We start from the raw sequence: 144,179 nt of genomic DNA, 5'->3' as shown, positions 1-144,179 counted from the left end.
TGCTCGAAACCGGAAGTGACGTCATTTTCGTGGAAATGTAGTTGTTTTTTACCATCAGGGCCTCAGGGCCTATACTGGTGTTTTTAAAAGTTATGTTTGACTTTATGACTATCTGTGTCTTTTCTGGGATGCTTAGGACTCATATTGCACTGCTGGAAATAGTTTATTTTGATGCAGATGCTGCTTTTTTGCAAATTTGCAGTATAATATTTATTTTCGTTTTTCCTGCAGTATATAAAAAATTGGTGTATGTCAAAAATAAAACTATGAAGACACTCAAAATAAATTTCCTGTGGTGGGAAACTATTTTGTGCAACTTTTTTGTATTTACAGTTTTGAGGGATAAGCCTCTTAAATTTCTCTAACTAGAAATATATGTTATATGCTGATTCACTGATTACTTTTAAAAAACAGCTAAAAACACATCTTTTTAAAATTGCATTTTGTTAACTTTTGATTGTACTTCGTCTTTTTAATCTGTGTCTATACCTTGTAAAGCACTTTGTGATCCCTTATCTAGAAATGTGCTATATAAATAAAATTTTACTTACTTACTTACTTAAAAAAGCAAAAACGATTTTAAATTTTTTTGTGGTTTATTGCACTTTTTTGCAATTTATGTAATTACTATGCACTTAATGCATACATATTATTAAAATCTGGGCTATAATTGTTTTATTGATGTATAGCAACTTGAAATGCTCCCAAAAATGGCACTACAGCATGTAAAAATATAATATAAGCTCTGGCGGACATGGTTCTATGGTAGGTCTTAAAGGGTTAAAGGGCAACCACTTGTTCTTGCAGGAATTATCAAGAATGCACTTCCATGTCCTGCAATGCACGTACCATAAACTTACATTAATAAACACACACACATTTTTTTCTAACCCATTAGAAGGTGTCACGGTTCTGGGTCAGTTTGACCCAGTATTTTGAGTTGTTATGTTTTGGTGTGTTTTTGCATTTTGGATTATTTTCTTATGATGATGATGATGATGATTATGAATCTATGTTTCAGTTATTCTTGTTTAGGGATTAGTTCGTAGGTTTTGTGTTCTCATGTTTATTGCAGGTTTAGTTCTAGTTCCATGTGTCATTTTCTGTCTGTCTCTCAGTGTCGTGTTTGCGTCCTTGTGTAGTGTTTTCTTGTTTCCTGTTTTATTGTGAAGGTCTGCGTCTCATTTGAGTGTGTTCAGTTTTACCGCCCTTGTCTCGTCTTGTTAATTACTCCCAGCTGTGTCCACCACCTGTGTTTCTATGTGTGTATTTAAGTTGCGTCTTCTGTCATTGTAGTTGCTGGTCTGTCTGTGTATCCACCGTGCTCCTTCTGTGTGTTCTCCCTGCTGTCATCTGTCGTCATTCTCCGCTGCTCATCCTCCTTCATGTTCATGTCCTGGTTTGTGTTCACTAGTTTAGTTGTTCTCAGTTTAGATAACCTTCTGTTCCTTTTTGCCGTTTGCCCATTTTTATTTTGTGTTTAATAAACCTCCCTCACACCTTTACAAGTACCTGTGTTTGGATCCTCCTTTTCTTTCTTCCACATGGCTCACTCAACTCGCCGTGACAGAAGGAGCCTGAGTTAGTGCTTGAGGGTGAGAGGTACCAACTAGATATAGTCGGGCTCGCCTCAAAGCACCACTTGGGCTCCAGAACCAGTCTCCTGGAGAGGGTCTGGACAAATGTTCCCTCTAAGCTGCGTAACGTAATTGCGCACTGCTGGCATGGTCTCTGCGCACAGAAAATCTGAGTTGCACACAAAAAAAAAATCTAACCTGAATTGAAATTAAAATAAATACTTTAAGATGGCGACCTATTGCATTGCATGCAATAGGTCGGCAGCCTTATGAAATTTCCCCTTGTGGGACTAATAAAGGTATATCAAAAATAATTCTGTTTTGCAGTGTTAGTCAGTAAGTGACTGGCTGCTCCCGTATGGGATTAGAACAATGCCACCTTATCCCATAGTCCAGCCAATGATGGGATTCACATTTGTATATACGCAGCTAATCAACGTCGTTGACAGGCTATGACAGCGTCCTTATGTGCCGACACCGGTGTTTTAGCTAGCAAAGTGGCGTGGCTGATGTGGAGTGAAGCCAACCATTGGAGATGTGAGCAGGACAGACGGAACAATTGATGGGAAAAGTGTGGACTTTATACCATTTTTTAAATTGTGTTGATAGGCCACGTAAAACCAGAGTTGTGATAAAAATATCTGCAGTGTTTGTTTTTCTTCCTGAATCCTATCGTTGTTTATATTTACTGCGGGAAGAAACGGTAAAAACAGCGTTTTATAAGGAAAACGCTCCAAAACACTCTCCGCCTGTGAGCAAAACCAAAACCAAAAAACCCCAGCCTTTCCTATTGGTCGAAAAATGTACCATGTCGACCAATCAATACTTCCAATAGTGTTAACATACTACACAGGTCATGAACAAGATTTTTTTTTTAATTTTCGTTGTAAGTGGTCTGGACTCTGTCTCAGTCTGGAGTTTCCCTTAGCGGCGGACTGGGGTGGGTATCTTAGTATCCCCTCGGGTTTCTACCTATATGTTGAGGTTTTCCCCTTGGACTAGAGGGTTTTTGTCCATTCGCCATTGGATGAGGGAATGGGACCTGACTGTCTATGCGCCGAACGACAGTTCAGATTACCTGGCCTTCTTGGAGTCCCTGAGTGGGTTGCTTGAGGGTGCTCCACCTGGGGACTCTGTCATCGGAGGCAGCTGATAGGTACCAACAGGGCAAGCGGAACATGGCTGAAGCATAAACTCGAGTGTGTGAGGAGTTCATAGAAAAAGACCTTTGGACTGTCTTGAAAAGATTCTGGCAAACCGTCAGGCACTTCAGGATAGGAAAGAGGTGCTCTATCTGCACTGTTTATAGTGCAGGTGGAGTGCTGCTGATTTCAACTGAGGATATTGTTGGGTGGTGCAAGGAATACTCCGAGTACCTTCTCAATTCCACTGACACGTCTTCCGTAGATGAAGCAAAGTCTGGGGTTGAGGGGGATGTCCATCTCCTGGGGTGAGGAAGTGTTGGGGAGTAACAGAATACATGTACCGCCGTTACGTATTTAAAATACAAAATATGAATAAATGTATTCCGTTAAAGTTATTGTTTAAAAAGGTGGTATTCAAAATACAATTACTTTGTTGAAATAAAGGAATTACACGGCAGTCTTTTCCTGTTTCATATGTTAGGCTATGCCCTCTCTATTTTAGGTAATTCCACGCCGGTGGAAACCCAAACAAAACACGCATTAAGAGGCTCCAATGTAAAAAGTATTTAGTCAGCCACCGATTGTGCAAGTTCCCCCACTTAAAATGATGACAGAGGTCAGTAATTTGCACCAGAGGTACACTTCAACTGTGAGAGACAGAATGTGAAAAAAAAATCCATGAATTCACATGGTAGGATTTGTAAAAAATTTATTCGTAAATTAGGGTGGAAAATAAGTATTTGGTCACCTCAAACAAGGAAAACCTCTGGCTCTCACAGACCTGTAACGTCCTCTGTAAGAAGCTTTTCTGTCCCCCACTCGTTACCTGTATGAATGGCACCTGTTTGAACTCATCATCTGTATAAAAGACACCTGTCCACAGCCTCAAACAGTCAGACTCCAAACTCCGCCATGGCCAAGACCAAAGAGCTTTCGAAGGACACCAGGAAAAGTATTGTAGACCTGCACCAGACTGGGAAGAGTGAATCTACAATAGGCAAGCAGCTTGGTGTGAAAAAATCAACTGTGGGAGCAATCATCAGAAAATGGAAGACATACAAGACCACTGATAATCTCCCTCGATCTGGGGCTCCACGCAAGATCTCATCCCGTGGGGTCAAAATGATCATGAGAACGGTGAGCAAAGATCCCAGAACCACACGGGGGGACCTGGTGAATGACCTGCAGAGAGCTGGGACCAAAGTAACAAAGGTCACCATCAGTAACACACTACAACGGCAGGGAATCAAATCCCGCAGTGCCAGACGTGTTCCGCTGCTGAAGCCAGTGCATGTCCAGGCCCGTCTGAAGTTTGCCAGAGAGCACATGGATGATACAGCAGAGGATTGGGAGAATGTCATGTGGTCAGATGAAACCAAAGTAGAACTTTTTGGTATAAACTCAACTCGTCGTGTTTGGAGGAAGAAGAATACTGAGTTGCATCCCAAGAACACCATACCTACTGTGAAGCATGGGGGTGGAAACATCATGCTATGGGGCTGTTTTTCTGCCAAGGGGACAGGACGACTGATCCGTGTTAAGGACAGAATGAATGGGGCCATGTATCGTGAGATTTTGAGCCAAAACCTCCTTCCATCAGTGAGAACTTTGAAGAGGAAACGAGGCTGGGTCTTCCAACATGACAATGATCCAAAACACACCGCCCGGGCAACAAAGGAGTGGCTCCGTAAGAAGCATTTGAAAGTCCTGGAGTGGCCTAGCCAGTCTCCAGACCTCAACCCCATAGAAAATCTGTGGCGGGAGTTGAAAGTCCGTGTTGCTCGGCGACAGCCCCAAAACATCACTGTTCTCGAGAAGATCTGCATGGAGGAATGGGCCAAAATACCAGCTACTGTGTGTGCAAACCTGGTAAAGACCTATAGTAAACGTTTGACCTCTGTTATTGCCAACAAAGCTTATGTTACAAAGTATTGAGTTGTATTTTTGTTATTGACCAAATACTTATTTTCCACCCTGATTTACGAATAAATTCTTTACAAATCCTACCATGTGGATTCATGGATTTTTTTTTCACATTCTGTCTCTCACAGTTGAAGTGTACCTCTGGTGCAAATTACTGACCTCTGTCATCATTTTAGGTGGGGGAACTTGCACAATCGGTGGCTGACTAAATACTTTTTTGCCCCACTGTATGTCTCAATCAAAGTCACCTCTACTTGCGGCCCGCATAATGACATGAAGACATATTTTTTTAAATTATTGTTCAAAAAATGATTTAATATGAAGGCAATAGGCAGAGTTTTACAGGCATAGCCCTAAAGAATGTAGCCTCATGGGCAGTGTAGCCCAGTTGTAAGTAAGCTGTTAAGACTCGACTGTGTTCGTGTTTTCCTCCGAAACAATAAGTTCCGTTGGAGCAGCCTTTCAACGCCTCTTTCTGTCTCTCGCTACCAAAGTTGACCCAGACAACAAAGTAAAGCTAGTTTTTGGCTACGAGCCCGACATAGAACCCAATGTATTAGCCAGAGGTCCCTTTACTACGGTTCAGAGCCGCGGACCTGTTTTATATACGCGTGGATTCATTTTCTATACGAGATCGCTGCAAAAAGTGCAGCCTCACCTAATGTCCACCCAACTGTTACTCATTTTATATTAAGATTTAAAAATCTAGTTGGTATTGGTATGGTGAGTAACCTTCAGTAATAGTAATAAATCACACAGCAATAGTACATTCATGTAGTTGTAAAAAGCTTGATAATGTATTAAGTAATCCAAAGTATTCAGAATACGTTACACTCATTGAGTAACGTAACGGAATACGTAACAAAATACATTTGGGGGCATGTATTCTGTAATCTGTAGTGGAATACATTTTAAAAGTAACCTTCCCAACAATGGGGTGAGGTCACTGAGGCAGTTAAACAACTCCTTGGTGGCAAGGGCCGCTGGGGTGGATGAGGTTTGCTCTAAGTTCCTGAAGGCTCTGGATGCTGTAGAGCTGTCTTGGTTGACGTACCTCTACAACATTGTGTGGTGATCACAATGGTGAGGGTGTGCTCAGCCTCCCTAGGAAAGTCTATGTCAGGGTGCTGGAAAGGAGAGTCTGTGTGTTAGTAGAACCTCGAATTCAGGAGAAACAAACAATGCTGTTTTTGTCCAAGTCGTGGAACACATATGTTTTGTGAACTTGGAAAAGGCATTCAACCGTGTCCCTCGGGATGTTCTATGGGAGGTGCTTTGGGAGCATGGAGTTTCTGGCTCCTTCAATTCTTGTACAACTCTTGCAAAAGCTTGGTCTGTATAGCCAGCAATAAATTGGACTTATTCCCAGTGGGCCTTGGACTCCGCCAGGGCTGCCCTTTGTTACTGATTCTGTTAATCATTTTTTATGGACAGAATTTCTGGGCTTAGTCAAGTGCAGGGCTGCCCAATCCCAGTCCTCGAGAGCTACTATCCTGCAGCTTTTAGATGCATCCCTACTCCAACACAGCTGAATCAAATGGTTTGATTACCTCTTCAGCATGCCATCATGTTTGGCAAAGGCCTGATAACAAGCCATTCATTTGATTCGGGTGTGTGGGAACAAGGATGCATCTAAAAGCTGCAGGACGGTAGCTCTCGAGGACCGGGATTGGGCACCCCTGGTCAAGTGGCTTCATCAGGTGGTATCCTCGAGCTCACACTAGAGCAGTTCGCAGCCAAGTGTAAAGTGGTATGAATGAGAATTAGTATCTCCAAGTCTGAGGCTATGGTCCTCAGCTGGAAAAGGGTGGAGTGCCCACTCAGGCTCAGAACGAGTTACTGCACCTAGTGGATTATTAAGTATCTCAGGGTCTTGTTTACAAGTGAGGGGAGCGGAAGTTCAACAGACGCATTGGTGCTGGGGCTGCAGTGAATCGGACACTCTAGAGGTCGGCTGAGAGTTAAAAGTGAAGCTCTCTACCCGTTGATTTATGTGCCAACCCTCACCTTTGATCACGAGCTTTGTATAGTGACCAAAAGAACGAGATCATGGATACAATTGCGGAAATTAACTTTCTCTGAAGGGTGGCTGGCCTCACCCTTAGTGTGGAGTTCAGCTATCTGGGAGGGGCTCATAATAGAGCTGCTACTCCTCCACATCGAAAAGAGCTAGTTGAGGTGGTTCAAGCATCTGACAAGGATGCCTCCTGGGCGCATTCTGAAGTGATCTGAGCATGTCCCACCAGGAAGAGGCCCTGGGGCAGACCCAGGACACACTGGAGAGATTGGGCTACATCTTATGCAGATGGTGCTATCTGAAGGAGATTATAGACTGCAACATGGTGGCAGGAGAGACTGTAGCTAGAAAGTGTTGGATGGTAGTCTGTAAGATAACTTTGGAACTCAAAAAGAGGTGTTGAGTGAAAGCAGAGGGCATGATTAAATGTTGGAAGTTGAAGAAGGAAAAATGTTTTACATAGGTTATAGAGGAATTGAAACAAACTGCGAGGTAGGCAAATGTTACAACATGACAGGGTAGGTACAGCTGAATTGGTGAAGGAAACTGCAAAGAAGCTGTTTGGTGCATCCTCTGGAGGGAGGAAAGAGGACCTGGGGAGATCTGATGGTAGAATCAGGAAGTACAGGGGCGAGGGGCTGCTCGAGCCGGGAGCGGCGGCGGTGGTAGCAGTAGTGACGGAGGAGTTGCGCAACGGGCTGCTCCAGCGGGGAGCGACGGCAATGACGGAGGGGCCACGTAAGGAGCCGGAGGTCCCCCGTGCTCGATTGGAGCTGGCGAGCTCGCGGTGGGGGAGTAGGTTCAGCTGAATGACTCCCCGGCCTCAATCGGGCGTGGTGGGGCGTGGTCTCCGGTGCCGTGCAGGGAGGGCGGACGCACCTGCACGGCATCCTTAATCACGCCCGCCTAGTTAAAAACACGGGGACTCAGGGGTTGGGGTGTGTTGTGTTGTGACGAGTATTGAATAAAATGGTTCAAACCTATGATCCCTGGACCCGCCGTGTCTCATTCACACCACAGGAACACACTGATTATGTGTTTTAAAAGTATCCTAAAAAGAGAAAGTGATTACACAAGACTGTTTGTGTTCGATAGTGTTGAAGAGTAAAAGAGAAGTAAAATAGAAACTCCTCCTGAAAAAGAAGTATCCTTCTATTTGTGTTGTTCTAATGTAAAAAGCCATTTGACATAATCTTTTTCTTCCTGCATTTCCCCTTCTAATTAATCACTTATCTGGGCTTTCCGGGCACGGATGCAGGAAAGAGAGACGTCAGCAACACAGGGCGTGGATTTGTTGGGAAAGACTGCGTGCTGTGGAGGGCTTTTGGGGATACAGAAAGTTTAGAGCATTAAGACTATATCACCAACAACAAAGAGGGAGGAAAGGAAAGCAAAGGAAAGGAAAGCAAAGGAAACCAAAGGAAAGCAAAGGAAAGCCCATAGGCTATAAGTCATATGTGCAGCAAATATCTTCCCAGTGGCAGTCTATGTTGGTTAACCGTTTGACTCTTTGGTGCAGACTGAAAGTTTTGAACTGTTGGATAGTTTGGGGCTTATGTTATGACAGAATCCTCTGTGCGGAGAGTATTTTTAAGGAATCCAGTTTATATTCAGCTTGAAATTTTTTAATTTGCAGATTCAATTCAATGTTATTTATATAACATTGACTTGAGGTGACCACAGCAACAGTCACCTCAAGTCAAAGGGAAAAAATACCAGACTGTGGACCTGGAAAACTGGTGTTGACTCTCCCTCAAGTTTCATTTTCACTCCTTTTTTGAAAAGCATTGAGTCATAAACATTTAAATATATTCTCTTTCTGGTGTGCAGAGCCCATGTAGAGCGTTAACATGAAGCCTGTGCATTTGGCTTCTTGTCATGGTGGCATTACACTTCAAATTTCAACTGTTGAGGACTAATTTGCCAGCTTCGAGTTGAGTAGTTATATGAATGAACTCAGTGGAATTTTATATTTCTCTCTGCAGAGGTTTATAAGATATTTCTACTGATTAGCGCAATATGAATGTACCACAATGTAAGTGTGAGAACTGTGCCCTGTTGATTTAACTTTATGTTAGGTTTTGGTACAGTTTTTATTTTTTTCTAAGGGATGCACTGAATGTAGGTAAATAAAGAGAACTAGTTTTATTTTAATGCAAAAAAAAACAAAACAGTGTTCCGTTTAGATAACAGCAATGAAAACATTTTCTGTCATCAAAATCAATGAATATTTGTGATCTCAATACTGAACAACACAACCATGATGATCATCCTGGTCATAACTGTGTAACCTCATAGGACATGCATTTTGTTGCATGTATCATATGCTGTTGATCACAGTTGTGATTCTCTTTGTTGCATTTGTTTTTGATATGTTAGCTCAGCAAATCTAGTTTTCTTAATCTTGTTGGAATGTGTGTATACAGTCTCTGAACATGGCAAAGTCTCTGAAGGTTCATTTATAAAAGTAAAAGGCCACATTAATGAGTCCTGATACTATTCAAAAATGATTATCTGATTACTATAAGACTGCAGTGATGATTTAGATTCAGCATAGCTGCACATTCAACCTCTGTCTGAGTCTTCCTGCCTTTTCTTTCTCCTCAGCAGAAGGCTGTGTGTCTGTGGTGTACCTCAGACATCAGATGTCACAGCTCATCTTAGCTTTTAGATGTCTGACCTTTCACCTCTGCGGTTTGGAGTCTTCAGGCTTTCACTCGTGAAGGGGGGAAGTGCATGTCATAATGGGCTGCATTCAGGACTTGATTCATGACCACGAAGAATATGATATAGTTCACTCACTCACTCACACACACACACACACACACACACACACACACACACACACACACACACACACACACACACACACACACACACACACACACACACACACACACACACAAATGAATGTGCCTGCACATACATGTAGGCTGACACATACACAGAACACAAAACATCTGTGACCAGCCTGGTCCCAGCTCCACTGCTTGTGGTTTATACAGGCAGGGAAATTATGGAGAATCCAACTGGCAGACGTGTACAGCACTGTGTGAACGTTTTGGGCACATTAAATATTTGGATTATGATAACTGTTAATACTGATAACAATACTGATAACACAATTATCATATGACTTTTGACAGAGGACACAATTCCCCTGTAATTACATGGAATTTCAAACAGATTCATCTGAAATTACTAGAAAATTAAATGCACCTACAGACACATTGGGACACTAGAATAAGAGGATAACAAGTCAGGTTTTTTTAAAGGAAACAAAAATAAATATAGTGTAAGGACATTTAATTACTTAATTAAGTACCAATTACCTATGTATCTAGTGAGTAATTACTTAATCAGTTACTTTCCAAATAAGTAACAGAGTAAAGGAATTTTGCAAAAAAAAAAAAAGAAACAAGCAATATTTCCCCATCATGAATACACTGTACTTTTCAATGTGTGGCTGTATTATGGAGTTGTCCTGAATATATGTGATAGAGATTGTTCTCCCTGAGCAACTTACAATAAACTATTCTATACTATTAATATTTCCATCCCTATGCGACCCTATAATGATGAAGCCAGGTTTAACTTAACTTTACTTTTTCTTTCACAATTACTGTTAAGACCAAACTTTCAAGAGGAGTGTACAGAAAGTACCCAGAGGTTAGGCAAGGTTAAGCCACTCCATAATATGACCCACAACCCCAAAAATACAGCATACTTACAATGTAAGATGGAGAAATATTGTTTTTCCAGAAAATGACCAAGAAATCTTTTAAAAGCGCAGCACTTATTATGGAGTGCCCAAAATTACTTACAGTATAATTTGTGTCTCCTTTCCTGTAAAATACCTGGAATTTACAGCACTACTTAAAATTAGTTATGTATCACCTACTTTCCTGTAAAAGCCTGACTTATTAGACCCTTATTTAACTGTACCAACCTTTAAGTATTTATTGATAAAAATGATTACATTTTAATTAACAAAAACAGGATATTATAGCACAAATACCATTAAGGACAACAACAGTCTGACAAAAGGTTGTCGAAAATGGCCAAGAGCCAAGAGGCCCAGCATTATTGGTGAGAAGTGTGCACAGTGTAGTTAGTACATCATCTGGGTTCTCATGGTGCACTGGAGCCATATTCCTCAATGTGAGTGCTCTTAAAATAGCAAGTTTAAATACAGGCATATTAAAATTGATGCAATGACACAGCAAAGTCTTTGTTATTGTTGGTTAAAGGTTGTTGTTGGTTGTAGTGTTTTCTTTTAATACTGGAGGTTTGAAGCATGAGAACCAGTACATCTGTAGATGAAGAAGTAGCTGAAGCTATGATTGATGAAGAAAATTCAAAGTTATTCATTATTCTTTAAGATCATATAAATACTACTGCAATAAGACACCCAGCAAACATTGTGATGCTGAATGACCATCACATGACTTTCTTTTATGGACATCAAGTCTTGTTTGAAAAATACTTTCAAAATAAAGGTATTGTGGACAATGGAAACGCAACCTGGAACCTTCTGCTGGATGTCTTCCGTGATCATTGGACTTTCTACCAAAAGGGAAGTTTGTGTACAATTCTTTCTTTTATGATTTAGGAAAAAGAAGAAACAAAACATTATTGCGTGCCATGAAATACCAACATGTAACTAGTTCCCATAAGCTGATGTGGTCACATCTAGAACACAGCAGCATCACATCTTACAAAAGTTTTTTTTAATTGTTTGTTCATATTCAGAACCACTTTAGTTTTAAATCTGTTACAAAAATTCCAGAGATTCCTAAACTGTCCATCAGCACTCAACCACAAAGCAGTGGAGTGGAGTGCACTGTGCAATAACCACAAACACATGACTGTGATTAGTGGTCACTGTGGGGACTCACTGAGAATTTACAGCTAATGTGATAAGACAGTATAAACATATATAACTCTAAAAAGGAAGAAAAGGACTCATTTGTCTGACATGCACAAATGATTGGAAAACTACATATGATATTCTGAAAATGCCAAAGCTATTCTGAAGCTATTATGACAGATAATTAATAGAAGTGGAAGGATGGAATCAAGCCCTAAATCATTAGAATATTTAATTTCAAGTTTGAATAAATAATATTGCAAAAGCAGGTAGCTCTTGGTCTCATTCTGTCAGGGCTCTGTGTGCGGGCAGGCGGAGAGGAGGATCCAAACGCAGGACTCAGACACTAACGTGAAACTCAAAAACCTCAGCTTTATTGCTGGCAAGAAAACAAAACATGAAGTGACCACTGAAACCGGCGAACAGGAACACACAGGTATAATCTGAGGGTACAACACAACACCAAGCATGGGAAAACACAGGGCTTATATACACAGGGTAGTAACGGGGGAATCGGCAACAGGAGGGAGACACAGCTGGGAGAGATCAGGGCTAACGAGACAGGGGGAACAAAGCTGCACACACTAACATAAGACAGACTTTCACAATAAAACAGGAAACATGAATCACAACTCAGAGACATGGACTCAACACAGAGACAGAAAATGACACATGGAACTGAACTATACATGATACCACAATTCCTAAAACATGGATAACAGAAAACATGAAACTCTAATAATAATCATCATCACAACCACAAGAAAACAAGAAAACAATCCATGATGCAAAATTACACCAAAACATAATAAACTCAAAATACTGGGTCCAACGGACTCAGAACCGTGACACATTCAGTACATGTAATCACAATTAAAGAGAAGCCCATTGCACTCACAGTTGACCAGATGACAACTGTTGACATTCTCCACAAGTAAGGTAAGTCACAGAAGGTGGTCGCTGTTCACACAGTGCTGTATCAAAGCCCGTTAAAGAAAACTTGACTGGAAGCGAAGTGTGGTAAGGTGCAGATGCAGGAGGAATGACCACAGCCTGAGAAGATTGTCAAGGCAAGTTTGCTCAAGAACTCGTGAGACCTTCACAAGGAGTGGATTTAGGATAGTGAGAGTACAACATGGCCCATCGTGCACAGATGTCTTCGGGGCTACAGGCTTTTGGATTTCGCAAAATCAAACCGTTCCTGAACCAGAAACAGCTGAAACATCTTACCTGAGCTAAGGATGAAAAAAACTGGACTCAGATTCTCACTTGATGGTTCAAAGTCCTCTTTTCAGATTAAAGTAAATTTTGCATTTCATTTGGTAATCGTGGTCCTAGGTGGAAGAGCAGAGAGGGCATTGTGTTTTACGAAGTCCAAAGTCAGGATAGCAGTTTGTTGATCAATCTGCAGACAAGTTTTATGGAGATGCTGCTTTCCTTTTCCTTCTATAATGGTTGGTTAAACACTGACCATTAAATTATTAAAGATCCAATCTAAAAACTAAAGAATGTTGTTTCATTCAATAAAGGAAGCTGAAATGTACAGCATGAGTCAGGTAATGGAAGTACAACCACACAACTTGTAAAATGCTTCGTCTCATCACTCAAGATGGCAGAACGGGAGTTCACTGTGCTCCTCTGGCAAAGCCATCTCTCTCTCTCTCTCTCTGACACACACACACACGCGCACAAACACACACACACACACACACACACACACACACACACACACACACACACACACATCTGCTGAAACATTCACCCCCATCATGGTGGTAAGTGAAAATCAAGAAAGATGTTTTGATCTGAGAGAAATACTACTGGAGGAGAGCATGAAATTCAGACTTTTTAAGTGAAGATCTGAAGAAAGAAGGATTAAGACGGAGATTTAAGAGTCCAAAAATGAGGGTAGAGCATAACAAGGAACACAGTAACAAGGTTCCAAAGTGTCATACTCTACACAGAAAGAAGCACATGCCACATGTTGCTTTCATGCAGTTGGGAGTGACTGGAGGAGCTGCAGGAAAGCAGGGGCTCATCAGTCAGCAGAACATGATATGTTCGCAGTGTCGCCTTGTGATTTCCCCACTGCTGTTGTTAATCTGCTTCCTAACCTCTCCATTTCTTTTTCTGCAGCCAGAACAAAACCCTGGAGATGGGTGGGGAGCAGGGGAGTGTTCTCCTGTCTTCAGCTTTATATAATTTGGATTTTATTTTCCTAAAATGTACAACGTTTCAGTTTGTTTTTAATTACTATTATTCTTGGTTGGATTTTCTTGAAGGATTTTGCTACAGCGGATCAGAGAAAGTAGTAAAACTTGTAACAGATCATCTGCTCAGGCAGTCCATTAACATGCCTTCACAAGCAACATTTAATTGGCAATTATTATAGGACAGAAGGAGTCACGCTAAAAGAGAGATGCTTATTTTCTTCAAAGGAGAAGAGTCCCCATGAAAGACAAAACAGATAATTGATGGTTTGTTTGTTTTTTTCACATTTTCTTTGCTTAAATTATTCGTGACAGTCTTCTGTTCACAATGTGTGTTCCTATTTTTATTGGTATTACTATAATTAAAGAGTGTCTGCATTTCTTTCTTCTTTTGAGGTTGGAGTGAAGAAAAAATAACATACCATGTTGATCTTTTAGACAAACTGCATATGAAAGGATAAAGCTGAAGTTTCTCTCTATTTTTCTTGTTGTTTACAAATCCTTTGAAATAATTCTGTTGCCAGACAAAGAATAGTCACATTAGATGTTTCTGCAAAACCCCAAATTACAGAGTACATTGTTGAAATTCTTTCTTTCTGCAACATCTGCACACAACAGTCACATCACTATAAAGGTTATAGGGAAATATAATAATAATGGAAAGTGACAGGCATACATTGACTTTATTCCTTCTGAAAATTTACTTGCTAACCTAAAATGCAAATGATTTCTAAGACAGAGCCATATGGGAAGTTAACCTTGGAAATTCTTTCAAGGACGACTTCCTACCAACAAAAGGCTTCAGTGCATCTCTTTGATATTCTATTAATGAAGAAGAATCATGTATTTCTTATATAAATAATGCCGTAGAACCATCCTATCATCGCCTTGTTTTCCGTTATCGTCACACCTGAATTATAGTTGCCATAGTTGCAGTACAGGAAATTGACTTGTGTAAGATTTAAGGAACTTTACAAGATGAGTTGTCTGAAAAGACCACACTAACAATGCTAGGTTAGGCCCAAGCTTAATTTTTTTCAGATTACACATACATTATTGCTGAAAAACGTCTTCTTCTTCTTTCTTTCTTTTTTATCATTATTGTCATTGTAAATACTTGAAGAAATACATGGAGGTGGCTTCCTTATGGTGACAGTCATGCACACAATACACATTGCACTTAACACGTGGCACTATTGCATGAGAACACCATCACATGTGTGGCATTATTGCACATCTTTTACAGTAATGGCTAGCGGACAGAAGTTAATCTTGGGGCCAGGGTGTGAGGAGTCTTTTAAAATGTTCTTGGCTTTCCTAAGGCAGCAGGATCTATGGAGTTCTTCAAAAGAGGGTAGAGGATAGCTGATGGTCTTCTGGGAAGTCTTAATGATTCTCTGGAGTGTTTTCCTCTGTGCTGCTGTGCAGCATGATAACCACACACAGAGGTACTAGAAAAAAGGATGCTCTTAATAGAGCATCTATAGAAGGACACCAGCTTTTTTTGAGAGATGCTGAGGACTCTTTTGCTGGGCCTTCTTTGTCAGCTCTCCCACCTTCGCATCTCAGCTCAAGTAGGGAGGTGGGAACCAGTGTTGGCTATGCTAAACATGCTAAACATATTACTAACGAGTAATCTGAGTATTTTAATGTTTTACGTTATTACACATTGTGCCAAACACAGGTCACAACTGCTAAACATATTGTGTCTTGTGTGTGTGACACACTACAAGCCACATCCGCTAGCAGTTACAATGCACAACATTAAACACAGACAGACTTATTTTTGATCCACTGAGTGATGTTCCATTCTGTTTACTCTGCTGTTGTAGAGCAAACACGAGTTTTGGCTCTCTTTGAAACACTGATATGTCATATATCACTACAAAGTCCAAGAGCAGCAGATTTACAGATGAATAACTGCGTGACTCAAAGTTTTCAACAGCAAAGTTAACATCTGCACATTTCAGAATGCATTCAGACCCGTTTACTTTTACTACATGTCATTTAGTTGTCGATTTGTTTTGAATGGATGAAACGAAATGTTTTCTCTTCAGTCAGTACTCCATAGCAAACACAAAGTGAAAACGTCAAAACCTGAAGTGTCTTATTACACACTTTAATACTTTATGAAACATAGACTTTATAGAAGTTACAGTTTCAAGTCTCTACAAGTGTCCACATCTGGATTTGAGCAATTTATTCCATTCTTTCTGGCAGATCCCATCCAGTGCTGTCAGACTAGATGGAAAGCGTATGTGAACAGGTCTCTCCACAGATATCCTGTGGGGCTTAAGGCTGGGCTTTGACTGAGCCCCTCAAAGACAGTCAGAGACTTTTGCTGAGATTTCCTAAGTGCTGTTTTGGCTGTATTCTTCCAGTGCTGTGTTGTGGCTGAATCATGGACCCAGTCTTAGTTTGCTGTGCTGTAAAATGTTTTCTTTTAGGACCTTTTTTGCTTTTAGCTGCACTCATCCTGCCTTCATTTCTGACCTGTCTCTTTTTCTGTTGCTGAGAAGCACTCACAAAGCATGAAGCATGATGCTGCCACCACCATGCTTCACTGCAGGGAGGGAGGACTAGATGGAAAGTTCGTACTTGTCATCTAACCATGTCGCAGCCCGGAGGATCAGCAGGTAGCTGATCAGTAGCATTACAGTTTCTCTCTCGCTCTCTCTTTCTCTTGCTCTCTCTCGCCAGGGTGGAACTCATTGTGGGTTCACGCCCTCGACCTACGCACCTGTGAAGTGGAAACACCTGGGCCTCATTATTGCTGTCAGCATTTAAGCCGAGGGATGGCAGCTACTCATCGCTGGATTGTTGTGTGACTAGCGTCAGTGTAGCCAAGCTCTCAAAGATTTCTGTATAGCTCTTGTTACTTCTTTGCCTTCGTGCATGTCCTGTTTATAGATTCCCTGCACCCGTCGCTGTGTTCCCTGAGAGGATTCCTTGTCGTGAGTGATTGGAGAGTGGCTGGCAGCGAGCAGTGAGTGACCGAAGAGGAGCAAGTGTTTTCTCCTGTCCTCCCCACCTTGGATTCCCTGGAGCCCATACCCCTGTCACCTTGGTATGAAGCACTCTTCCCTGCACTGTCTGTTGGAGATTCCCGCGTGTCCTCAGTGAACCGTGACAAGCCAGGAATGGATTTTATTTCCATTTGGTGATCACACAATTATAGTATCTGTTGTATCATCTTTGAGAACAAACTGCAGCTAAACTGAATAAGGAAGATGTGTTCAAGGCTTCTTCACTGATTTAAAGAAACCCTGTTAATAATAAGGGTTTTGTTACCAAGTTATCAGAGTTCAGTTTCTCACAATTCACTGGATGAACTCATATCTTAAAGATAGAAAAAATGTATTTGAGTGAATAATAAAACTTTGACTTCGTGAATAACAGTTTATTCGAGCATGTTAATTAATGTGTGTTATCTGTCTTAAAAACAGAAACAATATAACTTTAAATCTCCCTGAGGGGCATATTATAAGGTTTAAGTTCAACAAAGCCATGCTTCTTTTGTATTAGCTGACAAAACGTGAACAAAAAACCCTCCGATTTCAAGTTTTGTCGCAAAACAGCGACACGTTAACTGTGACTGCAGAAGTTCCTGTATGAACTGAACAACTCTGAAAATCCAAGGAAAAGCTGAGTGTATCTTCTTTAGACCTCATCTGGAATTTGATGGATTACTATGCTGCATTCAGGACTTTATCACAATGGTATATGAAGAGTGGTACCACTAGAAAGTGTACACACAGTGTCTCACTTCATGCTTGCTCTTCACCAACCTCTGGTGTCACTTTGTAGTCACTTGTGTTGTAATTGTCTTATTTGTTGCAGAGGTTTTTGCTCGGGAAGTAACCGTGACCTCTTTATCAGAGGCTTTTCTAACATTTAATGCTTGTGAAAAATGTTTTTCTCCTTTACTTTAACAGCTAACAGCATTTTGAGCACAGTATAGACAACGGGTTGCACTGAGGATTTTGAACTATGGTCTGTTGTCACTGCTGAGGATTCGTGTACACAGATCCTTTTTCACTGAGCTGCTGTTTACAGTTTCAAAGTCTTCATCAGAACAAGCACTTCTAATTGTACTTTGCTCCTCACTGTCTTTGAAAAGCAAGAGCTGATAAAACAAATCCAGTAAATGCATTTTTATCTTGACGTTTGGTTTAGTAATCTGTCTTAATATATTTTGTGTTTTATTTATTATATGGGGAACAGGCTGTGGTCCTGTTCTAATAAACCCGAATTTCAGGAACACCTTTAGATCTGTTCAGTTTTATTCATATAGCACCAGTTAACAGTCAACAAATCTTGTCTTGGGTCATATTGTAAGGTAAAGACCCTACTGTGTTAACCAAAGTCAAATGTTCACTCTGATTCATTGATGAAGTGAATGCAAGTCAGTAATCAAAGGTGAGTTTTTGGCCATAACTCACTATATGGTAAATGGCCTGTATTTATATAGCGCCTTACTAGTCCCTAAGGACCCCAAAGCGCTTTACATATCCAGTCATCCACCCATTCACACACACATTCACACACTGGTGATGGCAAGCTACATTGTAGCCACAGCCACCCTGGGGCGCACTGACAGAGGCGAGGCTGCCGGACACTGGCGCCACCGGGCCCTCTGACCACCACCAGTAGGCAACGGGAGAAGTGTCTTGCCCAAGGACACAACGACCGAGACTGTCCAAGCCAGGGCTCGAACCGGCAACCTTCCGATTACAAGACGAACTCCCAACTCTTGAGCCACGATATATCTATAGTATATCATGAGTGGACAGACATGGATGTAAACCACACCTTAACGGTTTGGCTGAGCCAAAACAACCGCAGCAGTGATTCTAGCTACATTCTTTGTTTGTCAGGTGTCCTGTTTGGAGAAAACACTTTGAAGCCACTTGAATGTATAGGAACACAATTACATGAGGACAAACTGACTTCAAGAAAAATAAAAATGCTCAAATTGTAAAGTTTGTGAGTTATGCTGTCTTTATATTTTAGTATAGTTTTTGAGTTGAGGCAATAAAAGAATATTTAACATTAAATGCACCAATGTGCTTGTGTACTACTTGTGCACAGATCATTTTAAGAAGTTTTCATTTAGAAGCAAATAGTGTGTAAGCTTGTAAATGCATAGAAATGTGTGGTTAAGGATATAAAAAAGTATATTTAATGGGTTAAAGTTAAAAGAAGTGACAGTAAATAAGAATAGAAACAGAATTTTCAGTTTTTCTATTAATGGAAAATATCCACTAATGATACAGAAACTATACCGTGAATATCTGTAAATAGTACAGAGAATATACTGTAAATCTACAGAATTTTACTGCTTATGGAAAAGTCTGTCAACTTCCATAAATAAAACAGAAAATGTACTGGCAAAAAACAATACCAGGACATTTTCTGTTTCTTTACGGAATTGGTTTTTACAGTAAAGGAGCAATTAGAGGAAGTACTTCAGTCTTGTCATCATGGGTACTGATAGAGGTTTTTGTGGTTAATGAACACTCCACGAAGCCTGTGTGCAACACGAGACAATAAAGAAATGCTGACAGAGTAGGGTAGGTTATTGTCAGTCCTCTTGTCTCTCTGTGGCACAGTTGCTACATTCTGTTACGGAAGGGCCCTCCCTACAGGAAAGAATAAATGTATTTCCCTGGCTGACCAGTGAGGGTAGTGAGTGGCTTTGGGCAGTATTTGTGTTGGGTGGATCATCTCTTCCTAATGAAACTCAGCAGGCTGGAAATCCACAGAGAGGCAGAGGTGGTGTCAGCAATGATCCGTTTGGGTGGATTTCCTTAAAAATACCAAAAAAGGAAATGGTGCTATTAAATCACTGGAACAAGGACTACTTTTTGCAGTTTGACCCAAATCTAACACAGCGAGTGATCTAACAATCACCTGCTATGTTAGATTTGTTTGTTTCCTTTACACGCTCGTAATGACAAGCATGCAAGACTGTATTGTAAGGAAATGGAAAATAATTCAGCTGCTAGGTTTCTCTTAGTATATTCTGTCCAATATCACGCCTTGCTGGGAGTTCGTGTGCATATTAGTCCTCACGAAATACCCTTTTCTCCACATACTTCTACATGTTCTTCCAATCAGTGCTCAAGATTTTATTCCCATCCTCCCTCTGTGAGCGACTGTAGTTGCTGCGGAACAAACGGCATGTGCGTTTCATTGTGCAGCCCCTTTATATGTGCGTGTGTTTGTGTGTATCTTTTCTGGGGCAGTTATATGTCACTTTTGGTCAAGTGTTTTATGGAATTGACATGTGTTGCAAATTGTCTGCCAATGCAGTCACTGGAGTGTCTGCGAGCTCGAAAGAAAGACTGAGACAGTGAGCACACATGGGCATAATTCTTCAGAATGACGATGGGAGTGGACTTACGGAAAGTTGCCTCAGTATCATTTATCCTGCACGGCTAATGTGTTTTGTAGTCTGTGGTCTAGACAGTGCGAACACGCATTTCACAGAAATGAACGTGGTCATAATTATGAACAAATGTACTCGTTAATCACATGTTCTGCAAAAGAGAGAAAATAAACACATTTGGTGCAAGCTGTGCTTTTTGGTCTGACAGTACAAATAACACATAAAAATCAAAGGATGTGAGCCAACATATGAAAGACACACAGATGTCATGGCATTCCAAAAATTGTCAGAAGTGATAGTAGTATCATCTGATCACTAATCACACTCCAACACTTGCTTACCATTCAGCTTACAGTTCAGGCCTTGTCCATAAACCCTTTGATGCAATGACAGGAGATGCTGGTGATTGAAATGCCAAGCAGGAATAAGTAAGTTTTCTCACTACAAACTTCCTGGTATAATGGTCTTAACTGGTTCTTGCCTTTCCACCAGATGTGTATAAGTGGTTGCCAGGATTTTCCCCTAAACAATAACAAGAGCTGCAGTGAGAGCCAACACTATTGCTGGGTAAGAACTGGCTCATTTCAAAGGTGTTTAATAGGAGGTTAAAACCAGTGTTCTTTGCAACTGGCTTTCATTACAATTAGAGGAGTTTCAGACCTTGATTATATTGTGGATATGTTGACATGTACAGTGTTATGAAGAAATATTTGCCCCCTTCCTGATTTGTGATTTTGGTTTTGCATATTTGTCACACTACACCTACAGCTACAGGATGACTGTAGGTTAGCAAGTGACTGCTTAATCAGAAATGTGGTGATTTGATCCTTTGGCAAGGTGCTGAACCACATGAATATGAATGTGTGTCAAAGTTAGACAGAAAGCACTCTCACTACACTACCGGTGTAGAAAAAAGTGCTTGGGTGAATGAAGCGCTTTGAAACCTCAAGTAGAATTCAAAAGCGCTATATAAGAACCAGAGGCTTTTTCATGACTTATATATTATGGCATCAAGCACATTTCAGTATTATACAAAGCTGACCCTAGTCAATGCAAAATGCAGAGACATTAGAGGGTTTTCAAGCATGAGCAGCCTTTTAAGGTCATGCCAACATATCTCAATCTGATCTAAGTCTGGATTTTGAATATGGCTGCTCTGAAACTTTTTCATGATTCAGAAGCTCTGGCAGTAATCAGGTCTGTTTGTGGATACTGAAATTTAACTCAGCTTTTACTTGCCAAGAAGGTTTGGATAACCATGTTATATTTTGTATTTAATCTTGTTATTTTGTTTAATATGAACATTTGTTTGATGATGTGAAACATGTAAGTGTGAGAAATATGCAAAAATGGGGCAAATACTTGTTTATAGCGCTGTTTGTGGACAGCTGTGGACATCACAGACAAGTAGTTGTTTCTTTTTGACTTGGTGGTATGGCTCTGTCTTGGACCTCCTCTTCTTTTTACTTGCCTACACAGAATTGAAAAGCCAGGCAGCATAGCAGCATGACCAATGTACAGAAGAAAGCAGGCATCAGTGAAAACAGGTATAACAGGGAGCAAGTCAAACAGAACATGAAAGGAAGAGCTGAGGTGGAGCTGGATATAAAACAGCTTGTAGCTTTGCAGCTTTGCAACAGTTAGGGGCAGGCTAAAGGAGCTCGAATAATATGGTTTATGTGATATTTGTCAATTGGATTTGAAGAAGGATATTAACTGAGTCATTAGATGATTTGAGCCGGAAATGAGATCATCTCTTCCAGGATTGTTGCTAAGTATATCTTCCTGGCCTGCCTGAATTGGCTCATTGTTTTTCAACTCCATTGGGAGTCAACCTGGAGGATGGTCTAAGGAGCTTGGAAAGAAAAGCATCTGGACTTCTTTAAGTTGCTTGAAGACGTTTCACCTCTCATCCGAGAAGCTTCTTCAGTTCTAGGGTCAAAATGGTGGAGAGTCCCAGATTTAAACCCCGTGGGTGTATCCCCCCAAACAGGGACAAAAGGACCCCCTGAGTATCCTCTGCTTTTTTAAAGAGACAAGCAGCTGATCGGTCACAGTCTATGATGACAAAATTTATCACACAGACTCAACTGGTCCACCGTGATTATGGAACTCTATAACAGTGGCATCACATTAAAACAGCAGGACAAGCACAGGTCCAAAGAAGCATCCTGAGAATAAAATCTGAACAGATCTTCAAGTAAGGAACACTTTCAGTACCATGATGATCCAACAATCATTGATGAGCCACAGTCAGAATGTTTTCTGCATTTTATACTTAAGTCTTTCGACCGTGGGGAGTATAATTCAATATGTGATACAGAATCTTATCAAAAAGGTCCATAAGAGGGCCTAAAAAAATCTAAAGCTTTTCCTGATATTAAATAATTGAATCTCCCATTTGAAGATGATCCTGTGATGATGATCTGTTCAGCCAATAATATGAGCTAAGCAGCTGTAGTGTAGCAGTAATCCTACTGTGTAGTGACCAGAGAAAATCAAGTACCATGCATATACATGTCTGTCTTTGTCTTGTTCTTCTGTATCTTTACCTAAATATGTCATACTGTGCATATGGATTAGGAACATTAGAGGTTTAGATTCATATTGGAGAACTCAACCTGCCAAGGAGTAACCAAGGAGGCCAGGTACAGTTTAAAGGCAAATGTAGATTCATTTTTTGTCTTTACTGCACTCTATTATTTGTTAATGGATATAATAAGAAGATAAGATAAGATAAGATAAGATAAGATAACCTTTATTTGTCCCACACGTGGGAAATTTGTTTTGTCACAGCAGGAAGTGGACAGTGCAAAAGTTATGAGGCAAAAATTAGAATACAATAAGAATAAATACAGTACACAACTGTACAGAATAGAATAAAATAAAATACTATATACAGTAGAATAAAATAAAATAAATATACAATAAGATAAAAATAGAATACAAATACAAATACTATATACAACTGAGTTAAAATACAACGATGACAGAAAGGATTATTGCACTTAGTATTATTGCATATGTATGGATGTGTGTGCTTGATCAGTTAAAGTCTTTATTATGGAGTCTGACAGCAGTGGGGAGGAAAGACCTGCGAAATCTCTCCGTCCCACACCGTGGGTGCCGCAGTCTCCCACTGAAGGAGCTGCTCAGTGCTGTCACAGTCTGCTGCATGGGGTGGGAGATGTTGTCCATCAGGGATGACAGCTTAGCCGCCGTTCTCCTGTCACTCACCACCTCCACTGGGTCCAGAGGGCATCCTAGAACAGAGCTGGCCCTTATATTACTTATATTATAGACGTATTATACTTAGTTAATCTTTGTATAGTGCTACAGCCAATCTGCAGCTCTAAATATCTTCAGTCTTACACAAACACAAGCAGCACAGTTACTATTCTAAAAACAACCCCCCCCCAAAAAAACAACAATTAACACTATTTTAATTCTTCTCTCTATATATGTAAATTAATCATGCCTATAAGCTCAGCTTAGGCATCACCTCAGGTTCATCTGACCCAGAGCCTCTATCCTATTTGGCAGTGAGCTGTGACAGTGGTCAAAGGATTAATGGAGATCAAACACTCGCTTTAACATGAAAAGACAAACCAAAGCTCAATTAGCTGCGTGTACATAACCATCAGCTGACTCCAATCACGGCACAGGGCACTCTGAGCAGAGGAAGAGAGGTGAGACTAAGTCTTCTCTTCTCATTGTTGTAAATTGGGGATACTGTGAAATAGATCTGATTGATTGCCTGAAAGATTTTTTGTGTTATAAAAAGTTGGCAAACAGATCAGTACAATTTGTTTTGCTAACAAAACAAAGCCACGTGCTCCTGTCACTGCCCAGCTGTTTTAGGTACACAGAGGTTTTAATTAGTTATAAATATCAAAACAGAGATACTCTTGAGAACTCTTCATATCCAGTTTCATAGACGATGCTTGTAAAAACCACAATGACTGAGGCTTCATGGAGCCCACAAATGCACATTTCTTGAGGTAAGCAAAGAGGGGTGAGATAATATTGTTCAATTTGTTTATTATTAAGGGCGTTGATTATAGGAAAATACTTTCCTGTTTATTTTATGGATTTTTTGCCGCAACAAGACTCTAAATTTCTAGCAGCAGTCTCCTCTAAACCACTGCAACCAGCTGCTTCTTCTACAGACATGGAAGCTTTTGTTGTGGTTTAACTTTCAACTTTAGTTATAATCTGGAAACAGATTCCATTGTTTTGCAATGTATTACGTATCATCCAATTCAATTTTATTCATAGAGCGCCAAATCACAACATCAGTCGCCTCAAGGTGTTTTATATTGTCAGGCAGACCCTACAATAATATATACAAAGAAAAACCCAACAATCATATGACCCCCTATGAACAAGCACTTTGGCGACAGTAGGAAGGAAAAACTCCCTTTTAACAGGAAGAAACCTCCAGCAGAACCAGGCTCAGGGAGGGGCGGGGCCATCTGCTGCGACCGGTTGGGGTGAGAGAAGGAAGACAGGATAAAGACATGCTGTGGAAGAGAGACAGAGGTTAATAACAAGTAGCATGCAGTGCAGAGAGGTCTATTAACACACAGTGAGTGAGAAAAGGTGACTGAAAAAGAAAAACTCAATGCATCATAGGAATCTCCCAGCAGCCTACCTCTATTGCAGCATAACTAAGGGAGGATTCAGGGTTACCTGATCCAGTCCTAACTATATGTTTTAGCAAAAAGGAAAGTTTGAAGCTTAATCTTAAAAGCAGAAACAGTGTCTGTCTCCTGAATCCAAACTGGAAGCTGGTTCCATAGAAGAGGGGCCTGAAAACTGAAGGCTCTGCCTCCCATTCTACTTTTAAATACTCTACCAACAACAAGTAGGCCTGCAGTGTGAGAGCGAAGTGCTCTAATAGGGTGTTGTTAGAGCACTTCGCGCTCGCACTGCATCGTAAGCCCTCAACTGACCAATCAGCATGCAGTAGCAGCATTGTTTAGATAGTATAACAAAAAAGGAAAAAGAAGGACATTAGTGTTTTATTTTAAAATGGACATATTATCAATACTGTGTGTGAAATGAAATGAAAATGAAATGAGAATTTATTTATTTATTTTTGCTTTGTTTCATTTTGTTTTGCCTGAAAGCTATTGGAAATGATTCGGACACCACTGAATCCTGTAGATTGAGGACTTTTTAGCACCTTCTGCTGTGCCCCTGGCTGAATTGCTGACAATTTCTCTATAATGGGAGTAAAGGGAAGATGAATGGCTCGCCTAAATTGGTTCTGTTCTTTGTGCTGATGTGTCTTCCCCCAGGGCATGAGATCCAGCACGCTACTGTACAAAAACAGGGTGAGAGTAATACTTAAAGGCAACACAATACACCTGTGTCAATCACATCCGCTCCCTGGCTCCATTCCCTAAACCACTTGTGCTATCTCTTCCTCCTGCAGCTTCTCTAACCAGAAGCACTACAACAACATTGTCAAGTTACCGTAACGTTTGACTTAAAGCCAGCTGTTCATGAACCAAGCCTCTGAGGTATTTAGTCTGTGTTTGTAATAGAAAACTATATAAAAAATGTATTTTATATATTAGTTTTATGTAAAAATATAAAAAATTATTAAGGGACATAATTAAATGGCAATTTTCACCAAGTCAAATTAAGTTATTCTACTGTTTTAATTATATTTTGGAAATGTAAAACTTCTTGCTAATGCCTTGTTCACATTTGAACTAATAAGTTGGCTTTTTTTGGTCTATGGAGCAGCCACTATGTTGTTATTATACAGGGAGTGCAGAATTATTAGGCAAGTTGTATTTTTGAGGAATAATTTTATTATTGAACAACAACCATGTTCTCAATGAAATCAAAAAACTAATATCAAAGCTGAATGTTTTTGGAAGTAGTTTTTAGTTTGTTTTTAGTTTTAGCTATTTTAGGGGGATATCTGTGTGTGCAGGTGACTATTACTGTGCATAATTATTAGGCAACTTAACAAAAAACAAATATATACCCATTTCAATTATTTATTTTTACCAGTGAAACCAATATAACATCTCCACATTCACAAATATACATTTCTGACATTCAAAAACAAAACAAAAACAAATCAGCGACCAATATAGCCACCTTTCTTTGCAAGGACACTCAAAAGCCTGCCATCCATGGATTCTGTCAGTGTTTTGATCTGTTCACCATCAACATTGCGTGCAGCAGCAGCCACAGCCTCCCAGACACTGTTCAGAGAGGTGTACTGTTTTCCCTCCTTGTAAATCTCACATTTGATGATGGACCACAGGTTCTCAATGGGGTTCAGATCAGGTGAACAAGGAGGCCATGTCATTAGTTTTTCTTCTTTTATACCCTTTCTTGCCAGCCACGCTGTGGAGTACTTGGACACGTGTGATGGAGCATTGTCCTGCATGAAAATCATATTTTTCTTGCAGGATGCAGACTTCTTCCTGTACCACTGCTTGAAGAAGGTGTCTTCCAGAAACTGGCAGTAGGACTGGGAGTTGAGCTTGACTCCATCCTCAACCCGAAAAGGCCCCACAAGCTCATCTTTGATGATTCCAGCCCAAACCAGTACTCCACCTCCACCTTGCTGGCGTCTGAGTCAGACTGGAGCTCTCTGCCCTTTACCAATCCAGCCACGGGCCCATCCATCTGGTCCATCAAGACTCACTCTCATTTCATCAGTCCATAAAACCTTAGAAAAACCAGTCTTGAGATATTTCTTGGCCCAGTCTTGACGTTTCAGCTTGTGTGTCTTGTTCAGTGGTGGTCGTCTTTCAGCCTTTCTTACCTTGGCCATGTCTCTGAGTATTGCACACCTTGTGCTTTTGGGCACTCCAGTGATGTTGCAGCTCTGAAATATGGCCAAACTGGTGGCAAGTGGCATCTTGGCAGCTGCACGCTTGACTTTTCTCAGTTCATGGGCAGTTATTTGGCGCCTTGGTTTTTCCACACGCTTCTTGCGACCCTGTTGACTGTTTTGAATGAAACGCTTGATTGTTCGATGATCACGCTTCAGAAGCTTTGCAATTTTGAGACTGCTGCATCCCTCTGCAAGATATCTCACTGTTTTTGACTTTTCTGAGCCTGTCAAGTCCTTCTTTTGACCCATTTTGCCAAAGGAAAGGACGTTGCCTAATAATTATGCACACCTGATATAGGGTGTTGATGTCATTAGACCACACCCCTTCTCATTACAGAGATGCACATCACCTAATATGCTTAATTGGTAGTAGGCTTTCGAGCCTATACAGCTTGGAGTAAGACAACATGCATGAAGAGGATGATGTGGACAAAATACTCATTTGCCTAATAATTCTGCACTCCCTGTAGTAGAGGCTGAATGGATCAGTGGGAAATGTGGGATTGCTGGGGCTAATCAACCTGATCGCCCTGTGTTGGAAATGTGGGAGCAATTTCAGCTCCCAGCATAGACCATTTAAACTGTATTGTCCACCAGCTGAGGCACTTTCGCTCCCTCCTATGTCACAATTCTAGAAATTCAACTTTACCAATTATAAGTTGGATTTCAGAGTATTTAAAATGAAGTTATCATAAAATATTTTTGATTATTTTAGTAAACTTATTTTAGAGCCTACTAAAAAAACAAAGGGTGCAAGAAATACCACAATATTTAATGTAACTAAGTCATTTGGTTAATGTTGAAGCATAGAAAAGTTAAAAATGAACTTATTCTAAGATAAAGAAGAACAGAGCAGTAACTGTGAAGGACTGAATCAATCACCGCCTGCATATTAAAACTGACCTCACCGCTGGCTACAACAAAACATGAAACAGATTTTAATAAATTAATGTAAAAGTAGAAAAGTTCAAATTAGCTAATTTTTTCTGCATCAGCTGAAGAGGGTGAAAAAGGCAGGATAATTATTGTAATTTTATATTATTTTTGTCATCATTTTATGTTGAGTTGTTGGTTAGTTGTGTTTACTTCCACTTCCTCTTCCTGATCATTTTTTGCTAACGGTTTAAAATAACCCGGATTTTTCACTGACTGTGAATGTTGTTGTTTTGTTATCTTTTATTTTTACTTCAGTCATAAGCATGATACCATTAACATGGAGATTCCCAGTATTCATTTCCACAAATTTGGCAGCAGTTCGTCTGAGGACTGCTGTTGTACTGTCCTGAGTTTCTGTTGGCACTCACACTGGATGCTTTTTTTTAAAGACAAGGGTTCCTCTCCCTTTGAGATACAGTGCACTCATACTGTACTGTAACTCTTGTGTAATGTAAATATACTTTTTTTTTTCATTTACACAGGACACATAGATATTTTATATTGTCTAAATACTCCTAATCTGTTCCATGTTTGAGCTGTGTTTGCCACACACTAATGAATTCCAGTGTTCTTTGGATGGTAAAACTTAGTCACTGCAACAGAGACTCTGTGTTATGTTGAAAACTTCCCAGACCAATGCATTTTTTTCTCAACACAGAATGCTAGGGAAAAATAGCAGGAAACAAAACAAGATGAAAATGTGTTTCCTGCTGTGCAAAACACTGTGAAATTGTCCCTTCATGTCATGATCACACCATGATTTATTAATTAGTGGCTGGGTGGTCAGCCATGAGGACCGTGTGATGTAACTGAACAATAATAGGCGGGATACTTCATTTAAATTTAAATTTTAATTGAATGAATGATCAGCGAATTCATCATCATCACTCTGGGACTGGGCAGAGGCATCTGGACGCAGACATGGAGACAGACGTTGGATGTCTTTCCATGGATCCAGTTGGGTGGGGTGGGTGGTACTGTATGCCATGGTTAAGAACTGGCAAAAAGGACAATGCACCAACCGACCCTGAGGAATGATGCATATTATTTATGCACCATTTGACAAAAAAATAGTTGTGACTCACGATAAGCATAACACACTTCATATGTTGCTATGTGTTTTTGGTTTGTTGTCTTTTGTTTAGTACATATTATACTGGATTACAATTTCAGCATAACTTTTTCCAACAAGCATTTCTCTCAACATCTGAAATAGATGAGAGAAAGAGTTACTGGGCACATAAACTGGTAGGTGGGAGATGTTTACCTTCTGGTATGTGTTTAGAGTTGTAAAAGGGTATATTTGAAACCAAATAACCCAAATCCCAAAATTTCAGGACTCAGCTTTGTTGCCTAAAAATAACCACATATTTCCTAAAGGCCAAGGCCTAACCTAAATAGTAACAAAAAGAGTAAAGTCACTCACACAAGTAAAATATAATTGGAAAAAGAAAGTCACCCAGTTAGACTTAAATGCTTGTCTCATATTTAGATTCATACCAGCCAACAAGAACTTTTCCCCCTCAATGTTTTTAAATTATACTAAAATGATGGTAAGGGGGAGACCCCTTTCATTAAAAGATGATGAAAAAAGGTTCCTCTTAAGTGTACCAACAAAATATTGCAAAATATAACTGAACTCCTAGTTTAATCACAGGTAGTGAACTACTAAACAACACCGCTCATTTAATTGTAGGAGACCTCTAACAGCTGTAATGAGTACATATTTTCTGCAATTTTGTCTTGAAGGTACAAATCTTGAACATTCACAAAATTAGAGGAGAGTCAGAGGACATATATAACTTCAGAGGCCTGTATCAAATAGGTTAACACATATTTGACCAGTTTTACTCAAATTCATTAATCAACTGATTGATTGATTCATATATTAAGCGCAGTACCCATCTTTTAGAAAGAATATATAAAGTAAGCAAGAATCAAATAGTCCACCTTATCAACTCTGACCTGACTGAGTGAGTTCCATGCTTTTCATTTAAAACCCTCATTGCGGAGCATGTTTTTGTAGCTGTCTGAAGTGTTGAACTATGCCTATAAACATATTGCAGTACTGTAATGATGAAAGAGAAGAGTTCTTCAGAATTGCTCTGTCAGAATTTTACAAAGTGCAATATACATCCACTGTGAGTCATGATTCATTAGAGGGTAGGGACAAGCCTTGTTGTCTTGGCAAATTCAGCTCGGGAATCCAAACTCCCAAGCATGGGTAGATACAATACATTCCTCTAATCTGCAACCCACACAGCAGACCTCCAGTTAATATTACTACTGTTCATCCACCCATCCATCAATCCTTGTGGCCAACATAGATCAACTCGTAAGCTACCTCCACAGTCAGCGCTCTCCAATACGATGTCTGTGCCACTTCTGTCATTGAGGAATACATAAAACAGAGACTCTCAAAGAGATCAAGTGTGCTTGTGCAGATTAAATTATTACCAAATGTGCCTACGATTAATGATTACAATGCAAAAAAAAAAAAAAAAAAAAAAAAAAAAGCACATTCACACACACTGATTCCAGGGAAAAGAATTCCTGGAGGACCAATGCTTTATTCCAAGAGATGATTTAAATTCTCAGGTTTTCTCAGAATACAGAGTCCCTGAGTGGGTGAAAGAGATCAGAGGTATTTATATAAGTATAAAAGTATTTTAATCCGTATAATATTGATAGACTTGGTAGTAATGAGCACTAAAGATGGGTGTTCTTAATCAGACTCATACGTCACACTTGTTGTTTTAACTTTTACAGGCTTGAGTCTGTGGGCGTCCTAGTTCAGATTAGTAACTAATGACCACAGTCAGCAAACCCACATGGCAACGTACGCCCACATGGCTTGGCTGCATTAGTCCTACGTGCCTCATTCTTTAAGCCAACACAGCTGTTGTATAGACTGTAGAATAAACTGTGGCTTTACTCACTGCCTTTGTCATCACTCTGTGCTTCAAGTGTATCTCCGACCAGAACCCTTTCAGTGCACGCACAGCTCACAATTCAAGGCTTCGTACCAATGCATTACTTATTTCCAGGTTTGCTCATCGTTCAGGGAGTGGCAGTAATATGATACACTTGTGTTACACTCCATATGCTGTATATGAAGATGGGCAGCCTGACAGCTCCTTGCAAGGATTCCAAAATAAAGGGATCATTCTCTGATGGCTCGCTGCAATATAGGCTCTCAGCGTTAGAGGTAATGTACCTAAACTAAATTTATTTGATGCTATAAAATCATAATCAGTGACAGCTGAGATTGACAGCTTCTTTGAATGAAATAGTTGGAGCGACACTGCAGACTTCTGTTCAGGGGCTGTACTGATGAATGTGGAGAAATCAGTGTTTTGTTGCATTGTTTATGGTTCGTTGAAGGCATCACTATAATACAAAACATTGTAAGCATGCTAATTTTGTACCCTGCAGACCCTTTAGATAGCTATTTCTACAGATTCAGTTTTTTCCTTGTTAAGAATAGAAAAGGCAGTTCAACATCAGCCTTTTTCATGCAACTAAACACGCTTCCCTTTTTATTGGTTCTGTCTCTAACGATGTCATTGTTCTGACAAGTAGCCCACTGGACTAATCTATGTTGCTCTTTCATTCTGGGACAGTTGATTTCAGAACACCCTCCCCCAACCCCCCGACCCTGTTGCCCCTCAGGCCTAACCATATGCCCTTTCACCTCTGCTATCCTCCAGTCCCCCATGTACTTCGTCATTACCCTGCTCACACGTCTGTTTACTTCTGTTGTTAGGGCTGTTCACATGGTGACCAATCTGGACTCTCAAACCAACGTCTGGGCTTGTGAACAAGTCTGGAGAGAAAGAGTGGAAAGGAAGAGGAGTGAGAGAATGAGAGAGGAAGCCAAAGAGAGAAAAAGAGACTCGATCTAAAACACTCTCCAGACATGGCAGAGGAAAGTACATCTATCTGGGAAAGCAAGTCCAGCGCCCCAGCTTTAATTATCTTTTAAGATGCACATGGGGCAGGGCAAACGATTCCAGAATGTAGCGACGAGTACAGAGGCCGGGCAGATTCATGCTGCAGATTCCTCTTTTTCCTCACAGCAGACAAACAAATGTAAATAGAAACCAAAAGTCGACAAGGAAGAAAACATTCACGGGGATGTAATGAGGGAGATAACTTATTATTTCAGCATTATTCTCTACCGGTTAAAGCTTCTAGAGGCCTTAAATGAACCTGCTGTGCAGAGCAGCATCTGTTTGCCAGAGAGCAAGCGAAGCCTCCACCCCGGACCAGACCAACACTGAGATCATTGTTGTTCCACAGCCCTCGCCGGGCTCTAGCAGTGGGGCTCTACTGTGGTAGGTCTTCCATAGACATTTAAAGTGTTTTCCAAACTCATTTCTGCTCTATTAGATAATGCACCTAAGAGAATGGCAGTTAGGCAGCAGGAAGATGTAACTGATGTATGAGGAACTAGGAAATCCAGAGGTCACGAGACAAAATCCTATGATGCTGCTCAATCACCTCACCATTTGCTCAAGGAGGAAAACCCTGACTGCAAACATTTTGTCTTTTTGTGGTGTTTTTTTTCCTTCTGGTTTAGTTTTTGCTGATCTTTTGTGGCTTATGTATGTCCCATTTTAGCTGTTTCTGTTTCTTTCATATTTTATAGGCATATAGCATATAAGCACACACTATATTGAATATACACACACCAGCCATTCCATTAGTTGTACCTGTTCAACTGCTCATTAATGCAAATGTTGAACTATCCAGTAGCATCAAGACAATATATATATATATATATATATATATATATATATTTGTGTGTCTGTGTGTGTCCATGGAGGGGAAAAAAAGCTTTTTAATGCCATAAAGTTGGGATTCTATGGGGATTCACTTTAACTTTCACTAAGCCCCCTTCCCACCTCTTGCACTGAAAGCAGAGGTGGGGGAGCTGACGTGCTCTCAGTTCAGATAGACGCGATGCATGGTTAATTCCATTTTAACCTTCACTAGGGAGTCTCACGTATGTTTGCTGTCTTTAACTTCAAATTATTTTCCTTTATTTATTTATATTTCTCCAAGCACCTTTTAGATGATTTCCTTAGCTGCTTTGCTGCTATATACACTGAACAAAAATATAAACGCAACACTTTTGTTTTTGCTCCCATTCCCCATGGGATGGACGTAGAGACCTAAAATTCATTCCAGATACACAATATAACCATCCCTCCCAAACAGTGGTCACAAATCAGTCCAAATGTGTGGTAGTGGCCACATCTGCTATATTGAGATAATCCATCCCACCTCACAGGTGTGCCACATCAGGATGCTGATCTGACATCATGAGTAGTGCACAGGTGTACCTCAGACTGCCCACAACAAAAGGCCACCCTGGAATGTGCAGTTTTTTGCGCTATTGGGGGTCTGGGGACCCAGAACCGGTCAGTATCTGGTGTGACCACCATTTGCCTCATGCAGTGCAACACATCGTCGCATGGAGTCTATCAGATTGTCAATTGTGGCCTGTGGAATGTTGGTCCACTCCACTTCAATGGCTGTGCGAGGTTGTTGGATATTCGTGGGAACTGGTACACGCTGTCGTATACGCCGGTCAAGCACATCCTGAACATGCTCAATGGGTGACATGTCCGGTGAGTATGCTGGGACATTCTCAGCTGCCATCTGCCCTGAACAATGTGAACCATGATTCATCCGTGAAGCGCACACCTCTCCAACGTGCCAGACGCCATCGAATGTGAGCATTTGCCCACACAAGTCTGTTACGGCGACGAGCTGGAGTCAGGTCAAGACCCCGATGAGGACGACGGGCATGCAGTTGAGCGTCCCTGAGACGGTTTCTGACAGTTTGTGCAGAAATTGTTTGGTTGTGCAACCGGTTGGCCGGTTGGATGTGCTGCCATATTCTCGGAAACGCCTGTGGAGACGGCTTATGGTTGAGAAATGAACATTCAATGCACGGGCGACAGATCTGGTTGACATTCCTGCTGTCAGCATGCCAATTGCACGCTCCCTCATTGCTTGTGGCATCTGTGGCATTTTGCTGTGAGACAAAACTGCACATTCCAGGGTGGCCTTTTGTTGTGGGCAGTCTGAGGTACACCTGTGCACTACTCATGATGTCAGATCAGCATCCTGATGTGGCACACCTGTGAGGTGGGATGGATTATTTCAATATAGCAGATGTGCCCACTACCACACATTTGGACTGATTTGTGACCACTGTTTGGGAGGGATGGTTATATTGTGTATCTGGAATGAATTTTAGGTCTCTACGTCCATCCCATGGGGAATGGGAGCAAAAACAAAAGTGTTGCGTTTATATTTTTGTTCAGTGTATGATATAACAGGGAACTGTGCTGTCCCCTCTTCTCTTCACCCTGTACACCTCTGACTTCTGCTACAACTCTGAATTATGCCATATTCAGAAGTTTGCAGATGACACGGCCATCATGGGGTGTATCTGGGATGATCAGGAAGAGGAGTACAGAAGTCTGGTGAGGAACTTTGTCGCATGGAGTCACACAAACGACCTGCAACTCAACACGTCAAAGACTAAGGAACTGGTTGTGGACTTCGGGAGGTCCAGAGAAGGTCCACTGCCGGTTCAGATAGAGGGGGAGGAGGTGGAGGTGGTCAACAAGTACAAGTACCTCGGGCTGTGGGTGGACAATAAACTGGACTGGTCATGCAACACAGAGCACCTGTATAAAAAAAGCCCAAAGCCGACTGTACTTCCTCAGGAGGCTGAGGTCTTTTAACGTCTGCAGGAAGCTCCTGAGGATGTTTTACCAGTCAGTGGTTGCTGGAGTACTTTTCTATGCTGTGGTGTGCTGGGGGAGCAGCACAGCAAAGAAGGACTCATCCAGGCTGGAGAAACTGATCAGGAAGGCTAGCTCTGTGGTCGGCATGAAGCTGGACACTCTGGTGACAGTGGCAGAGAAAAGGACACTAAAAAAAACTGCTGGACATTATGAACAATGCTGGGCATCCTCTGCACACGGCCATAAACAACCAGAAGAGTCTGTTCAGTGACAGGTTGCTTCTCACAAAGACAAGAACCAACAGACTTAAAAACTCCTTTGTCCCACACGCCATCAAACTGTTTAACTCCTCTCTGGAGGGGAGGGAGGGGAAACAGGAGGACAAAGGAGGGGGGAACAACTAAGCTGTAGTGCCTCTTCACTTCACTGTGTAATACCTTTTGTGCAATACTTTTGTTAATAGTCAATGGTGCAATAGACCTCAATACTTGAAATGTGCAATTCACTTGTATTTTTATTCCTATTTATTCTATTTATCCACTTCATATATTTTATTTATATATGTCTCTGCATTTATGTGTGTGTGTGTGTGTATATGTATAATATTCTGTAACTGTAACTTCTGTCGGTGCTGTGCTTTTGGAAACCGAATTTCCCAAAGGAACCCACCCGAGGAATTAATAAAGTTTTATCTTATCTTATCACAGGCACCGATCACTGATAAGTCACAATACATCAACGCTGTTGCCAATCTTATTAATTGATCAACTGAAAATCCTTGTTTTGTCAAGCCACAAATGTTAGGCTCTGTGCCTTTACTGTATGTGTGAAAGCACTGATGATCACACAGTTCCTGAGTTTCAGTGTCCCACCTACTCCCTTTGTTTGGATAATGCTAAAAACAACTGTGGTAAATCCTATCCAAATACTGAAATCTGGCTTTCATTGCAGTGGAGGGAATCTCTCTTTAGCTCTCTCTCACACACACACACACACGGCTCATCCTGTTTTTTGTCCTCAGTGGAAGAGAGTTTGTAGCTGACAATTGTTAAAACTAATGACATCACTCCTAGTGGACCAGAGGCCATGCTGAGTGTTGTCATTATTTCTTTGTAGCTATGATGTGATGCTCCTGTTTACAGTGGACATATTTTGGGTGTGTGGTTCCTATAATTTAGTGGTGATGTTACTGAATATTCAGTAACAGTGAGACAGGCGTGTGCTTCACATCACAGACACAAAATTAGAACCAAAATACCTAAATAATTTCAACAAAGTGCTGTATGTATGCACAATGTTAATCAACTACCCTTAACAGCATCAACATATACTATGAGGGCTATTCTGGGCCAGTTAAAAACATAACTGTTCCTTAACATTATAAAGATCCACCCAAAATACTTGCATTTCATGCCCCTGAATCACCTTTTAAAAAACATGCAGCGGAGGCATCAGATGTTTTCACTTCAACAACAGACTGCATTAGTCAGTCTGTGGTTGGGATGAGATGGCAGAAAGACAAAATAAGGCTGGTTAAAATCATCGGATTAGCTGGGAACATAATGATCATGGATGTAAACGGATGACTACTATTGTAGCTGTACTGAAAATTTAAAAAAAATATTTCTGGGTGCAATTCAAGGATCATTTGTGCCCATGTAAGTAAAAGTTGCTATCTTTTAACTTCATTTAATTGAAGTTTTTAAAGTATGTTTTTCATTACTTGTGTTAAATAATGCTACTCCCGCCTCTACATTTACTACAGGTCTGCACATCACCCTTGTTCCACGCATAGTCTCACTCTCCAGGGCTGTGTTAAACAATCTAGGTAAAAAATCCACTGCTCTTTTTTACACTCTTCATAGGTGTCCTCACTTCCTCCTTACTAATCCTCTGCACTTCCTGATTCATTAACTGTCCTCCATCCATCCTTCTCTCTCCATCATTTTCTTCATTCATTGCATGTCTCTCCTTTTTCACCCTGAGATGTGTAGAGGCACAGAGACGCTTCAGCTGTACTTCCCCAGTCATCAGGCAACTCTTCCTTACCACCAAGAGTCTATCACAGTTCTTTCCTGAACTCTGTTGAACGTTTATCCTTCTTCAACTTCCAGCATTTAATCCTCGCCTTTGCTTTCACTAGCTTCTTCTTGGTTTCTAAAGTCATCCTACAGAATACCATCCAATCCTTAAGATCCAGAGTCGTTCCTGACAACACCTTGTAGTCTCCGATCTTTTTCACATTTCACCTTCTGCATAAGATGCGTGCACCTTCCTGTGTTCCTGCCTCTTCTTGAAGTGCATGGTCACTGCAGCCATTTTTGATCTTTTTTGCAAAATCCACTATGATCATTTCTCTCCTCGCCACCTCTGTTCCCCTCACTTACACGTCCGTTGAAGTCTGTACCAATCGCCAGTCTCTAGAGAGTGGAGACACACTCTACTACTTCATCCAGTGTATCCAAGAATTCTTCTCTTTTAACAGACCTACCTGCAGTAAAACCTCAGTTTTCACCTCTATAATACTATTCCCATACTCTTCCTTCGGGATTACTCCTACTTCATTTCACTTCCATACAGCTTGAATCCATCTACAATGCCTTGATTTCTACTCTAGTCCTATCAGTCAGATCTCTCTTTCACCATAGTCCCTGCATTTCAAGGCCTCTCCTTCTCTCTCACTGCCTTCTCGTGCCTTCCTCCTCTCCTCGTCGTTTGTCTTTAGCCAACAATAGCACAGTTTCACGTAGCCCTGTTGGCCAACGGCACCGGAGGTGGTCATTTTTAACCTGGGCCTCAACCAAGGTCAGTAAATCCCAGGCTTTATGACTGCTATGTCCTCACATGAAAGCTAGTTGAAGAGGGTGGGGGACAGTAACAGTTGGATCCGGGTTGAAATGAAAAAACGCCAGGCAGAGGTATTTAACACAAAATATCTTTATCATCAATTAACTCAATATTCATATAAACAGTAACAACAAAACGAGACAGCAACGCTGCATTAATGATAAATCAGACAAGCCAACCCAAAGAGATGGTGACCACTTCAACAAAGAAAACAACTATAAGGCTTCAACAGAAAAAGACAGCAACGCTGCTATTAGCAATAACTAGGCAGGCCAAACAAAATAATGGAGGCCACCGACACTTAAGGAAAAGCACTGCTCAGTTAAGAGCTACGCACAAAGAGCCACGCAGGGTGGGGCTGGTCACACACAGCAGGCCTTTTCCACACCTAGACCAGTATCACACACTGACCAGCACAGAGGAAAACCACCAGAAGCCTCTCCCACTGCTCCTACCACTCCACACTGTAGGCAGGACAATCACACACCTAGCTCTCAAACCAGAGAACGCCACCCTCCCACATCCAGCCCATCCCCAGCTTATATGACCTCAGACAGGTGATTGCTGATTTGGCCCAGGTGGTAAATGAGGCCAATGAACAGCAGCTGTGTCCTGGGGAGAGAGAAGACCAAGAGAGGGACAGAGGGGTGGAGCAAGAGAGGAAGAGGCGGAGAGAAAACACCACACCCACACAAGGGCAGTTTCAGGAGGCCCAGCTAGGGCCGGAACAATGATCCACAAGTTTCATTTGGCAAAGTTTTATGCCCTGAATGCCCTACCTGACACAACTGCATTTACCTGAGCTTGGGACCGGACTAGAAGTGCACTGGCTTGTGTCCCTGTTCACGGCTTAATTATAACTACATTATGTCATATATTTATTGTCCTTTCATTTTTTTTATTTTTAGCTGTTTTAAGTATAAATTCATACATTTAAAACCACTTACTTGTTAGATGTAATTTAAACATCTGGTTATAAAAAACACTTTCGGCTGCTCCCTTGTTAAAACGGGTCCCCACAGCAGGAAGCTCTGCATGCTTAATTTGGCGAATGCCATTCGTCACGAGACAAAATCCTCTGTTGCGGTTGCGTCACGCAACCGCAACAGAGGATTTTGTCTCCTACAGTCTGAAGTGTTTATTGATTATTTTGACCATATTTAAATCATTTAGCTATCGCTTTGAAAAATATCCACAGACATTCATGCAGAATATGTAAAGTTGGCAGCGTAGTGAGAAAAAATGTAACTTAAAGAGTGTGAAACAAACTTTGATGTGTATAAAGTCTTTAGCTGGGTTTTCCCCATACCTATCAGATCTTTACCACTGCTGACTGAACATACAAGACAACTTATCTGATATGGTTTCAAATACACATTTGCGAAACAAGGCCCCGTTTGTTATCTCTGACTGTGAGTCATAATCTTGTAGGTTTATGGTGGCTGTCTCTGAGGGCATGCTTTGGGAGTTTCTGCAGATTTTAATGAAACTGGCCCTGGCCGGCTGTGGATCCTGAAACGAGACAGTTATATAACCACTGCTGTGTTGACAAAGAGGTGTTTGATGTGTTTCTCATAGGTTTAAGACGTCTGGGTTTTTCACACAATCTGAACGAACAGCCAGGAGCTGTGAGACTCTCTTAGACATCACATTTTTACCTCTAAGCTATAGATTTTACAAAAACCTATCAGGAAATACATCATCTTTCTTTAGCTGAAATAACAATTCTCCAAGTACAACGGGGGATACATCTCTGCAGCTTAAATGATTATATAGATTACTGCTAATAATGTTCAGTAATGTAAAGTTAAAGGAATCTCATCGTGGAACAAAGCTCTCGCTGTGTGGCAGGGAAACATCTATGAGGCTCCCTGTGGTTTGGAAATAATCTAAATGCCATGGCAGCCTAAAAGAAAGGATTAATACAGTAGAAGATGGTTCACATATGCCCTGTAAATGCATACAGTTAACTGGGTGTGCACTCAGCTGCACAAAAAACCTGCCTTTGTTTTCTGTGCACACTGAGCTCCCTGTTTAACAGATCTTTTATTCAGCTCAAATGTCATGAAGCGTGAGCTGTAGGGGTCGTGTGGCCGGGAGGTTCAGAGGGAAGGGTCAGAGGCCAGTAGAGTCAGATGAAGCAGCTGATTGTATAATGGGACAGTACTGAACACCAGTGCTGAGTGAGTGGGTTGCCAGGCAGCCAGAAAGGTCAGAGAGCAGATGAGAACCATCAGCCTAGCTTTCTGCTATCACACTGTCGCTCACACACACTCTCCATATCGCTCTTCTTTTCTTTTTGTGGATCATTGCACTCACGCTTGGATAGATTAAAAATAAATAAATACATTAAAAAAAGTTTTAGTTTTTGATTTTTTGAGGTGAGTTAAGGTGTTGTCTAGAGAAGGAAATTTGTACATGCAGTACAAGTAGAATTTCTATAAAAGAAGCTAAAAGTTATGCTTAATAAAACTGATAACATTTAAGTTATGATTTCTCTTTCTTTTTACTTTTTACTGTCCAAGCTATTCTGCTCATAAATGTTAAATGTTTTCAGAGTACAAACAGTTCATTTATTTACTAAAATCTCAGGGAGCATTAACAATAAAACAATCACATCATTTTACCAGTTTAAGCTTAAGAGTTTCAAAACACAACAGTGTCACCATCTACAGGCTGTTGTATGTCAGCACATCTGAGAGCGGGATGAGGGTGACACCCATACAAGTACAGGCTTTTATTTTTCTAAGAGAATATAATTTTTTGGATCTCTTGGACAACTTAAGGATCATTTTCCCACACACCTGCTTATTTAATTTCAAATGGAAACTAGAAGGGCCCACAGAGTAGATCCTGCACTAAGGCCAGTTATTGTGCATCAATGTATAAATACTTTTTCCTTTTCCCAGCTCTCCACCGTGTTTAAGTGTGCCTTGGTCATTTTTTGCACAACCTTCTGATAGTCAGACAAACAATCAGCCTATCTGATACCTATGCGTCCTTGTTTACCTTCTCTGAGGAATCAAACATTCAAAATTTTATTTTTGCAAGCCATCAGAACTGCAGTTGTAAATGATAACATGCACAAATAAGCTGCTCTGTATGTCTAAAAACCAAGAATAATGTTCAACAGTCTGGAAATCCCTGTCCCTATACTGCCTTACAACTCATTACTAGTAAATAATGTTGTAACCATTAATAGGACCACTGATTAAAACTGTGTATTATTAGAACATGGTATCTATAAATGGTTGTTTCAAGTGATCAATCACATAATGGAAATATCTTTTTAATACTGAAATGTTCAGTGTTGTTTAAAGAAAAATCTACAAAGAAAAATAACATGCTTATGGAAAATTTTGTTGAATTATGTTTAATTTTTTGAATGAATGTAAAAAACACTTTAAACCTAAACAAGTGAAGTAAGACATTTCTTCTTCTTCTTCTTCTTCTTCTTCTTCTTCTTCTTCTTCTCCTTCTTCTTCTTCTTCTTGACAAACTTTCATTTCCAGGCTTCTTCAACCCAACACAAGTAAGACAAAAACCCTCATTGAACACAAGATGTCATCCTCAACCTTCCTCAAGATTAACACAGTACATCAGCCACAGCCCTGGCAGGGGTCATTTCTAACAGAAGCCGTAATTATCTGCGCCTGCTGACGAACTGGACCATCATCTTGGCCTGTCAGATCTCACAGCATCTAGATCTACTTGAATAAATGTTCATCAGATTACTGTAAATTTAAAAAGAGATACTCTTCTGAAAAGCTATGCATTAAGCTGTAAAAACTAATCTAATTTTAACATTTATCTTATCATGACAAATTAATGCTTTCAATTTTTTTTGTCATCAACAATTTTTATTTATTTCATTTTAAACTTCAACAACAGAACTTAAGGATAACTATACAAATAAATAGTTTAAAAAACAAAAAAACAAAAACAAACAAAACACAACAACAAAACACAACAACAACAAAAAACCAAAACAAAGGAAGTTATCCTATTCTTTCTTCGCACACCAATCCCCACACCACCACTCTGTCATTACTCCTCTGTTCTTCAAGTTACAGAAAGCTTGTAAAGGGGGACCAAATACAATCATATTGATGCAATTTGTCTAATAAACCATAAGTCACTTTTTCGTAAGACGCCAACTTAGCCATTGTCTTTAACCACTCTTCATAGGGAGGGGGGATTCTTTTTCCGCCAATGTCTTAGCAGGACCCGTTTGGCTGTAGTAAGAGCCAGAATAATCCATCTTTTTGTATAACTGGAAAAATCTCCATCAGAAAGTTCTGCTTTCAAATTTTTCATTTAAATCTGCTTGTGATTTAAAAGTGAAAAGTACACTGCCCATAAATATAAGCAGTGTTTTGTATTTGTTTGTTTTTTTGTAGCTGACTGTTCTTATGATTGTGGCCTTGTTACTGAAGATTTTATAATGTTGTCTTGATAAATCATTTGTGCAGAACTTTTAAAATGTTGAGTCTTTAAATTTGGTGCAGTCTGTGTTTGGTCCTGCTCATAAACACACTGGATCTTGTCCTCTCATACAGTTTGGTATGCCCGTGTCAAACCTAGAGATTTGTGACACTATGTTCTCTGATCATATGTCTGTATCATATGAGGTTGGGTTGTCTTGTGCTATACTTACAAACCCGTGTTCGGCGCTGTCGGATGTTCAACCCTTTCACTGCTGATCAGTTCTCTGTTGTTTTTGATCTATTCTGTGGTGACTCTGTGAATCCAGAGGAGCTTAGTGCCTGGTTCACTTCCTCCTGCAAAACCATCTTAGACTCTGTGGTGCCACTAAAAATTAAACAACCAAAAGCTAGATCTGATAAACCTGGTTCAATGACGGGAGTGCCAAAGAGCTGAACGAAGGCAGAAGAAGGACAAGCTGCAGGTGTCCTTTCAAATCAAGATTGTTGGCGTCTGTATTAAATACCTTTAAACAGGCTAAAAGATGAGACAAAGATGACTGCAGCCAACTGTTATAACTCTCGCCTGCTGTTTAAAACTATTGACTACATTCTTAATGCCTTTATTTTGAAACCTCCCTTTTGTTATTGATAAGGTTGTCACCACCAGGGCCCTGTTTCAGGAAGCCGGTTTGGAAAACTCAGAGTGAAAAACGACACTCACGGTTGAGTAACCCCGAACTGTCCAACTCGGAATATTTGGTTTCAGAAAGGCTGATAACAATTAGTTCAGTCAACGCGGAGTTGCTTTAACCCCAAGTGAAGCGCGCGGACGAGGATACATAAAGCCCTGATAAGCGGAGCACAGATTAAGCGAGTCACCATGGAGACGGAGGGAAAGAAGGCACGGTCAATGTATTTCACAGCGCTTGAGGCCGAAATTCTGATGGCAGCATATGCCGATAACATGCAAATTCCGCGGAAAAAAAGTAACACAGCCACAGCTGCAAAAGAAAGGGAGCATGCATGGCAAAACATAGCCGACAGAGTCAATGCGTGAGTGTTAATATAAACATTGATCGAGGGATTTCCACCCATTTAACACGTTATTTTATCATATGTTATTTTATTTGTTATTTTATACATTTTATTTTTTGATGTGATGTGAGCGCAGGTGCAACCCAACAGGCCCCAAACGTTCCTGGCAGCAAGTAAAAATGAAATATAAAAATATAGTCCAAACAGGTAAGGTGTAATTGTATTATGAGCCATAGTGCTTGGTCTGTTTGTCCGATGTAAATCAATTGCAGTTAGAGGCTACATTAATTTTCTTTCTGTAAGCACTTATTGAAATTATCTGAGCACATTACAAGTACATATTTGCTTACTCTGTATGCTCAAATGTGGCCCGTTATAGCCAACAGAAAAAAAGCGGAGGCCCGAAAAACAGGTGGGGGTCCTCCACCACCACCACTCACAGAGGCTGAGCAGTTGGCCCTCAGCCAAAACAGTGGGCGCCCTGTGGCCGAAGGCATCTCTGCGGGGACATCCTCTGAGTCAATAACCCCGCAAGACACAAGTGGCTACATAGGGGGTAAATTCAAAATAATACATGATGTGCATACATCCTTTCTCCACAGTCACCTTTGCAGTGCTACTCATTCATTTGATAAACTCTTCACCATAATGGATTATTTTGTAGTGAAGTTATTTTCCTACTGATTTTGCCTTCCCTCAGCCTTGGTTGTCTTTGAGAGCATAATGACAATGAAGTGTAAGCTGAGTGCTATATGTTTGTTAATTGCCATTTGGTCCCTTGTAAGTTATAAGTGACCTGTATAAACCTCATATTCTATCAGTTGATGGTGATGGTGTACTGCATCTGGTGCAGCCTCCTGTTGAGCCAGACCAACATGCAGTTGTGAGTAATACTCCACAGATTATATGAGTTTACAGTAGAACAGCAATGTTGTCTATTTCTTTACTACAGGAAAATAATGAAGAAACATTGACAGCTGTTACAGAGGAGGAAGCAACAGAGACACTTTGTGAGGTTTACATCTTTTAATACTTTGTGTACAGGAAACACAGGCGACCAATAAAGCCAGTTGAACAAAAAATCTGTTTATTCTTCTTTCAACATGTTGAGGTGATGGGTCAAAAGAAATGATTGTGACATATGGTGTCTCTGACTGCGCTTCCATCTTGTATGTCCGTGGGAGGGTCAGGATGTTCATGGTTTGGATCACTGCTGATGTTTGGTTCAGAAGGACAGTGTTCTCCTCTAATTGTGGCAATGTTGTGAAGAATCACACATGCCACAATAATGTCACATGCCCTTTCTGGGGTGACCCTGAGTCTTTGAAGGCACTGGAACCGGGCCTTAAACATTCCGATAGTCATTTCAATTCTGGCTCTTGTCCTGCAATTAGCCAGATTATATCGCTGCTGTGGGCCCGGTTCAGGGTCAGAGTAAGGGGTAAGCAAATAGGGTAAACATGGATACCCCCTATCACCAAGCAAGTAGCCAGTGAACTCTCCTAAGACAGAAGGATACACTTCAGTTCAAATGTCCCTGAAGCAATTGGTCTTTACATATTTTAAAGTATTCTCAACTCACCATGTCCAAATTTTGTGCTCAGTGTACATTCACGGAATATTTGTGAGTCATGGACAGAGCCTGGCCACTTGGCTTCCACATTTGTGATAATGTTGGCAGCATCACATATGATCTTCACAGTGCAGAGAACACAAATTAGCATCCATTACTATAATGAAATAATTTGTTAGTTTGACATGCTACAGGGAACTATGTACCTGTACATTAATGCTGTGGAAAGACTTCCTGTTCACATAGTCTCCTTCATTTACTGAAGGAGCAATGATTGGAATGTGAGTGCCATCTGTACAGCCAATCACGCCTGGGAACCGTGAAAATAAATGTGCAATTTAAGTAGTAGTCCAAGTATCACCACATCATGAATTAAGTTTTGGTCATCCTGATACCTGCAATTTTGTGGCATCCCTCTTTGATAAATCTTGTGGGTCTGTGACCGGGGAACACCACAGACGAGTACAGGAGACGTTTCAGTGCAACTGTAACATTCCTGACTGCCCGACAGACGGTAGCCTTGGAAACGTGCTCAGCGTCACCAATATTATACAGAAAGCTCCCGTTTGCAAGAAACCGAAGTGCAATACAAATAATATGCAATGAACTGAGAGCATGTCCGCGATGTGTCACATGCGTAATATATGGCCTGAGGATGTTATCCAAATAAATTATAGATTGTGCTGAGAAACGGTAACGTTCGCACAGAAAATCATCAGGAAATGATAAAATGTCCAAACGCGCTCTGATCACTCTCTCCCGGCGGAGAGCTCTGCGGAGAATTTGGGCTTCACGATCTACTGGCTCTTCAAGGAAGTGGCACGCCATGTCCGACACTTCCTACTGTCAGGTTTCCGACAAAGGGGCGGAGACAGTCAGGGTTAGTTGTAGTAAACCTGCTAGGGGGCAGGTTAGCTTCACGGAGTGTGTCGTCATAGTGACTCACTCAGGCTGCAGCTGAACTCGCTTTGTGAAACCGAAAACCCAGAGTTTTCGTTAACTCAGGGTATACTTACTCAGTTTTTCCACTAAACCGGCTTCCTGAAACAGGGCCCAGGGCTCTCATTTCAACCCCTGTTTTTGACTTCTAAGCCTCGGTCCCTTGTTCTGCTGTTTTTAACCAGTTTGAGCCTGTGTCTCTGTGTTCTTAGAGGATGTGGTTCATCACATTAAGCCCTCAGGTCCTCTGCATGATGCTGTTCCTCCTTAATTTTTAAAGAGGTTTTTCCCAGTATAGGGCAGTCAGTTTTTGCCATCATTAATAGTAGTCAGTCTTCTGGTGTAGTCCCTGGAAACTTAGAAACTGCAGTTGTGCAACGTTCAATTAAGAGATCTGATCTTGATCAAACTGTGTTAGCTAATTTTAGGCCTATCACTAAGCTGTCGTTACTTTTCCAAAAGATTGTTCATTATATTCAGTTGAAGTCTTTTTTGGAAAAGCAAGATATCTTGGGTCATAATCCCCCCCCCCCCCCCCCCCCCCTCGAAATTACACCCCTGCCCCCTGATAGAAACTCTTTCAAGGTTAAACTTTGTGCCCTCTCATTCCTCAAATATGCAGTCACAAAGTTATTGATCATTTTTCAGTATCAGTACCTTCACAAACACCTATCCTTTACACCACTCGTCAACATTTTGTAATACCTTACTAATAGCTAAAAAGAAAAAAACTATAAACATTTTAAATATTAACAAAGAGTAACACATAGCACTTTGAAACATAAAACAACAAACCTACTCAGTCCATTACAGACATGATGGGGAGTAAGGGATCTTGCTATAGCCTATAGCCTGCTGAGTCTGAGTCTGCAGAGGGTCCCAGTGATGTGGAAGACATCATGCCTCGTCCCTGTACCAAAGACGCCTCTTCCCAGTGGCCCCCAGGATTACAGGCCTGTGGCACTGACCTGCCACATCATGAAGACCCTGGAAAGGCTCATCCTGGACCAGCTGCGACCCATAGTAAGACCACATCTGGATCCCCTTCAGTTCGCTTATCAGCCTCGTCTCGGAACTGAGGACGCCATCATCTACCTGCTCAATCGTGTCTACACCCATCTGGACCAGCCGGCGAGCACTGTGAGGGTCATGTTTTTTGACTTTTCTAGTGCTTTCACTGGGTGATAAGTTAGCAGCGATGCAGGTGGATGCGTCTCTGGTGTCCTGGATTGTTGATTACCTGACAGGAAGACCACAATATGTACGTCTCCCACAGTGTGTCTGACAAGGTAATCAGCAACACAGGGGCACCACAGGGGACTGTCCTCTCCCCCTTCCTCTTCACCCTCTACACCACAGACTTCAGCCACTGCACAGAGACCTGCCATCTTCAGAAGTTTTCTGATGACTCTGCGGTGGTTGGATGCATCAGCAGGGATGATGAGACAGAGTACCGGGCTGTGGTCGACTCCTTTGTCACGTGGTGTGAGCAGAATCATCTGCAGCTCAACGTGGCAAAGACCAAGGAACTGATCGTGGACTTCAGGAAGACCAGGAAACACTTGACCCCTGTTTCAATCCAGGGGGTCAGTGTTGACATTGTGGAGGACTATAAATACCTTGGAGTACACATTGACAATAAACTGGACTGGGCTAAAAACACCACAGCACTTTACAGGAAGGGCCAGAGTCGTCTCTATTTTTTGAGGCGACTGAGGTCCTTCAACATCTGCCAGAAAATGCTGAGGATTTTCTATGAGTCTGTTGTGGCCAGTGCGATCCTCTATGCTGTTGCATGCTGGGGGAGCAGGCTGAGGGTCGCAGATGCCAACAGACTCAATAAACTAATCTGTAAGGCCAGCAATGTTGTGGGGATGGAGCTGGACTCCCTCGAAGTGGTGTCGGAGAGGCGGATGTTGTCCAAAATAAAGACAATGTTGGATTACACCTCCCACCCACTCCTTGACATGCTGATCAGTCACAGGAGCTCGTTCAGTGAGAGACTGAAATTACCGAAAAGCACCACTGAACGACACAGGAAATCTTTCCTGCCTGTGGCCATCTCCCTGTACAACGCATCCACTTAACACACTCAGAGAAGAGCTCGAGAGGATGTGGAGGGTGAAGGTAACGGTGGTCCCCGTGGTAATCGGAGCACTAGGTGCGGTGACTCCCAAGCTAGGCGAGTGGCTCCAGCAGATCCCGGGAATAACATCGGAGACCTCTGTCCAGAAGAGCGCAGTCCTGGGAACAGCTAAGATACTGCGCAGGACCCTCAAGCTCCCAGGCCTCTGGTAGAGGACCCGAGCTTGAAGGATAAACCGCCCGCAGGGGCGTGCTGGGTGTTTTTTTTTTTTTTATATATATATATATATATATTGTACTATTGTTGGTTTATAATGGAGCACTGGAACAAAAACATAATTTCCCCCAGGGATCAATAAAGTATTCTGATTCTGATTCTATATTTACTGCGTTACTGCTGGGTACATGTGTATGTGATGTGTGCACCAGCATACACAAAGACGGCAAACTGGTGGAAGGAGTATGATTATCTTGGCAATACACGTTTGGGAAACCCTGTATTCACTATTCACATGGTCGATAATTTGCCACCTACTTAAAAAGTGTTGCAGGCAAGGAACATCTATCCATTAATTCATCAATACCTACAATCATGCATCCTCTTAACCATGTATCCAATTCAAGGGGGCTGAAGCCTATCAAAGGTGCTACTATAAGAGAGGCAGGGTACACCTTGAACAGTACCAGGAACATTAATTTGTGGCTCTGGTACTCTCTGCTACACAGGGATAGCAGTCTTGCTTTGTAATACAGACTTTAGATCTCACGAGCTGGCGTTGCGTTAGTGGCACACAAAGAGGATCACCAGCATGTAAGACTGTTCATAATTTTCATGTCTAGAGATTAAAATATTAATAATTTTAAAGAAAAACTATAGAAATGGTAAATGGAGTGGTATTTATATAGCGTTTTTTACTCTTTTACTCAACCCTATTGAGCCGTTATCATGCTTGCTTTGTTTTGTAACAGTCAAGTTCCTGGTCACAGTTCTTGTTGCAGTTACAGGGGATTGTAGTCTGCCTTCTTCCTTTCTTGTTCCTATATCTGCCTTAAGCTGTCTGCCGGTTCGGAGACGCGTTGTTATGTTTTCAGGGAGAAATCATCTCAAATTTCACACTGAGCAGGCAGCCCCTCCTTAAACAGCACGGCTTTTACTTTGAAAAGTCATTTCCCAGACGCTCGCGTAGCAGCTGCGCGTTCCCCTGGGAGAGAGAACGGCGCTCGCGACACCCCGTAGACTCATTTTTTTGAACTTTGCAGATACAAAATTAAGGACCTGGTTATGTAACTTCTGGAAAATGACATATTAGAAGCAAACACAGTTTTTAGTTAGCAAAGCAAGCAGTTTTCAGACTAGAAATTTCGTTGTCCGACTGGCCCGTGGCCGTTGCAACTTCAGGACCACCGGCTGTCTCATGCTTGTGTGGAGATTCAGCAACCTCCAGTCAAAGGGGATGTCTGTGTGATAAATGAGATAAGGGTAATGCGCTCGACCAGCGACACGCACCATGGTGAGAGTCTTCTTTTGTCTTCCTGCAGTTTTCCCTTCAGCCTTGCAGTCTGAGACAAGACGGAACACTTTGAAAGTTTTCAGCCAAGTGCTGAGTAGGCAGATCCACGAGTCTGTTTCAGAGAGTGCATAGTACAGTCGACCACATATTTCATATGTAAAATGAGTTTATAGCTAGTAGTGGAAAAAATATAGTTGTAGGTCCTAAATGTGGACTGTTTGTACATTGCAGAGCACCAGTCTCCATTGTAAAATGGAATCTTAGTGAGCAGAGCTCCCCACTCTATAAATAACAAGTATAAATAATAAGGACACTGCCATGTAAAAGTAGTGTAATGGAAGTGTGCATATTTAAAGACCACATACACAACAGACAGCTAAGCAGGTCCTCATGCATGTGTGTGATTACGGCTGTCGGCTGCTCCCTTCCTTTCTCAGCCCCAGTTGTTGTAATTCTGCCTTAAACACACTCTGCTGTGTGTTGGTTTCAGCTGCAGATGTTTTTTCTTTCATTTAATTGCCAGTTTATATTTTGTGCATGGTCTTGGTTCAGTGTGAAACCATCTAAAACTGCAGTTTTGCGCTGATAAAAAGGAATTTGGAAATGAGTACACACCAGCATATAGATAAATTATATGCACAACTGAAATTGTTACACTATGGTGTTTTAACTGAAATGCATCTGCGTTTTATTTATTTATTTTAAAACCGAAAACAAGGACATTGTTGGGTGACTCTTCAAGAGTGCTCTTTCTTCTGCTTTCTTTTGTGGTCTCTCTCTTCTGCTATGTTTTTCTCTCAGCACAAGCTGTTTTAAATTTCTGGGTGACTAATGGAGGAAACCTGGTGCAGATGGTGCTGTTGGCCTTGCACACGTGCATTTCTCATTGACCGTAAGTCATGACCACTGAGAAGTGCAGTCTCTTTGAATGCTCTTAACAAGGCAGCAATATTTGTGCAGCTACTTAGATAATTAGAGAGAATTCATGTATACAAATTAACTACTGAGGTAATAAACTGTGACTTTGCGTGACAGCTTACTTCTCAAACATAAAGTTTACAATGTCATTAGCTCCTTATTGATCTTGTCCCCACATTGGGGTTAATTTATCATCACTTACTACTGATGTGCTACTTTTTGGATGGATTCTGCCTTTGTGACGCAGCAGGTTTTCAATAAATTAAGAGAAGACTTCTCAGAACAGCTGGAAGCAACAACCTACCTTTAATCTTTTGTCAAAATGTATGTTGTAGTCATTAGAAGTGAGCCTAGTTTTTACAAACTTTCACATTTCTTTAATCTCAAGTTGTATTTTATAAAATTGTATTCTGTAAAAGATACTGTAGAGCAAAGCAAAAGACAGGGAATTCGCCATACATAAAAATGTATTTTAAAAATAAAAACAAACTTGTGGTGAGGAAATGTTTTTCATTTGATATTTATTACTAAACATGTGAACAGATTTTACCTAACAGTAAAATGAATGCTACACATGTGCCATATACACATAAATAAAAAAAATAAAAAAATATGGGCAAAATTGTCAGGTATATTAAAATAGGTTTTAACAGAATAAAACACTTGTTTTCACTTCACGGTAAACTTCTAAAAGTATATTTATGTGAAAAAAAATGAATATATATAAAATACAATACTATACCCTTAAAAGTAAATACTGCCCAGAGAGTGAGCTGCCTTAATGGTGGTTTGTGCTTCTTGTACTTATGTTAGTTTGGTATGTTTGTTTTTGCCGTATCTCACAGCGGGTAAGAATCCTTAGATTCTTAGATCCAGCTCCTGTGTCAGTTTGGCCCACCTCTGGTAAAATTTTGATGGAAATCTATCAATAAGTTTTTGATTAAGCTTCTTAACAGACAGATAATCCAACCATATAACTGCCATTAATCTCTCCTGTAAGTTACAGTCACAGCAAATGTAACCTTTGAAAGGAAAAAATATGCACACAGCCTGAAACTCTCTGAGACGAGATATACAAGACCAGAAAACACAGTGTAACCTGATATATTTTGATACAAAATTTGAAAAGAGCTTGGTTGGCATTTACATACTTGTTTTTCTATCATCTGATTGGCAGTCATCCTTCTTTCAAGGAGTCCCTATAGTTTCACATTTCAAATTGGTTCCATGTGCAGAGCAGGCGCCTGGGTTTAAATTGCCACATGGAAACCACAAACCTCTTCTCTTCTCTTCTCTTCTCTTCTCTTCTCTTCTCTTCTCTTCTCTTCTCTTCTCTTCTCTTCTCTTCTTCCTGCACTGCATGCTGGGAGTGTGAGTGAATGGGTGTGTGAAGGTGTTTGGTGAGTGCGTGGAGCTGCTGAGTGAGTTTGGGACATTTGGACTGTTTTTTTCCAGAAAACTTTGGGCTTTATGGGTGGTTAACAGGTAAGGCACGTTTATTTCATTGTGTTGTGTGAAGTGAAGAATTTTAGTTAATTGGCCAGTTTTACCTTGAGTCATGGCGTCCCTCCCTAGTGAGGGTTCGCCTCCCCTGTCTGTTAGACATGGGGCCAGGGTGGTGGCACCCCAACAGTACACCGTGGAGCAGGTTATGCTAGCTGTTGGTGAACAGGTGGGCCATGAGAACATAACTTATGGCTCTTGGATGAACAAGGCTGTGGTTGCCTTTCTCCGTGAGGAGCGCTTGGTTCACCTGTTAGTTGAAAGGGGGATCATTTTGGATGATTTGTTTGTGGCTGTTTCGCCACTGTTTGTGCCATCTATGCAGGTCACCGTGTCCGGTGTCCCGCCATTCATCCCAAATGAACTGCTTGAAAAGGAACTGACCCGCTTTGGAAAGTTTGCTAGTGGGTTCAGGGTTGTTCGCCTTGGCTGCAAAGATGCCAGACTGCAGCACGTTCAGTCTCTACGAAGGCAGGCCTTCATGTATCTAAACGATCCTTCACAGACACTGGAAGTGTCGTTTAAAGTGAGATATGAAAACAGCTTATATACTGTTTATGCAAGTGCACGTAGCATGAAGTGCTTTGAGTGTGGTGATGTTGGCCAGAAATGCTCTTCCTGGTGCCACTGGAAACAAAGGAAAACTGACTTTTGCAATTTGGCTCAATGGTGGGAGGTGGGGAAAACGCAGATTAAGCTTTTTTGTCAACAATACACGTCACATGCAACGGCCACTGTTAAAGACTGCTTTGAGGACTTAGAACGAGAGCTCAAGATGCTAGAGGATAAGATTATAAGTGGGACAGATGATACAAATAGTACCTGGGACAGTAGGAGGAAGGCTTTAGGCAAGTTTCTCCACTAAAGAGCAAAAGGTGCTCTTATAAGAACTCGGATTTCTACTATTAAAGAAATAGATACCCCAACCAGATTTTTCTTCAAGCTGGAGAAAAGGATTCGTGAGTCACACCAAATGATGCACTTAAGGCTTCCAAATGGGAAGGTAACATCTGACCCAGCAGAAATGAGGAAGCTTGCTATTTACTTTTATGCCAGCTTCTTTAGTGCTGAAATGTGTGACCCTGACTGTGTGACGAAGATGCTGGAGGCGCTGCCACGGCTGGATGTGGCTGAATCGGCTGTGTTGGAGTCTGCTATCTCTTTTGATGAGATGTCTTCAGCGGTTCAGCAACTCAACTGTGGTCGGTCATCAGGAGTTGATGGTCTTCCTGCGGCATTTTATCAGAAATTCTGGTCGCTGCTAGGAGAGGACATACATGAGGTTTTAACATACTGTATGACCACTGGGATCTTGCCAGCAAGTTGCACAAGGGCAGTTTTGACTTTACTGCCAAAGAAAGGGGACCTGGGCCTGCTTAAAAATTGGAGACCAGTTTCTTTGCTTTGTACGGACTATAAGATTATTGCAAAATGTCTTTCCAATAGGTTGAAGACCTGTATCGACATGATTGTAGATGTGGATGAAGCATACTGTGTCCTTGAAAGGACTATAATGCACAACTTGTTTTTAAATCGAGACATTATTGATCTGGCCAAGCTCAGAGACTTGGATGTGGGGTTTTTATCTCTGGATCAAGAAAAAGCTTTTGATAGAGTTGATCACCGCTATCTGTTAAAAACTTTAGAAGCTTTTGGGTTTGGAAACATTTTCATTTCATGGATCAAACTGTTGTACTCAAATGCTGCTGTCATGTTAAAGGTGGGGGGAGGGTTAAGTCGGCCTGTTCCAGTTCAGAGAGGCATCAGGCAGGGGTGCCCCCTTTCTGGTATGTTGTATACGCTGGCCTTTGAACCTCTTTTGCACCATCTTAGACAGGGACTCTCAGGTTTGACCTTTGAAGAAGCAGGAAGCACAGTAAAATTTATATGAGCGAGATTTCTTTTGGGGAGGGCTTCACTGGACCAGGTCTGCTGTGCTGTCTCTACCTGTGTCGGGTGGGTGGGGGGGGGGGGGAGGGGGGGGGGGGGGGTCAGGGTTTGATTGACCTTCGCAGCTGCATCACAGCGTTCCGTCTTCAGACAGCATAGCAGTATCTTTATCGAAAGCAATAACCACTCTGGTTCAAGACTGCATCTATGCTGCTTCACTGAATAAAGGACCTTACATATGACAAGCACCTGTTTCTTATAGACTTAACTGGCATGGACCTTTCACAGACCTCTGTTTTTTACCAGTCTGTTTTGACTGCTTGGAAGACTGTTTTTAAAGTACAGAGAGACTGTTCTCAATTTTATGGTGATGTTGGTGAAGAGCCTCTTTTTTTTTTTTTTTTACAATCCCCTGATGCCAAGTAGGATGATCAGCACTACTAGTGTGCAGAGGTTCCTCGTAAATGCTGGTCTAACTAAGCTGGCGGGCCTCAGGATGGCAGGGCAGTGGAAAACGGCTGCCAAGCTGGCTCAGGAGACTGGAATCAGATCTCTGCGCTTTCTGGACAAGCTGGTGGAAGAAGTCATGGGTGGTCTTCCTGGACTTGTAAGGGCTGCGCTGGGGACTCTGCAGGTGGTCAACCGAGTTCAGCTGACTTTCTGTCGTTGCCTGTTTGTGCCGCAGTTGGGGAGCAGGATGAGGAGGGAGGCTCTCTACTTAGTAAGTAAGTAAGTAAAATTTATTTATATAGCACTTTTTAAGACAAAAACGCTGTTACAAAGTGCTTCACAAGAAGACATGTCAAACAAACAATATAGCAACATAAAGGAAGTATAAAAGCATATCAAACAAGCAATAGTACAATATAAATATAAAATAAAACAACATATTACGCATTAACATTACCCAAATGCCTGTCTAAACAGATGAGTTTTAAGCTGTTTTTTAAAAGAGGCCACCGTGTCGATGGTGCGTAGTGAGGAGGGTAAACCGTTCCACAGTATTGGAGCCAGGGTTTGAAAAGCGTGATCCCCCTTTGTTTTCAGACGAGTCCGTGGAATAGATAGACGACCGCTATCAGTGGATCTAAGAGTCCGCTTTGGAGAATAGGGCTGGAGAAGCTCCGAGATATAGATGGGGGCCTCATCTTGTAGAGACATAAACGTAAAGGTGAGGATTTTAAACTTATATCTATACTCAACCGGAAGCCAATGCAGGGATTTTAGTATAGGAGTGATATGGGAAAATTTATTGCTGTGGGTTAAAAGCCTTGCTGCAGCATTTTGAACCGCTTGGAGCCGATTTAGTGAGGCCTTAGATACGCAGGAGAAAAGTGCATTACAATAATCCAGCCGGGAGGAAATAAAGGCGTGGACAAGCATCTCCAGTTCGGTTGTGGAGACAATAGTCCTGAGTTTGGCAATATTTCTTAAGTGAAAAAAGCAGGAGCGGGTCACGGATTTAATATGAACGTCAAAGGACAAAGATTGGTCGAAAATTATCCCAAGATTCCGAGCAGTGGCTTTTATCGACGATGAAAAAGCACCGAGATGTTGACTAATCTGGGGCTTGATATTCTCTGGGGCTAGGATTAAGCACTCGGTCTTGTCTGCGTTCAGCTGCAGGAAATTGTTTGTCATCCAAAGATTAATTTCCTTAAGACAGTCCATAAGAGTGGATAGCTTGTCTAATTCCCAAGATTTAAAAGAAATGTATAATTGGATGTCGTCCGCATATAAATGATAGGAAATATTTTTGAAACCGCTAATGATCCGGCCTAAGGGAAGAATATATAGTGAAAATAACAGGGGGCTTAAAACCGAACCTTGTGGAACTCCACATAGAAGCTTAGCCACGTCTGATTGGAAGTTTCCCACTGAAACTAAAAGCGTCCTATCTTCCAGAAATGAGGTGAACCACTTTAGAACAGATCCTGATATCCCTACCGTGCAGTTTAAGCGATGGATTAAGATCTGATGGTCAACGGTATCAAAGGCTGAGCTAAGGTCCAGAAGAACCAGGACTGAGCAATCACCCCTGTCTGCAGCCATCAAGAGGTCATTTGTGACTTTCAGCAGAGCTGTTTCTGTAGAGTGTAACTTTCTGAAACCCGATTGAAATTTATCAAGAATGTTATGCTTCTCCAGCGCTTTCTTTACTTGTAGCCAAACAACTTTTTCTAGGATTTTAGAGATAAAAGGAAGTTTTGAGATGGGCCTGTAGCTTGACTGAAGTGTTGGATCCAGGTTAGGCTTTTTCAGCAGAGGTTGAATAACCCCCTGTTTAAAGCACCTGGGGACAGAGCCAGATAGCAATGAATGGTTTATCAGCGTGACCACAGAGGGCCCGATGGTCTCAAAAACTTTACAGAATAAACGAGTAGGTAAGACATCAGCTAAACTCGTTGAAGGATTCAATTGAGTCAGTGTTTCCAATAAATCCTCTAAAGAAACTGGGAGGAAAGATTCCATAATTATGGGGTGTCGACGATCATAGTTGGTGGGGTTTCCTGAGGGAGTTGTGTTATGTCTTAGGCAACTAATCTTATCTTGAAAAAATTTTAAAAATTCACTGCAGTCCTTATCTGAAGAGACGGGTGTACATGGCGTTGGGGGGGAGACAATGCTACTCACTGTATCAAAGACAACTTTCGGATTTCTTTTTCCTACTGCAAGTAGTTGAGAGAAGTAAATGGCTCTTGAGTCTGTCACCATGTCATTGAAGGTAGATAATAGTTCTTTTAAATGGAGCTTGTGAACCTCGAGTTTTGTGATTTTTCCACAGGCGCTCGGTTTTACGGCATATTCGCCTAAAGCTGCGGATAGCTTCTGTAAACCAGGGCGGGCATTTAACAGTACTGCCTTTCCTGATTTTAAGAGGAGCCACTTTATCTAGAATTTTTTGACATTGTGAATTGAAGGAGGTCATCTGCTGATCTATATCATCTGTTTCAGATAAATTGTTATCAAACAATTCCATAAATTCTTCTACCGCTGAGTCGTTAATTAATCGTGAACGCTTCTCATAAACAGAGGGTAGAGTGTCATAAGTAAAGGAAAGGTCAAATAAAAGGTATTTATGATCACTAATAAAAATGTCTCTGCAATGGACTGGGCCAATATCCAAACCCAGTGATAATATCAGGTCCAGGGTGTGGCCACCACTGTGTGTTGGCCCAGTCATATGTTGGACAAGGTTAAAAGAGTCTAAGAGAGTGAGAAAATCCGAAGCAGCGTGACATGAACTGTCATCAACATGAAGATTAAAATCCCCCAGCAGAAGAATTTTTTTTCCAGCTTAATGGTGGAGGATAGAAAATCCCCAAACTCCACTAAGAAACTCCTAGCTAGTCCCGGTGGCCTATAGATTAAAATCACATAGAAGGGGTGAGTCCTATTGATCTTCATCATCTGGATTTCAAAGGAGTTAAAGGAGGGGGTCTTTACCAGCCGACAGAAAAAGGAGTTTCTAGAAATAACTGCCAACCCACCACCACGTCCTGAGAGACGCGGTGTGGTTAAGCACTTACAGTCTGCTGGACACAGTTCTTTGAAATGGACAAATTCCATATTCCGCTGCCAAGTTTCGGTTAGGAACATAAAGTCCAAATTATTCCTAATGAAAAGGTCGTTGAGAACAAATGCCTTATTTGAGATCGAGCGGCAGTTTAATAGAGCCATGTTAATCGGCGGTGCATGAGCATCACTGTTTACACCCTGAGGGGCTTGGTGCAGGTTCGCACTGCATACTCCTCGGAGCTTTTTACCGTTTAGTATAATCCGTGGGACAATAGGACGGTCACTCACATGGTCTGGAAAAACTGTTTTCAGACACGGCGTCCTGATGAAGCCCATGCGAGGAAACTGTGCATTAAGCTGGAGGGCCGCCTTTGCAAAAACATCCACTGTTGGGAGCTCCAAGCAGGCCGTTAAATCAGCGGTACTCTTATATTTCCGTAATCTCACTTGGATGCCCGCTCTCCTTCCTCGTCTTCTCTGATGGTGATTTGTCCGGGAATGGCGGCTCCGGTTTTTCCCTGGCCCGGGCAAGCAAGGGACGTAATGGGCAACAGCTGATCGCCCGGAGGGTGGAGAGAAGCCTCGAAAATATTTCCAGGTTTCATCCATAGATTCCATAGTTGATTTAATCCGAAGTAGAGTGTGGCGATCGTAAACATAGGTAGCTGTAATCTTATCCACAGACAGCAGCAAAATGGGTAATGCAACATAAAACAGAAGAAGAACACAGAGTTTGACAGCGGCATTGCCGATCACAGGCGCCATCTTGTCTGTAAAGACTCTGTGCGCCTTCCAAAGTGTTCTGGCTTACACACCTCTTGGGGTCATTCTTTCCTTTCGAACACCTGTTCTGGGTGACCTGTCAAAGATTTCACAGAAGGCTATATATGAGGTGGCTGTAAAGCTGCTGAACAGATTGTTGGCTGGTGTTCTGGAGTCGAGGTGGTCAGGTGTGTTGGCTCTGGGGTCATCTCCAAGGGGCAGCTGGAGGTCCCTGTACAAACCTCCCATAGAGAAACACAGTCCGGATCTCCAGTGGAGAATAGTGCATGGAGCCATGGCTGCGAACAGGCATGTGGCACATATGGATCCACGAACAGGGAACCACTGTCTTTTCTAACTGAGGAAACACTGCAGCACCTGTGGCTTGGCTGTCCCAGGCTAGCTGGCCTTTTTTCATTGCTGCGGCAGTGGCTTGCTGGCCTTAGGAGTGTTTTAGAGGAGGGTCTCTTTATCCTGGGTCCAAGGTACTCTGCACTGCAGCGTAGGAAGGTTTGCTTGATTATTTTTTAATAGGTCAGGCTAAGATGAGTATATGGCTCACAAGGAGGAACAAAATGAAGGGAACAGGATCTGTTAATTTAGGAATTATGTTTAAAGGGTTAGTAGGTGCACGTTTGAAAGTAGAGTTTGTTTATTACAAGATGGTGTCCAACATTGAAGAGTTTGTCTCTATTTGGGGTATTAATGGAGTTTTGTGTAAAATAACCGATGATAATTTAGTTCTGAATTTTTGAAAAAAACAGAATGGAGTGTCTTCTGTTTTTGTTTTCATTTTTGTGTTTATTGTATTTGGGTGGGGTTGATGGTTGTTCATATGTTGATTTGGCATTCATTTTCAGTTATGGTTGTAAGTTGAAGAATTGATATAACTGATAATATAATAAAGGTGTGTTAAAGGTCAAAGGTCTCTTTTCTTCTCTTCTCTTCTCTTTTCTTCTCTTCTCTTCTCTTCTCTTCTCTTCTCTTCTCTTCTCTTCTCTTCTCTTCTCGTAATGTAAATTATATAACTAGGTTTTTGCAGCAGATTGGATTCAGTGAAGGTGACAGACCTACCTAAATACAGACAGAACAACAACGCAGCCCTCTGCAGTGTTCTCAGCTGTGTTGTACTCCATGTCTGCATCTGTGTGAGAGACAGAAAGAAAAGCAGGTAGACACGCCTTTGCTGATTGCAGTGTATCAGTGGAGTGCATCCCTACTAAATATACTGTAACAGAAGTGTGGTTAAAGCACCAGTTATAATTTTGTCATGCACGCTACAACCATTTCAAAGTTAGACAGCACTGTAACTCAGAGATTTACACTTGCACCAAATTACCCATTACTATTCTACAATTACTGTACTGTCACTGGACCTGGAACTTAATTTTATGGAGAACCATATTCCTAAATGGCTGCTACACCAAACACACATATACACTGATAAGGCATAACACCCTGACCAATGACAGGTGAAGTAAATAATGATTATCTCTTCGTTGGGGCACCTGTTAGTGGGTGGGATATATTAGGGAGGAAGTGAACATTTTGACATCAAAGTTGATGTATTAGAAACTGGAGAAATGGGCAAGCAAGGGCCAAATTGTGATGATCTTCAACACTGCAGCTCTCGTGGAGAGTTTGTGGAGAGAGGTCAGTGGTCCATAGAAGGAACAGTGGTTACCTCATTGGAGGCCAAGGATCATTGATGCACAGCGGGAGTGAAGGCGGGTCCATGTATTCTGATCCAGTACACAAGCCACTGTAGCTCAAATTGCCAAAAACGTTTTAGCTTTACCTAACAGTAAACATACCTGAATTAATTTTAGTAAATAAAGTAATTAGCAGTGTAATGACAAACTCAGGATTCAGACCATAATTAATGATTCTCCATGTGGGAGTATACTGACCCTAATTACAAACATGAACTACTCTCACACTTGCTCACATTTATTATTCACATTGGTTTCTCTGTTGGAGTATATATGACCCAGAAAATCTCAGTGTATGTCCCCTGTAAATGTGCAAATGGCTAGAGGGCAACCAAACAAAAGGTTAATGAGGAGACTTGGATTCTTCTCTTGCACTAAGCATCCTCCTACTGTGTTGCATGTCAGGTGGAACAAACAGATGGAACAATGGAGTTGCGTAGCACTGCCAGCACTTCCTGCCATTTCTGTGCAGATACACTGTTTGTGATGAAAGGAGAGGGACATGAGAATATTTTTCCACTTCCAGCAGCTGGATATACTAGCATGGGAGCAGCAAATAATAGTTAACCTTGTTTGCCTACAGTGATGAATAATTTAGCCTAGCATAATTAGTGAGTATTGGATCAGTGGATGGACATCAGTTAATCAAATGCTGTTTAAAAAGTTTATTTCTTCTATACTTTACACTTTATAGTTCTAACTCTTTTGAGCTCCTTTAAGGTGCTAATAAGTACTGTTAGTATTAGACAACTGAATGATAGTAAGATGTCTAGAAAGTGCACATACATAAAAATTAAAAAAAATTCCCCGCTCGCCCCTGCGGGCATCTATCCCTCAAGCTTGGGTCCTCTACAAGAGGCCTGGGAGCTTGAGGGTCCTGTGCAGTAACTTGGCTGTTCCTAGGACTGCGCTCTTCTGGACATAGATCTCTGATGTTGTTCCCGGGACCTCCTAGAGCCATTCGCCTAGCTTGGGAGTCACTGCACCTAGTGTTCCAATTACCACTGAGACCACTGGGACCTTCACCCAGTTACTGTTCATTGGAACTCTCTGTTTGAGGTCTAAAGAGATGTCAGTAGAAGTGAGGGAAGCCATTGTTGGACTGAAAAACCTAAATAAGATGTAGATAAATAATAAGAGGGACACGAAAACCTTTAGAAGTAGTAAATCAACAATATTGCACATTTTTAAAAAGCAGAAATGCACTGGCCAGCCGTTTGGTATGAAAAACACATCAGACAGCTCATAGTGCAAAAGCAACCCTAGAGTTTCTCAAACTGGGATATTATTCAATGGCTAAATCACTCAAGTGATCTCAATCCACTACAGCATGCTTTTAGTTACTGATGACAAAACTAAAGGGAGAGACATACAAACAATCTGCAAATGAAGGTGGCTGCAGCAAAAGCCAAGGAGAGCATTCCAAGGGAGGAAACGGCATGTGGTCATATCCATGGTTTCTAGACTTCAGGCAGCACACTGACTGCAAACAAGTTTCCTTCAAATCTTTATATTTTAAATTATGTTAGTTTGTTAGAGCCTCTGAAAATGTGTCTCTGTAAAAACTGTAATTCCTAAATAGTCACAGTTAATACAGTACTTTGAATTAAAGATGAAAGTCTACACTTCAGTGACGTCTTGATTGTTTTATTTATATATACCCACTGTAATGGTGCACAGAGACAAAATTAGAAAAAATTATGGACTTGACTGTATCTCTCCTCCACACTCCACCATGCCCTCTCCACAGTGTTTCACCAACAAACACACACTTACATTGAGTTTTAAAACTGAAAAAGCAGACAGAAATATCACCTTCAGTTTTTTCATTGCAGTGGTGATGGATCAGTGTAGCAGTGTAGAGGGCAGGAGTGCAAGCTTTAACTTTGTGTTTTGGGCACTGGTGTGTGCCCACACATCTGTGTTGCAAGTGCTGGTTATAAACCGGGATGCCTACATGAAACTAAGCCAGTAGGATTAAATCCAACATAAATTTAATCTTAATCATAATAATAATAATTTATTAAGTGATTATTAATTAGTAAAGAAGCTAAAACCAGTGACACTGCCCTGGATCAGCACAACCCATGAATTAAAGATGTTACTACTACTGTGCAAAAAGAAAATATCTGTGGTGCTGGTAGTGCTTTTATGCTAATTGATGCTAATTATCAGTGAGCAGTGGTTCTGTTCAGAGTTTGGAAATCGTAATTTGTGGTAACTAAACAGTTCCTCTAGACAGGATTATCAGGTGCTCAGAATTAATAATGTCAGATCTTTAACACTGACTTACTTTAAAGGAGTACAATTATATTTCAAGTTACTAATTATACCAGTGCTTTGTTTTTACACTGACACAAAGAAATCTTATCTTTAGTAATATGTTCCACGTCTGCAGAAACTTTACCCAACATTAGTGTCTTGGAATCTGGTCATCATAGCAGAGGCCAGCCCATCGCTGCTGTTCTCATAGTTAGTATTGCATTTTTAATTTCTCTTTGCTATTTGGGCTGATTGGGACATGATGAATGTAAAAACAAAGAATTACCAGATTTTTTATTTATTTATTTTTTTTACCTGATTTTTGTTTCCACATATGAGGACATTCGCTTTAAATTTCGATAGAACAGTGGCAGGATAATGTCCTCATAAGTGGATATCAGGTACTTGTAGAGCACAATTTAGTATTTTGGTCTAGACAACCCGAAATGTGATGTCCACACATGTGGACGCCAGGTCCTAGAAGGTTAAAGCAGCATTATAACCCTGCATCAGTTGAATGCAACATTAAATTGGCCCTCACCCTGTCTGTCAAGCAGCCTTTCTGATAGAAAACCCTAATTATGGCTGTAGACTAGTTTGACTTATTTGCACCATGTTGAAGAAAGTGAGCAGCAGTGATGATGATGTAATCTCATGCAGTCTTACTAACTCTTGCATTTGTGTGCTTGCATAGATGATATGAGTTTCTGCAGTACATTGGTTTTGGTTGCTTTGGCTTTGCAGCGTAATGAAACTGGACAGGAAACAGAAGAAAGTGCAGTGAAAGTGACTTCAGAGGCGCCTTGCCTCCCACTCAATCTGTCGCGAGTACAACTCCAAGAGGGACGCTGTCCACACAGCCATCTGCTCTTCGTGTTTGTGTGGAGGTGGCTGGTGTATCGCTCAAAACTCATAATGATATGCATTGTGACTTGTTGGGTAAACCAAGTAGTGGGTGGTGAAAGGGAAAGACAGGCTGATGTAAGGAGATGGTAGAGAGTGGGGTGTTAGGAAGTAGTGACAGATGAAAAGCTATAATAGTTGTAGAAGTCGATAGAGTTTATAACCTCTGTTTATGGTGGATGTGTTATATTAGGCCAGTGCTAATAACCATTTGGTCTATGATACCTGATGGATTTGCATCAGCTGTGCTTCTGTCTCGTCACAGAACAAGGAGAGAGAATGCCACTCATTTTCTTTCTTGCTCTAATTTTCTACAGTTTATTGTAAAAATGAAACACTTGGCTGGGATGTCTAGCCATTAAAACGGACACCTGCGAGGGTCTTTGTTAAATATCTTTAAAGTCTTTAAAGACTTAAAGATTAACACGAAGAAATTAACAGAAATTGCAAATAACAGAAAGAGATACAACGGAGAAAATATCTATATGTAGTCATTATCTTAAGTAATTTGGCAAATGTGGCTTGCACGTAGTCTGGCCTGTGGTTGCCAATGTTTGTTCGTCCGTCTGTCAGCCAGTCCGTTTGTGACGCCCACGTCTTCCATCTGGGCATCTATCGATCAAACAGAGCAGTTTTTCCTGACACAATTTGCCACATTGCAGACTTTCCACCAGAAAATTGCCCAGCGGAGGTGGTGATCGGTGAGCAGCTGGTGTCAGTGTCAGGTCACATATATATTTGTAAATAAGAAGTATGTAATGCTGCTGGCCAGACAGCTATTAAAATCTTTCAGCCACACATACACTTCTCCAAGGACAAACTCACAAGGTTTCAGAGATTTATGCAACATAATGGTTTATATAATGAGCTGCTGCCAGTTTAGCAAATTAAAAGCACAAGGCTGTAAAGGTAAAGACAATTCTATACTTTCTGAAGCCTGTGAAAATCTCCTCTTTACAGAACTGTGGATGCATCCTAAACAGGCAGGGATGACTATTACAGCTGCATTTCTAGTGAAATGAGTACACACACACACACACACACACACACACACACACACACACACACACACACACACACACACACAAACTGGCCTTTTAATGCCTTTTAGCTTGGCTGTTTTACCAAAGCTGTCGATGAGGATTACTTGAGATTGGATTAATTTTGAATCCAGTCTCAAGTGGCAAACCCAAGAACTGCACTTCCACATCCACTTTTCTTATCAGCCGTGGGGATTGCTGCTTGGTATTAGGACTGTGCCATCATTGGTATGAAGTTTTATGTCATATGAAAGTGTTTTATCACAGTATCATTGCTATAGCAAGGCAGTTTATGTTCCCTAGTGCAAATAACAAGACGAGCTCAGGCATCTCTGAGACCAAGAGCGGCATTTCAGTTTCCGATAGGGCCTAAAAAAGGATCTACTTCAACAAATTACAACATAAAAATGTTTCTGTTAACGGTGCAGAGAACAACATGTTTCATCTCTGCTTGGTTTTAACACACATGGCAATTCAGGGAAATATGCATGGAGAACCCATTGGGATTGAAATGCACATTTAGGTATCTTCGCATGTGATCTGGGACAGGTACGTTTTTGTAAATCCTAACTAATCTAAAAACTGACATCAAATGTAATTGCATTTGATGTGTCCGTTAAAAAAAGCAAAGACCCAAGGATACTTGATACTGGAGTATCAAGATAATGTATTCAGCCTTAGTAGTGACATTACTTTTTTATAATTTGTGTTTAATATAAGTATATATGACCTTTGAATAATTCAATTATGAATACTCCTTATTTATCTTATAGTGGTACTTTTTGCAGCCCACAGGGGATGCATTATCTGAATCAAAGCGGTTTTCACAGCCAGACCTGTGTATTTGAGACAGCCCATTTAGGGATCGACAACACACAGAGCCAGGAGTAGAAAAAGAGCTTCAAAGCAAAGTTTTTAAGCTCTTGAGATACTGGGTGCATCTACACATATTTGGAACCTTTGGTCATGTTTAATATTAGAATCTCCCTTTATGACAGCATACAGTGCTATGAAAAAGTATTTTCCTCCCTCCTGATTTCTTACTATATTTTTGTCAAGCTTGGAAATCATAAAACCGATTCGTCAAAAAATGTTTTAGTATGACTTTGATAAGCTACGAAGCCGCACTGCTTGATAGATTGCATTAAGGCTACCGTAGGCGGGAGCCTCGTGGAGGAATCTGGGTCCAAAATTCCGTCCGCTTCAGGTCCCAAAGTCAAACGAACACTGCGGCATTACTGAGAGTTAAAAACTGTCTACATTCTTTTATCTTTAATAAAATGATCAGTGTTGCTGCTTTACCAGGTGTAACAATTAAGTTTAACATCCATGAAAACAGAATTTATTAAATTTAACAGAGTTAAATGTTAGCAGGAAGTTAGCTCACTAGTTTCCACCTAAACATGACATACCACGTTCTGACTGAGAGATTTCTGAAAAAATTAAAATGTACAGCTCTGCTATCACTTCCAACACAAATGAAGACAGAAAACTAAACAGCAGTGACTTTTTTAGGGTTACTGAAGTTGGACCGGATATATATCGATGTGCTACGTGATCGCTAGCGACACAGCTATGTTAGCATAACATAAACACAGTGAAGGTGGAGGATGAATGCTAACTTTTTTACATTCGATAAAAGTTAGATTCATTCTCCACCTTCAATGCAAGAGTTCCCGATGGTTAGGGACAAATGCAATGGCAGGATGCTGTAAACAGACTAAACTTCAGTCAGGAGAACAACTGAGATAATTCATCCACAATACGAGGTTAGTCATTAATATACAGCAACAACACGGGAATAGAGCAGCTGCAAGAGAATTCAACATTAATGAATCAATGGTACGTAAGTGGAAAAACCAAGAAGAATGAGTTGAGTAAAGTTTGACTTATCTGACTGTTTTGTTTCACTTAATGAGCCTTATAATCCGGTGCACCTTATGTATGAAAACAGACCTTTTCATCGACAGTGCGCGTTATAATCCGGTGCGCCTCATGGTCCAAAAAATACGGTATACATTTTTTAAATAATGAGTTCATCTATTAAGGAATAAAGCTTTCTAGACAAACCTGATCCTTCACTAGTCACATTCAGTGGCTAATGAAAGTAAAGGGCTTTTTAATGACTCAAATACCTCAAAACTATACAGGGCTTAGGTTAATGTACTTACATTTCACAAGTACAAATAAGCAGCCAGGGATGGTTTCCATTTGTAACCAGTTGGTCTACTGAAGCATTAGATTAAATGCATGGTGACACTAAGAAATATAGAGGAAGTCATCTACCATCACTCAAGCTATGTGACCATGGCAGGGTTGCTGTGTTCAGTCAATTGAGACAACATTTTTGTCCTTTAAACAAGAATCACTATTTCTGCTTTAGTTTAATTTTGGCTTAAGTTGATGTAATTTGGCTGCAGCCCAAATATAGTCTGTTTCTTGCGAGCCAGTAAATGATCCTGAAAAGTCAGCCTTCATTTTCTTCTTGCTACCACATCTTTCTGCAAAATTTGCTCTTATGCAGCCCCTTCCACTTAGGAGAATGGAATGTGCGTTGTGGAACAGACTCGACCACGTATGCACTCAGATCTCTTTGCAGCCATATGGAGGAAGGATTTTTGTGCCATAGAGTAATTACTTTCAGAGCTGTGATCTGATGTTTGGGCTTCATTCTACACACGGAGATGAAGAATATGAAGAAATGTATTCTTTATTCCTTTGCCAAAAGGGAGAAAAATCAGGTCTGTGCACTCACATAAAGCTTTTTAACAAAGTGAGATTGGTTTGGGATTCTGAACAAAAAGAGACGTTTTCTCAGTGCCTGTAGTATATATCTTATTAGGAGGTAGCTTTTAGAAAATGAGCAACTTTCAAAGGCAGATGGGGTTTTCTTGAAGCTTAAAAAAAACTTAAATTAATCAGCACATAAATCCCTAAAAGTCAGCACTCATTGAGTGTTTGCTTTTAACATGTCAGAAAAACTTGTGGTTTTAAGGAGTTGACTTGTCCTTATTGATTGTTATAATCAATGGGCAGGTTGCACAGTTGCTTCACTCTTTTGAAACTTGCATCTGTTCAACTTACTCATTTTATTAAACTGGACATGGCAGGAGTTAACCTCCTCATAATCAAGGCTTTCATTAAAATGAGAATAAATTGAAGTGATTGTTTCCTTTCTAACGCTAGCTCTGTTTCAACAAATACCCAGATGAGAACTTCTCAGAGCAGTGAAAGCAGAGCCAGCAGCAGCTTGTCTAGCATGCTGGTCTCCCATCAGTCTTCCGACAAAGACCAAAGGTTTAATGCGCATGTGTAGACAACCAGAAAAAAGTTACTGGTTTCTCGTTAATGAGACATAGACACAGACATGAGAACACCTACCCCATACACATTTCAGCTAATTTAGCAGCGCTAATTCTGCTTCCAGAGACAATAGCCAACTGTGGCCACAAGATGGCAATAATACAAGGGATATAAGTAAACAGACCAGGGGCCTATTTGATTCCTCTGTTGTTACTGAGCTGTTTGTCATTGTCTTGAATCTGGTTTCAGAGACCCTTTAAAGTAATCAGTTCTTTTGCGCTTTCTTTTATTTTTATTTTTCACTTGATGATTTTTTTCTTTTCAGTTGGTAGTGAGGGAGTGACAGATGCATCTAATGTCATAGTCCAGGGGATTCAGTGCACAGGCACCAAAAGATACGTTGTCAGCAGTTTTGAGAAATGGGCTGAGAACAGACTAAAACACTAGGACCCAGGGTTTCCTAGAAGACAGTTGCACTGTAACGAGAGGATCAACTTTATTCACCTAATCAGAATCAGAATACTTTATTAATCCCTAAGGAAGTTATGTGGGTTACAGTTGCTCCAGTACAGTAACATTAACAGAAACAGACTGTACTATTTAACAATAAAATCTGTTACAGATTTAAGAAACTGCACAATATATACAAATCACTAAATAATAAATATCAAGGATTGACAGAGGTGATTATATATAAGTATCTAGAATATTGACAGCAACATTACTGAGTAGAAAAGAGTGTGTGCAAAAAGGGTGTAACTATTGCAGTGTTTACAGTGTATTAGATGGAGGAGTTATACAGGGAGATGGCCACAGGCAGGAATGATTTCCTGGTGCTTTTTGGTAATCTCAGTCTCTCACTGAACATGCTCCTGTGGCTAGCCAGAAAGTCATGGACTGGATGGAAGGTATTATCCAACATTGCCTTTATTTTGGACAACATCCGCCTCTCCGACACCACCTTAAGGGAGTCCAACTCCATCCCCACAACATTGCTGGCCTTGTAGATCAGTTTATTGAGTCTGTTGGTGTCTAGGGGCCTCAACCTGTTCCCCCAGCATGCAACAGCATAGAGAATAGCACGTGCCACAACAGACTCATAGAAAATCCTGAGCATTGTCTGACAGATGTTGATAGAATAGAGACGACTCTGGCCCTTCCGTTAAAGTGCAGTGGTGTTTTTAACCCAGTCCAGTTTATTGTCTATGTGTACTCCAAGGTTTTTATAGTCCTCCACAATGCCCACGTTGACCCCCTACATTAAAACACAGGTCAAGGTTTTCCTGGTCTTCCTAAAGTCCACAATCAGTTCCTTAGTCTTTGCCACGTTGAGCTGCAGATGATTCTGCTTGCACCACGTGACAAAGGAGTCGACCACAGCCCTGACTCATCACCCCTGCTGATACATCTAACCACCACAGAGTCATCAGAAAACTTCTGAGGATGGCAGATCTCTGTGCGGTGGCTGAAGTCTGTGGTGTAGAGGGTGAAGAGGAAGGGGTGGAGGACGGTCTCTTGTGGTGCCCATGTATTGCTGATTACCTTGTCAGACACACAATGTGGAAGGCGCACATATTGTGGTCTTCCTGCCAGGTAATCAACAATCCAGGACACCAGAGAAGCATCCACCTGCATCGCTGTTAGCTTATCATCCTTATCACAGTTTCTCTTGTGTGTGGCATAGTAAGTAAAAGCCACTTTTTTGATTGAAGTATTAATATAATAATTTAATTGATCAAATAGTCTTGAGATGAGCTTTGTCTGTCGTTTAGAGAAAATTAATATGTAAATAAAGAAAAGGCAGTGCAATTCTCTTCTATATTTAACAGTGATCCCCATTTCACATCTTGAGGTGTACATGTTAAAGAAAACTATTGCTTTCTCTAACATCAAATTAAAAACATCACTGTTGTTTTCAGTGTGCACATATGGAACAAGGCATGACATCTGGAACATTTTTAAACACAGGAATTTCAGTATTATAAATTATGAGCAATTTATATTAATCCCAGTTATGACGACAGGGCTGTTTCCAGGACAACCAGTACGTGGTCCGGCAGTGTACAGCTCAAAAGAATGACTGAATCGCTGTTCCTCACACACACAAACACAGCCTATGTGCACTTTAGAGGTATGCAAATTAAAGGATATGCAAAAACGTGCACGAGGCCACACACAGTCACACAGCACTTGGCCATCTGAAGGTCTTGTCAGCGAGAAGATTGCCAGATTGCCTGCTGTCACGCTCCACCTACTCAGCTGACACATAGTACGATGGCAGACAGGTCACCATGCAAAGAGACCACACAGTCACATCACAATGGATGACAGCAGGTTCCACACAAAGCAAACAGAGCACAAAAAGACATTTCTGGGTTTTTCCTGCTCACCGTCTGTGAGGTATGTTACGGGATATACACAACTATAAAACTGCATCAGCTGAGTCTACATTTCCTGTTATAGGACAGCAAACACAGTACATCAGGTGCAGATTGCAGTTATCTGTGTACATGTAGTAATACTATTCCATTACAGAAATATTGCTCTACATTTAAAAATACTGGTGTTGGAACAAAAAGCTGCTCAGGAAATGACAGTACTTACTTTTTAATCATCTAGCAAACATAGTACTCTTAATGTTTAAAAAGGATTTGCAGCAGGTTAGGGTGATCAAGGACAGACATGGAAATGTGTTAATGACACTGTGTTTTGAGAAGATGGAAGGAGTAGGCCTGCTTTGAGAAGCTGACTAATGTGGAAAATGAGAGGAGGCTGGGTGGAGGACAGTTAGCGAATCAGGAAGTGCCGAGGATTGGTAATGAGAAAGGCAGGGCACCTATGAAGAGGATTAAGAGGGGAAAGGTGGTTGGTCCAGATGACATACATGTAGAGGTATGGAGATGTCTAGGAGAGAAAGCAGTGGACTTTTTAACCACATTGGTTTAACACACTCTCTGAGAGTGAGAGGATGTCTGAGGAATGAAGAAGATGTGTACTTGAACCAATTTTCATGAACAAGGGTGATGTGCAGAGCTGTAGTAACTACAGAGGGATAAAGATGATGAGTCATACCATGAAGATATGGGAAGGAGTTGTTGAAGTGAGGCCAAGACTAGAGGTGTGAGCAGCTTCATGCCATGAAAGAGAACTCCAGATGAAATGTTTGCTTTGAGAGTGTTGATGGAGAAGTGTAGAGAATACAGAAAGAGTTTTGGATCCAGATACAGTCTAATCCAGACGGGCTCTAAAGAGGAAATGAGTATATCGCAGGGGCAGCTCAGAGTGAGTGGTTTGGCGAGGCGAGGCTGAGATGGTTTGGACATCTGCAGAGGAGGGAGCATGGATACATGTAAAGGATAACGGATATTGAAGATGGAGCTGCCAGGCAGGAGGAAAAGAGGAAGACAGTAGAGAAGATTCATGCATATAGTGAAGGAAAATATGTGGAGGGTTGTTGTGACGGGACAGGGTGAGGTGGAGGCAGATGATCTGCTGTGGCAGGCCTCATAGGGAGCTACTGGAAGAACACTTAGCGTTTGAAACAGGTTTTTAATGTTGTATTACTTATTTTTCAGTCATGTAATATAATGTGATTTATTGCTATGTTGAGAAATTAAAGCCATCTCCAGCTACAACATTTAAATGTTTTATGCATTAATTAATCGACATTTGTGATTATTATATATTATAATATGTAAAACTAGAAGTGGGAATCACCAGAGACCCAGTGATACCATATTATCATGATAATTAACTCACAATATAGACATTAGTGTGATTTCAAACATTTAGTGATATGGTATTTGTGTTTTATTATAATAATATTGTGAATAATGCCACCAAACGTAAGCTTTGTCTGTTTTAGGCATTTAATTTGATTTGAGAAATTATTGGTCGCTTGCTCTCACCTAGCCATCACCACAGACCATAAATGTTATCTAAACTTTACAAACTGAACTCTTTGTGTTACGATCTAGTTCAAATTAACTGAATGCAGACGTGTGAACTGTAGTATTAAGATAATGAGCTGTTTTAGTCACATAGGACTCTATAGCCCATGACGTTCATAAGTTGTACAGTTAATTCCTCATAACCCCTCATCATACTTCATTTTCCACAGCATGTAACAAAAGTCCTGGTTTTCCACAGCACTGCATCAGTGGAGGCCTTTGCACATGAAGTGGGTGATGGTTTGTGCTTTTTTTTTCTTAGCTCACTTTGAATTGGAACAGTTTGTTTTAAGCTAGCTTTGCCATCATTGGCTGACTACATTTAAGGACACTCCTAGCAAATCACATATGTCACATTCATCTTTTTCATCTCATCCTTATTAACAAATCAAAAATAATTCCATACATTTGAATTTAACACAGATGGGTCTTTTATGATTTCATTCTCTGATGCCTCTGTCTTTGTTTTACTTAGTTCCTCCAGCATGGTGATCGTCACTTTTGCTAACACAACATTTCATTTGTTAATGTGAAATAATAACATGGAAAAAATGACCACCTGACCACAGGTCTCCACCTTTTACTCTGTATTTGTCTGATCTATTTACAAATAACTATGACTGTCGCTCCCAGGCCACAATCACTTGACCTGCATGCATTACTGTATATCTGAGCTGTAAGCAAATAGCCAAGTTTGCAATTTCCTGGAAATGTTTGAATGAAGCTTTATGCTATATGGCTTATGTCTGACAGGCGTTTGACAGAATACGGTGACTTTAAGAAAACTGAGGCCTGTCGTTCTAAGTATTTCATGTCTGAAAAGAGGAAAACGGATTTTCAGTAGATTGATATGTTGTTTCATCAGCCATCCCATTAACTTTGAAAAGTGTAGAGTAGAGATTTGGTTGTTTATTACTTCACAGATGGAAAATATCGAAGCAGTTTTATGGAGTCAACCTTACACAAATATCCACTATAGAAACATTTATTTTTAGTGTCTATGTGTGTTTCTGTGTGTGTAAATCTTTTCTAAAATCATATTTGAAAATAGACACTCTCTTTAAGACCAAATAATGGGGGGGGGGGATACCCATCATAGGTGATGTTATACTTCATAAAAATGATATGGAGTGGACCTGGCACCTGATTTAAAGTGCTGTTCCTGGGCTCTTGCCTGTTTTGCTTGGCTGATAGTCTAACCTTGGTAATTACTTGTCCTCCAGACGTTGCTCTTCATTAGAAACAGCTAACCATCCTTTAAAAAGGCAAAAGGATTTTCCAGGATGATTAAATACACTTCAGGTTTCACCGTTTGTCAATTGGATCCAACGCCTGCTTTCCGGAAGAAAAAGTTGCTGACAGGAGAGCAGGATAGAACAGTACTCATATTTCAAACTCCAGGAAAAGCAGGGGTTAGTTTTCTTCTCGAAAGAGGATCTCTGTGGGAATATTTAGATTTATGCTTATTCAAAGGCCTGAACTGAAGTGCGTTATTCACTGTGCTCTAGCTTCGGAAAGATATGGGAGCACATGCAGGGTGGAGTTCATACTTTATGAACGCACAAATGCATTTTCTTGTGCACGTGTGTAGCTGCCTTCATGGATTAGTTCCTGCTGTGTGAACATTCATCCCTCTGACTGTGCAAGCTCATATCAAGATACCAAAAACATCGGTTTGCATTACATCAGCAATTCCATAGCCCACTGATGTATCCAATGCCTCAGGCTTGTGTGCCCTTGAGCTGAGGTGTTACATATACCAATATTATTGCTTACTTCCATTTCTGTGCACTGTATGTCATATGGTATCAACCATTTCTTTCTGTGCTATATACGACCATTTCTAAAGTATCATTTTGAGCCCTACTGTTGTGGGCGAACTGTGGAATTCATTATGCTGTATTGTGCATCACTGGATAGGATGGTGCAGCAAAATCCCAGCTCTATGCCAAAGACTCAGCACAAGGCAAGCTGATGACTTGAGCTAACTAAAACTGTGTCTCTGGCCCAATGACCAGTCTAGTTGGAGATGCAGTGTTACAGACTGGAGTAGCTGTTTCTGACTGACTGGTAGTTGCATCAAGTAGAGCTTTTTCACCTTACTGTGCGTTGCTTGGCTTCACACTACTCTTTGTTCAGCTTTGATGCTACAGGGATGGACCTATCAAACTATTTCCAGCTCTAAGATGATATTGATACCTTTGGGTGGGGCAGAAATAATTATTAATATTAATAATATTATTGCAATATTTTGCATTGTATTGATACAGGGACACCAAGTAGCAATATTCTAATAAAATACTCAGGAAAAAGCAAGCTCATGCCCCAGCATCCTGAGATAAAGTTAACCGAGCAAACTTACATTAAATCGGCTTAACTGAAAAACCAACCAATGCTGGGCACACTGAGCTTGGCAAAGCTACCTCTGAATTCAGAGCAAGCTAATGGCTCTGTAAAAGGAGTAAAAATAGGACAACAACCATCTAGCATCTACTAAAAAAAAAAAAATCAATGGCGACTGCATTTAATTTTTTCCACCTTCTGTGACCAATTGCAACTTTCAGTGCGTTTCAGTGTCCATAGTTGAGGTTGCACACTCACAGCCACTTTTGACTGTGAGGCAATTGCACAGATTGTCCAATAAGACAGATACATTCTGACTTGGACTGACTATAATCACTCTTGAAGAGATTATTCTCTAATTTATGAATATGTTGCCATCATTTTAATTGCTGTACCATCAGAAATGATTGCATGACATTTCCAACTTGACCCCAGTCAAGCAGACTGACTCCATCATTTTGAAACATTTATGGCAGGGTTTAGTATTGGTATGCTTGATAATTGAATTGGCAAATTTTAGGTCTGATGACATTATTTGCGACTGAATAAATGTGATAAACACACATGTTAAATGTTATTGAAATTATCTGTGTAACACTAAGTGCAGCCACAGTAGAAAAAATGTTTTTATCCTCTGTTTCAAAGATGAAATTGAAAATAACCAATATTTAAATAATCTGAACTCTTTCTCCCTCATCTCCTCTTTCTATAGTTGCTTTGTTCCCATTATTTTCTGGGTAGAAAAATACACTGATATCAGGCTGTAATCTCAAAAGTCATTTATTTTTCATCTTTCATGTGTTGTCATCATCCTCAGACTCAGATGCATCAGAAAGTGAAGCGAGCAGTTGCTGAATGCATTTTGTGCCTTGGTACATCACTTTGCTTTTGTTGCATTGCTTTTGCATTTCTTTCATCTTCCTGCCATCCTTTCTCACACGCTCTTCCTTATTCATGTGCATGTCAGAGAAAAAGAGGATCTGACCACTTTCATTAAGGTCTGCTGTCGACAGCTGAGAGACACACACACATACACACACACACACACACACACACACTTCATCTCTCCTATAGAATTCCTCAGATGCGCTTTTGTCCTCCTTTTCTTCTCTTTGCTTTTTTGCACCTTTCCTTTTCGGTTGTTCGGCTGTCATTTTTCGGTTGTTTTCGACTCAGTAAATGACTCTGGGGTTTTCCTCTAAACAAAAACAGCAGACTGGACATGCTAAAAACATTCAAAGTCTCAGCTGGTTTTAAACTACATATAGTCTGTCACGGCATGCTGTTCTTCATCACCACTTGGGCAGGGTTTTTATATGAGATGTCCTGAGTCAGTCATAAGTTGAAATCAACACTTATCCAGCCATATTTTAATGGATCATTATTGAATAAAGTAAAGCTGAGCCAAATCCAATTCTTTTCTCTGTAAGATCTACAATCTGAACTGCTTTTTATCATTAGAGTCTAAGGTCATACAGTAGTACAGCAGCACAGCAGTACAGGAGCACAGGTAGAGGCCAGCAGCCTTCGATGTGGTATTGCATGTTGTAGGCTAATTTAACCTACCTTACCAGTAACACAATAAGACATTCCCGGTTAAATAAAGGTTAATTATTCAAATTATAACATTTCTTTTCATTTATTTATTGTCATTCATTTTATTCATTAATTCGTTATCATTTATCTCATCCATTTAAAAAAAGCTAGTACTCGTAGCTTTAATTCTCCCAACCTGCACAGAATTGAAAACTGTGTTTCTTCTGAAAATATCTAATGTTAAATCTAATGGTCTTAGGGCGTTCTTGGACCACTGTCCACTCACCTTGTTTGGCGAAGTCAGAGTAGCTATGTAGGTGAGAGCTGTAATGATTTGGGCTTCCGTGATTAGTGATCATCAGTCGAACAAAGTAAACTGTGTCCCAACATTGGTTATGATACTGCTTACATTTTTTAAATTAACTTCTTTTAAATCCTGTTTTAGTTCTTCTGACTCATTCAGGCTGTTTGTATTTTTGCAGAGGTAATCAACACTAACTTTGAGGTAACATTTGTGTTTTGTGAGCCAAAATACAAAATTTCTTTGATGCTTCGTCCAAGTCAGGTATGAGTTTAGTCATGGATTTATTCAGGCAACCGTTTGGAAAGGATGACACAAAGTTCAAAACCAGCTACAGATAGAATGAGAATTGTTAAACAATGTTTGGCAACACCTTAGAATTTGTGAGCAGACAGCAAAGTTGAAGAACCCTGACTGCTGTGGCTGAACGCATACTGAATTAAGCTTTGAAATGGCTAGTGATAAATGCAGGTCTCTGTTTTTGATTGTTGGTGAATTGAGGCTGTTTCATGTCTTTCGTAGCAGAGATCACTCAGGCTTTCTAATATCCTATCTGTGAAACTAAACTTAGGTATTTTATAAATTAATTTTATCCTCACTGTTTATCCTGCAGCAGCAACCTGTACAGATAATCGTGTTCTTGTTGGGAATCAGCCAGTGATGTGTATTTGCTTGTAAAGGTGAACTCTTTGTAAGAGCATTGCACAAATGTAATTGGCCTCTGAACGCACATCCAATTAATTTAACACTGATATTAAAGGATACCAGTCCAAACCGGGTGTTATGAAGTGGCAAGCTGTATCTTTTGTGTTGACGCTTGGCTGTTAGTTAGTTGATGTTGCACATAAACACGCGCGGTATATCTGTGTCTCTGAAGATTTGATGTCTCTCTGATTGAATTAATCCAGATTGAATTAACTCGTTATTTTTTTTAGTCTCTCCATCCACTTTGATCCAGACGGGGAGTTATTCTTTGCTTGTGTGTGTGTGTGTGTTTGTGTGTGTGTGTGTGTTTATGAGGGGATGATGTGTGTATTCGTGTGTGTTTTTGGTTTTTCTTTTCTTTTCTTTCTTATAATTGAAGCTGGCACAGACAGAGACCTTCTGACCTCATAAATTTCAAACATAATTCCAGCTTTGATAGCTCTATTAAACCAATCTCAGATGCTGGCTCATTCAAACTCTCTAAAGCCCTGATGCCAGCTTCTTATCATTCATACGCTGTTAAACCTTCTTTTCCCGTTAGTATCACTTCATTATACAACAACATCATAGAGTTGCTTCTTTCTGTACTTCTCTATATAAATGTTTAATTGCTAGACTATAACACTAATGATTAATGAAGACTTCAGCTCTGTTGTACATTTAAATCAAAGTGCACTCAGCTTTACTTAATTCCACACTCCGTTTGACCTTGAAGCACCACATTTGGAATAAAACAGCTCAACAGAATGGAATGAAGATAGTAGCAGTAAAAAATTTCAAGTACTCATGCAGCTTAAACAGCTGGGATAACAATTATCAAATAACTTGGATGTATATTGGTAGATATGTTTTATAGATGTTGACTTTTATTCTTTTTTGGTTGTTTAGATATATATATATATACGTATATAAAAATTGTGCTTTGCATCTCTCCCGACCTTTGATCCCACCTTACTCTGCAGGGACTGAAATGCCATTTGTTCAAGACATGAAATCTTTGAGGATGAATCCTTATACCTCCTTATACCTCTTTTTCGCCATGGTGTTGCCGTTTGTAGTTCAAAGTCAAGAGCTTAATAGCTAATAATAAAGTCCCCAATGAGGATTTCAGAGCCTTAGTTAATTACGGCCTCGAGCCACATTTACTTTCCCTAATTTGTAGCATTTGTAATTTTTGATCTTGATTTCCGTCAGTTATTTTATACTAGTGCTAGCCAAACGGTCAATCAAACAGGACTAGCATTGGTTGCCTTGCTTTGTTTACTACAGAGGGCTGCAGTCACCTGTAGTTTGCACACTTATGTGGCAACACCTATGTGTGCAAACCGATTCACTTTTGGATCCGTTTGCAGCAACCCTCACTGGTTCATTTGACTGCATGACTAACTTAACAGTCAACTCCAAACCGTTTTTTGTTTTTCATTTTTCACTTAATTTTTCAGGTTCAGCAGTGATTCTAATTCTAATGTAATAGAGTTTTAAGTTCATTCTAAATCTGTCCCTTTTTACTGTGAAGCACTCGTTTTATCTGTTTCATAATAAGCACAACCATTGCCTTCACAGCATTGCTGTGTTTCCCCTTCTTAAAAGCTGAAGCTAGGAGCTGTTTGGTGCAGTCTGAGTAAAAATGAATGAAAGAGAGCTTAGCCCAGACTCACAAGGTGAGCGTGTGAAAGGATTATGAACAGTTTGTGCTTTTGACTCTTGACTTTGAGACTTTGTTGCTTGCCCCAAGGTACTGTGCTAGTCTGCTGTTGCTGGGGGGGCTCTCTTCGTCCCTGTCTGCAGAAATCTTGCAGTGAAGGCTTGTGCATGACTGACTTAGCAGTCAACTCCAAACTGTTTTTTGTATTTTTCATTTGAATAATATTTTAAGTTTAAGAAAATCCTCTGTGAAGAATAAATAAACTAGTAACTGAATGATGTAACTGAAAGAGTTCTATTAAAACTGTGATACTGATCAAACATGTGGACGGTAACACAAGAGGACCTTCCTGCTTTGGGTATGATTTGACTGGTGTATGTCCAGTAAGGTGGTCATTTCTGGCTAATTTTTCCCTTTTATAGCACTAAGTCCAAATATACCCCTCCTTACCCTCATTAGGTGTAACAGAAGTGTACTGAGTCTACCCTTCTGTTAGTAAATCACAAAGTGTATTTGTTTTGAGCCATGTCACACTAACTACAGCACAGATGGTTAGCTAATGCTCTTCCAACCTGATGGCCAGTTTCCGTTTGTTAATGTGAGGACATCCATCTGGTATGTTAGAGTTTACCTGTAATTGCACTGTTCTGCTGACTTTGTCTCACAGTTAAACACACTTTTGGAAACAGCACATCCACTTCTGCCAGCACACTGCTATGTCAAGACTTTTATTCTGTTGCGTCTTGCCCTGTCTCTTTAAACACACTGATAAAAGGTGCCATAGAGAAGACGGTGAAATGAGACAGGTTTCTGGGTCCAGACATTCTCACCTCCTTTCTTCTCCATTCTCTCCTGAGGCTGGCTGGCTGCAGCACCTGTTGCGTGTCTTGACCTAATGCTGCATACCTCGCCGTCAGCTTTGAGCAGGAAGAGAAGAAAAGAAGTGATATTAAAAAGAAAAGAAAGGGGAAATGAGCCAGGAGCTGTCAGATAGTGGCACACCTGGCCTGTCAGAGCAGGTAAGAGGTATACATACATGTGGAGGGTTAGATATGAAGCTGCCAGATATTAAATAAACAACATATCATCTTTTAGTCACAAATCTACTTAGAGGGGACTAATTATTCATCATCATCATCATCATCATCATCATCATCATCATCATCATCATCATCATCATCATCATCATCATCATCAACAACAACAACTTTGCCACAGTCTTTATTCCTGGACTTTACTAGACCAGCTTTTCATGATTAAGACTTCAAAATGATTCATCTTCTTAGTTCATCCTTTGTAATAAGCTTTTTTGAGTTTCCTTTCCCGTCCCCAGTTATAATCTGATTGGCTGCCTCTCACAAACACAAAGTTTGAACATCAGGTTTTATAGGTTTTCTGTGCTCAGTGCCTGAGATGACCATAACAGCGACATCCTCTCTGTATTACATCACATAGAGCCAAGAACAAAAATAGCTGTCTGAAACAGAGTTTTAGGAGAAGTCCAAATCCTGAGCTTTTGGCTCACAGGGATTACTTGGACTTTATTTGAAACTCTGGCCATGTTTCATATGAACATCCACCAGTGTTGCAGGATATAACAGAAAAATCAAAAGCATAATATGTCCGCTAAACCATGATATCATTCTGCAAACACACATGCAGATGCAGAACACTTTGTAGTGCTTTAATACAGATGACTCCAGTTTACATTAGCGATAAACTCTTAGCAGATAAGAGAGATGAAACATGATGAATTCGCTGTTCTCTAAATCCCCCCCCCCTTTGTGCGTTGTGCTAAAAGATGACTCCCTTTGTATTGCTGTCCTCTAGTAGGTGAAAACCACAAAATCATTTAGTTTCATTTGGATATATTGCAGACAGGTTGATAGGATTGGGCAGTAGGGGTAGGCCATATTATACCTTTCACGGTAATTCCGGTACAATGTTAGGCAATGATAAGAAAATGAAATATCGCAACAGAATATGGGTAAAATGCGCATGCGCAGTACCTTTCGTACACACATCTCAGAAAAAGCATGGCAGCGACAGAGAAAAGGGCGAAAGCGGATCGTTGAATGAAACAGATGAACCAGAACTGGTTTGTAAAAATTGTGCAACTTCAGTGGTGTGAAGTGGTTTGGTTTTCTTCCGTCAGATACCCACCAAAGCACAATTTTTTGTAGAACAAGCAAGCAGGCCGTCGTAGCGAAGGGAGGAAACACCGCAAGCCTATTTCATCATTTGAAGCAGAAGCACTTGTTGGAGTACAACAAAGCTGCTAAAGCATGTGAAAAGGCGTCCGCTTCAACTAGCGAGGTGGTGAGACCAAAGAAGCGGACTCAACAAACAATCGGCGTACTTTAAATAGCTGCACGCCTTATGACAAAAGCAGCAAATGCTGGGGGGAACTAACTAATGAACTAAACTAATATAAATAGCTGCTTGGTTTTTTTTTGCACTAACAAAGTTGTGGAGTTGTAAAGCATTTTGTCTTGCGTCAATTATAGTGTCAGTCATATCGTTTCGCAAATCTTCAAATATATATCGTGATAAATATTTTTGGCCATATTGCCCTGCCCTATTGGGCAGCATATCTTCATTATATCATCTGAACGTTTTATTGATGCTTGCAGGCAACTGCATTTATAAGTGTAAATAAATAAAGGGCCAGTCTTTTCCAATGACCGACTTTCAGTGATGACACAATGATATGAAATGATAATCTATTGACACAAGGTGCCACAGCAGTATTGCAGTGCAATAGTAATGACACAACATAAGTCAACTATATGGACAAAAGCCGTGCAGGCAGTTTTTTGCATACAAGTATAAAATATCTGCTTAACACTTAATTTGAAGTGAAGTAAACTAAACTTGTATCTCATTTCAGGAGCTTCACAAATATCGTCACTCAAAAATATTTTAATTGGATGGAAATCAGTCATTTTCATCCACTGTTTACTTTTCCTGTTCTAAGAAGTGCATTTACGAGAATAGCTAGCAATGCTTGTTAGAGTCATTTCTTTACATCTGTGCCGCACATCACCAGAGGCTAGCATCTCCTCCTTCATAGCCTGGTTTGACTTGACAGGGTGTCGAACATGTTTGTTGTTTCCATATTTTGAAAGGGTCTATTCTTTATCAGATGATGTTGAAGTTTTGAAAAACAAAAGCCTGAGCCGATAGCAGCATACCTAAGGAATGGTTCGGGGTAATTTAAAACGTCATCACAAAGGAAAATTTGAAGTTTCCTCATTAGACTGAAATATCTCTAAACTGCTTTCACTGCTTCCCACCATGCTTTAATGCATTAAATCCACGTTGCATGCTGCTTTGTGCCTGCACCTGGTGACCTGTTTTGAATCTACGGGAGCTATGCGTACCTGAACTCTGGTAACCGTGGACACCGGTTTCATTTCATTTGTAGTGGAGAGAGAAACTGCTGGCCCTAGGGCTGCTGTCAAAGCAGCGGAGGAAGAAGAGTGGAGCCAGACAAAGAGGCAGGACTGCAGACACAAATAACCTGTCAGAGAAAAAAGAAAACTGGGAAGATAACAAGTGTAAAATATCTTTAGCTTGGCAGTAATAGTGTCATTTTTCTCTTTGAAAGCACAAACAAAACGCTACATTGAGTTAGACTCTATAACCTCAGGTCTTTAGGGGTTTGTGATTCTTATCGCGGCAGAAAAGGCTTACATACGCATGTGAGTGTGTGTGTGTGTGTGTGCGCGGCTTCTCACCACTCTGTATATTTATTCATTGTGTTTTTCCAGTTCTTTCTTTCAAAGTATTTATTCTGTGGGTCAAAGTGCATGACAGCACAGTCAAAAGTACAGCCAACCACATCACGTGACTCATGCAGTGAGTTTTCCCTCCCCTCTCATTCTAAACATTTAAAAAGCCTGGCATCTTTGGATGCTATAGAGTGGTGCTGAAGGCAACAGCACACTCCACTGTTGGCATATTCACATCAAGCTATGCTAGGCTGCACACGAATGGACACTAATTAGCAAATCTCAGCCAAAGTAACTGCTAACGCAGAGGAGTGTGTGTGTGTGTGTGTGTGTGTGTTGTGTGGGGCTGTAGTATTGCATATGGAATGCTATCACCTTGTGTCTTCAATGCAAGGTCATAATTTGAGCTATAATTTGAAACACAAAGTTTAAAGTCACTGCAGAGCCAGGTTGATTGTATTAAATAAGAATCCTGTAAACTGTTAGCAGTTAAAAATTTGTCTTGATGGTGGCAGTGTCGTGTGAGTCTTACAGTGGCTAAAATGAAACTCAATGATAAAGACATTTTTCAGCTTGACCTGCCACAATAACAGGATGGCACTTGTGACTACTATACTGCTTTTCCTTGGTGGGGGAGTTGTCACTGATGAGTTAATGCAGGCTGTTGGTGGGATATTTCATTGGACTACAATGAAAACACATTAGAAATTATTATTATTAGGAAACACTATGTGCATAAGAAGAAAGTACAATTTTAAACTGACCAAAATGTATTGTGTTTGTATTATGTGTGAAGTGCATTAAAAGATTAGTAATGGCTTACATGACTAGAAACAGTAAGAGTATTTTCACTTAGTGGCACACTCACTGCAAATGATTATCTCTCTCAGTTCCCGGTTTGGTTTTTTATAGTCTGAAGTCTACTGTCGGTATCACACTGAGCACTTTTTCACAGACTTAATTTCTCAAAGCAGCAGGCAACTTTTTTCTGTGAAAAAGCTTCAAACGGCCACGGTACAGTACACTACCTGCTCAGCACAGCAGACAGGCTGAAGAATTAGGAAGGAAAAAGAGCCACATACTTTCTTCAGTAGCGGAAGAAGACCAAGGTGGAACTAAATTAAAAATCAATGTTGAACTTGAATAAAGTTCATTTATATGGTACTATGAAGGTATCATGTTAGATTTAATAGTTCAGTATTATAATCAAATTCAGTCATTAGCTGAAAAACTTCATAAATTGTATACAGGAGTGGGGATGGGAACTGGGAACGTCACTTATTAATTTGATTCTCAATGGATTGTCACTGGCTCCACTTGAGAGTCACCACCATCACTAAGCAGCACATCAATGACAACACGGCATGTAATAAATCTGCATGAATGTAATGTCTAATGTTGGGAGTATTTCACCTATTTGTTGTGGTCAGTGTTGGGGTTGTTACTCAAAAAAACGAATGTATTACACAGAACACTTTCCTAAAAAATTATGTCGTACTTTACTGAAACCTGAAACACACTGTCTCATAATTACCATTTGACAATATAAACCGATAGGCTACAGTTACACACACCATTACAAATCCTTATCCTAATGAGGTCACGTGTGATCTTTCTCTTTAGTATTTAGGGTAAGAACACAAAGCCGACAGCACAAATCAAAGATGAAAACGAGCACAAAGAGACTTTAAAGTAAAGTGATTTTACTTGAGAAAAATGTACAGTTAGAAACAGTCGTTGCTTTGGTTACCTGTTTAAGTTCAGGGTCTGGTTGCTGCTGGGGTCAGCAGACACTCAGTTTTATCATCACTCTGTGTAGGTGCTTGCAAAGAGTTGTTGTAGCAGCAGAATGCAGTTGTCTTCTGGATGCACTCTTGTCTTTTGACCAAAAAAAAGTTTTGTTTGTTAGCAGGTTAACGGCCGCAGTTGTGAAGGTATGTTCACATTTTATGTGATGTAGATACCAGTGATAGGTTGAACTAAGATGAAAATCCGGCCAAGGTCCCACCAGATTTGAAAATCAATAAAAACTTTATCCATCCATTCATTTGCTTCTGCTTATCCTTTTTCACGGTCGCGCGGGGTTGGAGTCCTCCCAGCTGTCTTAGAGCGAGTGGCCAGGTACACCCTGAACAGGCCGCCAGTCTGTCGCAGGGCAAACATATAGACACAGACAACCCTTTGCACTCACAACCATTTAGAGTTTCCAATTAACAAGTCCCCACCAACTGCATGTCTTTGGACAGTGGGGATAGGTTAAAAACTATATATTACCCATAATATTTTATTGATCATCTTCAAACTTAAAAATAGACTAGGCCGCGAGGGACATACCTAGGTACCTAGGTTGGCTAAACATTTGACCTTGACCTTCATTGGTACTGCCCTAAGGTCAAAGTTGACCTTGAAAAGAATTTCAAGAAACCATATTGAGTAACGTATTAAAGTGCTGTGCAATCTGTCACCCGACAACATCACAATGATGCCATAAAGATTCGCAAAATCACAGACTACATGAATATATCTTAAAATCTCAAGTTTTTACAGCTTATAGACGCCAAAGATTTCAACTAGTTCTGTGTAAGTTAAAAATAATATAATGCACCATCTTGGTATGTCATACATCTGTATTGTGTATTTAAAAACATCATAGAACATCGGAGTTGAATGAATTTGAACATTTCAGATAAGCTATTTCTGTATTACTTGAGGATTTGTATTAATAGTTAAAATATTATGATTGTGAATTTCTTAATATTTTTTGATATTTTTAAGCTATCTAACAATTGACCAACCAGTTAAAGATTAAAGTGTTAGTGGGACTGCAAATAGCAGTAGCATCTGATTGGTTAAATAAACATTTCAGATAATAAATGGATGGATAAAGGATCTGTATTATTGACTTGGAGTAACTATTTAAACCTCTTTACAACGAAGGTTAAGGTGAGTTTTCAGTCAGAGCAGTCCTGCTCGAAAGTGTCTGAGGCAGGCGAGCTGCAGATTTGCTGTGAAATCCAATCCATTAGCGTGAAATATAAAAAGGCATTAAGAGGTCAGTAAACGCTGCCAGTCTGCTCAGTAATGATCTCATTTATTTAAAGTAATTCAGCAGTCTCACACTAATGATTCAGTGACATTCAATTTCTCCATGTAGCACATTTGATCAATTCTGGACTGAATGTGTGGCTACTATAATATACTGTAGTCTCTTTAACACTGTTAACTACAGCATTAAAAATTGTCTTTGAGCGGTAGATGAATATATCTATATAAGTCTGACGCTCCAAGTCTCACACTGGTACTGTTGGGTAGTTTGTACAGGCTCTGTCAGCACAGGCAGCCTGATTCAGGCCGTCCAGTCCAGGAGAAGAATAATGGAACCCTTTCACAGGTGGAGGAATCTGGGCATGTTGTTAAGAGGCTTTGAGATGAGGAAGAGATCTCAAGGGTCTGAAACATTCCTTCACCTGAATGCAGAAAAAAATGAAGGTGATGCAAAGGGAGGGAGCGAGCGAGAGAGCAGGCAGGGAGAGAGCAGTTATCTGGGTCAACCTGGCAGCATTCACATATGGCTTTACTTACAGGTGGGGGGAAAGTGTGGTATTCAGATGGAGCTGTGTGGTTAATCCAACAGTTGCAGGAAGTTTTGCTGATGGGAAAAGTGCTGTATGCATCCTCTGCCACTTAGCTTCTTAATATTTCCACTGGTAGGCCACCCTGTCTGCAGAGGAGCTACCATCCTGTTCTCAAACAATTTTATTTCGAGTTTCAGCTCAGATCTGTCAAATAAAACAAATGCTGCTACAGAGACTTCTTGCAACACAACCCCTTGAAAAATTGGACGATAAATCATTGGAAGGGCCAATTCCAGCTCTATTATTTGAATGTCAGCGTCATGGAGTTATAGTTTTGCTGTTTAAAAGCAAATAGAAGGAGTGCAGTCTACAGTAAATAAAGGGCTAGCACCTCTGCGACAAAATCACTTTGACAGAGCCTTCAGCAAGAACACCACAAGTCGTACTGGGGCAGTGAGAGCACATTGTGAGGAATACGGCTTTTCCATCCTTGCTGGGCACAGGCAATGGGCATGCCACAGCTGTATTGGTCTCAGCTGGATAGGTCCAATGCAATTGTAAGCTACTGGAAAAATGCAGCCGCCTGACACGAGCTTTATATTCTTTATATTCTGCTCCTCACACATTCATGTTTGTGCAGCATGCACAGGACGTTTCAGTGCTGATGGCTCTGTGCTACAAAATTCCAGATTATTCCTCTCACGTAAACTGATGACTCAGAGGTCACTATTCTGATCTCATGCAACCGACCCGAGCTGTGTGCCCACATCAGATTGTTTTTCAGCTTTCCCTTGTAGAGTTTGTTTTCTACATGCCAGGAGAAAGACCCCGCAGGAGCACTGAGCACTCCAGTCTGTTTATTGCAGATGCTATCTTTGATTTTTATGTTCCCTCTCCATTATAATCATTGGTCTCTCACTCTCCCTCTAACTTCTGTTTCTTTTTATCTGTTTTTGTGTTTGGTTTTGTTTTTTAACCACAGGCCTGGCGAGTGTGGTCCAAACTCTGGTGTGGTCACAAATGGATCCTACTTCTTACCCCTCTTTTCCTTCTCTTCCTCATGATCTTTGTGATGACAGTCACCCTGCCACTCCCTTCACCACCCGCTCACATCGCCTGGAGGTCGTCCCGGGCCCTGAGTTCTACGGGGGAGTTCAGGTCCAGGAACAGGATTGTGGAGACCCTTCCAGCTGCTGGCTTCCAGCAGCCACTCACTCACATGTACAGCAGGAGCTTGAGAAGCAGCAGTAGAAGAGAGACATCTAAACATTCTGTGCCACTTAAACCTTTCGGGGACGCTGCTGGCAATGACAAAAACAGCATCAAAGAGAGACGTCGCGCTGACATACAAAGAAATAAACACAAAAGCAAAGGCATTGCCTCCAAGAGAAAAGAGCTGGCAGGCGTCAGCCAGCCAGCCAGTCATCACCGTCCCCATCCAGAGTTTATAGACAACAACATGCTGCCAAAGCACAGAATTAAACCAAGCAACCACAGTGCTGTGGCAACGCAAGCTACACAAACATATATTTATCTTGAAAAGAATGCTTCAGCAGATCCCATAGAAAGTGAGACAGGAGCTGCAGATAGACAGGCAGCCAAATTTTGGTTTAGACACACAAACAGGAATGCAGACAAACAGATACATGGCAGCCATACAAGTGCAAAGATAGCACAACAACACCTGGGTTTAAAAAAACACAAACAACCAACAAAACGCAATCTGAAATCAGACAATGTGCAGGCTGTTAAAAAGCCTGCTGGATATTTCATAAAACACCGTAATCTCTCTGAGGATCCCTCAGATGCGAAAAAGATCCCGGGATCACTGGCCAACAGAAAGGCTTTGTCCAAACCAGAGGTAGCTGTGATGGAAGATGACATCGACTGGTGTCAAAGCTTTACAGAGCAGGACTTCCCAGACAGCGACCGCAGAAGGATCAGGGCCGACTTGCACCGCCTTCCCTGGTTCAGCAGGGAAGACATCCAGAAGATGGAGTTCCTCGCTAAGGGCGAGGTGGTTAGCAAGACCAGGATGCCGGGACACGGACAGGTGCTCCAAGTGGCACTGGATGCTCCAGCAGACCAGCAGGTGTGTTGTATTGCTGACTGTAATTTTAAGTTGAAAACACTTCTCAATGTTAAAAAGCTGTTTCCTACTTTTTCAATCACATAATGCAGACGCCTCACAGACTGACACAGATGAGGTGAAAGCAGGTGAAAGAGCGCTGCTCTGATATGACCATAACAAGCCAAAGGTGTAATTTGGCAATGTAAGCTGAATACTGCTTGAGATTGTCAGCCCGTATTGTGTTGGCCTTGAATATTGTGCCATCCTTGTCACACTTCCTGAGACACACAGGGTCAGTGGTGACGACATGCCTGGGTGACAGGATGAGATGCTGAATTCTGCAAAAACCAACAGTGAATGCATCTTAGCGCTGTGCATGTGTAATCGAAGCCGGATACTGTGTGAGGCATGTTATTCTGCACCAAAGAGCAGCTATTCTTCTCTAGAACTATTTAAAACAGCACTCCTGCTGCTGCACTTCATTCTCTGAACACACACACTGTGGTATATTTTGACTCAGTCTCACAGTCGCAGTCATCTCACTGGAAAAACTCATTATTGCACCAAATGTGGATGAATTGGTTAGACTTTATAATCCTATTACTGCATAAAATGTTTGTAATATAGTTACGCACTATGAAGCATTAGTAATCAGTTAGGTCTTCAAATACTTATTTGAAGACCTTTCTACTTTCTAAACATGGTTTATTTTGAATTAATAAGCTCATATATAATGGAAATAATGCCAGCACTGTTATACTTATAAATGATGGATTAACTGTAAAATATTACAGTAAGTACTACAAGTTATTTATTTATTTATTTAATGGTTTGTGCTGTCATTTAGAAAGTCCATGTAAGTGATACAAAAAGTATTTTGCTCATTCATGCAAAAAAATATGATAAAGACATGAATTCATTGTTTGTGTGGTGAAAGCGGTTTTATAAATACTTATTTCATATTTTAATTCAGTTGATTACTAGTTGTTAGTTTAGTATTTTGTGTGACTGCCTCAGCCTTACAAAGCAGAAAGTATAAATAAAACTGAAAGGTCAGCAGGACGCTGCCTTCACAACAGAAAAGAAACAGAAGCATAACGTGACAGAGAACACATGCAAACAGAATACTGAAATATGTGCCAGACCACAGTCTGAGTTTGTAGAGGATTTAAGACATGCTGAGCAATCAAACATAATAACATTATCACAAAACAATAGAGAATATTTCACAAAGCTTCACAAACAAGTGTAGATACCATAAATTGTCCACCATGTTAAACAGTTATATTCAAGTCTAGCGTGTTAATAAAGCCTTCACAAATATGTTGAGTATTACTCAAAGCTGCCCATCTTCACTCGGGGGAAACTACCTGTCTCAGGGTTGCTTGTTTTATACCCAGTCGTGTTATTGACTTGTCAGTTTTGTCAGTTTAATTCCAGAATGAAGGTGTTGGAATAACATATCGTTGTTTCAGTCTTTTCATGGGATTTGTGGCCAAAACCAAAAATCTAGAGTAACAGCAGTTTCATCGATTAATCTGGATTGTCATGCAGTGACAGTGTGACACAACTAAGAGCTGATGGTTGTGCTCACAAGTCAAGCAGGTTTTTGAGTCTGATAATGGATTCCTGCTGTTTATGGAAAAGGAGAGAAAAATATATTACATTTGAAAGAATTCAACAATATTATTATGTATACTCTAGCTCCACCTTTGGCACATTTATATATGAAAGATGTTAAAAGGTCCCATCCTTTAATTACTGGATAAAAAGTCATAATCTGCTAGTTGAATAAATATTCAGTTTGTCGTAAATGAAGTCCTTACAATTAAATATACATGGCTATAGGATCATAATGGGTGCATGGTCTTAGAGTAAAGTGAACAGCATTATCTAACTGTATTCATCCATCACAGAAGCCATCCGTGATGAAAAACTCACATCAGCACGGAGAAGGACGTGGACGTTCAACTACCCACAGTGAGCGCTGTCAGCAGGGCTGCTGCGCCCTGGTCAAGCGCACTGATGACTGGATTGAAGTGTTCGCCTTCCACCTGGACAGAGTGCTGGGACTCAACAGAAGTCTCCCCGCAGTTCTGAGGACCTTTCATAGCCACGTGCTGCCCAACAGGTACATTAATGGCACCCCCAGACCTGCAGTGTGGTGGGACCCAGATATTCACCACCTTTCTGATGAAGACAATGACCAGAACTCAATACAGCTCAGCTGGGTTCACTACCAGAAACTGCTAAAAGCTCGCTGTGGGAGTGAAACAGACCTGAGGTCAGCCCCCTGCGTGGGAGTGCAGCACTCAGAGTGGGGAAGCCTAGCTCTTTTTGACTTCCTGCTGCAGGTAAGAGAAGTGATTTTGTCCATTTTCCTGTGGCTTCCTACTGTAGTAATATTAAACTGTCTATATACATCTCCAAAAATTGGTTCTGCTCATCTGGACGTAGCGTTTTGTGGGAGAAACGTTTCGTCACTCATCCAAGTGACTTCTTCAGTCTCAGCTGACTGCAGGGAGGAACGCTGGTTTGAGCGCGGAGTATAGGAGGCCATTTACGTGAAAAGGGAAAGACCATCTCTGAATCGAGGAGGGGGCCTAAGGGTACATCTTTCGCCATCTTACAATGCTGTGATTGCAGCCATTCCCGAACTCTCTGTGAATGGTACTCATGGTCTTTGATCAGTGGGTTTTGATCAGTGGTTGTTGATCAATGGTTATGAGAATTTGTATAATTAAGATTAAGGAACTGACCTCCCAGCCCATTGTTCCCTCAGTGGGCTGGTTTCAGTCATAATGTAAATGTACTGTTTATAAGGTTGGGGAAACCTGCAGTCAGCTGAGACTGAAGAAGTCACTTGGATGAGTGACGAAACGTTTCTCCCACAAAACTCTACGTCCAGATGAACAGAATCAACATTTGGAGATTTACTTTCCTGGATGATTGAGAATGCATCAAGATGTGTATATACAGTTCAGCAGGACAATTTCTTTAGATCAAAAAAGCTGACATGCACTATTAAAGTTATCCAGAAGACACAGGACAATGAATGGAGTTTGCTACTACTACTGATAATAACAATAATAACAATAATAATAATGATGACATGATGACAATGAGTGAAAGGCACGTTTTTTTAAAAGCATCAACCTACCCACAAACCCAGAAAAAAACAGCTAGGTCATGTGACCCTCACCTTGTGGGTTGTAGTGTAGTAACTTCCCAAGCTAGTTAACATTGATACAACCTAAATTTCATTACGTGCTAGCTAGCTAAATTGCTAACTAGACAATAAGTTAATAGAGTTCATCGCAGACACTCAGATCTTGACTTTTCTGTTTATCAGTTTGTTAAAAGTTTTATTTTTTTAAACAAGCAAAACACTCCAGTGTCAATGTCTGCTTTGGATTCTCCGCTCTCTTGAAGGTTACCAGTGTCAGGCTGACGTGCTGTTGGTCAGCTGCTTTATTTAGGCATGCATTTCAGACCTAAATACAGTTGAATCCAAGTTTTAAATTACTTGCATGCACAAGTCAAATGTTATTTTATGAGATCAGTCATGAGCTATTTTACATTATATGGAGGAGGCTGAGTGATGCCTTTCAGCTTTAAAAGGTGGAACATCTTGTATCTTGTATGTAGACAAACATGGGCTTTTTGATCGGCCTTAATATCGAAACATTAATTCTGGCTAATATTCATACATGAATCTAGCATGAAATGTCTTATTCCTTGTACAACATTGAAAAGCCAACATTTGTTTCAACCAGGTTCCAACACTGAGGGTCAGTCATGTGCAGCCTGGGTTTCCTCCTCTTTTTAAAGCTCTCCCAGTCATGGTTCTGACATTGATTTCTGCTTTGCTGGATAAAAGCAATAAAAAGACCTGTTGTTGTTATTACTCTGACATTTGCTTCACAAGTTACACAAAGCACATAGTTGTATAAGCATGTGCTTTCATTGGCTCGTGGATTGGGAAAAAAAGACATTTATGGAGTGAGATTGATGAATGTCTGCTCTCAGACACAAAAACCCACACTGGCCAAACTGTTACATTTAGGAGGTAATTAAAGATGCAGCGTTATGTGTAAGAAGCCATCTGGTCACACCTTGTAACTAACGCAAAGCTGTTTGTAGTAATGTTCCCACCAAGAAGAAAGTCGCCTAAACATTTTTCCTAAGAGGATTACAAGCCACAGATCACTTGTAAAGTATAAAGCTGAAGTGGTGATGTACTAGAATAATATAATGTCATGTTATGGGTAACTTTAATCTGAAACACCTGGTTCATGCTGAGTTGGATTTAATGAGCTTTTATAATAAATGTTTCATGTACATAGTGTACAAAACTAATCTCTGCACACTTTATGCCTGTGGGGAAAAAAAGGTTTCCACTGGACAGAAAATTATACCGTGTGAAGACTATTATATATTCAACAAGTATAATTTGTAGCATTTTTTTGTATTAAAAGCTTATTATTGCCAATATGAACTCTTACCTGACTTATACATGACATAGCAGATACAACAGAGGAGCATAGCAGTACAGGGCAGTCTGCTGTATGTCTGATTGCACTTAAGTTGATGGCTGTGCCATTTCTAATGTTTTTCCTAACCAGACAATCTTCAAGGAGATAAATAATCTGGAAAAACTTATCATTGTGACTGCACTGAATTTGAATTGTATTCTTTCTAACTTCATTCATTTAGTCAAAGTGACACCCAAGCATATTATGGGCTATTATAAAGTCCACTGATGTGGTCATTTCGTGTTTATTGTATTTCTGGCTGTTCATCAAATTCCCAGTTTTATGCAGTTTTCCTGGTAATCACATTCATCCTGCATAGAGATTTTCTCATCAGTACAATCGCAGCCCAGGAGTCCAGTGGAGGGGGTGTGATGTGGGGCTGTCAACGTTAGCTATAATATGTACTGCCATCACTATAAGGATTGGTTTATGTATTCCAGTGATACTGCGAGCTAATATGTACTTTCACTGTAAGTGATGTCCAGCCATCTGTGATCGGGATGATCTTTCCCTACAAATATTTTTTCTAATTTTGTCTGTAGTGGTATATTAAATAACTCTGTGTGTGGCTACAAATGTAATATGTGGGTTAAAGTTCATAAATGAAATCTTTAAACCTGTTGTTACTGGCTCTCAAATCTTTTCAGTGTCAGTTTGGCTGCAGTAGCAACTGCTGAAGCTGGTAAGCTCCTTGGATGAGAAGAGGGAGGCAAAAAGAGTTAATTGTAGTTGGCCTGAGCTGCAGTTCCTGTCAGACTTTAGCTTGCCTAATGAGCCAAGTGCACTGTCATGTTGCTTTTTGTCAGCCACACTTAGGAGAATTAATGCAGTTATAAAAAAAGTTTATATTGCAGATTACGGTGTGAAATTTTAAACCAGTGGTATTTTTTTCTGTTTGTTCACATTTTAACACTCTCGAGGCAGGCGTTGCCAATTTGCAACAGTTAAAAACTAACAACCTGATTACCCCACATACATATTCTATGAGTTTTTTTTACTCAGAAGTACCACTGCAGGACTTGGTTGTGCATTAGCAACAAAAAGTTTCATTTGAGCCTGAGAGGGTTAAAGATAGATGAACAAAAAGTGCTACAGACGTGCTGCTAGACTGATTTATTTGGTTTGAGGGGTTGTGACATCAGTAATGTAATTAGAAAATAGACTGCACTTGCACAGTAGTTCATTTTGTTGGTGAAATACAATTATGAATATATCCATTTTAATCCAGTTTATAAGTAACCCCCCAAACGTTCCAGGGCCTCCACCATTTCTGCTGAAAAGGATGTGTGCTTCCATTAATGTAATTTCCAGGTTTTTCCACCTGGACGGGAAAAACATGACCTTTATGGTTTTCCCTTCCAGAGACTGGATCACATCCTCATTTTCTTTAAAAGACACTGAAACGTTCCCAAGCAGACATAGGAGTATTACCTTTTTCTGTACTAAGACGTTCTTACTTACATACTGCCGACATTTGAATTCTCAAACATAACATTGCCTACATAACATTTACATTTGGGACAGCTGAGGTCCCAAATTGTAATTCTGGATGGCAATTGCAAAACCTTGTCCCAAACATCACTGTCTATTACAACATTTGAGCAAAATATACCAGGATGTTCTTAGCCGTGCAGGGAATTGAGGGTCGGGGGAGCAATCAAACACACATCACAGGTTCTGCAAACGTGTGTTCTGGTTGTTCAACAGGTGTTTGATAAATTGCTTGTATTGTCTCCCTTACTGTTGGATCATGTTGCACCTATGATTACAAGAACTGGAGTCACTTACTTGAGAAAAACACAATCTGAAGTCTGTTATATTTTCTCCACAGTGGCCTCTGTTCTGGTGTGTGTGTGTGTGTGTGTGTGTGTGTGTGTGTGTGTGTGTGTGTGTGTGTGTGTGTGTGTGTGTGTGTGTGTGTGTGTGTGTGTGTGTGTGTGTGTGTGTGTGTGTGTGTGTGTGTGTGTGTCAGGGGTAGAGTTTCATCCTCAGCCAGACAGTAACCAACAGAGTATGAGAGATTTCCTGAAATAGTTGCCTTTATTTCTCATTCCCTTTTTATTCTAAGTGTGATGCCTAATTCTCCTCTCCCTTCCTCTGTTCAAGTCACTGAGTTATGCTGTGCACTGTGGTGACTCACACCTGAGAGGAATTGCTAGGCTAGTTCCAGCTTTTGTCAGCAGTCCTTTATGCAGACAATAAGAAGAGCATCACTCTGATTAGGATTTATCCATTACGCCCCTGGGATAGCGCTCAGTTCTATGACCCACTGTGTGCACCTTCGCTAATCTAATATAAATTGCTGTTTCTCAGCAAGTACTCTTTGTGCGTGGGTTTTTTTTCATGTGTAGATGACATCACAGGCCATTTTCAGAGATCCTAGTTTTAACTGACCAAGGTTTTTATTTGATCACTTAAGGAAAGTTTTGGGTTTCTTGTGCGACTAACAGGGACACAAACCTCATGTTATGCTTGGGGTTGGTACTATTTTCTCCTTTATTTGTCATCCTGGAGGAGCTGGACTAGTTACAGGATGTTATCAAAAACCAAACCTAAAGAAAAATCCATTTAGCAGAGGGTTTTGGAGAGGATAACTTAGTTGGTCTGTGGAAACCCCCGGTTTGGGGATTTCTCTTCCAGTGCTCCATTTGTCATGTTCATCTACACCAACGCAGGTTAAATTGATTCTCAGTGGTTTAAGCTTCCTCACTGGATAGTGTGGGCTCCCTGAAGATTAATGTGTTTTTACACTTTGCTGATCAAGTGCATTTAATGTCTGTTCATCTCATTTTTTTTCAGTAATCTACTGTGACAAATTGTGACAAAGTTCCCACCCACTGCATTTCTTTTATCTTCTGGAAGGCATCACCACTACTGAGTTGAAATCCATACAGCTACTCACTGAGTTTATTAGATTTTAAAAGAAACAATCAGTACTTTAAAAACTATGTTTCTGACTTTTTTCTTTAAGAAGTTGGAGAGCAGAGAAATTAGCTTCTATATGGACAGTGTGTGGAAAGCAGATGTTTATCTCCACTTTTTTAAATTGGACTAACATGACGAATAACTTGTAGCATGTTGAATTTTGGGTAATGTAGGTTTTGACAGAGAAGAAAAACGTGGATTAATGCATTGGATTTAACAGACGGTGAGCTTTTTTTAGTGGAGTAAGATGATCTAATAAGACTACAGTCTTTCAAATGTGGGAGGAAACCTGAGCATTAGTATTAAATTCATACAAGCGTTTAAACACCACACATGCATGTCTTTGCCAGCAAGGTCATCAGAGGCAGATGCATTTAAGCTTTTTTATGATCCAAGCACTGCATCCATGTTCCCGCAAACACAATAGCCTCCTTCTCTTCCTAATGCAGCAGATGTTTAACTATGTTTTCCTTTTATATCTATTCCAGTTTTTTTTCTTAACAGCAAATAACACAGTCAGGTTGGCAAGTTTTTCCCCAGAGAAAACTCACAAATGTGTGGTGTTTATATTATGCTAGAAAGAATCTGTTGTGTAATGTCACTGCTTGCAGTAAGAATTCACAGGAGCCAATATATTTTACATACAATGTACCATATGTACAGTAATTTTTGAAAGTACATTTTGTGTTAGTGACTCACTATAATTTGTAGCAGTGCAGTAATTGCCAAGTTAAGAATCACCAGACTGTTGGCATGTTGTATGAAGCACCTCGAGTTACTTTTAATACTTTGATGAAGGAGCTAAAATAAAATTGAGTGTTTCTGGTTAAAAAAATAAATAAAATAAAAGCAGTGCATCTCTTTTAGCGACAGGCTGAACATCGTATAAGTAACGAGTAGCAAACTGTGCAGATGGAATTTATGTGCATGTCACTGCCAGTACGCTTAAGCTCTGGAGACGAGAAGTACTGCAGTTTTCCTGGATTTATCACTGGAGACATTTCCAGCACCCGTCAGTGCTTCCCCTGTGAGAAAACAATGACGGACATCTTTGCAAATGGAAACATGAACAAAATGAAACAAATACAACAGCAGTGATAACACATTATAACGCATTTTATTTAAAATTCTAGATTCAACTGATTTTTGGTGTGACTTTGAATCCAGCCCTCACAGGGTGGGTGGTTTTGGTTTCCACTGAGCATTAATACGCCAGTAAAGATGTTATAATTTAATATTTCTTTCAAGATCTGATGTGTGAGTTAAATCATCCCTTAATTAATAATTGTGAGTATATGATGTGATTAATTGCTCAGTCTCATTCATTCTATCTTTTAACTCTTTTGTTAGTTTGAGTGTGTTCTGCAGCATACCAGAGCTGACAGGCTGATTTTTTTTTACATCATGGATTCACTTAATGAGCAATACCTACACACCAGAAGTGTTTCTTTGGATTTCTGCTTGTGTGTGCAAAAAGTGTGTGCCTGTGTCTGTGAGTATAGATCCAGTACCATCGGTTCAATTAAAAATCCAATATAGCTCCCGGTGTGTATGTGCACTTTTGGTTCTCAAGGTCTGTGTCTTTGGGTTTGCAATTTTAGTGGAGCTCGTTTAAAAAGTGTTAGCTGCTAATGATCCTGTCAGAGCTGCTGTTTCTGTGCTAAACGACAGCCTGCGAGTAGAGAGTGGAAACTTGACAATGATAGGTAGTTACTTTGTAGTATATGGGAATACTACACTAATGATTGGGAGTCATTCAGTGTGGATATTTACAACATTTATTAGTGCACTGATGAGAAACCAAATCAAATGGAAGCACTAAAGGATTCAGAGGTACAAATGCAATAAGTAAAAGCAGTAAGCTGCAATGAATCCCCCCAGGAACATCACTGAGCTGTGAGGGTAGTCCGGGGGCCACGATCGATTAGGATCTTTTCATGTAATTTGGCCACAAGTCTCCAGCATCCTGAAATTACTCACTTTGAACAGAGACAGTATGAAGGAAACACGGCAGTCTGAGAGTCCTGGTCTGAGCTCAATGTTCCCTACATCTTCCTCACTGACTCACAGAACTGTGTATCATGAAGAGTGATGAGTAAATGTCCTTCAGAACTGAGTGAAAATGCTGGAGACATGCGTAACTTATCTGATTACCCGTAGTGTGTGGGAAGAGGCTTTGCTCACAGCCCTATTCTCTCTATTCCACTATTACCCTGTGGGATGATTGCCCCCTCTCTTTATCTGATGCTTAATTTCTTTAATTAACGAAGAAAAAAAACATACATTTGAAATGTGTAATTTTGTAATTTATGTTATATTTTTAGCTTGTAATTTGAGTTTTCCATAAAAAGGCGATGACAAGGCTTTAGATTTGAAAATCATATAGGAGAAACAGAAATACAATGTTAATAAGAATGAATAAGAAAACAGCAACAATGTTCATGATTGTACTGTTTCAGCTACAAAAATAAAAGGATCTTTTACTGCTTTTACATTTGCAGTTAGAAATAGGCATTTATTGGAGATTATGTATGGGAATTTCAGGAGTGGGACCACGCCTCCAAACACCCTCCTTCCGGTTGTCATCTATATAGGTTCACCCAGTTCTGCAAGCTGTTCATTCTCGTTTACGTGCCCCACCCTCCCTCTCTCCTTGTTCTCAATTCTTTAACTTCTTCACTCCTATTTAGTACATGGGGATCTGCCAGGCCTGGGAGCCGTCGCCAGTCCCCTTCCAGCCCTTTCCCCAACCGCAGCTCAATTCATGTCCAAGCATTCACCTTTAACTACTAACCTAAAATGAGAACGTCGGCCCAGCTAGTGAATTTCAATTTACTGTGCTGTTGCTGAGGCAACCAGCACCATATAAGTTTAAGGTTCATTTTTCTTACATTTTACCATAAAGCATAAGTGTACAGTTACCATTAGCTTAAATTAAGCAGAATGTGAATCTGCCATTTCCTCATTTGCAGAAATAAAGTGGTGAAACATTTTTATGTTGCGCTCCAGCAGCACTGCACATGTGGCTCTATGCATTAGAGGCATTAGTTGTGTTTCATGCCAAGTTTTTTCTCTTTATGTTTTTAGGGGAGTTTAGAGTAGCAAGAAAATCCAAATTCAAAACTCAAAGACTAATTCCTGTGCCAGTTTGCAAATGTTTGCAAATATCTGGATATTTATGCAGTTAGAAAAGCTGAGATATTTTTTTGCTTGATTTGGTCAAATGCCTTTCGTGGTAAGTTGGCAATGCAGCCCGTGATCAGCACACCGTCACTGTGAATGATAACAAACATTAGAGGTAGGAATCATGACATTATCACTTCACTCACAATACTTTTTTCAACTGTAAATCACGTCTGTGCCCCAGTATTTGTGTTTCAGGTCCTGGATTAATGTTCTTTGATTTAGTGTTATTCATGTTTTCCCTATTTGTCTCTGTGTGTTATATGCGTAGTTTCTAGTCTCTAGTTTTCTGCCTTCCCTGTGTTCCACGGTTAGTTCCTCTTGTCTCCATGTTTCATGTTCCCTCTGTTCCCCTAGTCATCTTGTCTCCATGTCACAGTGTCAAGTCTGCGTCTTTGTAAAAGTCTTATGTTTCCTTTTTTATTTTGATAGTTCCTTGTCCTCTGTTCGGTGTATTCAGTTTTGCTTCCTGTCTGATTAGTCCTGTGTTTTCCTCTGTGCGTTGTCGCGTCGTACTCCCTCATTGCTGTCGTTTTTCTCTGTCTTGCCTGAGATCTTCTGGTGCTGTGTTTTTCTAGTTTCCTAGTTTCCAGTGTCGGTTTTGTTTTTCTCTGTTGTAATATTCCGAGTTTTTGTCACAGCAAATAAAGCTGTCTTTTTCAGTTCGACCTTTTGTTTGGGTCCTAATCCTGCGTGCCACAGCTGTAATATGACAGGGAGACCTTCCTGCATCCTTCCTGTCTCTACTGCTGCTTGGTCTCCACAGTTGGTTGTGGTCACTTCAGGTTTCTGTGGCCATGTGGACTCTGTGTTGTGATGTTTGTACTCTGGTGATTTGGGTGATTTTGGTGGCAGTGGAAGTGTCCTCACTGCTGTCTGTTTCTGCTTGGTTCTTTATCCTTTTTTCGCTGTTTGGTTTCTGGCTTTCATTGTGATACATTTTGCTGCAGATTGGATAGTGAGGAATATCACAATGATGTCTTCACAAATTTGCAACAAAACCAAAAAACAATGTTGCATCAGAGGTATACTAGGTTATCTTACTTCAGTTTTTCTTAGTAACCAACACTGTTACTAAACCCTGCCATAATTTGGAGATAGTGTGTTATCAGTTTGTGACTGAATGGGGTCAGGTTAGCAATTACGTGCAGTCTGTTTCTGATAATACAGCAATTAACTGTGATGAACTGTCAAAAATCTCCATAGACAGAAATTCGCAATTAATTATTACATTTGCACTCAGTGACCTTCCTGTTCTTTAGGAGTATAACCAGAATACAACCAGCAGGGCAGCACGGTGGTTAGCACTGTTGCCGCACAGCAAGAAGATCCCGAGTTCAATTCCAACATCAGGCCGGGGTCTTTCTGTGTGGAGTTTGCATGTTCTCCCCGTGTTTGCGTGGGTTCCCTCCGGGTACTCAGGCTTCCTCCCACCGTCCAAAGACATGCAGCTTGTGGGGATAGGTTAATTGGAAAATCCAAATTGCCATTAGGTGTAAATGTGCGAGTGAATGTGAGGGCGAATGGTTGTCTGTCCCTGTGTGTTGGCCCTGCGACAGACTGGTGACCTGTCCAGGGTGTACCCCGCCTCTCGCCCTATGACAGCTGGGATAGGCTCCAGCGACCCTGAAAAGGAGAAGCGGAAGCGAATGGATGGATGGATGGACAACCAGCTGGCACCCAGTTGCTTCCAGTTCCCTTGTGCTAAATGGGACTTTGTCAAGCTAAGTGTGTCAGGTGGTTTTTTGGTTGAGCTGATTTATAGTAAGTTTGCTCGCCTAACATTATCTCGATATTTAGTGTCCCTGTTTCGGTACATGCAAAACATACTAAAATACTAAAAATTAAATACTATGCTCTATCAGTTAATTCTCACAACCCTAATGAACATAAGGTGACAGTATACTCGGTATACTCAGTCTCGGTAAATCGATTGACTCAAACACACTGTCCTTTATTCTGTGCCTTTAAGCATTTTCTACCTACCGCGCACAGAGACACTATGACAGCTGCGTCTGGAGCATTTTGGGTTTCAGTGCCTTGCCCAAGGACACTTTGAATGTGCCAGGGATTGAACACACATTTCAATTGGGTTGAGAGGAGCCTTTTATCAGTGGCTGTCTTGGAACTCAACAGGCCTTTTTTTAATGAGGCTGCAACACTGACAGTAAAGATAAATGTAACATTTACCCCCTCATTATTCTCAACTGCCATCTGGCTCTTAAAACAAACAGTTTGATAAGCCAGTAAGTTTGCCTGCTGGTGACATTAGACATTAAATAAAGGTTCAGTGTATTGTACCTGTTGTTTCAATTGAAAGTGCTTTGTTCATTGAGTCAAGGGCATGCTAGTCAGCTAGATGTTTAAGTGCTGCAGGTGCATGTGGACCTGTGAACCTGCAAGGAACGAGAGCTATTGCTGTTTGCTAATCTTAGCCATACTGGTTTACAGAATGTGATTAATGGTTCGTAACGGCTAACAATAAATGTTTATATAGATAATGTGTGACATTTTCAGCTCTCTTTTCACAACACAGAACCAAATGAAATGTTTTACTTTAAGAGCTTAAGAAAATGTCTCGTGACTACAGATACAGTACTGGTGCATTGGTGACTTGCAGTATACATTTACAAGGTACTGGCTACATTTCTGTTTGTTTACTGTTTGATTAAGAAGGTGGGATTCAGTTGGCCATATCTTGGTATGTTTACACACACACTTCAAAGCAACGACTGCAAATAAAGCCTGGCTCCTTAGATTAGAGCTGCCCACAGTAATCCTGTTTACACCACTGGAAGTACGCTTGAGATTATCCAGAGAAAATTATGTTTCTACTAAATTAAAGGAAAAAAGCATGCTTTTGACAGCTTTGATGGTGCTCAGGGTGACAATAAATGTGAAATCTGGGTAATTGTTCTAGGCTGGAGTTGGATTTGCAGTTTGTGTGCCAAGATTTTTAGACTGGTGGAGTTAAGGATCATACATTCAAAAACACCTACACATACTGACACTGACCTTACTTATGTTCACTTAATGAAGACATCTGCTAGCAATACAGTTGTCCAGACTCACTAGCCAGTTAAGTGTGCATCTTGCTAGTGCTGGGTTGGACCCAGTTTTGCATTGAGAACCGTCTTAATGCTTCATAGCACAGATTCGACAAAGTGCTGAAAACACTCGTCAGAGATTTTGGTCCTTACAGACCTGAACAGCATCACACACTTGCTGCAGATTTGGAAAATCTCTTTTTCAGTCTATTCTCTGTAAATCATAGAGACGATTATACTGGAAAATCTGGGAGGACCAGCAGTTCCTGATATACTCGTTCAGAACACCCATGCCACATTCAAAGTCACTAAATCACTTTTCTTCCTCATTCTGATACTTAGTCTTGACCATACTTACATGCCTAAATGGATTGATTTCCTGCCATGTGAGTGGCTTTTTAGATATTGTGTTAACGACGCAAGTAACAAATTGCCTGGTTAGTGTTTTTAAAGGTATTTTTCCCAAAGGGCGGTGGGATCTATGATTGTTACTAGAATTTTCAATTTGTATTTTAAATACCGTTACAAATACAAAAAAATACAAACAATTATGTTATGCAAACAAAGTTTTTTGCAGCTGTTTAGCTAAAAATGCAGCAAAGGCGGTTTTTTTAAATAAACATTTCAAACTATTTACAGAACAATCAGCTGTTCTGCATCAAATTTGATGCCACACAAATTATTTGTGCCACTCCTAAAAAAAAATTTCTGTCCACTATGAGATAAAGGAGAACATCAGCCTGATACCTGCAGGCCTGACACCAGGAGATGTATCACTCCTGTAACACCTGTAACATTCAGCAGTCGCCTCATTGTTCTGACACACACAACAAAACTACTGACTACACACTAACTACACAAGATTTGCGCTAAACGTCGCAAATCTCTCACATCTCAAAACACCGCCGTCACTCCTAAAACTTCCCCCTTCCTAAACAATTGGTCATGTTGGCCATGTTGTCATATCATTTTTTGATTGGTCGACATGGTACATTTTTCGACCAATAGGAAAGGGTGGTTTTTTTTGGTTTTGGTTTTGCTCACAGGCTTTCGAGCGTTTTCCTTATAAAACGCAGTTTTTACCGTTTTTTCCCGCAGTAAATATAAACAACGATAGGATTCAGGAAGAAAACCAAACATTGCAGATATTTTTATCATAACTCTGGTTTTACGTGGCTTATCAACACAATTTAAAAACTGGTGTGAAGTCCACACTTGTTCCATCTGTCCTGCTCACGTCTCCAATGGTTGTACACGTTGTCATTAACATGGCTTCACTCCACATCAGCCACGCTGTCATAGCCTGTCAACGACGTTGATTAGCTGCGTATATACGAATGTGAATCGCATCATTGGATGGACTATGGGATAAGGTGGCATCATTCTAAACACATACGGGAGCAGCCAGTCACTCACTGACTAACACTGCAAAACAGAATTGTTAAAGTTTTAATTTTAATTTCAATTCAGGTTAGTTTTTTTTTTGTGCACAATGCAGATTTTCTGTGCGCAGAGACCGTGCCAGCAGTGCGCAATTGCGCACGCGCACAGCTTAGAGGGAACATTGGGTGCTGTGCTTCTGGTGACTGGCTCCATACTTTGCTGATCAAACAGAGTTGGTAAGATAGGCAGCCGCTGTTTCTCTCTAGTTGATGTTAGACTTTTCTCAGCTTCAGACTAGAGCCCTAGTTTCGCTGGACGATAAGTTATACTATTTTAACTCAAACACACAGCTTGATGCTGCTCCAGGTCAGTCGGATCCTGAGCTCAAACTGCCAGCTGGCATCCTGAAATATGTACAAAAGTGGTCGTGACACAGCTTCAACTTCTGGATCAAACCATGAAACTCTCCCTGCTGCTGGTTGCTCGTAAGAACTGGATGAACCCAGAATCTCCATTTCTTTCTTTTCTTGTTTAGAAACATCAGGAATAGCTCATCATCATTTGATGCTGACTTAATTTTTTCACAGTGTGTTTTTTGAGGAGAGATTTTCTGCAGAAGCGCTTTCAGTATACATACACGACAAGTTCATATCCAAGAAATTCTGAATTTTCTGTTGCTTTTTCACAGCGTTTTAGTTGCAGGACTGATAAGATTTGCTGCCTCATGGCAACCATAATGTTATTGTTTTATTATGAGCCATAGCCTTTAGCTTATGATAAGACACAGCACCGAGAAGGTGACATGAAAAGAATGCTATTTGATAAAGTTATTTTCAACTACTCATCCTTTGCAGGATGAGCTAGCTGACACCACTCTTCAGTACCTTGTGACTGTTGTGCAAATGCTAATAGTTGGGTGGCTAACACTGACGCGCACAGTGAGGCTAACATTTATGATAAGTGTTCAATACTTGAGGGGAGGAGCTGTGTGTCAACCGGAGTAGGCAAAGATGATTCTGTTGCCATTAGTACTGTTACAAATGAGTATCTAATCCCACAGTAATTTTTAATATTGATTAGTATCAATATTATAAGTTTTGTCTTATGTTATGTCCTCCAAGCAGAAGCAATACAAGAACGCAACACTAATGGCTAGAAAAGAAACTAAACTGTTTGCCTAATACAGACCAAGGGACAAAATATTCCCTGTGGTTTCATGTATGATGGGAAATAATAAACATGCACATTACGCAGAAGAAACAAAACAGCATACATCTGCAAACCACAGCTGTCGGATTTGCCTAAGAATTCTTATATTTTTTACTTCTTTTCTAGCGTCATCATTAGCTGACAGTTGTCTGTGCATAAACGGGTATAAACAGGAACATCTTAGAATTAAACCTGCACGATTTTATTTGCAGCAATTCTACAAATCTGCCTGTATGTTAGTGCTAGAATGCAGGAGAGAGAAATATATCAAAGATAACGTTCTGTGGACAGGATTAACTGAACATGACATCTGTTGAAGAACAGGTGGTGATTTTAAGTTGTAATTATTCCTCTAGCAGTTCTGAAAACCAGCTCACAGATGTACTACACAGTAAATTATTAAGCGCCCAGTTAGGCGAGGTAATATTAGATACCTCTGTTTTTTCATACCTTGACATTTTTCACTGAGGTGTATCGCAGCGTTTGTAAAAACGAAAAGAAAAAGAACAGAAAGGTGCAGAGCAGCTGGTGATGGAAGGCACTCATGCAATGAATGTGAACAAACAAACAAGTTAATGTCTGATTTAACTTTGCTTCCCTCACTACAAACTAGAAACACTCATTTGGATGCCTGTAGTCCATGTTGTCTTGACAGCTGTCCACCCTTCTGGGCTAATAAAAGCATTAGGATACTAGCTACAGTGGTTTCTTTGTACTAGACCAGTTGGTTAGTCTAACGTATTGTTTAAGTAAGTATTATGTAGGGAATCCTAACCTTATTCCACAGATTCCTACAGGACGACTTGATGACATTACTGAGTCCACTGCAGCAGCAAAGGGTTACTCTCTTTAACTAGAGGCGATGCTCATGTTATCAGTTATCAGTGGGACTAAACCCACAACATTTGCAAACAGTTCTCTAGTTCGACATTGTTTTCTACTTCTTGTCTCCATCTTTCAAAGCTCACTGAAATTAACTGGCTGTTTACTACTACATATCACATATGGTATCTTCATGCAGTGCATAGGGTCACACGACTGAATTCAGAGACATTATAGAAGAGGGACATGGCACTCAAATACAAATGAATAAAAATATATATGCAAATGACACAATGGGAAAGATGGTGTGCACCTGTTCATCTATTCATAACAAATGGAGGGTGCTACGTTACTGTAGTAAAATGTTGAGCATTTACTTTTATTTGGGTCATTTATATCATCCATCCATCCATTCGCTTCCACTCATCCTTTTCAGGGGGCGCTGGAGCCTATCCCAGCTGTCATAGGGCAAGAGGCAGGGTACACCCTGGACAGGTTGTCAGTCTGTCATAGGGCCAACACACAGAGACAGACAACCATTCGCACTCACATTCACTCCCGCATTCACACCTATGGGCAATTTGGATTAATCAATTAACCTAGCCCCACAAACCCCTACATTTATATCTGCAGAAATTAAAAAAAAAAAAAATAGAAAAAAACAGAAAATAACCAAGAGGGTGTAAGTTGAAGCTACAGCTTATATAACACCAACCTGATGCAAGAAACTCAACGTATAAGGAAAATTAGAACAGTGACAGTTTTAATCTCCCACTTAAAAAAGGAATCACGACAGAGAAGAAAAAGAAAGAAAAGGTAGACCGTTCACGTCAAACCCAGCTATAGATGAACTCTTTGTATACAGAGCGTCTTCACACTGAATATTTAACACAGTACTGAATAATTACGTTCAGTTCTTTTCATGTCACCTTCTCGGTGTCAGGCTTGTCGCGACATGCGCTGCTTGCACTGTGGCGACTGCACCCTGCCGCTAATTTTACAACGTCCAATAGTCATTTGGACCTGCTTCGTTCTGTCCACACTCTCAGATGGAATGTGTATCTAACACCCATCTACAGTGTGTGTGTGGGATGGAATATGAATAACCCATGAGGCTGCTCTCTCCCCCTCTAGATGTCAATCCCTGTAATAGGGCCAAGCTCTAATAGCCTCCTATTGATTTGCTGAGAGCCGATGAGGGCGCCTCTGAACACTTGTTTCTACCTTCTCCCTTAACACCTCCCTTGACTCTGATAGCAGGGAACCAAACACCAAAGGCGCAGGAAGAATAGTGTGAAGGACACATATTCTCACACACATACAATGGCAGTGAAGAACACCCTGGGTAGGATAAGGGAACTGAGGCTAAGGTAACAATTTGAGTGTAGGTTTAAAAAATGAAAGGTACACTGTTTCAGACTGCTACCTAGCTGTTTGTGCTACAGCTGCAAGGAAAGAAATCGACCAAAGCTTAGCACGCTCAGCATGTTTCTGATGGGCTCGGATTATATTCTGAAATCGTTTCACAGTGTGATCAAACCAGCCTGAAGCCAGTCACTCAAGTCTGATACCCAGAGAGCAGTCCTTGCTGAAGATAAACAGCTTGGTGATTTTCTTATTTTCTGAGATTTATTAAAATGTGAACATAGATTTTAATGACATGAGGTTAAAATTTTGGGTTGTCTGTCTATTCAGTTTGTGGAAATGTTGAGTTCTCCTCAAGCTGGCACTAAAGAAAATTGTGTGAATCTTCAGCACCAGCGTAAGCTTTCACCACTTCCAAAAAAGGGGTTGTCTCCTCTCCACCACCTTTAAAGGGCTTTGATTCCGTAAATGCACCTCAAGGAGAGAGGTGGCTTATGGAAGACCTTACGAGTGAAGTAACACCAGTTTGTTCTAGCCTTTTTTATTAATTACTGTGAGATGCAAATTTGTCTCAGTACAGCAATCTAACCTCTTTACCAGCACTGAACTGCAGAGTATTTTCCTCCAACAGAAGGAGACATTTTGCAATAGAGATCCAATATCTGATTTACCAATTGACGACTTAGATCTAAACTTTAAATTTTCAGTTACTGCCTTTATGCTTGCTCCTTTTCTGTAGTGCTAGCTAGATGCTAACTTAGCCTTACTTACCATAACTTATGAACATTTGCACTCATTCCAGTGTCGTGCCAATTTAAAAAAAATATTATATGGTTTTGCGGCTTTCATCTTATTCATCTCTGAAATAATAATTCTCCCTAAATATACTGAACAAGTCTGTTTTGAAAATGTTATAATAATGATGGGTTGGATTTATATAGCGCTTTTCAAGGCACCTAAAGTGCTTTACAATGCCACTATTCATTCACACACTGGTGGAGGCAAGCTACGGTTGTAGCCACAGCTGCCCTGGGGCAGACTGACAGAAGCGAGGCTGCCATATCGCGCCATCGACCCCTCTGGCCATCACCAGTAGGCGGTAGGGTAAAGTGTCTTGCCCAAGGACACAACGACCAGGACAGAGAGCCCGGGGATCGAACCAGCGACCTTCCGGTTACAGATACGCTTCCCAACCCCCTGAGCCACGGTCGCCCATGGTTACTTGTTAAGAGTAGAAAGTATAAAGATAGTGTAGAAAAAAGTCAAAAAAAATAAATATTCAAGGTATGTGTACTTCCCACCTCTGGTGATGTATAAACTTCACTGTGTTTTTATTGTAGTGTTATTGGTGTGACTCAGATAATGTTATAGGACACTTACATATATTATTTGTATATCGTTCGTATGGTATTTTGGTACCTGTAGTTCATTTACTCTTGTCCGAATCAGTTGATGAGTTTGTAAACTTGTCAGCTTGTTTGTAACTTGTTTTCACACAGAGTTTGTTTTCACATAAACTCCGAGCGAACCAAAATATGTTCAGTCCGCTCAATGGCCAGATGTGTCTGGTAGTTGGTTCAAATTGAGGTCGGATAATGTTCATAACAGAAACGAACCGATCTGGAGTTTGTTTGGAGCTTACAGCAGCACCTCCTCCCAGGGGTCTTGGTGCGTTTGTTTTGGTCTGCACCCAAGTGTAATTACTGTGTTCACACCCGCACATATTAATCACAGCAAGGGGGGAAGACCAGAATTCGATTTAAATGGGCTAAACGGGGGTTTGACAACACCCTCAAAAATCTAATAGACAGTATTTAATAAGTGTAAACGAAGAAATCATAATAACCCCATGCAAGAGATAATGAACACATTTAAGAATAATGGTCTCTTTTAGTTTTTAGGCCATAACAGCAATAGCTCTTTAACAGGTGGGTACAAATGCCTTCCAGGTGAAGTTTATCAGGTCGACCAACTGAGAAGAGACCCTGTGACAGACCCAGGACATGTTGGAGAGGCTATGCGTCTACTGGGGGCTACCAGGAGAGGGATGTAGCTCTGCTTATACTCCTACCCCATGATGAGTAATGCAGAAAAAAGTAATACCCACCTTGAGACATTTTCTTTTTCAATCCAAACCTTCAGACTACTCATTCCCCAGTCTGGAAATCTTGATGCAACTTTTATCACACTAGGTTCCCCTTTGATTCTTAAGATACAACTAGTTATTCAAAATGCATTTCCTGGCCTTCACTCTATCACATTTGAATTTGTTATTTACAATCCAATATAACTTTCATGGTGTCTAATCTGTTCTCTGCTCTGAGTGACTGATGATGCATGTAACAGCATTATGCATAGCCTTTTTTTCAATTAGCAATTATAAACCTGTGCAGTCATTTTAAGAACAAATGATATGGTAATTCATGCGCATAGATTTCCTCATCCATTTTTTACTACAATGACCCCAATGCACTGCGCAAATGTGCTCGATAAGTTTCATAGCAGTTGAGCATGTAATAGGCAGAAAGCTGGCTTTAAAATAATCTTAGTGCTAATTTTCCTCCTCTGCATATACTTTATTTGCAAAGTACTTTGTTACAAATACATTACTGAGCAATATAATCAAGATTTCTCTCTAGTAAGACTCAGCCTGTGGATGAAGTCCACCATCTGGAGCAGCAGTTGGCTGTAGTCCCTCTTGACTGCAGCACTTGTGATCTTGGCATAATGGTGCATGAAACAGTTCTCCACCTGTTGCAGGTTCCAGTTAGAGTGGCCCTCCAGCTGTCAACAGCTGCAGTACAAGAACTGTGGAGCTGGAGTTTATCTCACAGCTGGTTAGCTGGTTAGACTCAAGCTAGCACAAAGTGAGAGACTATTAACACTGAACAGAGCTTAAGAGCAGAAGCCACTAACAGGGAAGCCTGATGACCACCGCAGGGGTGAAGATGAGCTGGTGAAACCCACCGTTGTCAACTCCAAAAAAAAACATGGCAACAAAAAAATAGAAAACACCCTTGCCTTGACACAACCACAATGGCTGCACCCTGCAAACGGACCACTAAAAAACCGCTGTGATTCCTGGACAGACCTCTTTTCATTATATATGAGGCGAACCTAGACAATCTTAGGAAGGTGGTTTTAATGTTATGCTTGTACATTGTATCTCCACAGGGTGCCAAATAGTAAATAGCATAGAAGAAATACATATATTGAAATTATTTTTGAAAAGCAGTCTGCTCCCTGGGATTCTGCTTTGAAACATTTTGATTGTGTGCAAAAAATGCTAAGCGCTCTCCTGATAATTTAGCATTCATATTTTTGCCATCCAGCCTATCTGAAAAACTATTAGATGGACTTCCATGAGATTCGGTTTCTTAGTGTTTCGACCATATTCAATTCAATTCAATTTTATTTATATAGCGCCAAATCACAACAACAGTCACCTCAAGGTGCTTTATATTGCAAGGTACACCCTGCAATAATACATACAGAGAAAAACCCAACAGCCATATGACCCCCTATGAGCAAGCACTTTTGCAACAGTGGGAAGGAAAAACTCCCTTTTAACAGGAAGAAACCTCCGGCAGAACCAGGCTCAGGGAGGGGCGGGGCCATCTGCTGCGACCGGCTGAGGTGAGGGAAGGAAGACAGCATAGAATATGCACAGAATTATGAAGTCTGCTTAGTATTAATATGTAGTTGGAGTTGTGAAACCATAATAAGTGGATTGAAAGCAGAGGAAAGAACAACACCTACACAAAGTCTGATTTCATTAGAGTGAAAAAAGTAAGGAGCAATACACGCTGCCCACACTGAGACTGAACGCTGAAAAGTTGAAAGAAGAAAGATAGACATGGCACCAGAGGAAAGTGTTAATGGGGATAAATGGAAAATAAGGTCTGATTGCCATGTTAAATAGGTTGCTGAACACGTGATAATGCAGTGTATTACTCTGTTCCAAATGGACACACGCAGTGGAAAAATAGATTTGAGTAAATCATACTCCCCAGATGCACTTTACAATTTGTTCCACTTTAATATTGTGTTGACTCTGACCGCAGAAAGCTGTCTCACTCTGAGGCTTGCTGGTGTTCAGTGGCAGTGTAAGTCAATATTGGCTTAGTCTCCACAAAGCTGCTGGACTGTGCTCAAAATCACTATATTCCAGTGTGGGAGTGAAATGTGGCAACGGGGTGAGAAGTCTCCTCAAAGAAGCACACAAGTGAGAAGAAACAGCAGAGGTGCATCTTTAGTACACAACAAAACACACAATCACCTCTCACACATTCTCACCTACTGTTGACTTGAGGGCAATAGGGTCATGTGAGTCATACACCCTTGAACACGTACACAAACCTTCCTTACTACATATACACACAAACCCTTGCAGTTGACCTGAAGGCAGATCTCATCAAGGTTGTATCTGTTTGTTTCTCACTCTGTCAGTCTCTGCCTTCAACACCAGGGAGTAAATTACACTCTTACACTGAGCTTTCTGTCATATTGTTAATCATTTTACCAGCTGCAGAATGGGAGAGTTGACTACAGGTTCTCATTTTTGAAATCTAAAAGCCCAAAATTGCAGTAACATTCATGCCCATGATGAGTGGATGTAAACTACTGACCACAACTATGTAGTGGGGTTGGAGGTTCAGTCCTTAATCTCTCTGCGTGGTCAGATGTTCTTAGTAAAGACACTGAATCCCCCAAGGTTGCAACTGATAGCAGCCACTGTGGAAGGGAGCTCCACAGCCACTGGTGTGTTTGAATGTGTAAATGAGAAACACACTCTAAAGCACTTATCTGGCCAAGATTAAAAGGCGTTAAAGTCCACATTATTTAAAATTTCATGAAGGATGTCATCCCTGATCTTGCTAGGCTTAGATTACAGGAAGTAAAAGAGACTTGGCAGCAGGTAAAAAATAGCCAAGAGAACCTTTTGTTCCATGGAAAGTTCCATGATCACTTGAGTAAATTGCCCAGTTACCTCAGCTATTTGAGTTAAATATAGGACTTAGAATATCAGGTCACAGGCAGTTCTCACAGTAGTTGCACCGTTTTTTCACACTGAAATGTAAAAGCTGTGTTCAAATACTTTGCTGCATAGAAATAGAATGAACTTCAAAATATATGAAACCACATTCTCTCGTTTCACTAGAACATTAAAAGGTTCTATTAATTCATCTGCAGTCGCACTTGTACATGCTTTCATTTTTCAATATGTATGGTTTCAATGACTATATCTTATATACAACTGTGCACAGACGTGCTTGTTTGGAGTGCAGTCCTGTCCTGTATACATGTAACATGACGTTATCTGCAACTATTCTTTTTCAGTTGTGTTAAATCCATTGTCTGAAGTCAACACAACAGAAGTATAATACCAAACACTGGCCTGGTATGTCAGTAGAATTTAAATTCACTTAAACAGCTGTCACATTAGGTTGGACATTTCCCAAATATCAGGCATAGTCTGAGTTGTTCATAACACCAAATGTGTTCGCATACTCAGTGATCGCTGCCAAAAAATATGCAGTGTAGAATATTCATGTCTCATAACCAAAGCTATGAATTTCACTTTTAGCCCTAATCAGTACTTCTCTTGTTTTGAACACAGATACTAAATGTGAGTCTATTTTTTTTTTAACTCCATGAGATTATCTGTCAGGCCAGAAGCCAGAAGCAGATAAGTGACTGGGGTGATGAGCAAGCAGGACTAACCCAAAGCTCCATGTCTTTTCCTTTGTAAGCATTGATCTTTATTCCAAATCATTTGGCCAAAAACAGTAAGATGTAAAATAACAGACTATAAGGAGAGCAGAATGAAGTCAGAGATTCTTCTTTTATATGCGTTATTTGAACTTTTTTTTTTTGCTCTCATACTGTTTAGAGATCTACTCCATAGTAATCATAGTACCAAACAGAGATGGGCAGTAACGCGTTACTGTAATCTGATTACTTTTTTCAAGTAACGCGTAAAGTAAGGGATTACTATTGCAAAAACGGTAATTAGATTACCGTTACTTTCCCGTAGGAACGCTGCGTTACTGCGTTACTAAAACTGTGATTTATTTTGCGAGAATGTCTCATGACAGTGACGTAAGCGAGTGCGACGTATGTGACAACAGCTGTGTGCAGATCAACAATGGATCATATATCGAGTGCGGGAGAGAGTATGACCGTGCAGCGTTTAAAGCGTGGAAGTACTGACCTTACTTTGAGTTTGATTCCATAAAAAGTGACAAAAACATTAGCGTCCATTAGCATTGTGCGTGGGAAGAAAACTTCTTTTTACAGCGAAAAAACCCCTAAACTTCCAACAAGCACCGAGTGCGCAACGACGTAATGGGAAATTCACAGAGAAACTCGCGGATTCTTCAACTGACCGCTGCGGCACACCTGCACCAGGGTAAACCTCCACCTACCCTGCTCCTGCTATACAGGTGAAAATAGAGCAAAAGGACCGCTAGTCTTTGATTTTATTTATTTTCTGCTGTGTTTTACTTGCATCTATTTGAAAGAGTGAGTGTAAACACACAAAAAAAATATTTTATGTGCTGGAATGTGCAGAAAATAGGTTTGAATATTAAACAAATTTCTTCCAGTCAGAGAATGTTGCATATAATTAAATTTTTGCTTGATGCATAAAGTTAAAAGATTAAAACTAATAAAACAAGTTTTAAAAAGAGACTTTTCCATTTGATTACATTTTGTATGATGGATTATGCAGAAAAAGCAGAATTGGGCTGAAAGATCTATTGCTTTATCACCTATTCAGGTTGTAAATCGTGTTTTTAAAAAGTAACTAAGTAACTAAGTAATTAATTACTTTTGAAAATAAGTAATCAGTAAAGTAACGGGATTACTTTTTGGGGGAAGTAATCAGTAATTAGTTACTGATTACTTTTTTCAAGTAACTTGACCAACACTGGTACCAAATGCTTTGGGCTTTTAATAAAGATTTTAGTACTGGTTTGGTTTTATTACTGGTTACTTCCTCCCTACCATTGCTAGATGTTGCTCATAGGGTCTATATCTTACAGTATAAAGTGACCTGAGAAAGCTGTTGTTCGATACCGGTGCTGTAACTAAATTGGACTGAAAAATAATTCTTAACAAATTAGTAAACATTGTAATTTCAATTGTTTGTAACCAGTAAATAACTGTTAGCAGAGTTTTATTCACTATCAATTAATAATCATTCAATTGTGTTACATTAAATCTGATATTGATAATTCTACAGCTAAAGCCTCCACTCAGTGTTGATTTACTGTGTCATAAATAAATATGTATTTGTTTTAAATCATATTTTATTTGATAAATTACAATTAAAAGATCAAAGTGGAAATTTGCATGTATTACACAGTGCCCTTGTATTAATTCCTGAATTACAAATCACTTGTCTTGAATCACTGCAATATTTAATATGTTTAAATATTAAATATTATTCTATATAGTTTTCATCCTAAAAAAAACTATATTAGTGCGACTGTTTGTATTTCTGTCTTAGCCAAGCTTCATTATTGCAGCACTAAGTCTGAGGGGCACTCTTGGAGCAACTATTTTAGAAACGTGCTTCCTTTGCATACACTCGACCTTTCTACTGAGTATCACAAAGTGCAGCCTGGTAGCTTTTGCACAAACATGTTGACAGACAAACAGAAAGGCAAACAAATGCCCCTGAAAACTTTCTGCCGATGCATGTCCGCATAACAGCAGTTTGAGAATTCTTGCATTGCTAACTTTCTGCTAATTTACAGATCAAGGCTCTGCAGCAGAGGTCAGTTAGTAACCTCTAGGTCAATTATTATCATTGCATGTTCTTTGTTTTGCAGGTAAACGACCGGCTGGACAGGTACTGCTGTGGATTCATACCTGATCCCGCAGAACTCTGCGTGGAGAACCGGCTTTATGGAAAGTGTGCCAACACCAAAGACCTGCTGCTGGTTCACATCCTGGTACGTATCACAGCCTGCCATAATGCTTTTTCATCCTGTCTAGTCGCTGCAGACAGTAGACCCTTACGTTTCCTCTTTGTTCCATTATCAAAGTAATTTATGTCCCGAGACACTACAAGGCAAACATTAATCAGTTATCTTCAGTCAGCAGACCACTTCACTGGTCACTGTTTGATGGATGTGATAGCAAACAATGCTTTTCTCTTGCCATTCTAAATTGTTATATTGTTATAATCAAAAAAATATTTAAGTGTCGGTTTTCTGTTGTTGCCAGATCATTATTCATTATATCAGTGGGAATGTACTGAATAAAAACCACCTTGGCTCCCCAGTTTTCGTTACACAACAATTTGTTGCTGTCATTCTTCCGTGGAAAGACAATGGTTCTATATTTAAATGATACAGCAGGAGTGGATATTAAACTCTCCGAGTGTTGATGTATGTGTATTCACAGACAGAAAATGAGTTCAGAGCCTGGCAGATGTTACCGAGCTGGAGCTGATTATGCTGCATGTGCTTCATATTGTTTATAAGAATAGATAAAAGCTCACAGCATTTCCTGCAGGAAACAAGCTCTGCAGAGAGAGTCTTGACACATCTTAGCAGCACAAAAGAAGCAACGTTAGGTACATTGGAACTTCACAGAAATTTAGACTCTTGAACAATATAAAGACAATAAAAACACCATGACGGCCCGTCAGTCCAAGTTAGTCCAGGTGTGTTGTTTTTGTACAAGCAGTCGGGTTGTGTGCTTTTGTGCTTTCTCTGGGTTAGCTGAACATCTTTGCACGCTCCGAGTGACACACAGCAGTCTGTTTCTAACATCTGTTTGTTTGTATGTCTGATACAGTGGAGGGGTTTCTGGGCTGCATGTTCTCAAGTTGCAGTCAGACAGTTCTGTGACATAAAAAAGGGAAACATACCACGTTTGTATTTGGCCAGTCTCCCTTTTTTATGAACCCTTGGGCAGCACTGTTGATATTTTAAGATTACAGGTGCACAACTGCACTTTCATCTCAAACACCAACTTCTATGTCAAGCCAACTTGACCTTCATTATCAGGGATAATCGCTGGTGATGAAATCTACATCTGCAGGTATGACCTAACAAGGGAATCGTCATTTAAAGGGGCCAAGACACCAGGAGCATGCATGTCATTTTCTTTACAGGTCACAGGATTGTGCACTTGTTCTTCCTGTGGAGTCTGAGGGAGAATGGTCAGGCTGCCTGTGTATGATCAATACTAAAAAAATCAACATGAGCACAAAAGCTGAAATGGTAAATGGACTGATTCTTATATAGCGCTTTTCTACTCTCCCGGAGTACTCAAAGCGCTCTATACAACATGCCACATTCACCCAATCACACCGAATCTCACAAGCACTTTCTCTAATCCGAGTGCTTTCTAATGACATTTACACACAGTCATACTCTCTTGGATGCATCGGAGAGCAACTTGGGTTTAGTATCTTGCCCAAGGATACTTGACATGCAGGCTGGAGAAGCCAGGGATCAAACCACCAACCTTCCGATCAGTTGGTGACCTGCTCTACCTCCTGAGCTACAGCCACCCCAACCCCATCATTTTGGAATTAAGTGGATTCTTAATTCCAAAATGATGTTCCATGTAAATGGCCTGCATTTGTATAGCGCTTTTCTAGTCCATAGGACCCCAAAGCGCTTTACACTACATTCAGTCATCCACCCATTCACACACACATTCACACACTGGTGATGGCAAGCTACATTGTAGCCACAGCTGCCCTGGGGCGCACTGACAGAGGCGAGGCTGCCGGACACAGGCGCCACCGGGCCCTCTGACCACCACCAGTAGGCAAACACGGGGTTAGTATCTTGCCCAAGGATATTTGGCATGCAGCCAGGATGCAGCCTGGGATCGAACCACCGACCTTCTGACCTGCTCTGCCACCTGAGCTACAGCCACCCCAATAGACATGCACCAATGATCAACCATAAAGACTCTGATTAATGACTGTGTGAGAGCATCACTGGCTTTATTTCCAGACTGCAGAGTGTACACAATGCATATGTCCAGGTGGGGATGATGTGTATGTGTGTGACTGGAGAAGGCAGATTGTGTTTCAGCTTTCTCGGGTGTGCGCTGTGCTCCTGACAGTGATCATGTTCACTGCAGAGATTTCACACACATAAGCTAAATGAGAGCTATCACCACGATCAATCACTTTGACGCTCTGTTCTGAAATTCTTTAATTCCCGGTGATGCTATCCTGGATATTAACCACTCATGATCTTCCTTAATGTGATGAGGAAGACTCACTACATTCATATTTGGGAAAGGTGCCCCAGACTTTTTCCTCATCCTGCCACATGCTGTCATTATCCTGTTAGCTGCTGTGAGCTACTCACCGTGAGTGTCGGTGTCAACAGTCCGACCCTCTGCTACGTTCTCCAGGAGTGTGGAAGTTGATTGTGAAACACTGAGCGGACGTTGAAATTTAATTTGGCTCACTGATACTGAAGTAACACTGCTGACATGAATGTTTATCATAAAATTAATGTTTTTCACGAAGTCTGCAAACCCAGTGCCAAAAGAGTTGGCACACTGTATAAAATGTCAGTAAAGAAAGAATGCAATGATAGAACATACAAAATATATCAGATGTTTGAAATATTTTCTCATTGTGAATTTAATGAAAGGAACACATCAGCCGGAGGAACATTTTGCACATAAGTCAGTAAGATAGGCAGCTGGTCAGTAATGTGATGGGCATAAAAAAGACTTTGGATATTTCATCATCAAAATATCCTGGGAGGCTGGAGCAATGACTCAGCGCAAAGGACAACACCAAATATTAATATTGGATCCCTGAGATCTTTGGGCTCTGCATGAAAAACAGACATGAATCTGGCATGGAAATCAGAGCAGGGCTCAGAAACGTTTCAGAAATAACTGTCTGTGAACACGTTTTGCTGTGCCATCCACAAATGGAGGTTAAAAAAGAAGCCGTATGTGAGCATGATCCAGAACCCTGGCTGTCTCCTCTGGACCAAAGCTCATCTAAAATGGACCGAGGCAAAGTGAAAAACTGCTCTGTGACTAGACAAATTGAAATTTGAATTTCTTTTTGGAAAATACGGACGCTGCATCCTCTGAACTAATAAGGAGAGTTACCATTCAGGTTGTAATCAGCACTCATTTCCAAAGCTGATATGAGGGTGCATTAGTGTCTGCAGCCTGGTCATCTGGAAAGGCACAGCCAGTGCATCTATAACAAGAGCATGGCTTTGTAGTACGAGAGTCTGGGTCCTGGCCTGCCTGTACTTTAGACCTTCTGGCACATCATGAACTGAAAAATATAGTTAGTTAAGACCCAAGATTGCTGAGGAGCTAGAGTCCTATATCAGACAAAAATAACAACATTCTTCTCCAAAAAGTTTAGCAGCTGCTCTCTTTCAGTTTCCAGATGTTTATGGACGAAGAGGGAAGCTACACAGTGGTGAATGTGGCCCTGTCCTGGCTTTTTTCAGATGTGTTGTTTTCATCAAATTCAAGCACTATTTCTATACTCTAAATATACCATAATATTACCTAGTAAAAGATGCTAGACTACAGTTAAATCCATATTATGATCATTCTGCACCACTCCAAAACCTTCTTTTGCCACGGAAAAGCAAACGTTCTATTTTGTAACTGAAATGCATGGACACTGTTATTCTGTGGCTAGCTTTATTGGAATGTGCATTTTATGGAGGAGAGTATTTGAATTGACGGTCAAACTAATCATCTTACTCTGCAGCTCTTGTGGCTGATACAGATGCTGTGTATCAGCCACAGCATCTGTATCATTTATTTGAAAGTCAGAGATGTTGTGAGGACAAGCAACGGCCTTGGATGGCTCAAAGCTATGATGTTTTGGCTCTGTCCCGTAACTCCTTAATGAGTTCCCCTGTCCCACATATTTCTGGTCCTTAATGATAGAGGTATTTTGATAAACAAAGCAGACTTAATTTACTTTGAAGCATCAGGGGGAAGAGGAGACTCCCAAAACAGCACAGTGAGGCAGACGAGTTTTTACAGTGAGTGATGCGCTATTAAAAAAGAAGAAAAAATGACAAACCTAAAAATATGTCAATCAACATCATTCAGTAGCTTTTTGGGTTTTCTCAACTTTTGCCTGTTGTTGTTGTTGTGAGCTTTACTAAGATTTGCATGTTTAGATAACAGCTTTGGCAACTTTAATTTTCTTTGTCACTAAATTATGTGCATGTGAGGTTAACAATACTAGCTTCAATTACATGTTCAGAAAATTTTGCTTGTAACCAAAAAATTGAGTTGACATATTTGGTTTGGCATTGATTTTTATGCCAGGCCTGGAACCAGCCGGGGTTTTACATCAGCTTGTGATTTGGTTGAGTTGGTTGTTACAATAAAAAATGTCAGTTAAATATATTTAACTGACATTTTTTTATTGTAACAACCAACGATTTATACAGGAAAATAATGACTATTAACAAGGTTGCCCAAACGTTTGCATCCCACTGTATCTGCCAAAATGCAGCTACTAATGGGACTCACACAAATCTAAAGTGTATTTTATTATCTGAATGTTACAATGTGTAATATTGGCTTTGATAAATGCTGGCAAGTTTATATGGCATGTAGCAAATCACAAGCAACCCACACAGGTGGCACAGTAGCTAATTTCCTTATCATGTGGACGGATCAGGATGGGATATTAACAATGTATTGTCTTTTCCACAACCACATTGATTGAGTCGCACATTGATTTATCCAGAAAAGGTTTTCATTATTATAAAGTATTCCATCAAATAATGTTCTGTAATGCTGGGATTACACTGTGTGATTTTTTTTTTTTTTGCTCATTTTGAGCCGATTTTTCAGTCGTGCGACCGTTTTGGTGATCGGCCCGAGTTTGGCCTTCATTGTGTGTCATGCATCGTGTAGTATACGTGGGGTAACAAGAAGCGATTAACACCTCACGACCAGCTCCCGATCATCAATCACTTGGTCGTAAGAAAATCAAACGTGTTGCCTGATCAATGTTTTTCATTAGCAATTTAGCAAAGTTGATGGTGGCGCGTCTGTGTGAGTGAAAAACAGAGAGGGAGAGAAAGGGAGAGCGAGCGACAGATTTTCTGTTATAACCTTCATGTTATGGACGCACAGTGTGAGCACTCAGGTCGCATCAGAGTATCGGGCCGTATAGTGTGAGACCCTGCATCATCACCTATGAAATTCTAACCCCTGTGAGTCAATCGTACAGTTCGAGCAGGGGCTGAATAACGCGACTGAAAAAAATTGCACAGTGTATGCCCAGCTTAACTGAATTGATTTATCCAGATTGCTGATACAACATCCAAGACCCCACCCAGTTTCTAGTATTTTCTAACAGTAGAGTCTGTCTTAATAGAAAATATCAGTTCTCATTGTTTGGCTGTTTCACTGCCATACTAATTTGCTAAGGGTACAGGGGAGGTCGTTAAATGTTTTGTTTATGAAGCGAAGAGTTCATGTCTGAAAAAGCCACTTGGGTTAATGTGAGAATGAAATACTGAAATGCTTAGAATGCAGTTTGACACGGTCCAAGTGGACTGTCGTGTGTCTTTCAATCTGTGTAATGGTGACACACTATTTAAAGAAACTGTTAAAGGTGAACTGTGGTTTCACTTATCTTTTTTATTTAGGGACACACATAATGTATTTTATCCCCTTTGTAAAGAAACTGCACAAAATTATATAAATCTGTTGTCACAATCTGGGTGAAGCAGACTGTGTGGAGTGAGGACCCAAGTGCTGACACTGACAGTGCTGAAACAGTACAAAACAAAAGGGTGAAACTAAACTATAACCAAAACTGTATGATCTAACGCTAACAAAAACAAACCTGGAACATGAACATTAAAACCTGGCATGAAATACCTGGACCATGAAGGCTTGACATGAATACGTGAAATCCCCCCAGACTGGACAAGGAATGAATGAAAACTCAGAGACTAAATAATAATAATAATAATGGATTGGATTGATATAGCGCTTTTCAAGGCACCCAAAGCACTTTACAATGCCACTATTCATTCACTCTCACATTCATACACTGGTGGAGGCAGCTACAGTTGTAGCCACAGCTGCCCTGGGGCAGACTGACAGCAGCCTCGCTTCCATATCGCGCCATCGGCCCCTCTGGCCAAGACCAGTAGGGTAAAGTGTCTTGCCCAGGGACACAACGACCAGGACAGAGAGCCCTGGGATCGAACCGGCGACCTTCCGGTTACAGATGCGATTCCCAACCCCCTGAGCCACGGCCACAGGAGGTGATATGGTGAAGTGGAAACACATGGGGAAGCAATGGTTTTACTTAACATAATGACGACACAGGGGAAGTGAAACTAAACACACTGAGCACAGAACACCAGAGCATTTCAAAATAAAACAGGAAACATAATGGGAGGCAGACATGGCACACATGATAGACTAAGGTTGTGTCCACATTCATGGGCTGCATCCTCCTGAGGACCCGTCCTTCGCGGTCTACGTGGGCCGGGTCCTCAGAAGGTCAGGTAGGCGGGAAGTAAACAGCTGTGAAATTGGACGGTCTAGCCTTCAGATTTGCGTCACCGCTGTCTCGGTGGAGTTTAGTAAACTCAGCCGTCTGCTCCTTGCTATCTAAAATATAACAGGACACTGGTGTAAATTCTCGACCATCTCACACTTCTGTTTAATCAGTTTTCTGTTTGACGTTTATTCAGATGTGTGAAAACCACACAGCTAGTTTTATTTTATCTAATCTAATCTAATAATTTTAATCTCAGCCAAACCGATTTACTCACGAACAAATAAAACACTGAAAAAAGCCAAACAATAACATTTTTAGGTTATGTAAGTGACTTTTATATCACGTTTAACCTGAGTAGCGAAAGACCGCGGTGATCTGAAAATGATGCGCCGGGAGTTTGACGTTCTCGCCGGCTCTAGTGACCCTCGAGCTCCCAGCTAGCTATCGAGCTGGTGGATAACAGACGTTTCCGAAAACGTCGGAGCACTTTTGCAAATATGTGGTATCTTGATAAACCGAGCAGATATTTGAAGTTTACACAGCTGCATTCTCGCCTGAAAATATGTTTATTTTGTGACCCAGAAAGAATAATAAGAGTAATATTAAAAACTTAGCAGCGGCCACCATTGTTGGAAACTGGAACTGGCTGGGCCGCGCTATGAATTCTGGGATATGGTGGGCCACGAAGGACACACCCGACCCATCCTTCAAATTCGGGGAAAAAGAGGACACATTTGTCGGCTGCATTCGGAGGAGTCTACGAATTTGAACAGCCTGCGTTGCGTCACTGTGATGTAATCGGCCTTCAAATGCGTCCTCAGGAGAATACAGCCCATTAATTTGGACACGACCTAAGACACACGGACACAGAGGAAGAAGGAAACTGGAGATGAGACATGGAAATAACTAAGCACAAACAGACCATGATAACTGGGAGGAAAAGGAATGGTTCACAAGGGGAATACGTGTAAGCAAGGGGGAGATGGCAGACAAAAACATTACTGAAACGCATTAAACACAAGGGGGTGAAGACACTAGGGGGACTCTAATAAACAGAACCTAGGCAAAATAGAAATGAGCTTAAGATAACTAAATGAGACTTAAATATAAACCGTAAACATCAAAATATAAGAAAACAAAAAACACTGTGTCAAACAACCCAGGATCGTGACGTCTGTAGTTTATCAGCTTTATTTATTCCTGTTAATATTGTATTACGTTTAATGTTACTCACTTCCAATCGGTGCACACTTCCTTCTTGGTGAGCAAACAGTAGGCTCTGTGTTGACTGTGTATGTTTGCGTGTATTCTCAGGTGAGGAAGACGGATCCCTCCACACTGGTGTTTATAGATAATGCAGGGAGACCACAACAGTCCACAGACAACCTCAACTTCAAGCTGGTTGAGGGCATTGATGAGTGAGTATAAAACATTATGTCAGAGAAGAAGCAGGCAAATGAGATTTTTTTTTTGTGTGCGTGTCCTTCAGTCTAGCAGTGAGGTTCAACAAATTACACCATGCCGATTGAGAAACTCATTTTAGCTCACAGCGGGTAGAAACAATGATGTAAGGAAATGTTCCAGGAAAAAATAAAACACATCCAACAACATATTTCCCTGGTGACGTTTCTGATTTGAACAGCTTTCAAATCAGCAGCACAGAAACGTCCACTGGAAGCTTGTTAGATTTTTGTTACAATGTCTGTCTGATTAGATTAGCGTGCTTTCAATTAGCCTGCTATTCAGTATACTGAATGAATCAGCTCTGATAGAAATTCCCCTTTGTCTGTCACTTAGGATTACTAAGCTCTTCCATAAAATTCTCTTAAATATCTTAAGCCTGGACTTGGAGCTGAATGAAAATAGAATGTTAAAGTCACATATTATTTCTCATGACTGAAGATTAAAGAGAAACTTGTTAGTTTTCAGAGGTGTTACAGGACAAATTTTATTGTATTTATTTATTGTATTTATTGTATTTAATGCTTGCTGTATTTAATTAATATAATTACATTTTAATATACATTCATTTTCACATGATAGTTATTCTTGCTTTTTTGTACACTTTATTGGGTTGAAGGTTTAATTTGAATTTATAAAATAAATTGTTTTTGTCAATAAATATGTCATTACTATACTGTTAAATTGTTCATGCTCATAATAAACATAGTGTGAAATATTGAAGTTAAATTAAGCCCAAAGCTCAGGCTTCAAACTTTGCTCTTTATGAGCAAAGAGTAGAAGAAAACTTTCAGAGATTGAGCGTTTAGCAGAGTGCTCTTTAAGAGCAAAGAGTAGATTTGCTCATAAAGAGCTGGATTTGAGCTGACCTCTAGGTCAGTCATACAAACAAAGCTCAAAACTTACATCTTCTTTTATACACATATCATCTTTTTTTTTGTCCACAACAGCTGCAGCAGTGTCGGTCTACTGGAATTAGATTGAATTTCTTGGCTGATGAATAAAAAACATTAAACTAAACTACTAGAAAGATTTAGGTTCCAAAAGTTGTTTTTGTGTTTTTCTTTCTCTTTTTTTCTTTTTAGTGTGGTGATTTGTTGAGCTTTGCTGCTCTTGCAGCACTAGAGAATGGCTAATATTGATGTCTCTAAAGCTTTTTGCTTATGACTTATTGATTCAGGAAGCTTGAATCACCAAATGGCTTTCCAACCTGACAGAAGTCTGCACTGCATTATCACAAAAATCTAGTATGGCACAGCACTGTAAAATAAAAAAGTAATAATAATAATGTATGGCCTCCCTTTTCCTTGTTTGTAAAAATCTTCATTACAAAATCTCCCTGTATGATTATTGATCTGTTTGTGAAAAATCACGCAGAGACTCAGAGGCAGAGAACTATGGACAAAACAAAATTAACTTCAGATAAACTGCAGACAGAACAAAAGGCACAAATATTTAAAGGCAACAACAGGAAATCTGGCTTTGTTTAACCCGAAGAGCCAACAAAACTGAATTAAAGAGCAGATTACAAACAATAAGTTAAACGCCATCCTTCCAGCAGAAAGAAGCGAACATGTAGTATGAACACTCACATGCACGACATCTCCTGTACAGGAGTATAGTACTCTGTGTGAAAGCATGAACACAACAAATCAGAAAAGTCCAGAACACCATTATTTCAATTCAGTTCAAAAGATACAACAGCAATCAGTGCTTTTTGTGAGTCTGCCAGTGTCAGGGTTTTTATTGAAAAAATGACATATTCTTTCGATACAAAAACATGTTCATGCCTTTTTAATTTGTCATTTATTAAAGTTCTAAATATATATTTTACCTCAAAAGTACAGTTTTTAAATGTAATGTTACTGAAACAAAAAAATAATTAAAAAAAATAAAAATCTATCTGATCGAGAAATCCCTCATCTTTGGAAAAGAGAGTTTATTACAGAGAAATGTCTCTTTCCAAAATAAAAGCTATACTATCCGCTTCTTCTGGGCTATATTCTCAGCAGCATATTAAACATATCAGGTCCCCATAAGGAGAATCATGTGCTAATGACTCGGGTAAAGTTTGTAGCATGCGTGCTTGTTGTTTTTGTCTGCTTCCACTTGTCTTTGCACTAGGATGATGTCGGCGTAAATGTGCAGTAATATTCATTGTGTTCCCACTAGTGCTGTCAGCGTTAACCTCGTTAAAATGACATTAACGCCATAACGCAGCAAATCTCCGTTAACGAGTTACCGCAGATCGCCCCGTGCGTGGGGCTGGACGGCGTCAACACGTTGATGAGCTAACTGCGCTAACGCACTGCGTGGCACATCTAACATACTGTTTTACTTTTGTCCATGATGCGCTTACCTTCAGGGTCATGCTTGACATGAAAACCAAAATAGTTCCAAACGCCAGATCTGAATGAGGGTGGGGGAGGTTTAATTTTGGCTAGCGTTGAGGCAGTTGCCATGTTGCAACAAGCTTAGCTTCTGTCTTGCTAGCTTGCTCAGTGGATCTGCGCTCGACAGTGCAGCCTAGGCGAAGTATTTGAACGCAGATCCACTGAGTGCTCAACACAGACAGCATCGTCAGAAGAAAAGTTGTGACACAACTTTTCTTCTGACGAAGAAAATTGTTTGATACATTTGCGTACCGAACCGAAAGCACTGTATCAAACGGTTCAATACCGATACGAGTATTGTTGCACCCCTAATTTATTTATATATATATATATATATATATATGTATATATATATATATATATATGTGTGTGTGTATATATATATATGTATATATATATATATATATATATATAAAATCAACAGTGAGTTCTGTTGATTTTATTTGTGAACACATGTCCATAAACATGGCTTGCCCATAAAAATATAACCGCACATCCGAGGATAAGAGTCAACCTTGAGGTGACTTTTAAAAATGCAGTTTTTGAAAGATTGTGTTGTATAGAATGCATCTTGTGTAATAATTAAACAACAGTCTCTTACACATCCTTAAGTTGAATTTCACCTTTGCAGAGTAAAGGGTATGTTATGCAGTGGGATGCATACAGTATGAAGGGCGGTAGAGTTTTCAAAACTTTATTTATATTTACACAAACTCAAAGAGAAGGACAACATGTTTTTTAATTGCTGTGTAGTTGTTGCTTTTTGATTTTTTAGAAGAAGCTGAAATGGGGCTGTTAAGCCACGCCCCTGAGAGGTAATGAAGAAAAGTGTCAGCTTCCTTTTAATGAATCAGCCAGGTTCAAAAACTAATGATGGCTGAGGGAGTATCTGCTGTGTAATAATCACTATCAACATGAATTCTTCTTGTGGCACAGAGTGACTCCACCTCTAGCTCCGTCACCAAGTCTAAAAGTGTACTCGTATATTAAAAATATACAGTTTGTGTGTAACCTCAACATTGAAGTAGAAGAGCATCCCAGCAGAATGAACCTTTTTTTGATAATCCACAAGTTTTCTTCTTATGCCACCCTCAGGCTAAGATGTCAGCCTTCAGTAGCCTTGTAGCCTTTATTCTAGCAGCATGCTCAGGGCAATTTTTTGAACTTTTCATGGTAAAGCATTTTCTTCTTTTAAAGTGTTCTGTACAAATCAGGCTTGTCGCCATTGTTTCATCCCTGGCACTGCTAAAACCTAAATCATGAGCAGGTTCTTTGTTTTTTCCTATATTGTGACGAATAAAGAACATGACGATCTTTAGAGTCTGCACACAAATATTTTAGTTTTCTAGTCTGTGAAACAGCCATTAAAGCTACAACATATCAAAACCAATGTTATGTCTTTTGTCAGATTTCCAGAGAAAGCTGTGTCTGTGCTGCGCTCAGGCTGTCTGGAAAGTCTTCTGCTACGCTCCCTTTACACAGACAGGGAATTCTGGGACAGCCACGGCGGGTCCAGCGGTCTCGGGCCTCTCATCCACATGGTGGAGCGGAGAGGAAGAATTCTCCTGCAGCACATCAGGGACAAAAAGCTTCAGCTCAAGAGGGATCTGTGACTGACCTGATCAGGCCAGCCTGGATTATAAAGTAGATGCAAACTGCATCTATTAGCTGTCGTCAAAGAGAGCAAGAGTCTCTGGAAGAAAAGAAGCCTGCAGCAATGAAATGCATTGTATAATTTAAAGCACAAAAGTCATTAAGATTGAAAAGTGCGCCGAGGCACAATGAAAACAGATTTAGAATGGTTTTTGCAGTGCAGAGTCATCCAGGGCTTGCATGGTGGAATAAAATATTTAAATGTGTGCAAACAGATCAACAAAGCAACAAAGTGGACTGAAACACTGGGAGCTAAGTGCACTGTCTGGCAGCCTGAGCCCAGCAATTCATGAACATGTTTGACTTTTTCACTTCATAATACGCTTTTCATTCTTCGTTGGTTAGTCTTAGTGTTCTGTAGTATTGGCTGTACAGCAGATACAGTATTTTTAAAAGGTGCAACTGCTTTTAGGTCAGCTGGAGAGATGGACCCCTGTGCTCTTGCATTCTGGTCTGCACTTTGTAAAGATGCTAAAGGGCCCTCTAGACTGACCAAATGTCAGCATGTGGTGCTTTTAGAGTAAGATTGAGTTGATACAAAGCACTCTGAAACTTTCTAAAGGTATATTGCAATTTGCGTTATTTCACCAAGTCCTACCACAAAAGACAGTTCTGTTTTCACTTAAAGTTTGATGTCTAGGCTTCAAGCTCATCACTCCCACCACATATGATTCACACAGAAACTAGGGAGTGATGACTAAACATCCTCCCTGGAGCCTACAGGTTGATGGAGGTAGAGACCCCGGACAGCAGAGCCATTAATATGTCAGAGGGAGAAATGGGAAATTCGGGAATGAAGGAAGACCGCTAAGGTTTCGGCAGGTATATAACATAAGGAGAGATAGTGTGTATGACTTACCAGCCTGAGCTCACAAGCTTCACTCCATTTAATTCATTACAAAATAAAGTGTGTTGTCATGTCTCTGCTTTAGCCATTTTTATTGTTATTATTCAGGAAACAGATTCAAAACTAAACCTGAAGATGTGTCATTGTGTGTACCCCGTTAAAAAAAGAGCCAGCAGTCCTAAATTTGATTGACTCAAATTAGGGCTGGGCGATATGACCCAAAATTCATATCTCGATATTTTTTAGCTGGATGGTGATATACGATATATATCTCGATAATTTTTTTTTTAAAGCCATGATGTAAGAACAAAAAGAGAGTTGTTAGCCAAAGCTGTGGCCCAGATGTCACACAGGCACTTTTAGTAACATACAGCGTAGATGTACATGAAGAAATTACTCAAAAATAAATTATCAGCATTTATTAAATCAGTGGTTCCCAAACTTTTTTTGCTTGGCCCCCCTTTGTTTTACAAGAAAAATGTTTATATTCAGCTATGCTCCATCTCCTGCGCCCCCCCCTGCAATGGCTCTGCGCCCCCCCCCCCCCCCCCCCCCTAGGGGGGGGGCCCACACTTTGGAAAGGTCTGCCAGCGCCGTGTTCCTCTGCGGACAGTGTACTCCCGAACCATCTGGTCCATCACATCCACGCCACACTTTGTTTTGTTGTAAAGGGTGACAGTGTTTGGCTTCCTTTTGGTAGTGTTATCAGTCTGAACCACGCTGTGCATGCTGCTAAGAATATAGACTGTCTTCTTCCATTTGGCCGCATACGCCGTCAGCGTGGCAGCAGAGGTTGAAAACACCTAAGAAATAAGATAAATTGTTATTTCCATAGCCCTTTTACACACAATGAAACACATAAACATAGAACCACAAAAGACCTGCAACATACCTGAGTGGTGAATTCATTGCGATCTGTCTGTCTAGTGGATTGAGGAATTTTCCTGCGAATCTTGTTGACTGTGCCGAGGATGGTGGTTTTCCGTCTAAGAAGTTTTTGCGCAAGTGAAAGCAATGTGAAAAAATTGTCCGTGGTAACATTTCTGCCCTTGTCTAGGAATGGTTCCATCAGCCTCATTACTACATTTTCAGAAAGTCTCTCCCCAGTGGGACGATTGAGGTCCTTGCCAAGATATGGGAAGACATTGCAAATGTACTTGGATTTTAGGTCGCAAGCCACCCAAAACTTGATCCCAAACTTGTCAGGTTTACTTGCAATATTCTGCAGGAAACAGCACCGAGTCTTTGATGGGAAAAGCTGTTCATCAACGGTGATATGTAGACCAGGGTTGTAGCACGTGATGCAGTTGGTGACAAATGATCCCCACACACTGGAAATTGCAGCAAACTTATCAGTCTTTGCTCGATTTGCTCCATTGTGGCATCAATCAGACCACTGGTATAATGTTGAAATGTACTCACTCACTTTTTATTATTATTTGTAAATATGTGTACAAATGGTTGGTTTTTTTGTACTGTTTTTATCAATAAATCTCAGCAACAAAGGAAATACACCCATGTGTGTTGATTTCTCCCTAAGATGGCAAACTGAAACACTCCAAGTTGGTGACTTTTGGAGATTTATTTCCCTGGATGATTGAGAATGCATCAAGATGAAACACAAAAGGAAGTTCACAGCTTTTAGCAGCTCCCCCAACCCCTCAATCACACACCCCCACTCCCCTCCCTCCAGAATTCCCAGGTAACAACCCAATTTACATATGAATGACTAGCCAATTTAGTTTCCACTTGGCTGAAGCTAAAGCTTAGCTAAAAGCCATTTGGCTGCTCTCCCGGGTTTTAAAGGTAGAAAAAGCCAAATGGCAGTCCGTGGGGGTTTAAGTGTTAAATAATAATGCTCCATAAATAAAAGAAAACAATGTTGTTTTTGTGGATAACAAAAAGCTCACAATTGTGCAGTCAAAATGTAAACTAAAAGACGATGAGCATAATAACAAAGACAGACAGATTTCACAGCTGCTCTGTTCCCAAGTTCTACTACTGCGTGACTGACAGCCTTGAGTTTGAAATCCTCTTCGTAACCATGTCTCTTAACAGGTGCCATTTATGGCCCTTATACACACACAATACAGTAATATTACGTTGAAGCACAGTACGTATCACTCCACGAGGCTAAAGACTACGGTAGCCGTAATGCTCCGACAATCCATAAGCGGTGCTGCTCCGTAGCTTACCAAAGTCGTACTAAAACATTTTTTTGACAGATTGCTGAGCGTCGTGTACCACATAAAAACGGTTCGCGGTCATTAAGCACAACCAGAATTCATACATAAGGCGCACTGTCGATTTTTGAGAAAATGAAAGGATTTTAGCGCGGTTAGATCGCTAACACGTTGACGCCGTCCAGCCCCACGCACGGAGCGATCTGCGGTAACTCGTTAACGGAGATTTGCTGTGTTCATCTTGTCGTTGCCTGCAGGTGAAGCTATGGGTGAGGGGGAGTTGTGTTCAGTGAAGGAGAGGCGAGGCCAAGTAACGTTGCGTAGAGACAAAAGTGGACGAAAGAGGCAAACTTGCGGCTCCACAAGTATAATTATAACGTAACATATACTATATCGATATAAACGATATTGTCACATCTTATATCTCGTATGAAAATATATAGATTTTTTTTTTTAAAAAACTTGATATATCGCCCAGCCCTAACTCAAATGGTTTGATCATCTGCAGAATATGCAATACCGCTGTAGCTCCGTCTGTTCTTCAGGGCGCCTGTCACTGCTTTTCATTGAAGCCTCCCATCTGCACTCAGTAGCTTCTCCCCAAATGTCGCCTCATTGAAGGGAAATGTGAGACAAATTATCCCCCGTTTCCTCACTCTGTTTTAATATTACAGAGAGCTAGCAGCAGATCGAGTGATTGATTTGGAAATCTGCTTTTGTGAGATAAGCTTTTAATCGAGGGATTAAAACTGGCTGCCAGCAAATAGCTTCTGGAGCAGATCCTGGAAGCTTTTTGATTTATAAAAAATTACTAAATATATTTAGATATTTTTTTTTCTATTGCAAACTGGCTGAACTTGTACATTGTATAATACAAATAGTGAATCTAAAGTTGAAAGAAAATTTTATAAAAATCAAATACCATTAGTGAAGGAACCGAGCTGTGGTCTTTCTGTTTGAGCAGCACGTATTTTAATAAGCTTCACTGTCAGAAAAAATCCCTTTTGGTATGTTGCTATTGTGAGATGCACAATATAAAGCAGTATCATCACGTCCAGACTAACCTGTTAAAACACACATATCAGTTGAAGCTGTTTTATGTTTGACCCGTTCTGAATTAAAATTCCAGGCATATTCAATTCACAGATTAATGACATTTTCTATGGCTCCCTCTTTCATCACTGAATAAATGGCTGCAATGAGAAATGATTCAGATGTGTGATCCTCTCTTCATCACCACTTGGTCTCTTTTACATTAAATATTTTTCCTTTTTTTTTCTCAGTTTTTTTCTTTTTTCAGTCCGCTAACTGTGCTGGCTGCTGTTGGATTTTGCTATTTTTACATCGGTTCGGTCCAGCTCATTAAGCCCCATCTGGATTATGCCATACTTAATGCTTTCAGACATAAATAGTAAATCCTTCATACTGTACTGCTGAAGGACGGCAGTTCAAATACCAGAACACTGGGACTAAAGAAAGGCAACAAAATGAAGAAAGTGGTCACAGTCAGATAGATGAGTGTTTACAATACCAGGATTAAAGCTGCAAGCAGCGTTATGAGGGCCATCGCACCCCGTTGCATCGAGCCACGCCCAACACCTACACCCAGCATGTTAGATCTGATGTCACATTGATGGAATTCATGTGTAGAACCACCAGGTAAAATTTCATGTGAATCAATGATGATTATAGTCATCCCACTAGGTGGCGCTCTAACCATCGCTTATCAAACATTTCTGAGCTTGACTCTTGACTCATGCCTGCGTCGTCTGGGTGAGATTGGACATTGTGTTTTTGAGTGACAGCAGATTACTGCTTTTTGGCGAATGATTGAAACTCCACGTGCCGCCCTGACCATCCCGTTTCCCTAAACATAAAAAGCTTTCCAATTTAACATCACAGAGGTCTTTAGATTCCATGCATTGGAGATCACGTCGTTCTGATGAAATCCCTCTGAGGAGTTCGTCAAGGTACGAGGCCTGAAAAGACGGAAAAATTAAGCCAAAATTACATGTTCAATTCAAAATGGATGACTTCCGGTTGGTTTTGGAATATTGCTCCAAGAGACTTTTTTGTACATCTTGATATCTTACATAAGCTTACCAGGTTTCAGACTCATAGATGAAACACAGAGCAGGGGCTGAAATTTTGTTGGGGGCGCTGTGGAGCCATTTTACAATATTCCATTAAAATGATCACATAACAAGAAAACGTTCAACACATTGGAGGTGTGGACCAAATTTCAAGAGTTTTTAAACTTTCCAAGCCCCTCAACAGCCACTTCATCTTTCATGGTGAACCGCCATGCCACCAGGGTTCACCATTCCGTTTAAACTCACAATTTTCTCACTGAAGCATCATCAGGGGCTGATGTTAATATTCACTGCTTTTGAGGTGGACCTGATGAACCTGTGAAAATCAGTATATCAAAGTGAAAGACATGACATTTTCTGTTCCCACTAGGTGGCGCTCTCCGTATTCCTGACAATGAGCATATCAATCTGTTCAGGGCAGGTCTGTCATCATATCTGTAAAGTCTGGTACTGATCAGACTGGCTTTCTTTTAGTTACACTAATTTGTTTCTTCATGGCGAGACATCAATGTTCGCCATGCTGCTCACACCGTTTCGTGAAAACTCACACTTTTCACTGTAACCCAAGACCAACTCCTTAAGGCTTTCCTGGAGAAATCTGAGGCAGCGCGGGTTACCCATCACTAGGGATGGGTATCGTTTAGGTTTTATCCGATACCGGTGCCAAACCGGTACTTTTGAAACGGTGCCGGTGCTTCTTGAGAGTAAAAGCGATATGCGCTTTCACGTCTTTTTTTAGCGACTTTTTTTAGAGAAAAAGTCGCTAAGGGGTCTGAAAACTCGCTAAATATAGCGACAAAGTCGCTAAGTTGGCAACACTGTGTGGGATACTTTTTGCCCGTGATTTGAAGAGCCCAGCGCGGCTCCCGACGCAGGGAAAACCAATTCTGTAGGGGAGACCTACCTGGCACTTGTGCAGGTAAAACCAAAGGGAAGTTATGCTTCACCATATTTTCTAGTCTTTGGCTTGAATGAAGTTGGTTTGGAAACATATTCAGCTGCTTCACCTCCTGCTTTGCGTTTGTGTGGGCGCCCCGTGCTTGCAGTGTCCAAAGTGTGGGGCCCGGGAAGCTCTGAATTATGGTAAGTAAAAAAATGCTTACATTCTAGAAAAATAAACTTTGTGCCAAAAAACCAAACATAAACAGGACTTCAGTGGGTGGGTTCTTGGCCCATCTCTGAATTCTTGACAACTATGGGATTGACTGGCTCAATATTTGATAAAAGTTGGGCTTCATCACTTCAAATTTCAGTGCGGTTATAAACCCATAATATAATAAATGCATTTAGAAAGATAGCAAATCACATCATTCTGAGTGAAGAATGAAAAATGCTCACATGCTCTCCATATCAGTATAGGTGCTCTCTTTTAATTCATTGATTTAGCACAGTGGTTCTTAACCTGGGTTCGAGTTGGTCTCAGGGGTTCGGCAGAGCCTCCACCGCGGAGGTCGCAGAGGTCCAGCCACACCCGAATTATCGTGTAAATTTGTGATTTGCAACGCCAAGTTGAGCAACTCTAGTCTTGCACCGGCAAAACTAAAAGAACACTTCTTGAAGCTGCATGGAGACGGGGAACACAAGAACACAACACTTGCTGAATTCAAGGTGAAGAGAGCCAGATTCGATGAAAGGCCCACTCTGCCTGCTCTTGGATTTATACCCATTAACAAACCAGTCCTCACAGCATCGTACAAAGTTGCTTAGCAGGGTGCAAAGCAGGGCAAGCCACACACCATTGGTGAAACACTCGCGAAACCAGCCGCGTTAAAGATGGCAAATCTGATACTCGGAACAGCGGCCGAAGGTAAATTATCACAAATTCCTCTTTCAAATGATACCGTCAGTGACAGAATAGAAGACATGAGTAAAGACATCTTGGCTCAAGTAGTCGCCGATCTGATTTCAAAATCACCTTTCAAAATTCAGCCTTCAGCTCGATGAGAGCACAGATGTTGCTAATCTAAGCCAGCTTACTGTTTTTGTGCGCTATGTGAAACATGACATGATAAAAGAAGATTTTTTATTTTGTAAGCCTCTTACAACAACAACTAAGGCAGCCGATGTGAAGAAGCTTGTGGATGACTTCTTCAGAGACAACAATCTTTCATGGGACATGGTTTCTGCAGTTTGTACGGACGGAGCTCCAGTCATGCTGGGAAGAAACTCTGGTTTTGGTGCGCTAGTAAAAGCCGATGCACCACACATCATTGTGGCTCATTGTATTTTGCACAGGCGTGCATTGGCAACAAAAACCTTGCCTCCAAAAATGGCAGAAGTATTAAAAACCGTGGTGGAATGTGTGAACTATGTGCGAAATAGTGCTCTGAGGCACCGCATCTTCAGTGAGCTCTGTAAAGAAATGGGCTCTGAATTCGAGGTACTTCTGTACCATTCTAATGTTCGGTGGTTATCCCGGGGACAGGTGCTGAATCGTGTTTTTGCCATGCGTGTAGAATTAGCCCTGTTTTTGCAAGAGCACCAACACTGTCATGCAGATTGCTTCAAAAATCCCGAGTTCATTCTCATTTTAGCGTACATGGCTGATATATTCGCAGCTCTCAATCATCTCAATCAGCAGATGCAGGGTGGTGGAGTCAATATCATAGAAGCGGAAGAACACCTGAAGGCTTTTCAAAAAAAGCTAACGTTATGGAAACGACGAATAGAGAACAACAACTTTGCAAACTTCCCCCTTCTGGACAACTGTGTAAGTAAGGTCGAAGATGTGTCTGGAATCGGAGATGTTTCTGTATCCACGGAACTGAAGCAAACAATTGCAACGCACTTAGATGAGCTTGCAAAGTCTCTCGACAGATATTTCCCTACAAGAGAGTCATATCCAGCATGGGTGAGACAGCTGTTCACGTTTGCTGTTGAGACAGCAGATGTCAATGATGAATACCTTGACGAAATCATTGAAATTCAGCAGAGCCAGGTTTAACAGCAACTCTTCGGAACAACAACGCTCTCAACGTTTTGGTGTTGACAAATGGACAAGTATCCAATTATTGCTAAGAAAGCCCTGGATTTTTTTATACCATTTGTTACAACATATCTTTGCGAGCAATCCTTTTCGACGATGCTGGACATAAAAAAGAAGAAAAGGAACAGAATTTTCTGTGAAAATGACATGAGACTGGCACTTGCCAAGGTGAAGCCACACATATCTGAACTGGTCTCTCAAAGGCAACGGCAGAAGTCACACTGATTTGCAGGTATGTAATTTGGTGTAAGTTCATGCATTGTGTTGGTTTTGTTCTTTGAACAAGGTGATGTTCATGCACGGCTCATTTTGTGCACCAGTAAAAAACATATCTATGTCTTGAATTTGAAAAAAATATATATATATATATATTTTTTTTTTTTTTAACTTAAGAAGGGTTCGGTGAATGCGCATATGAAACTGGTGGGGTTCAGTACCTCCAACAAGGTTAAGAACCACTGATTTAGCAGTATCCACAGACCCCTTCTCAGTGTAATGTGCCATTTCTGTTCGTCTTGTGAATAAAGCTATTTACCAACTTTACTGAATGAAATTAGTTTGCTTCCCTCCCTCCTAGCAGAGCGTGGTTTTAACACGTAATGTCCTTTCTGTTAGCCTCAGCTGTCTCCTCTCGACTGCACAGTTCTATTTATGATCACCAAAAACTGCTACGGTAGCATAGCTACTGTAAATTATTAACATTTAAACTTTTCAATTGGTAAAAACTGCCGGCTGCATCTACACCTACCTGTGTCCTGCCACATCTTGAGACTGAACTAACTGCACCAGCCAGGGGATCCAAATCCTTGGCTTCGATTCAAACTATGCAACATATTCTTAGAAATACAAATTCATGTTTTTTTTTTTCAACTTACTCTTTCCAAATCCTGAACAGGTGTCGAGTCAAACTGGTAAACCTGTAAACTGTAATTTTTCCTTTGTTTATTCAGTGACTGGACATTAGATTTTAGCCCCGATTTAGCCATTGTGATGTAAATGTTACCTCACATAAAAGATTTAAATAACCCCCCTCTTTAAATAAAAAATGACAACGGGTAGTGAGAGCAGCGGAGAGGATTGTGGGGACCTCTCTTGTCTCCCTCCCCAGGAGATCTACTGCGCCTGCCTCATCCGGAAGGTCCTCTCCATTACAGGTGACTCCAGTCATCCCTTCAACAGCTTCTTCAGTTTGCTGCCATCAGGAAGGATATTGAAGAGCCTCCGGGCCAGAACCCGCAGACTGAGAGACAGCTTTGTCCATCAAGCTCCATCAAGCTGTCAGGATGCTGACCATCTCTGAATCGAGAAGGGGGGCCCAAGGGTACATCTTTCGCCATCTTACAATGCTGTGATTGCAGCCATTCCCCAACTCTCTGTGAATGGTACTCATGGCCATTCGAGAATCTGTGTCTTTGATTAGTAGTCGTTGAGCAATGGTCATAAGAATTTGCATACGATAACAATCATGGAACTAACCCCCCAGCCCATTGTTCATTCAGTGCTGCTAGTTTCCTTCACTATGCAAATGTACTGTTTATAAGGTTGGGGAAAGCTGCAGTCAGCTGAGAATGAAGAAGTCACTTGGATGAGTGACAAAACGTTTCTCCCACTGAAAATGTCCGGATGAACAGAATCAACCTTTTGGAATTTACTTACCTGGATGATTGAGCAGGCATCAGGACATTATTTTATTAATATTTTTTAAATGATAGCAGCACAAATGAATTTTTTTTTCAACCAGCGCAAACGTAGCACAAATGTTTGACATCAAATTAGTTTGATTTGGGTAATGTGGGGGGGCTGGTTGACCTTTTGACCTTTACATTTTCATTAATATCTTTAAAACAGATGCAGCACAAATGACAATTTTAGCAGCACAAACCAGCACAAACACAGCATAGTTGATTGACACCAGTTTTGTTTGATTCCATTAATGTGGGGGGGCTGGTTGACCTCTGATGACCTCTAGAAATTTTCTTGAATATCTTTAAAATGATAGCAGCACAAACGAAAATTTTTGCAGCACTGGAGCATTGGAGCACTTTTTTGCCACATGTATCGCAAACCACGTCTCAGCTGTTTGTGGAGGTAAAGTAAGTCCGCACATGACTCCAATTACGCTCAGCCATTGTTGTGAGTGTGCACGCCAGCGGCTGCGAGACATTTATGCAGCCGTATTTCGCACGTAACTATGAAAGGTGGAAGAGGAAGTAGTTCCTTTGAATGTAGACAATCCGAATGTTATAGTTTCTTTCCACTGTGTTCCTGTTAATGATAAACTACAAATTTACTCTAAATTACTAAAATATCGATATTTTAATGTGAGAATCGATTCTAGAACATTGGTATCGGAGGAATCGATATTTCACGATCGATCCGCGCATCACTAATATTGTCCACTGACTACTTCTCTGATCTCCAGAGTGCAAGTGAGTGCTACTGTCATTATCATTTAAAGTAATGCACCTCAGATGTAAATTATATCTGGTGTAAGGCACGCAGTGTACCGCAGAATCATATTAGCCTTGTTCCTGTTTGCAGTGATTTCCATTAAATAAATGTATGCCTCCCATACATGCTCATAAAAACCCCAAATGTGTTAATGCATTTTTAAGACAGAGAAAGCAGAGGAGACAGAGAGATATAGACGGCAAACATAAACAACCAGTCAACCATGACTCATCCATAAAAAGCTATCATCATGGAGCAGTATGGTGAAGGTCATTATCTGGTGCAGTGCAAAAAAAATGGGCTATTATGAGATGCTGAGGCGAGCTGCAGGCCTGATGTGGTGCCTTGAAGCTGTGATGTGAATCAGACTACTGCACTTTGGAAAAAGGAGGCCGTGCAGGTAATGAGGATATTTTTTCTCCCTCATTAGCATGATATCAAATTTTACATTAGCTTCATTTTCAATGCTATTACAGTGAGCCCATTTATCCAGAGTTTATAAATGGACACAGCTACTGCATTTATCAAATTGCCGCTGTGCATTCTTGACACAGAACCAGAATTGTATTTTCACCCAGGTCAGGTCCAGGTCAAATACAATTAAAACATCCAAATGTTTTAACTATGAAAGTCACAGGTTGTCATGCATAGTTTTGACCAGTTCTGAACAACTGGTTTACAGCCAGGGTCTGCATCGTGTTCAGGCTCCACTGACAATAGCTAGAAACAGTAAAAAAAAAAAATAATAATAATAATAAAGATGGATGCAGCTGCTGTGACAAATGGCAGGTGTATCTGACTGCAAAAGTGCACAGTCACTGGCTAATGACTACACAATCACAGGTGAGCAAGCAACGAGCATACACTGCATAATCTATCTTTCCCAAAGCTAGACTGAACATCGGAACAGATGTTCAGTATATATCGGAACAGATGTTCAGTATATATATATATATATATATATATATATATATATATACAAATTATACAAATCTAATTATACAAGTGGTTCTGACAAGAGCCGCTGAAAGAGCAGAAGAAGAATGGACCTTGTAAGAGAGTGGACCGTGTTAGTTGTGTGTGTGTGTGTGTGTGTGTGTGTGTGTGTGTGTGTGTGTGTGTGTGTGTGTGTGTGTGTGTGTGTGTGTGTGTGTAGACGCATTAAACATAGTGTTATTTTTATTTTTAAAAAAAAACTCTAGGCTCTGGCTTTATTTTCCATTTAATATCAGATTCTTCAAAGCTTGTTTAAGTTTTTGTGATGATCATTATTTCAGTAAGATACAGTGCTCACCTTTTATAACTGCTCAACACATTCCTGCATGTTCTGTCTAATTACTGAAAAAATCGAAGATGGAATGGAAAAAACGACGGCTAGCTTTGATGATCAAAGCTAGCTGCCACGATCCATCAAATATTTCTGCCCAGGTTTCTGTAACTCGATGATCTGGGCATATTAAATGCAGGTTTATTAAATATAAGGCTTCTGACCTGGAAAATAAATCCATCTTAAGCTTACACCTCAGTCCTACATTCTTTTGTCATTTTAATCCATTTGCTATTCCTTAAATGGGGTATCGTTATGTATAATATTTTCATGATATGTGCAGAGACTGAGAACTCCAGTGTGTGTCTCAAGTTAATTTGATCATTTGAAGAGCATCCACGAAAGAGCTCTCAGGTGGAATCAATATCTATCCTTAAAGAGATCAAATTTTAACATTGAAATTGTGTGCTGGTCCTCTCATAGTTGGAGAACAAATTCAGAACCAATCAAAAATGTTCCTTCACTTTTAATATAAATGCAGTATGCATGTCTGTCAAAAGTGCAGAATCTAAAACTGGTCCACAGCCAGCATGTTTATGGTTATGTCAGCCTGTCCCCCTCTCTGATTACTGCTCCATTCATGCCTCTCAGTTGAAACTGTAATGATGACTGCTGCTATTGCTAGTGATTAAAAGAATATTTACACACTTTCTGCTCTTGCCTATCAGCTAATAATGATGTTTTTACAGCAAGCGACAGCAAGCCATAAATAAGAGAGCTCAGCTGCTCAGCATCTTCTAACTATAGAGGAGATAATGTGGATCAGAGATAGGTCAGCGCCTCAAGCTTCCACTGTTCTCTTTTACACCCAGATTTCTGTTCCCTTTCTCCTCTTATCTGCACTCTTTTTAGCCGTTCTACGTCCTGCTTTTGGAGCCTGAATTTAGGTACAAATCCAAGTCAGCAAACTGCTAACAAGGTTTAGACATTTAGACTTTGACATCTAAGTATTAGTTAAAGAATAAATGATAAAAATAACTACTTTTATTTATGATGTGTTATATTATATGACTAATATTATTGTTGGTTGTAAAAAAGTAAAACACAAAGACAAAAAGCCGTCCATCTTCTCTGCCTGCAAAATCTGGGTTTGGCAGTTGCCAGGAGAACTGTACTTGCACTGTGACAAGTGTAAACTTGGGGCGGGGGGGGGGGGGGGGGGGGGATTATGGTGTGGGGTTATTTTTCAGGAGTTGTGCTCGGCTCCTTAGCTCCAGTGAAAGGATCTCTTAATTCTTCAGGATACAAAGACATTTTGAGCAATTTTATGTTCCTAAATTTGTGGGAGCAGTTTGGGGATGGCCCCCCTTCCTCTTCCAACATGACTGCGTACCAGTGCACAAGGTCCATAAAGACATGCATGTGTGAAGTGGAAGAATGTTAGTAGCCTGCACACAGTCCTAACATCAACCCAATATAGGGATGAGAAAGATTTGCTGTATCTGTCCTTGTGGCAGCAGAGCAGAGCACACATTTGAATGCCGATTGTTGTTGATCATGTGCATCGTACCATTGTAGTAGCTGCTTCTATACGGATAATGATCCTTGTCACACTGGTATCATGTACACAACAATGAGTTCATTGGTCTCCTTTGGCCGCCCCAGTTACCTCATCCAAATCCTTTTCATTTAGTATAATTGGACGTATACAGATGTCCAAAATGTCCAAGAATAAAAATATAGATCTAGAAAGGAATGCAACAAATCCATTGTAACTACTTATATTTCATCAGAGCAAAATCACAAAGGAGAAACATCCTTGAAACTGCTGCACTGAGCTGCTCATCCTGTTACCAGTGATCTTGAATCACTGTAAATACATTTAAATACATACATTTTTTATAAAAAAATAGAATGAACAGTGTTCATTCTATTTTTTTTAAATGTATTTATTTTTACACAAGTGCCATACAAATTGAAACAATGTTACTCTTGACTAACTGCTCAATCTCCTGGTGACAGCAACATAATAATATGAGCATTAGTGGCTGAGAACCATTGATGCGCAGAGCAGAATAAAAACAACATTAAACATTCAACAAAGGACAAGAAGACACAGTGGGATACAAAATGTTTTTTCTTCCGCTCAGCCCACACTCCTTTCACTACTTACTCATTATCTCTGGCTGCTGAAATTATTAAGTAAGTGTAACAGAGTTGCAGCCAGGTTGACAGACACATTGTAGGTTGAGATAAACCGCTTGATGTTGGCTTTTCCTGTCCCCAAATTAACAAAGCCTCGAGAGCTCTTGCCTTGAATAAACTGTGCACAACATTGTCATATCTGCAGCTTAAGCTAGAAGAAGAATAGAGGTTTAAAAGGCTGGTAATGGCAGAGGGTTTTATAGTCTATATATTTAAACACTCTATATATTTAAATAGTCTATATTACATGCTCATATAAGCATATATCTTTATCCTATAATGCAGCTTACCTTGGCACAGTTGTAACTCCTCACTCTAACAGTGCAGGGACGATTATGTGGTATAACATTCATGTGAGCACACAGTGTGGTCCTTTGATATGCCAAAGCTACTGTGAAGATGCATACAGAGGTGACTGCTGCTCTCTCCCTGCAGGGCCCCATCCGTTCTTTGCAGGTGACGTGATAAGACAGGAGCTGACACATTAGCCCCCTACCTGCCACATATTAACTACATGGCAGCCTGCAGGGCAGACATCAGGCTTTGACCGACAGAAACCGTTTAATGGACTGTATTATACTGTAATTATGTGTCCCTATTTTATTGTTCAGTCTCACATTTTTATAGACTGATCTGATCTCTATATATTACATTTTTTAACTTCATTGTTGATTTAACGCAGTTCATCCATGAAGTTAAAAAATAGGAAGCGTATAATAGCGAAAATCCTTGTGCGATTTAAATTTCCTCTTAAAGAAAATTTTCTGTGCAGCTGCTATTGATATCACCAATTTTGTGGAGCTGGATTTAAGAAATAAGTGCTTAAAGTTAAAAGGTTTTAGGAAATGTTTAGCGCCATCTTGTGCCAGTACGGAACGATACATCACATGGTTGGTTGGTTGGGATCAGAACAATTTTATACAACAAAATAGTCTTTTATTTTATAAAATCCAAACATTTTACTATGTAACAGGTTACGTCATGTCTGTGAAGGTTCTCAGTCATCCAGGTCATCGTAGTCATGCATCAGACCACAAACATATTTCCTACTGAAGAAAAATCGGGAATCCTGACATCCATGTCGTTGGGGGGGAAAATGTATGGTTACTGTGTAACCTTGGTTCTCTGAGTGAGAGACTATCCCTCCACTTTCAGGCCGCTCAGAGACGCATTCCGATCAAGCTACCACCGGTGTCATGTTTGCACAGCTGTTTATACGTAAGCTCTCGGGTGTGGCCGGGCTAGCCAGACTGTCTTAAAGAAATATCTGCACACCATGACCGGGTGGGGGTGGGGGTTATACTCCGTAACGGAGTGGAGAGATAGTCTCAATATGGTAGAGAACTCCATGTTACGGTCTCCTTCACTTACATTTGAGCATCAGTTTTCCTCACTTCTAAAACAGTCCCGCTTAAGCTTAAGACCACTTGAAAAACGGTCGCCTCTCTGGCGTGTCTCATGGATGCAACCCAACAGTTAGTCTAAGGAGCTTGGAAAGGTAAGGATCTGGACTTCTTTAAGTTTCTTGAAGATGTTCCACCTCTCATCTGAGAAGCTTCTTCAGTTCTGAAGTGAAGATTATTATGGCATGGATGACTAAGAACTTACACAGACACCCCAGCAGTTACCATTTACAGTGAGGTCTATAAGTTTATGGACAATAACACAGTTTTGTCTTTATACAATATCTCAGTGCGTTTTAAATCAAATCAAGTTGTGAATAAAGTGTAGCCCTTCGTCTTTAATGGATTTAACAAAAGTGATAAGGAATTATCACTTTTGCAGCCCCCAACCTTCAGAGGCTCACAATTAATTGAACAATTGTCTTATACATAGTTTCATGAGGGTGTTCCCAATTCCAAAGAAATGTTGATGGAAGTGAGGGAGGCTGTCACTGGTCTGAAGGTCGACAGAATAGAAATATGTGGATGGGGAGGTGCATCATTGCCAAAGACACCTTCATGAATGGAAATACAGAGTTTACAACAAGGTGCAAACCACTGGTTACACTCAAGAACAAAAAGGCAGAAAACATCTAAAAGAGTTGCTAAGTTCTGACAAACGTATTTGGACAGATGAAACTAACTTTTACCAGAATGATGGGAAGAGCAACATATGGAGAAGGAGAGAGACAGCTCATGATCCAAAGCATACCACATCGCCTGTCAAATATAGTGGAGGCAATGTACTGTTTACTGATAATGTGACTGTTGATGTAAGTAGCACGATGGATTCTGAAGTGTACAGGACTACATTCTGCTCAGATTCAGCCAAATGATGCAAAACTGATCGGACAGCATGTCACAGCAGATAATGACCCAGAGCGTACTACAAAAGCAACCCAAGAGTTTCTCATATGCGCTGATGCCCACATCTCTTTGGCCTTCACATTTAATTTGCCAGTTTGAATTAGCTCCAGATAGTATGTCTGCCTCCTTTGTCAAGTCTTGCATTTAGCTCTGTCCACTACATGACACACTTTAGTGTTCATTTTTTATAGCTGTGTTAAGCTCTGCTGTACATGGTGGATGGATTCTAGAAGTCTTTTGGCAAATCAACAAAAGTCTGGAATATTCTGGCTGCCAGTTTAGCCCAAAGGGCGAGCAGGCAACCATATGCCACAAGGCTTAATGCTCCAGCCTGGACTCACCTCTGACCCAACGCCTTTGTTGTGTGTCTTCCCCTGCTTTTCTATCCTAAAAAAGGCCCAAAAACCTATGAGCAGAGTTGAGAATAGATTATCTGTCATGGTATTTTGAAAAGTTTGTGTTGTTTTTTTCGTTTTGTTTTTTTTTTTTTACAAAATCCAGTTGGAATCCACTGTAAATGCTGTGACTTCATGCTGACTATAGTTGCACAAAGGAACAAACTACAGTTGAAAAGCACCTTTTATGCCTACAGGTGGTGAAGATATGATGGTAAAACTCTACACTCTCGGAGGATGATTCCTTCAAGTTAGTCTATTTGGTTGTGGAATCTCCTCGACTGGCTGATAGTTTGCTCTCCATTTTTCATGGAAGTTTCATTTTATTGGCCTGTCATATCTCCCACAAAATCTTTTAAAATGTTATTAATGGCATTATATAATTTATAGCTGTAACAGAGTTGTAAAATGGAGTGTTGAGATTAATACGGATTTTAATCAAAAATTCATTGATGGAAGTGTCAGTCCATCTGGCCATTTCACACTTATCCTTTGTTGGGTCTTACTGGAAGCAGGCTAAGCCAGAAGTTTGTCTCCAATGCAACATTTTTAAGCTCCGCCTGTGGGATCCTCAAATATTTCAAGACTGGATGACATATATTTTCTATGGCGTAACCTCCTAGTGGGACGTGATGGGAAAACCTGCACAGATAGCAGCCCAGGATGCATCCTAATCCGATGCCTGAACCACCTCACCTGACTCCTTATGATGCAAAGGAGCAATCACTCTACTCCAAGCTCCCACCAGACTGAACTCCTTACTCTATAAGGCACATGCAAATCCAGCCTCCAGCTTGAGTGGGACACAATGAAGGCTGCTTCTAACAGCTTGGACGAGTTTACGGACACTGTCACCTCCTATATCCACTTCTGTGAGGACAGCATTGTGCCATCACACACCAGGGTGAGTTATAACAACGACAAACCCTGGTTTACTCCTAAACTCAAAAAGCTGTGGCTGGAAAAGAGTAAGGCGTTCAGAAGCGGAGACAGGGACTGCTACAGAGAGGCCAAGTACAGGTTCACTAAAGAAGTGGACATTGCTAAACATCAGCACTCTGAGAAGATGCAGCAGCAGATCTCAGAGAATGACTCGGCCTCTGTGTGGAAAGGTTTTAGGAATATCACAAACTACAAGCCTAAAACCCCCCACTCCACTGATGACTTGCTCTTAGCCAACACCCTTAACGACTTTTACTGCCGTTTTGACGAGCCATCAGGCAGCCTTCACACCTCCAACGACCCCAACAATAGAGGCACTTTGGACACTCATTCCCCCACCTCTCCCCCCTCCATAGAGCCATCACCACCTTCAAACTGTTCACCTGCAACACCCCCCTCCTCACCCCACACAAAAGAGGATTTCACACCACCTCCTCCGACCACAACTCTTCATATTCATGAAGCAGATGTGAGGAAGCAGTTTAGGAGTCTGAATGCTCGGAAAGCTCCCGGCCCAGACGGTGTGTCTCCTGCCACCCTCAGACACTGTGCAAACGAGCTGGCCCCAGTGTTTTCTGGCATCTTCAACTCCTCACTGCAGGCATGTCATGTGCCTGCCTGCTTCAAGTCCTCTACCATAATCCCTGTCCCCAAGAAACCTAGGATCACTGGACTAAATGACTACAGACCCGTGGCTCTGACATCTGTGGTCATGAAGTCATTTGAGCGCCTAGTTCTCTCCCATCTCAAGACCCTCACGGCCCCCCTCCTGGACCCCCTGCAGTTTGCATATAGAGCCAACAGGTCTGTAGACGACGCCATCAACATGGCCCTACACTTCATCCTGCAGCATCTGGACTCCCCAGGAACCTACGCCAGGATCCTGTTTGTGGACTTCAGCTCTGCCTTCAACACCATCCTTCCAGACCATCTCCGAGACAAGCTTTCCCAGATGAATGTGCCTGATCCCATCTGCCGGTGGATCACTGACTTCCTGACGGACAGGAAGCAGCATGTGAGGCTGGGAAAGAATGTCTCGGACTCCCGGACCATCAGCACCGGCTCCCCTCAAGGCTGTGTTCTTTCTCCTCTGCTCTTCTCCCTGTACACCAACTGCTGCACCTCCACCCACCAGTCTGTCAAGCTAATCAAGTTTGCAGATGACACCACCGTTATTGGACTCATCTCGGACGGGGATGAGTCTGCCTACAGGA

At 40.7% G+C, this 144,179-nt stretch overlaps 1 protein-coding gene across 6 annotated transcripts; it reads left to right on the top strand.

Moving 5' to 3' along the window:
- The first annotated feature begins 48,788 nt into the window (after positions 1–48,788).
- gask1a (golgi associated kinase 1A) lies at positions 48,789–126,378 on the top strand. Of its 6 annotated transcripts, none has more exons than XM_026185008.1 (6): positions 48,789–49,121; positions 85,802–86,814; positions 88,710–89,147; positions 113,101–113,223; positions 121,095–121,198; positions 125,043–126,378. In XM_026185008.1, exons 1-6 carry the CDS (start codon positions 49,094–49,096, stop codon positions 125,245–125,247), a joined length of 1,911 nt encoding a protein of 636 aa, XP_026040793.1. In that variant the 5' UTR covers positions 48,789–49,093; the 3' UTR covers positions 125,248–126,378. The 6 variants fall into 6 exon arrangements, with proteins under 6 accessions (XP_026040793.1, XP_026040792.1, XP_026040791.1 ...); XM_026185007.1 differs by having other exon boundaries at positions 85,705–86,814; positions 88,713–89,147; XM_026185006.1 differs by having other exon boundaries at positions 85,705–86,814.
- The last annotated feature ends 17,801 nt before the right edge of the window (positions 126,379–144,179 follow it).

This window comes from Astatotilapia calliptera, chromosome 11 (genome assembly GCF_900246225.1).
Source record: "Astatotilapia calliptera chromosome 11, fAstCal1.2, whole genome shotgun sequence".
Lineage (NCBI taxonomy): Eukaryota > Metazoa > Chordata > Actinopteri > Cichliformes > Cichlidae > Astatotilapia > Astatotilapia calliptera.
This window is presented reverse-complemented; position numbering and strand designations above follow the sequence as displayed.

Coding starts and splice junctions, on each gene's coding strand:
- gask1a (XM_026185006.1), top strand. Junction 113,224..121,094: donor TGCTGCTGGTTCACATCCTG/GTACGTATCACA, acceptor GTGTATTCTCAG/GTGAGGAAGACGGATCCCTC. Junction 121,199..125,042: donor CTGGTTGAGGGCATTGATGA/GTGAGTATAAAA, acceptor GTCTTTTGTCAG/ATTTCCAGAGAAAGCTGTGT.